The sequence below is a fragment of the Vespa crabro genome, chromosome 11 (assembly GCF_910589235.1).
Source record: "Vespa crabro chromosome 11, iyVesCrab1.2, whole genome shotgun sequence".
Taxonomy (NCBI): Eukaryota; Metazoa; Arthropoda; class Insecta; order Hymenoptera; family Vespidae; genus Vespa; species Vespa crabro.
Window position 1 is genome coordinate 2,584,590 of NC_060965.1, and position 144,179 is coordinate 2,728,768.

Sequence of the window (144,179 nt, forward strand, 5' to 3'; positions counted from 1 at the left end):
AGGGATTACGCGAGAAAGGGTGCTGCTAGTGGATAGGCTCTAGCGAAAATAAAACACGCGTGTGTATAGCTAAGCTTGCCGTATAGGACAGGTAGCACGGGTGAATTATTATCGTGGACAACGTTACTCTAACTCTTTCTCTCTCGCTCTCATATCTTCAAATTCCGTACTCTCAAGTGCACACGAGCAACGACGAGTTTTCGTGTCTCCCACACAGCGTTTCCTCTCGTATCTCTTCGCGTTCCACATGTCCGAGGGACGTTGGACGTTAAAATTTGACATTGCGGGGCATAAACAAAAGGGGAAGAATTCGAGGGTCTCTCTATCTCTCTCATTTTACTCTCACTCTCTCCCTCTCTCTCTCTCTCTCTCTCTCTCTTTCTCTCTCTCACATACATACACGCACACAGTTTCTCTTTACTTTTCTATCTCTTTTTCTTTTCCACTACACCACGTTAACTCGTTCACATGTGCATTACACGCTTACACGTATATACGTATAGAAATATGTATGTAATAATACATGTCCGTTAGGTAGCCGTGTAAGCGTTGGAACCATCTCGCTCCAGCTTTCCCAAGTGGCATGCGGGATCCGTCAGGGGCATTCAAATATACAGAGTGCTATTATTTACGAGCTCTGGATACATGGGGTGCCACAGATTCTCCACCAAAAAACGACACGCGTATGCTAGGGCTCGGCTCGGTCTTCGATGTTCTTTCTTACCGCGTTTTATCTCGCCCGTTTCCTTGAATCCTGTTTGTCTGTTTGTGTTATAAGAATCCCATGATTATATTATCATAAAAAGTAAAGAAGTTCTTGAAAGAGACTTTGTGTTCTTTTCGCATAATACTTGATGCTATTCAACAAGACAAAAGAAAAAGATTTGGATCATTAAAAGATTCTCGTTTTTCGAAAACATTTATCTAAAAGATATTACGAGGAATGGCAATTTATCTTACCTTTAAAAAGAATTATGATTCAAACGTAAACCCACCCGCGTCAAGAAGAGAAGTCAGGCTTATTCGGATATGGAAGACTTCTGGCTTCTCTCCTTAGCAACGAGCAAACAAATATCCGAGTATTTATGCTCGTTCCTGACGAGGAGCAGGGCAACTCTTCAGTGAGAAAACCCGAGCAACCAACCATTCGACTTGTCCGAGAGTAGAATTTTAACAGGGCGACCGTAACTCTTATGTCGACAACGAAATTAAACGGGCTACCAGGTTCGACATAAATGAGAGAAAGAGCCAAAACGGATGAGCAAGAGACGGAGAAAGAGAGAGAAAGAGAGAAAGAGAGAGAGAGAGAGAGAGAGAGAGAGAGAGAAAGAGAGAAAATAAAGAAAAGTGGTAGTCACTTTTATTCGTAAGTCAGCTCTAACATAAGTCCGTCTGAATTTCTATCTCCTTTCCTATATATCCAAGAGGGTCGAGAAATTTCAATAAGCCAATTCGAACAATGGAGGATCGACACGCACGTGCGTGTGAGCTTAGGAGGATCGAGTACTCCCAGTACGAATGTATTGTTCACATTTGTTTCGTCCTGGGTTTCGAATGACGTTTGAGAGGGGCGGAGTGGAGCTAAGGGGAGCATCGAATGAAACCGCTGCCAGTGACGTCGTGGGTGCAACGAAGCGAGGGATACAGTGCATACGTCACAAATTCGTCACGCCTTGCCGATGGAATAAGCGATACCGTTTGGGAACGTGAATCTGCTCTGAACGGATAAACCGGTCGAACGTTATATAGAGGATGGATGATTCAGGGAATATCATGTGAGATATACGATTATCTGTATTTATACCGAATTGGAAAGAACGAGTGGTAATTCGTAGGATTCCTTTGATAAATTGCTATGGTCACTATGTTAAAAAAGTAACATTTGACATAGCCTACAATTATCTGAAAACTTGTTCTCTTTGTTCTTATAATTCTAACGTCCTACCTTTTTTTCTTTTCTTTTCTTTTTTTTTTTTTTTTTTTCTTTTGGATTAACCTTAATAACCAGATCGTTTCTCTTTGAATTTCAGGTTGGTTGAAAGATCATAATGATCGATAGAGAGATAGATTAAATCTCTCGGAGTTAACTCAACGTGAAGTTAGCGAGCAAACACGAGAACTGCTTACAAGACGATCACTTCGGTTAGAGCGACAATCGTGATAATTGGCATGGCTATCGGACGTCCCGGATATGTATCACCGTAAAATCTAGTTAGCAATGTCGTCGATGTTCGGAGAGACGAGAGTACGAGAACCTTTCTGTCGAATAAATAACGTTCTGACCCCAACCAAAAAGGATCCTCCGGCTAAATTCTAACGCCACCGGTTTGCCTTGATTCGTAATAACAACCGTGGCCAGTTTCACGGTGAACGATGCTTTTCGTAGCCCATACTCAGCCGGTCGTAACTTACGTCAGTTCCGAACAAAATTCCGGACAACCTATCATTGTTATTCAACTGAAACTAGTCCGGAGTGACTAATCTTTCACTCGAATATTACTCCGTCTATTTGCCTGTCTCTCTTTCTCTTCCTTAAGTTACATCTGTCAATATGTTGCATGGTCGATTGCAAAAATATAACATAACATTTTTATAATGGGGGGGGGGGGGAAAGAAAAACTTTTTCAATGCGTTGGTATGAGAATAAAAAAAGTCTATGGAAAATTAAATCTTATCGAGTGTTAACATTGTTACGTAATTATAATGATTTAAAGCCATTGTATGATATATAATTCGTTTATTATTGCTAAAATTTTTGTTAAAATATTTAGTAATATTTCCAATTTTCTCTTGGTATGCGTAAAGAGATTTAAAGGATAAATTCTTTCGTAGAATCTTCACCGGTGGAGTGCTCCATAAGATGCGCAATTTATTCGAATCCTCTTTCCATGGCATCCACACGAGAGCAGATTTCCGTTTTCCAATAAAATCTAGGTTCGTGTAGTGCCGGTAAATAGCGTTCCACGTCTTATATGGTTCAAGACTATAAACCAAATCAAATTCACTTCTTGTGGTTGAGAAGAAAGATAACATCGAGAGATCGGTGATAAAAAGATTTGAATGATATGAAGTTCCATTAAAGAAAGAAGTAATGTATTATACTTAAAATATAAAAGTTGAAAGCAGAAAGTAATAATCATTTAATGATACTGTAATATTACTATATTGGAATTATATCTCTATTCAAAGTTTTAAGCATTCGACTAGTTCATTTTCAAAAGATAAACTAAAGAATGTCAATGAATGGAAGCCATGAGTATAACAATGAACGTTTCAGAACGTTCAGTCCTACTGACACACTTTCTACATCCAGAAAAGCCAATTATCTACGGGAGAATTTTTCTTCGGAGATTCGTAAACTTTTTTTCTTTGAAAAAGAAAAAAAGAAAAAAGAAAGAAAAAGAAAAAAAAACCAAGAATAGCATTGTTCAATTCGGTGATCCATGAAAGAATCCGTACGGTTTACCTTCGTAGCATCCTTTGCCTATTTCTTGGCAAGGAGAAGATTTACGAGTATTGTTAAACGATAAAGCAAGTTGTGCACTTGGGGGGGGGGGGTGTTAGCAGAACTGCTTGTACGGCTTAATATGACATAGGTAGTCGAAAAGCTACCATTTTGTAGCCTACGTGTTAACAATTTCAAGTAAAAGATAATGGAACGACCTTTGCGTACAAGCTCAGCCAGCGTGTTTGGTCCATCATAAAATCTCTTCACCGTTAAGGCACAACCGATTTCTCTCCTGCCATGTCTTTATAGCTGGAACGTGACCCGTTCAAGAAAGGTTCCTTTGCGATGAAAGAATGGAGATATCGAGATTTGCGAAAACTAGCGACGACGTTAGGACGACACAGTGACCCAGTGAACTTTACGAAGAATGACAACATTTTCTTTGCCATCTTCAACCATGGAAGATTTATGGATGAGACGATAAAGTAATGAAGAAAGGTTATCTATTTTCAAAAAGAAATGTCGAAAGAATTGTTCTCGAATTCTTTTACGATCCTGTTGACTATTTCTCAAGTATTCTTTTTTTTTCTTTTTCTTTTTTTTTTTTTTTTTCTTTTTTCGAAGTTCACTTCACGTGTAAATCTCACTTGCTACTGTTTGATAAATTAACAAGAATCAAAATTCACGAAATAAAGGATGTAACGTGAGCCAAACTAAATCCTGAAAGTAATTAAAAATAATTTCTTTTTCGGTTTTCTTTTCCTTATTTTTTTGTTTTTTTTTTTGTTTTTTCTTTTTTTTTTACTAGTCATTACTCGCGGTCGAAGTGGAAGGCGTTAAATTTTACGAAAGAGCAAAATTTCTCGAGTGTACCGTTGCTATGTCGGTTTCTGTCGTTAATGAGGCTGTCGGTTGATGAAACCTACGTCATGGCAGAGCCGCAAAGTGGTCCGACGTTGGCGAATTTGCGGTTGGTCATAGAACTCACCCCCTCTCTCTTTCTCTCTCTCTCTCTCTCTCTCTTTCTCTTTCTTTGTCGTGCCGTAACACGAATACTACGATTACGATAAAGCAGCGTCGTTTTGCTACCTTTGCTACCAACTTCCGTTTTCTCTTCCCTTATTTCACCCCAACCCTACACCTTCACCTTTTACCCTCTTGCGCAGCCTCTTTCTCTTCGTTCGACGTGTTCTCGCCTACGGTGGGTAAGATAAACGTATACCTACGAGGCTCTGTTCGAGACTTAAATTAAATCCGGCTAATGTAACCGACGGGTATATTAGATCTCTTGTCTGTGGCCTTGAAAGAGAGACAGAGAGATCTGAGGTTTCCTTTAGGCACCGTTTGCGTCGAATCCAAGAGTATTTCATCAATGAGAAAGATAAAAAAGAAAAGAAAAAAAAAAAAAAAAAAAGAAAAAAATGAAATGACAAAGACAAAGTAAAAGTCAAAGAGACGATGAAAGTAAAAATCGAGTGTTATAACGAGAAGACGAAGGATGAAAGAAGGTCGGAGTTGCATTTGCAAAGTTCAGAAGGAACTTACTCTAGGATACTTTGAGATGAAAAACTTGTCTTGACTTTTGCCTTTCCTTATTTTCATTGATCCCTCCGCAAAAGCTTACAAAGGTATATTTTTCAATATTACCATGTCGAATACTTTTGCAATAGCTAAGGCTATTGACGTCAATGAAATAAAGTATACATCTGTGCCTACTATAATAATAATAAATTGTATTGATCGTCATAAAGTCAAAAATGAATCTAATCAAATCGAGATTACTTTTGTATTCACTTTGTCTCAACAGAAATTACATTACTAACGATAGTAATATTGATTGAAAAAGTGTTATCCGGTAATCCACCGACATTAATCGAGTTCTTCTCAGCATGATTTATCATTATACCGTTGAAAGCGAGAGAGCGAAGTTGGTAAGTCGCGAAAATCGTGAGATATCGCGGCTCGTCACTTCGAAGCATCGAATCGTTCGATCGCGTCGAGCTGTTATATACCATCCAACATTCGGATTAATGTTTATGGCACCCAGTGTATACCGAGCAATCCTTATGTGCCTAGGGGATACGACAAACTGATAAATATTAAGAACCAACGGGTTGTCATTTTTCTCCATTGACTTCACACTTGGCCGATATTTATCGTTACTTCGGCACTCCTACTAAAAGCATAGTCAGACTTCTTGCCAATGTTCCATAGAACATGTTTCAAGGAATGTAATTCAAATGAAAAAACTCGTTAACTTTTATTAACTTGGACGTTGCTTTGTTAACATCATCGGTAAAATTGGACGAACGAATCATGAGTAGAAATTACAAAACAAGAATTGCGTATACGATAAAAAAAAAAAAAAAAAAAAAAAAAAAGAAAGAAAGAAAAAGAAAAAAAGAAAAAAAAGTTCTCTCTATCCTGAGTCTGATGGGAATAGAAGAGACGAAAAACAGATATCGAACAAGTGAGATTAAAAAGAATATCTGATTACATGTAGTCTGACTGAAAGAAATAAAGAAATTTCGAATTATTTTTATAGGAAATTGTATACCTGTTGGTAGAAATTATGAATCATGCATTTGTGAAATATTACTTTAAAAAACATAAATGTCGGCCATTCTTTTTATTATTTATAATTTTACAATTGCGTTATAAAAGTTGATTATAATTAATTAATTGTCTTCGAAGTTATGGAGATATTTTAGAAAATATTTTTAATTAAATATATAAATATTTGAAAAATTTACATAACCTCAGAACGCGTTCTCAAAATTCGAAGGAGCGAAAGAAGGTGGTAGAGGTTCGTCTCGTGCCAGCGGTCGCTTAATTAAGCGGGCGCGCGTATACGCTCTCCTGGGGTGGAAAAAAGATCAATAAAATCCCTAGTCTACGGGCGACCGCATTCATCGGCCACCCCATTTCTACAACATATTTTGCAACCTCACCCCATTTCGGGTCGTACTTCTCCCTCGTCGCCTCTTCTCCATTCCCTTTCTATACGTCCTGTGCCCACGTGCTCACTTCCACCCCTCTATCCTCGGACGGACAGTTGGAGAAATGTCGAGTAGAGGGGATGATGCTGTGCGAGTGTCGTTTGCCGATGCCAGAGAAAGATAAAAACCGAAGAAAAAAGAAAAGTGAGCGAGGTAGAATAGAGTGAGAAATGGAAGCTTATTAATCTGTATAATATAAAATTAATAAACGGATAATAAATAATAATAAAATAATCAAAATAATAATAATAATAATAATAATAATGTCGATCTTACTAACGATAATTGTAATAACAATAATAATAATATTAATAATAACAATAACAATAAAATATGTAAAATATTACGAATAAAAGTAATGGATATTATGATAAAGGTGCATTAATATTATTAAAAAAAAAAAAAAAAAAAGAAAGAAAGCAAAAATGTTTATGATTATACAATATTTATTTTTTAGATTCATAAAGTACGCGATGAAATTGATGTGTCCGTTTGTATGAGTGCGTTAAAGAGAGAAAAAGAGAGGGTCTCGTGCCAGAGAGTGAGGTTTGCTCCCCTCTACTGGCGTTATCCCTACTCCTCACGGCACGAGTCTCTCCTCCGAGGTCGCTTCGACCAACCGGAGATTCTCGACGGGCTGTCAGTTAGTGCCGTGGCGCCGTGACGGTACGGTGACCTTTTGCGTGTCATTCTTTCTAATCTTTCTTCTTCCTTCGCGTTGATCTTCGATCTCGTGCCGTCGCGCCGTCGTAGAAATATTAACAAAAAAGAAAAAAATCGGTGGAAGGGGAAAGGGACAGCTGCTCGAAGAAGGGAAAAAAAAGAAAAAGAAAAAAAAAGAAAAAGAAAAGAAAAAAACAAACAAACAAATAACAGCCAAGATTATAGCACCGTGAGATTTATTTTTCTAACAATTTAGAAAACTACATATGGAGAACAAGCTAATACTGTGTGCAGTTATCTTTTTTTGGAAGAACTTCGACCAGTGTAATAAAAAGAATAATTGTGATTAGCTTAAGTGTTTTATTCTACTTGCAGAAAGTGAATTCTTTTTTTCTTTTTTTTCTTTTTTTTTTTTTTTTTTTTTTTTTTCTTACATTACGTCGAACAAACGAGAGAGAAAGGAAAGAAACAAATAAAAGATAACATTCGTGTGTTCTCGATGATCTACAAGTTCGTGTCCAATCGTGTGTGTTACGCGTACTTTTGCTGACGGCTCATGTGGATAACAATTAACAAGGTGAGCATAAAGAATTGCGTTAGAAATGAAAGTGCTACGAGTGATAATTGAAAAAAAAAAAAAAAAAATTTTTTTTTAGAATCGTTTAAGGCTTCGTTTTTATTATCTTTTATGGTGATTACTTTTTGGGATGGGAAATACGATAAAAGTTATACTTTTTCCCGTTAACGAGTTTGCAAAAAATTCAGTCTACGGATTCCTAAAATCCTTCCTCATAAATTCGTATAATCCCAAGTTATAAAATAATATTCCCTTAATCCTTCGATTTTGAAATTCATCGAAAGTGCCACGAAATAACCAAACGTATATTTTAATGCTCCAATGAAGAAACGATCGTTCTGATAAAGCGACAATTTTATGAGTTGGATAAGATTAAAGTATCCCACGAGTCACCCTTCATGGCAGAAGGTGATTGAGGAGAGACGGAAGAAGAAAGTCAGAAAAAGAAAGAAGGAAAGGGAAATGGAGTTTGTTTGGAAAAGCCAGTCGAGGTGTCCCAGAGGGATCGTAGAGGGAGAAGCACATTGGCGATTAGTAGTTTGGATCTGTTCCTAAGACTTGCTAATTTCCTGCTACTAGAGAAATCGGTGAGGTCATGTGGAAAAGGAAGAGGCCATCTATTAGTGAGAAACGAGCTGTAGGACATTACGTGTATACCCTCCTTTAAATCTTTCTCCCCTAAAGATGGATATTATTCTTGCTTTCCCGCGGAAGTGTAGGTATACCGCCAGACGGGCAAAATAACGCAACAGGCAATGACGAATGCGAAACGGAAAAGGAAGAGATAGATAGATAGAGAGAGAGAGAGAGAGAGAGAGAGAGAGAGAGAGAGAGATAGACCGTGGTGAGAACTGGAAATGCTCCAAGCGTATCTCCGGATGTGAGCCTGACGATTTTCTAGGACGATAGAAGTGATAGTGGTACTTCGAGAAAAGAATCTTTGAATTTTCCTTGAGTTTCTTCACGATCTCAGCCTTGATCGGATCGCACGGCTAAACGGATTACTTCGTTTGACATTCCGAATGATCTTTTTTACTTCATTCAGACGGTTCCTTGGGATAATCCAAAGAAACTTATTGGATTAGTATCTTTAAGTTATCCTTGAATTTTCAAGTATCTATTCCAACTAGACTAAATATTCGGAATAAAAAGTCGAAACGTGAATTAGAAATTGATGTATTAATATTATCTCGTAGAAAGATCTTACATAAACGAATAAATAAGTGAATAACTTCTAACGACGTTATATAACTATGGCATTACATTTTGATAAATCGAGGAGGTCCAGTCACAAATATGGTCCATGTCATATTCGTGATTTCGGATGGGATACGCGAGCGATAGGAAAAATAGATCTTGAATATTGATGAAAATATCATGAATATATTCATAAGTCTAACAGTTTATTTTTGCGATAGGAAGAACAATTCTTTCATCGTGTAGATACTATTTTTTTTTTTCTTTTTTCCCATAGGAAAAAGATACTTCCCTCTTTTATTTTTTCTTTTTGAAAGGTAAATTTAAGCGAGTTAATCATCACGATGAGCTAGCCATTCGTTATCCAAAAAGGTAGAGGTGGAAGATCGTGATCCACCGCTTAGTCGCAAATTGATCCACGAATGAGAGTCAATGCGATACTCATCTTGATTACGAGCGAATATTCTTCGAGAGATTCTTCACTCTTGGTTCCGTATAATATCTTCATTATGAAAGAAAGACGGTGTACGAGTTTTACGACGTCTCTTGGACTCTCAGTCCCCATCAGAAAGTCTTACCTGCCTGAGGACTGGCCCGTCGAAAGACTGCCGTCGTAAATTATCATCTAGTTATTATTAATCCGCGCAACAACGAGCGGAGTCCTCGCGAACGATCCTTTATAGCCCCTCGACGATTTCTTATCCTTCTCTTTCTTTCTCTTTTTTTTCCCTTTTTTTTTCTTTCTCTCTCTTTCTCACGTAGTTGAAACTCATCGAGAATAAAGAAAGGAATTAGAGAGAAAGAGGGAAAGAAAGAGAGAGAGTGACTGAGTGAGAGTAAGAGTAAGCGGAAGTACCGAATTATTCCATAAGTGCCATCAATTTTTTTTTTTTCTCTTTATACGAATCGTGTAATGAAATAATAAAAAGCAACAGTTAGAAGGATCGTCGTGCAATGTATAGAAATATAATGAAATTGTATGAATTATTAATTGATTTAATAGATTAGTAAAATTGTTAATAGCATCAATAAATTTTTTGTTTGTTTGTTTTTAATAATTGTGATTTCATTTTATAATTATCTATTATTGATTATTAATTCTACGTTATTTTCCTTGCCTTTATTTTTTCAAGTTTTTAACTGTTATTGCTTTATGATCAAGATTCCTTTGTATTATCTCTGTCTCTCTCTCTCTCTCTCTCTCTCTCTTCTCATTTTCTTCCCCTATCTATTGTATCAAATTCCAACAATATCCTCATACGAATAATAAATAGGTATCATCATTCCTGCGTAGGCGTAGGATGTCATCGAAGTAATCGAAATATTAATTATTCGTTTGCATAATTAACGCGGACGCAATAAAGCGAACTCTACTCCCATATGCCATCGAAGATTAACGGCAGCGCGACCGAACTTGGATCGCCGATGTTCATTTTGAATATTAACTTCTCGGAAATGAACGTGTACGTGGGGATAGAGTCGAATGGATACGCTGAAGTTTAACGCGACCGACACAGAACCGCGCTTTCACAAAGGGAGCGAACACACATTTCTCATGCGAGTAGATCCCATTGTCAGTCATTTGCCATTTCATTCTCTGTTCTACGATCTCCAGGACGTTTAAAGATTTTAAAAGATACGTAAGATGAAAATGTTAATTATTCTTTCGTTATATTGTTCTTTGATTTATTTATTGATTTATTTATTGATTTATTTATTTAATACATTCATTCGTTCATTTATTTATTTCTTTCTCGTTTTTCTTCTTCTTTTTTTTTTTTTTTTTTTTTTTTTAATTCATACCTACCCCTTTGTATATTTACATTAAAAAAAAAATATTTCGATGGACGAAGATAAAACAAGTATATCGATATTTCTTTAACATTATTACCCGTTTTATCTTTATGCCAGAAAATTCTTAACATCGAATTTTGGACTCCCCTTCGAGTGTCGTTTATCCACGCTCTTTCCAAACACGAAAAAGAAACAGCGGGTGTCCGAGTATCGGCACGATGACAACTCGACGTCAACGAAAGAGAGAAAGAGAGAATGAGAGAAGATACGTCGGTCTCTACTGGCGACGAATTCAAAGTCAGTGGGTATCTCACTGCACCTGATCGCCGGACATCCATCTCTAACCCTCGGATATCCTTTTCTTCAAAAGGTGTAGAAACTCTGTGGGAAGCTTACCGCTTTTCTACCCTGCACCAGACATGCTTCATTGCGCATGATCGAAAAGTAATGGCTTTCTAATTGCTCCGCGTGGACAAGACGATTTGATCAGTTACATGTCGAGTGTTATTTATCGCGCCCGACAGTACAGGAGTATTAAAAAAGAAAAGAAAAAATCATGGGATATTATTTAAAGGAAAACTATAGTAGTAGATATATGTAGAGTTACGGTAATGTCAGATTGTTGAAAGATAATTCATTATTGAATCAGGTTTTTCTTTTTTCCCCCCAAGAAACAAGTTAATAAGTAATATTGTGAATAAAGAAAAATATAAGATATTGTCAGATGAATGAGAAAGATAATTGTAATGTGCATAGAGAAACGAATGATGTTAATTAGGTTTTATTGTCGTCATATTATTGATTACTCATCGTTATCCAATTTTCAATCTTTCTATATAGCTCTACTGTACGACATTCCATACAATAGTTAATATAAATAAATAACTCGTTTCGCAATAAAATATCGAAAGATTGAAATCACTTTTATAATTTTTAACAGGTGCATTGGATATGCATGAGTTAATCGGTTTCCGGCTAGGTAATAAGCACCTTCACTTTCAAACTTCTAACTGGCATAAACAGCTGACGAGCTTGTTCGAGCTATCAAACGTACGAATCGTCGATATTTTATTTGTAAAGAGGATCGAAGTAAGAAAAAAAAAAAAAAAAAAAAAAAAAAGAAAAAATAAAACCAATTTCTCTTGACGTAGTTCAACGTGGAAAAAAAAAAAGATTAGATCGAGATAACTCGGTAGAGTTCATAATAACGTAGGAAAATGATGAAGTCGAGTTAACCATAGGATAATAAGGGAAATGGTTAACGAGGGGTTCGTTAGCGTCAAGGAAAAGGTCATTGGTATGGGAATAAAAATCCTGTTCTCGCGAAAAATAGAAGCGCCATGTTATACGAGATCGTTTTCCAAGTATGTTCGTATACGTTTATCTCTGTATAAGTGTACATCGTGCGAACGCAGCGACTCGGAAAATTACGACGTCAAAGAGTAGATCTTACGCTTAGGATCCTTTCCCTTTAATAACAAACGACGCTATAGTGACGACGACGCTTCGAGATCGCTTATTATCTTTCTCTCACTCGTTCTCTTATTCTCTCATGGATAACGTGTAGCACCATCCAATATTTTTTTTTTTCTTTTTTTTTTCTTTTACCACGATTCACGGTTAAAATCCCCGGGCAATAATGATCAAGCTATCCCTCCTCGTGCACCTCCCTCACCCCTACTACTATTCAACATCACCATCATGAAGTTCGGATAATTGATAGAATCGGGAAGGGGGATGAAGCCGGTAATTGTTTTGTGAATCCCAATAAATTCGATATTCAAGCGTTCGTTCGATAAAAGCATACCTGAAAGTGGTTTGATTTTCTGTAATTGGTGTTCCCTCACTTCACTTCCGCTTTTCCAAGTCAGTTTTGATATCGGTTAAAAAAGCAAATTGAAAGATTGAAAAGGACCTTTGAGTGGTACGTCCATTTAAATCTGGCATTTTTATCTGACTATTATTTTTTAACAGAAAGGAATACATTTGTCTCTGTAACTGTTTTTTTTCTTTTTTTATCTTTTTTTTTTTTTTTTCTTTTATCCAGAAGATTTTATTGAAACTAAAACGATTAAAGAGCAAACGAATTGTATTAATTATCATATACAAAATTCTTCAGAGAAGATAATGGTTACACTATATAAGAGCTACTTCGTTGATGTCTTTTGGTTAGGTGGTATACATATTTATATGATATAGCATTTATCCTTAGGTTTCAAATCATAAATGTCAAGAAGACAGGAATATATTTCTCCATTTATTCCAACCTCATCGATTTTTATACCTCCTTTTTTTTTTTTTCGCTCGAACTCTTTTCGTCTTTCTTCGCTCAACACAAGCAAGTCTGCGAAAATAAAATATGCGGGAGGACATAATGCTACCTCCTTAGGGATACACCTGACATGGGAGAGTCGCGAGAACCCTGTACCAAATATATCCACCCTCGAGGATAAGCGGTCTCGCCCATAATTCATTCTAAATACTCGTATGCTAATAACGGCGCTACGTTGCAACAGAAATTTACTATTCCCCAGGTGTTCCTCCTACTCTCTTCCCTTTCGTTGTTATAGTCCCTCTCTTTTACTTTTCCCCGGTATCTCTCTTTTTCCCCCTTTTTAACACCCTCTACTTGGATTGCAACATTTCTCTCTTCCATCAACCATAGATTTATTCGTTTTTATATTAATCATTTGTAATTAATACATTATTCGTTCGATTAACGCTTTTTTTTTTTATCGATCAGTTCATCACTTTTATTAATTTTGTTTTTTTCCTTTTTTCTTTTTTTTTTTTTAAATAAACATTTTAGAAAATTATTAATAACGAGATTTGAATGACTAAATCCATCGTCACCATATATCACAAATAATGAGGTTGACTTTTTTTCTTTCCTTCGTTCTTTTTTCCTTTTTTTTCTTTTGTTTTATTTTTTTTTTTTTTTTTATATATATGTCCAAGGTTTATTCTTTCTTGAATTTTGTTTGAATTTTTCTTTTGCGACAAACTTCCTGGGAATGGACCACCGGTAGACGATTGTACCTTTCCTTCTTTTATTCTTTCTTGTTTCGGCAGAAGAAAAAGGGAGTTGAGGTACTAGGGCGATGAGAACTGTTGCAAAGTGGAGATGATATATCAACAGGCAGGTCGAGATGACGACCCGCTGTGCCGCGGTTACCTGCTCTGTAGTCTCACCCAAAGCACAAGAATATTTTTCAACGTTTTCGATGTTCGTTCTTCGGTTCCCTCAAGCCGAGCATGATTATTCATATTTCTAAGGTCGTGAAATGTTCGAGTATTAATCGAACGCGTTCCTCTAGCTTTCACGTAGTAAGAGGATATTATTGCGAAATTTATTTGGAATTCTTTCTCCCCCCTTTTCTTTTTTTTTTTTTTTTTATTTTGTTTTCTTTTTTTCTTTTTCCACTTTTTCGTTGAATATTCATACGATCCAAAGTCAATGGGAATTCATGTGGGATGAGAGGAATGAAAAATATATTCTCGAAACTACTCGGAATGACAGGTAACATGCAAATCGATGTTTTCTTTTTTTCCCCTTCTCTCTCTCTCTCTCTCTCTCTCTCTCTCTCTTTTTTATTTATTTTTCTTTTTTTTTTTCTTTTTTTAAATAAAGATCATATTTTAGAGAACTGGTATAATTCGAATGAAAGTAGTTAATTGATAGCAATATATATGTGTTCGAAAATTTTCATACATTCTTAATATTCAAAAGCGAAATCGACGATTGAACATTTTGAAAAGATTACAAGGGAACAATGACGATTTAAATTATAATAAAGAAATTTCATTATTTCGCGAAGTCAATTAGAAAATTTTGATTTGTCAATCCGAAAAGGTTACCCGTCGAGTAAGTTTATCGAGTACGTAAACGTGGCCGAATGTATCACCTTGGCCATGGAATAATAATCACTTTGAAAATTGCGGAAAGCTTTTAGCAACGTTACCTCTTCCCTTCCCATTATTGTTATCCAAGTTCGAGAGAACCAAAGAGAGTAAGGAAATAAATTGATCGTGAAACGTACGAGCTCTCAGGAACAGATCTCGTTCGTGGCGTTTTAACGTAAACGATCTCACGGGTCCTGAGTCAAGAGAAAGAAAGGATTTCGTTCGACCGTTCAAAAATCAGATAAAACATTGGGTTTAATACCCGCATGCAATAGCGATCTCGATCTTAACGTTTCTTACGTAGCACTGGGAAGACGAAGAGAGAGAGAGAGAGAGAGAGAGAGAGAGAGAGAGAGAGAGAGAGAGAGAGACAAAGACAAAGACAAAGACAAAGAGACAAAGGTACCAAAATTGGATCTTTCGATTCTGTCTGTTTTATTCTTGTTTTCTTTTTTTTTTTTTTTGCTCTTTCTGTTTCTCCAAAAAGAAAAGAAAAAAAGGAGAAGAAATAAAAAAAAAAAGAAAAAAAAAAAGAGAAAAAGAATTGGTGGCAATACGATCGCAACCACAGGATTTAACCAGACTCTTTCTCTTCTTCTTGCTACGTTTCCCGTTCTCTCCCTACTTCTGCTCCAATCTCCGCCCTCCCACCCTTCTCCTCGCCACGCTTTGAATGTCACACTAACGAGTTCGGCCGGTAAATTATTTTGTAAAGGGGCGTTTTACACGCCTCAGCATGGCACACGAGTTATAATTTCCGCAATGGCGACTTTATAGAACTGGTCGGTCTGTTGCTTCGGTAACGCAAATATGCGCTCTAAACGTTAGCCGTAAACCGTAATCAATTCCGCGTTTGGTGTCGGTATAAGCACCGAACGGCTTAAGAGACGATGAAAAAGAAGATGGAACTTGGTTCGTGAGCCTTTTGAAATACCACAGATTGGTTTCGAGTGTAAAACTTTTACGTTATGCGATGTATTTTTATGAAACAGGATTTATAATTAAGTGTATAATTTGTGGATTAGAAACATGAACGAAATAACTTGAGTGAGTTAATCAAAGGTATATTGTATGAACTTTGATAAATTTGTTCGCGGTCAATGGTACCTTAAATAAACTATTCATTTCAAATATATAACATATCGATGTAATAAATAAAATTTTCTTCATTTTGAGTTTTACAAAAGAATAAATTGAATATCCATGGTAACCTGTAACTGAAATAATTTAGATTGAATTTTCTTTTCTTTTTCTTTTTTCCCTTTCCCCCATTAGATTCACCAAAACGCGACGGATTAATTTAAAGGAAGATGAAACGAGAAGGATCGAGGAGTATCATTTAACGAGCCGCGAACCCGTTTTTCTTTCGGATGAACGTCGTCGGGCAACTCGTCGCTCTCATCTTTGCTCGTTCTGTCTTTGCTCCGGTTGGAAAGGCAATTAGCAACGACGCTCAAGCGGCATCTTTGATCGTTCTTTATCGTTCAAAGAGGAGACAGTCGTGGATTCATTAATTCAATATCAACGTAGTCGCTCTCGCTGGGTTTACGTGTGCCTTAATGGAACGTAAATCGCGTGAACGATTAATAAAGGCCGGTGTAGCGAATTAATGGTGCCGAACGCGCGAAATGTATTTTCTCGCTTTAACGAGCACGACGATCGAAGTAAGTACCGTATCGTATACACCTTTTCGATGTTTCCCCTCCCCGTAAATCTGTGATTTAACGTAATATCATAACATGCCTGCGATATATCAGCATCCTTTGTTATAACATATAACCTGATGTCTTCTTTTCTTTTTCTTTTCTTTTTTTTCAGTTGCCAGATAATCTGGCTTGAAGGGGGGAAAAAAAGGAAAAACAAAAGATATTATCTTCATTAACTCTTTAAGTACAAGTAGATCAAGATATTAAGTTCGTGTTAAGAGCATACATTCGAACATATAAAAAGAAAAGAAAAGAAAAAAAAAAAAGGACTTGTCCAATTAACTCCTTACATCTGAATCTTAAGGTAACAAGTATTAAGTCTTTCAGAGAAAAGTTGAAAAGAGAGATAGCATGTTCGATGTAGTATGTCGTTACATTTGATAAGGGGATGGAAATAACGTATATAAAGGAGTGAGGTTAATTAGTGTGACGGCGAGGGGAGGCAAATTGGAATGTCGGAGTCTGAGAGAGGATAAGAAAAAGAAAGAGTTAGAGACAAAAGAGGAAAAAGCGAAAGAAAGAGGAGTCCTTTCTTTTTTCTTCTTTGAGAGAGAGAGAGAGAGAGAGAGAGAGAGAGAGAGAGAGAGAGAAATTAGCATGCAGGAGCCAACGTCCGGTCGTATACGCCGCGTGCGTTAAGTAAAACATTGAGGAGGATAAAGAGGAGTAAGAGGTAAAGGGAAGGTCAGTCGCGTGGCGGTACGTTCACCAACTTCGAAACGGTAGAAAGAGAAGAGAATGGGCCTCCAACACGAAGCAATAGTTACCCTTTAATGCATGCGGGTGTCCTTTGTGCCTTTGGCTACTGTCCTCTTCCATCTCTCTCATTCTGGTTACACCTCAAATCCTTGGACCCTTTTCGTATTGGTGTCTCTATCTAGGGATGGTTCCTCTCACATACAAAAATACAAAGTAGAGGGACGTCCAGGCTACGCGTGCCGATTCCTATACCAAAAAAGAGAGAAAGAGAGAAGATCTGTTTGTGTGTGTGTGTGTGTGTGTGTGTCATGGTAGTAGAGAATATTGTACAGAGAGGAGAGAGGGATCCCAGGTATCGTCTACGGACTTCGTCGTAGGAGGTGGAAACCACCGTCATGACAAACGCCATGTAACGATGGACACAGAAGAGCCACCCTTCATTTCGTATTCCATTTCACTCTCCTATTCTCTTTTACCTCGCTCATCGTCCTTTGTTCGAATTTCCTATAGCGGTGCTAGCCTTACCACTTTTATTTCACTAAAACTTTTTTTTCTTATTTCGATGTTAAAGCGTGGATTAATGATGACCATCGTCCCTTTTCTTTCTTTCTTTCTTTTTTTTTTTTTTTTTTTTTTATCTTTTTCTCTCTCTTTCTCTCTCTCTCTCTCTCTATTTTTTTCTCCCCTTATGATCATACGTATCGTACTAGTTTCTCATGGCTAAAAGATTTGATAGGTTAGTCAATTTACATAGTGAGAAGAACTATGTGTGAACAGGGTACTTCAATTTGAGTTCTCATACGCGTATAGAGTAGATAGGTTAATTTAATTCTCTCGTAGGATATTCGTATCACAGTGGAATTAACCGACGAATCTTCGAAATTGCTTTCACTTGCGAAGAATCTGCTCCCCAACAGGAGCGTGAAACATCACCGCTTTTTCCTCGAGGACAATGAATTATTTCGTCGGGGTGAACGTTTTCATTCGCTTCTCGTGCGTTCAGCGAGGCAAGAGGAAACGGTCGAGGCACAGAGAGAAAGAGATAGGGAGGAGGAGGAGGAGAAGGAGAAAGACGAGAGGAAGAGAGGACATACACCATACCCTTTCAACTCCGGATTTTACTCGGAGGTCGCGCTGAAATCGTCGCATAGTCGGACAGTTTTATCTTGCGGTTCAACCGGACGACTCCCTTTCTCAAGCTTATTTCCCACCCCCCCCCCTCCTCCATTATGCGCTTTGTACGATAGTGAAAGAGGATCTAGTAGATTGTAGAATACCCGAAAATTGCTAATACGGCTTGTTCTCATATGACCTAATCCTATTCTTTGAAAGAAGAATTTATAATTATTGCTTTGTCATTAATCACATCGAGATATGTAAATATTAAATATTTGTGATAAATAAGAAAAAATAAGAAATAATCGTAAAATAGTTTTTGGTATTTTATGTAAGTCAAGTATGGTGGAATGAGGTAGATAAAAGGAATCAATCAACAAACTGCTTACGAATTCAATTACGTCAGTATATAGACTCACTATCTTTCTTTGTACCTTTCTTTTTTACATCCATCAACGAAGATTAAAAAGATAAAAAGTACCTCTGTTTTTCTTTCTTTCTTTTCTCATGCTTCCTAAGCCGTACACGACGTTTCGGAAATCGATAGCTTACGACGAACGACGGCTTACCTGATGTGAAACTTTCAAGATCACGAAGCATTTGCAAAACGTTCGAGCGTTTGGGTACGATAAAGCGCTTGAAAGCAACGTCGTCGCCGTTTCGAAAGAGTCGCTCGATCGGAAGTAATCGACGCGACGTATCGATCCGATTTTCTACGACTTTTGTCAAACTGCGCGTGCAGTAAATTGGCCGACGTACTGCAACGAGTAGTACGATTTCAGGGCCATTGTTTTACGAGTAATTAACGTTCCCTCCGGCGTATCGACGACGAATTCGCTTGCCGGATTGAACTCAATTGTAAACCGAGCGGATTATTCGTTTATGTTTTGCTAAGAATAACCCGGGATCTATATCCCTTTACAACATCGGCTAATTAACACTGTGTGTTCGATAGGAAAATTGAATTATTTCATATCAGGCGTATCAATGAATGGATTAATTAGCTGAAATAAAGAATTTATGAAAGAAATAATAATGTGATAGATCGTTAGCAATCCATCGTCGTGACTTCTCATCACGAGACGGTTTATTATTATCCTGTCAAATCTTGACGTTCCGATAAATTATCTAGAGGTCAATCAATAGTAATTACTTTTTTAGTTCGAAAATGTCTCGTCTAAATAACAACCTGACCCTTGACTCTTCATTTTCAATGTTAATTTCAAAGTTTGCAAATAAAAGGTATAGGTTATGGGTCAAAACGTTGAACGACCTTGATCATTCATTCTTTTCCGTGTCATCGAGTAATCAAGGCGACAGACATTCCTATCTACCTCCGTTGCTTTTTCATCAACTATCGAAAGTTTCGCTTGACATTATTCGGAGTCAGAATGAACGCGCTTTTACGAATAGCAGTACCGTCCTCTTCACGCTCGATCAGTTTCTATCTTTCATCGCGATCACAAGCTGTGGAGATAGCGAGGAAAGAGAGAAGAAGAAAACGAACAGAAAAAGGAGGAAGCGGAAGCGGAGGAGCGTTAAGCCCTTGAAGGGGCTGGGCTACCCCTGTTCAAATAATAAGTCCGAATGGAAGTTGGATTCCGGTGCAATTGCCCGGGGCAATTTCAGCGCGAGTCGCAATATCCCAGCCTTCGTTCTCTCTCTTTCTCTCGCTCTTTCTGTTCCTCTTTCACTCACGCACTCACTCACTCACTCACTCATTTTCTCTCTCTCTCTCTCTCTCTCTTTCTCTTTTTCTCTCTTTCTGTCTCTCTTTACCTCTTTTACCAAGAACCAACGCTATGGCAAAGAACTCGAAAAGCTTTCCATTTCACTCCCTCTTTCACTCGATGTCTCTGATATCTCTCCTTTTGCCAAGCTTTCGAGATCTTTAATCGTTTTAACTGCTTTTTGCAACGACCACTGCGAACGATTTCGGTGAACGAAACGGAAGAAATGTGGAAGAGAAAAAGTGTATATTTCTGTTTCTTCCTACCACGATGCATTTCGTGTTTAAAAAGAATCCAACGAGCGCCCACGAAAGAGAGAGAGAGAGAAAGAGAGAGAGAGAGAGAGAGAGAGAGAGAATGAATGAATGGGGAGTTGTCATTGTCCGTCGTATCGCGAAAGGAAGAAGCGTGTTTTATCCCTCAACGGAAAGGACTCTGTGCAAGATCGCGTCTCGCCTTCTTTTCACTTTGCTCGAGAAAAAGGGAGAACGGTGAAGCGAGCCGCTGCTCGTTATTACACCGTGGAACCCTCTAGAAAAGCTCTTCCTAAAGTTTCTACACCCTCGTCCAGTACTCCGTGATGTCCCATTGTCTGATCGTGCCGAGCAGTGAATGGAAACGAAAAAGTCAAGAAGGAAGAGTCATGCTACTTCTAAAAGTGTTCAGCGACCTAGCACGTTGACTTTAACGTGAATAAGTACACGGTGCATATTTAACAGGCGTTTATTTAGGTGTCTCAGGTAAGGAAACTTTACAAAACGAATACGGTTAGATGCAACATAATAAAGATTGTCCTTCATTTCAACATTTCATTTTAAGTTATAAACGTTAGGAACAAGAGACATTTTTAAAGCTTTCTGACAAAAACTTTATTTTTTTTTTATTGGTACGTCATCGTATATTTAAAAAAATATCTGTCTGTCGAATCAAAAAATTTTCTCAATGTCAAAATCAATGTGCAAAAGATCGTAGTAGGTGGTCGAGAAGAAAACAGAACACCTGTGAAGCTGACAGAAGACTTGTTAGAGTTGATCAGCTACTCATTCTTGTACCTGTAGTCCTATCCCGGGGTGAAGAGATCAAACGGATATCTAAGATAATCCACTTACTGGAAGTAGGCAGGCTAAGGAAGTAAAAGAGGGTGAGATTGAAAGAGATAGAGAGAGAGAGAGCGAGAGAGAGAGAGAGAGAGAGAGAGAGAGATGTGATGCGGAAGGATAATAGGGTCTCCCGCGGAGAGGGATTTGAAACGCGCAAATGGCGCTCTATGCCGAAACTCGGCGAAGCATGAGCTCGCATTGGCCGCTTGGAATAAACCGTAAGAAGGAGTTTTTATTTTCTTCCTTTCCTTCTTCCTTCCACTCTCGTCTTTTTTTTTCTCCTGTAGTCCCTCTCACCCACCTCCTAAAAAATCGTTGATTCCCAAAAGTCAGAAAGAACAGACTGTATGGGTCCAAAGGCCCCGGGGGCTTTTAACAATGGCGTTGAAACGCCTCTCGATTCTACCTTATTTGGTCCTTTCAGCTGCACCGAATTATAAACGAGCCAACGGTTTTCTTCGCGGCACGTAGTACCTATACCACGGGAAATCTCTTTACCGTTCTTAAAGGCTGCTTATTAATTCGCAGCGTGCTTTCTTTGTCCTCTATCGAGCGCAGGCGGACATCGGGGGATAGAGAAATGGATCCTAGTCGAGAGAGCGTGACTCAGTTATACTCGGTTATACTTGGTTATACTTGGTTATACCTACCTAGAGATCACGAGTTAGGTTGATATCGAGATAGGGGGAGGAATATTCGTGATCGAAACGATTCCACGCCGATTGGACCCGCCATGTTTTCATATCACGAACGTGCAAGATCGCCATAACGTAGGTACCGTTCGTATCGAATCGGTTCGCTCCAAAAATCGTGATGGGATCTCTTGCGGCTAAAGAGAAATGGAAATCAGTTTGGTCGGACTTCGAATAGAAACGATAATCATAAATAGTTATTTTAGTTATCTTATTTGTATGTTATGCTAAAGGAGGATAAGAATATATTTTCTTTATTCTCAACTTTGCATGATAATTCTTAAAGTTATCGTTCATTCATACGAACTATTAATAATATTGATAATCCTTTTTCGCTTCGAATGAATCATTTTTAATGAGAATTTCCTCGTTATAATGTCTACTTTTAGTAAAGATTTTTTTTTCTTTCTTTTTTTCTTTTCTTTTTTTTTTTTTTTTTTTTTTTAATATTTCCGTAATCATAAGTTAGTGGATATTACAGGATTACCATCTACATAAAAATCATTTCTTAGAGAAGTATACGAGTTATCTCAAATCCAATGTCCATCTAAATGTTCATGAGAAGCAAAGAGCATGTTACTGCGTTTTCATTCAAAATAGAGATAAAAACGAACTAGAGTTTCAGTCTCTACTCAGAAACTAAAGCAACGTGATTTCTATCGATCTAAGGATAAACGTTTCCACTCCGCAGTTAAATTCCAGTCTTGTCTCCATACGTAGTTTAAACGATAGAAATCCAAGTTTACTCTTTCTCTCTCACTCTCCCCCTCTCTCTTTCTCTTTCTCTTTATCTTCCATTTACGATCGTAGCATCAGTTCTCGATCGTCGTAGAAGGAAATCTTACGTTTCAAGTTAAAGTTCAAGAAAAGAGTCGTTGTACAGGGCAACGATTTTATCGACAAATGTGTAACGAGAGCAAAAGAAGATACAGAAGTTTTTCTCATGGGATATCCCTCTCTTTTTCTCTCTCTCTCTCTCTCTCTCTCTCTCTCTCTCTTCTCCCCCTTTCATTTTCTCTTTCTCTCATTCTGATTCGAAGAGAGCTAAAGACTCTAATGCTCCCCGAAGTGTGTCTAACATCCCAAGCCAGCTCTGCAAAATCGAAGGGTCCACGAAGAGATTTCCAAAGCCGCGTGTACATTTGTATGTGTATGTATGTATTATGTGTAGATATATATATGTGTGTGTATGTGTGTGTGTGTGTGTATGTGTGTATACACTGAAGGATACGCATAGGTACTCGACGAGTAGGCAGCATCTGCCTTTGAATAGATGAAGATCCATGAAAAGCATACCCCGTGAATCGAGTCGATATGGGATCCCTGAGCTATTATTAGAATTAAAGCGAGCGTAGCATCTAGTTCTGTCCTCGTTTAGTCCACTTTTCTTTTTTTTTTTTTTTTTTATTCTTCTTCCGTCCTGTTCGTTGTACACACGACCTTCGGAATCAGTCTACAAGGCACGATGACGTACACCTTGATCCCTAAGGCTAGGTTCGTCGATTGAAAATCGCTGATACATAAAGTGCTACAAAAAAAAAACTAATGTTTTCTTTTTCTTTTTTATGAGAGCTTAACTTAAAAAAAAAAGAAAAAAAAACAAAAAACAAAAGAGATCTCTTGAGATATTTTTATAAATATAAGATCAGCTCGACGATGTACTTGTATTAATTTTGTCTAAGTAGCTTATCTTGATTTTTTTTTTTTTTTACCTACTAATAGAATCATTCGTTATTTCTTTGTTTACAATATCAAAATTAGATCTATCACATTTGGCATCGGATTATTTTGTGTATTTTGCGTTAAAAAGTATTTTAAGCGCAAGAACAAAATTTTCACGTTTCAAACGAGGTCATGAATAATAGCAGACCTGTTCTAGTTCAATTTTGTCGGTGCGTGATTTTGCTTGTATCGAATTGTTCTGTCAACGACGGCGAAACAAGTTGAAGCTCGTTTAAACTCGTGCGGTTGAACGCAGCTTGCGTCGAAATGACGTCGAAATTCTGAGTCCATTATCAAAGTCTGAGCGAGCCGAACCCGTATTCGATGCCGTGCGGCACAGTGTTACTCGAAAATTAACTGTGGCCTGCTTGGATGCGGTTTCACGGTAGGAATTCTATGTAAACAGCCTTCGATCCGTCTCTCTACGAAGCTGCAAGGAAAGAGGATAGAAGAGCGAGATCCAATGCGTTGTGTTGGAGACTGACAGGGAGAGTACGAGGGACATTTGGTCGAGTCGTTAGCGGAAATTAATATTATCAGTTCGATAGGATGGAATGGGAATATCAATTGATACAATTTCGTCGTTGCATTTAATGAATTCTTAACGAACGGATCGATAGCTTGACTTAATCTTTTTTACATCTTGTCTTTTAAAATTTTAATATCATCATTGAGACTCGAACAATTTACTACAATGAACAATTGTTCTTATATTTGGTTATTAAACAGTCTAGAGCTCTGACTATTTATTTTGAACAAATTACGATACTAATTAGTTTGACAATGACATTATTAAAAAAATTTTACTTATTTTCAAACGAAAAAAAAGGTGAGATATTGTGAGCCCAAAATGATTAGTAGTTTTAGAATTGTATGGTTATAAGAAAGAAAGAAAGATGCATCAAATAGCAAAACCGATAGAACTACGTTTCTCTAACGATGATGGATGTTCTTGTTTATCACCGTCCATGAAATGACCATTATACGGAAGATGAATTATTTTACGGAAGTAGGAATGTTCCTTCCTTCTTGACGAAGTATTTTTAGCCTGAGTCCCGAGTTTAGCCGACGCTTACTTTGTTTCATGTACTAACTCATGAGGAGAAAACTATTACTGTCCTTCTCTCTCTCTCTCTCTCTCTCTCTCTCTCTCTCTCTCTCTCTCTCTCTTTCTCTTTCCCTCTCTTTCTCTCTCTCTCTTTCTCTCTTTCGCACATACTTTCTCTCTGTCTCTCTCTGTCTGTCTCTCATTCAACGAACCGTGCAATTGCTTCACTGCTACATGCCATCAGCCTACAGATTATTGGCACTTTGATTAGTTCGAAACAACGTTACTCGGCCGCAATTTTAATAAGCTATCGCGCACTCCAATTATCCGGCGTATCGAGCTTGAAGTTATGAGCGTTGCTGGACGGCTGACAAAATCGTCGACGGAAATGAACGATATTAATACAATACCACTGGCAGAGGGCATATGAATTGATACAGGCTAGCCACTCGACGAATCGTTCACGACATTTTGCACCCTTCCTTCTCTTCGTCCCCCTACCCTCCGATAAGTCCCTCTATTCCAGCTTTTCGAAGGAGGGAGATGAATGTACCAGCAGGCTCGTTCGTAACAACGAGCTCGATTTCGAGTTCACAGTACTTTCTTCTTTCTTCCAACCGCGCGTCCCGGCAGCTGTCCCATTTAATAGAGCAATAAAGAAGCGAGTGTAACTTTGATTTATGCCACAGCCATTATTTAACAGTACCGAACTTTACGTCATATCGAAGCGTATGTTGCTTATAATTTCGAACCTTCGATATCCTCTTTTTTATCTTTTTTTTTTTTTCTTCGATCCGTCGAATGACAATGCTCCCTGGCGTCCCGATTCTTCCTTCTTCTTTTTTCTTTTTTTTTTTTTCTCTATTCTTTTCCGTTCTCTTCTCCCTTTAGGTTTCAACCTCTCAGTGGTCTTTCATAAAACGATCGAACCATTCGGCACGGTTGGACTAACGCGCTACCGTAAAAAAAAGATCGTGTAAGAAATCGTCGATCATAAATATAAGAGTATACATGGCTATGTATATAGGAGTATAAGTTGATACTTTATACAATATATTTATGACATGGAATATATTCTAAAAGTGGATAACTCCATAGACGAAGAATATTTTCAGAATATTTTCGATTTTCTTACCATCTTGTCGAGTCAGCTCGATAGGATAGAATAGGGTAGGATAGGGTAGGATAGGATAGGATAGGATAGAATAGGTTTGCACGATGTTTAAAGGGAAAACTCCTTTGGTGGATTTGGTGTTTCTATAAATATGTGACGAGCATTTGGTCGATGTTTCGGTAAAAGAAGTTTGGTCTGTTAATGATCCACTTGACGGCTCCTTAACGTTTCTCGATCGTAAAGTTGGTTCGTTCGTTAGAAATAACATTTCTGAGAAAGCAAATATAATGTCATCATTGTTTAAATAAACCATCCTTAAGGCAAACTTATATGTAATAACACGTAGAGAAAAGAGCGCGGACGTTGGCCAATAACGAGGAAGTCTTTAAACAAGCAGCTAAAATCCGTCAATGAGATGAGAAACCATGTCTTATAACTATAGATGTCTAAAGTTTTAAGTACCGATTAAAGTAGCAAAACAAAACAAAATAAAAAAAAAAAAGAGAAAAAAAGAAAAAAAAAAGAAAAAATAAAAAAAGAGAAAAAATAATTACAAGAACCTTAACGAGCTTTTAATCGATCCTTTCGATCTATTTATCGCTATTCGTTTAGCATTCTTGTATCGGTTCTTGAACGTCCTGAACGAAGAACTTTCCCTATACAGGTTGTTTTCTTCCTTCATCCGGTCTCTCTCTCTCTCTCTCTCTCTCTCCCTCTCTCTCTCTCACTCTCTTTCTCTCGGCTCGTTTACACGCTGGCGCCACTCTTGGAGAGATCGCCCGAGACACGACCTACTCGTGGAAGCGCACTTGTACGTGCCTATCTGTATGTTTGTGTGTCTTACCAAGTGCCTCGAACTACTCGGTCAAGTGTACGTCGATGAGAGAATGAGATAAACTCGAGAGAAGCACAAGAAACAAATCGATCACTAACACGCTAACAACGTGTATTTTAAATAGGTATACAAACTCATACACCATAAGAATCATTTCAAATCATTAATCACGAATGAACCGTATTTTTTGACTAAGTCAAAATGTTGATAGAGCCTAAGTAGCCCGAGAAATAAATTGGCTTGGTATAATCCCATATTTGACGTTATGTCATCACGAAATATTCCTGTTTGGTGATAGTTCGCACGATTATTGCGCCATTTGAATTCGTAATAGTCTGGTAATTTGAAGGTTTCGCTTGCTCAGCTGCAATCGATCGGAAGGGGATGAGACTAGGTAGGAAACGAGGATGGGGTAGAATGTTCACGATATATCAAAAGCATCCCTCTTTCAAGTATATTTGTTAAAACCGAGTGTAGAAAATAAAACTTCGGATAATTAATCGTTGCCTTTCTAATCTTCGTTCTTTTTAAATATTTTATTATTTTCCGAGCAATCGATCTTTCCTAAGTAAGGTCGTTAGAGCGTATAGTTGTTGGACAAATTTATAAGATAAGAGGATAAAAAAAAAACAAAAAAAAAAAGAAACAAAAAAAAAAGAACCGTGCCTTCTGTTTTCCTCTGTTCACAGAGGGAACCGTATGGGCAAAATGCAAAGTGCACTTTTACAAGAGGGTCGATCATCCCTTATTATTTGCTCTCGCATTATGAGCTTTCATATAAAAAGAGACTGAGGGATGAGGAATTGAAGAGAAGGTAGACGTTAGTTAGGGGAGACCGGTACCCAATGATGATGGTTAATTAAACATGCATTGTGTGCGAACGAATTTAATTAGCCTTATGCGTAATCTTCGTCGACTCGCATAGGTTTCAAATGGAAATTCGAGTAGTACGGGAGACTCTTCTGGACTAGCGTACAAACTGGACTTCATCGGTCGAGCAGTAACATTGTACTTGTTTCATTAGACGATTGTTTCCGCTGCTAAAAGCGTATCGTCGTCTGTACGAAATGTTTTGTAGCGCTTTCTATGGAAAATATCATTTCATGGGATGATTGAGCGAGACAATGAGAGAATTGAATGAGAAAAATTTGCGCGTTCAGTGAAACGAACCAATTTTTCGCGTTTTGAATTTCCAGAAGAAATCGATTTTATTCACGTTGAATCTTCGTGAATGAACTAACATCCATTTAATACAAACGGCAGACATTTAATCGTACTTTTTCGATATTTAAAAACATCATCGTCGTAATTGTTTAACTTTTCCTATCGTTTGCTTTTACATAATAAAATAATTGAAAATCTGAACACGTATCAGTCACGCTTCCTGAGTCTACGCCGTTCGTTCGCAACAATGCATTTCTATTCCACGATGACACGTGCCAGCCTGCTTGAGTTTATTCCAATCGAACGCATTAAATCGCGATACAAATGGCGAAATAACATTGGCGAAAGGTGAATTTCGTTGAATCCACTGGAATTCCGATCGTCAAGCAGACATTATGTCACGTCAGCGCTTTAACGTCGATTTAAACGAATTCGATTTTCGCATTCGCGTCACGTATCGGCCACGCTTCCTGACGAAAAGAAAAACGACGAAAACAAAGGAGGTAAGAAGAAAGATCTTTTTCTATATTCTTCTTCTTCCTTTTTTTTCCTCCTGTTTTTTATCTTCTCTCTTTCTTCTTTTTTTCTGTTTTTTTTTTTTTTTTTTTTTTTTTTTTTTTATTACTATTCTCCTTCTTCCTTTTCTTTTTCTTTTTCTATAATACCATGACGTATATACGCGCACGCCGTACAGCGAGCACGTGCCGACCGTTATGACTTCCTTGGCAGCCAAATTTAATTTACAGCGCTCGCCCGCGGTGCTCAATTTTCGACTCCTCCCCTTTACTTCTCTACCCTTTCCTTCCCCTCTTCTTTTTCTTCTTCTTCTTATTCTTCGTAGTAGTTGTCGTTCGCGGGAACGACTTCCTCTTTTTCGTACGTCGCCTAAGTGCCCCGTTCTTCGAACTTCTTTTTTTGTCCCTCTGCCAAGTAGATTGCCTTTATGATCACGTCAAGAATTTGCATCCGTATCAAGAATCTTACTTCAACCAAGTGACGTTGACGTTGACGAATTTGAACTTCCTGATTTTGAAGAATTAATTTATTGATATGATAATCAAATGATTCTGGAGTCTGATGAAATGATAATAGAATTTTAATAATGTATTCTTTAAATGTCTCCCAAGTAGACATATTAATTGATAAAATTATTAACTAGCTCGTTAACATTCAAAATTGAAATAATCGGAGTTTCAGGGCTATCACAGTAATATTTAAATGTGAACGACCGATCGCAAGATATTCATCAGTTGGGTTCGGCAAGGGGATGGTTCAGACGATCGCTCGCGTGCGTCTGGGGGCCAAGTTAGACTGTAAACGTAGCCACGGAGTCGTTCGAGCGTACCCTCGACCGGTTCCGTATACCCAGGATCGATTTCCAATAATCGGAAAGCGAACACTGCTATCGAGGATTACTCGTGATCACTAACAGGAAAGAAGTTAGGTAAAGGAGCTAGACAAACTACATTGATACGTCAATTAGTTCTTGTTTTTAATTAAGGACAGGTACCTGCGTCAATTTATTTTGAAGTCAATTCTGTTTTTGTCAAAGGTACGAATAAAAAATTGATCAAAGTCAATGATAAGAATGTAAAAAAAAAAAAAGAAAAGTAAAAAAGAAAAAAAGAAAAAAGAAAGATGAATATCTTTCAATTTTTCTATCGTAGTCTGAATCATTTTTGCAAATATGAAACATTGCTACTTGTTATGTTTGATATTCAACAAAACAAGGGATACGAAGAATGTCAACAAAACAGTCGCGGTTTCATGTCACGAACGACAAGAGTCAAACGTTTGTTTATCGATGCTTGTGCAAGCACGCTTTCCCAGCCAAGTCGAAACGACTTCATTCAACCGGGCTCTGTCTAGGATAGTGTATCGTGCCCATATGTTTCGTGCACATAATGGAAATGGCCTTTCGCGTTTCTCTTCTCTCCAGCTTTATCTCTCTTTAACTCATGTTAACCATTTCGTTCTAAATAATGATCCTTCGCGGAAACAGAATTATATTTAATGGCTATTTGCACTACGCTCATCGTATTAAAAGTAAATATTTGTTTGTATTTTATTTCTATGTATTTAACCATTATAACCAATGATACGTCGGAGACCATTATTCATTTAGTACAAATAACGGGTAAAGGGAGTACAATTCTTTTAGCCAGAAGGTTTTAACCGAGTTGATGCGACAAGTGCTGATAGTGTGTTCACTCAAGTTTTATTACTCTCTCTCTCTCTCTCTATATATATATATATATATATATATATATATATATCCCCTCTCTCTCTATTTCTCTCTCTGTTTCTCCCTCCACTTTCACGAACAGATCCAACGATACAAGCGTGCCCTTAACGACGTGCCATGGATCGATTTCCAATAATCAGAAACCGAACACCGCCGACGAGTTGCTCCGCAATCAGAAAAATGTCGAGAGAGAGAGAAAGAAGAGGAAAAAGAAAGAAAAATGTGAAGCATATGAAAGTCGGCTGTTTGAAAGATCCGCCATATTTATTCTTGCTTGCGACGCAAAAGAAATGCGAGCTCGATTCGAAAATTCACGGGCTAGTGAGCCACGTCATATTTATATTCAGAAAATTCAAAAGTTTCAGTACGATTCGTGGCTTTAATGAAAAGTCATTCGAGTCCGTTTGTTACGTCGTAGAAAGTATAAAAAATATTTTTCATAACTGAGAAACTAGAGAATAATATGTCATTTTGTTTTTAGAAACATAGATTTTATCCTTTATCCCTTAAATTATCTTAGAAAAATCAATAATCATAATTTTATCGTAATTATCTTACAGGAAGATAACGCGTGATTTTTTTTTTTTTCTATTCGATCCGAAAGAGAAAATTTCGAGGAGATGTATCGTAATGTTTGAGTATTCGCTTGGTGCCGTCCATTAATATACGTAGATTAAAGAGAAGCTAATGCTTCTGACTTTTCGAACGGGAACGTTATCGCGAAGTATGAAACAGCGTCGACATTAAAGAGCGGCTTGTTCGTAATTTATCGTTTATTGCTTTTTATTTACATCGATCGACCGGCACATTTATCAGTCTAAAATGTACTTAAAAAGGTTCGCAAAAAGCGATAGAGAAAAGGGAGAAAGAGTAGAGAGATTTTACTGACCAGTACGGATGGCTTTACGAGTGGAGTATGTTATTTACGATCGGATTGATTCAGCTAAGCGCAAATGTGTGTATACCTACTCGTCCGTTCGCTCGAGCGCGCACTTTCTCGAGATGTATTCTTCCGCATTTGAATCACGAATCTCGGCGCCGTCGTCGATTCTTCGACGATTCGAGGAGTGCCAGCCAGTGTGGTTCATAAAATTGTTCGATGCAGAGAAACAAACTTGAACGACTATATGTACGATTCCGTTACCTGTATACGTTTCTGATCAGCATGCCAGTTTATTCTTTCAAGAATGAAAATTCAATAATCAAATGTCAGATTTAATATAAACACAAACAATAGTTGTTTCATCGTATAATTATATCATTATAATGTGCGAACAAAAATATCAATTAAAAAATTAACCATTGAAGTATATAATAACAATTATTGATCTTCATTCATTTCTGCATAAATTTATTTACGAAACGTGATAGACTCCGGGCCAACCTTCTCGATTTCTCAAAAGTAAATCGAATCTATCAAGACGATCGAGTACTTTCTCGAAGGATTTTGAGAACGAGGCGGAATAATCGAGACGACGTTGCTCCTCACGTGCATGTGTGCAATGCGGCTGAAATTCGACTCTCCAGCATAATATGATCTTCGACGCGCTCATTGACTTCGAAGGGCCATCAAAGAATGTTTCAAGGCTCGTCTTGTTGAGAAATATACGCTCTCTACCAACAAACCGTTTCATGTTTTCTTTATCATTATTTTAATGTTAATGCATAATATACCGTGATGGGATAACGCAAATATAATTTTAATGTATCGATAATAATAAGTTAACTTATTATTCTTTTCTTTTTTCTTTTTTTTTTCTTTTTCTTTTAGAACAGACCATAAATAATATCTGACTATGAAAACACCCACTAGGTTTTTATTAAGCGTTGAACGTAACTTGTAGATAATTACTATTAATTTGAAGGCCCGTGTGAAACAAATCGATTAATAACGTTAGAAACAAACGCACCTACTATATAAATATATAGCTATATAAAGTTCGCCGAAAGAAGTTTCGTTAGGTTAGTCGTTGCAACGGCATCGTAAAACATTGCGAACATGGCCGTTCGTCGTGGCTTTATGAGACTTTTTGATTAACACAACTGGAAGAATGATACGGGCATGGAACGTCCAGTAAATTCCTTTGGCATTTCCCAGACGTGACTATGCCTTTTATTTTCTATTTCTTTTCTTCTTTATCTACTTCTTCATCTCACCCCCTTAGCTTTTCTTCTGTCTCTCTCCGATACAATGACACCGTTGGGTTATTAGCTCCGACGCTTTCATGATTAATGTCTTGTGGACTTTGGAAAATTGGCCTTGGTTGACGAAAAAGTGAACGGATAAATGCTGGTCACGTGCGAAGATCTTCGTCGTTGGTTGGTGCCTTGACTTTTGATAGGTCACTGAAAAAAAAAAAATAAAAAAAATAAAAAAGAAGAAAGACAACTCTTAAAAATAAAGTACGGATATGAAGTTTAAAAAGAATTCAATATCACGCTTCTTCATCTCTTTTTTGATTATATTTATTAGTTCGTTAATATTCTTCAAGATCAAGAAATAAGTAGTTTAGACGTTTTCCGAAAATGATTATATACTAACAAAATTATCCGATATAAAGTTGATCATCAGATTTATTTCTTACATATAACATGAACTCCTAGAAGGCTGTTGATCGTTAAGATCGATGGTTAAAAAGCGTGACTCGTCTGATTCGTCAAGTTGACGCGAGAAGGTAACGATAAGTCGAGAGATGTCTGAATTATTGATTTCCAGGATATCGACCGTCAAGGTGGGTAGCATTTCTGGTGATTAAATATTGGTTCGTTGAACCTGACATTGATTGTGTGGAAGATGGCAAAATGAAACTTTAATCACTACGGCAGACAGATTTTCGATCGCGTCGAATGGAAATCATTAGTACAATTTGCTTTCATTGACGTATTACTCAGGAAAAAATGTCTATAATTGAAATAGATAAGTGACGTTTGAAAAGGAATTATTCATTATTCATTATTCATTATTCATTATTCATTATTCATTATCATTATTGGATTAGATAAGAGTTTCTTTTTTGTTATATTCCTTGTCATATTCTTTAATTGTTCAGTTTATTCTTTTATCATGTAACAAAACGTAGCTTCCATCGAAACAAATAAATATGTTCGTAAATTTCAATCATTTCTAGTTTGTTTGAAGGTACTTTAACTTCTGAGGGCGTGACCGAGCTAGTGCCTCATGGGTGCAGTCTCGAAGTACACACGTACGGCAGGTCGATATCGACGACCCGATATCGATCCCGTCTTTGGATAAGTCGCCGTGGCGCGAGGGAACTTACATTTTACCTTCGACGACTTCCAAGTAGAATTAACCGGGTCCTATGGGATTATCGATCAAACAATAAAACGCTTTGCCATGATTTTCCCTAACTATTCTATTCCCTTCTTTGAGGGATAGATATGTCTAATGAACGAACAAATAATACGCATAGCCAAATATAAATGAATACGAATGATATTAACTATAAAAAAGAATCATTTATTTGCCTTATTTCTAATATTTCAAAAGTTTATATATATATATATATATATATATATATATAAATAGATTATTTGATCTTCTGATAAACTGAATACGATTTGTTCTTTTTTATCAATAGAAATATCGTTTGTATGAGGCGATAGGAATTTTTGGTCTTTTCGTTTTGTAAATTCAATCGAATAGCGTTCTCTTTCTCACGTTACCGTTCGAATGTCGAGAAATACGTTTACCTATACGCGTACAACAAGAAAGAGAAAGAGAAAGAGAAAGATAAAGAGAGAGAGAGAGAGAGAGAGAGAGAGAGAGAGAGAGAGAGAGAGGGAGAGCGCAAGTTGGCTTGGAGAGGCAAGTCGTATCAAGGGAATTTCTGTGCACACGGAGGTACGATGCTTGAGGCAGCCTCGTCGAACAAACATCGAAAATTCGATTTGTCGATTCGCACGCTCGCAAAATCGAGTAGTCGACTTTCGAAGCGGGAAGTCGACGTAGGACAGGGAACCTCGCGGGAAAATTCCTTTATCGCGAGACGTCTACAGGTCGGCTAGCACCATCCAACTTCGATTAATAACTTTCATTTCTCCTTTATTTCACATAAAAATAGATATAAAAGGGTCTTTCTACGAAGTATATCACGTTAAAAATAAATTAAAAATATCATGAAGTTGAGAAAATAGACAAAGACAAAATATAAATTGATGATAATAAAACGATAATTTTGTATCAACGACAAGTGGATAATATGAATATCAAATAATAATAAAATATCTTAAATCAAAAAAAAAAAAAAAGTTAATTCGTAGAAAAGATTAAATATTTATTTGATACAATCAACAGAGATTTTCAGAAGAAGACATAAACCACCATCAAGAGAAATGTTCTTTATCTCTTATACGTATCCAATATACCACAATCGTTCAAAAGAGAACTCCATTTCATTTTCTCTTGTACCAAGAATCTAGCTAGCTTCTGAGTAAAAAGAGGGAATTGGAAGGCGGTAAATTTTTACGTTCGCGGTATGAAGCACGTAGATTGATATAAAGATGAAGGGGGTGAGGTAAGAAGGTAGTACGAGTAGATGGAGGAAGAGAGTAAAGGAAAAAAAAAGAAAAATAGAAAAAAAAAGAAGAAAAGGAAGAAGGAAAGAAAAAAAGGGAGGGGAAAAAAAGAGAGAGAAGCAGAAGAAGAAGGAAGAAGAAACCTTTTCCCGAAAGCGGAGTTATAGTGATAACGCAGCGAGGAAGCCAAGTTTATTTTCATTCCTACCTTCATCGCGTTCCTCCTTCTCGTCTCTCGTCCTCAACTATGGACGCTTCAACCTGTAGCTTTCCCCCGTTCTGTTTGCGATTTATATTTCGTTGCACGCTCCGAGGAGGACGACGAACGCCTCCCAAGCAAACTCATATTTTGCGATTTCGTTCGCGTCGAAGGTACATTATAACATGGACCTCCCTTTCTCTGTAATATTTTTTTTTCTTTCTCTCTTTCTTCCTTTCTTTCTTTCTTCTTCTTCTTCTTCATCATCTTCTTCTTCTTCTTCTTCTTCTCTATACTGATCTAACTCTCTTCAACTCATTGATAAAATTCGCGATTTAATCATTCGAATATGAATGAAATTAATAGAAACAAATATAACAAGTATAGATACGATGCGAAGATCTGAAAAATATTTATTATTTTATCTGATAGATTTATTTACGTTTGTGATAGAATTATCGAACTTAGATCTTAAAATGATTGATTTTATCATTTGGTTTTTTTTCCCTTTTTTTGTCTTTTTTTTTTCTACATCGCAAGTAAGATAAGTCTGATTGTAAATTAATTTAAGTTAACAGTACGTATAAATTTTCAATTTAATTATATGCTGACTAATCGAACAAGTATACGTATCTTATTGCATGTTATCTGATATTTAATTTCAATTATTCTAATCATATTATTTGTATCAACATACCCTAGCTCCTGTTACAATAAACTCTCTCTCTCTCTCTCTCTCTCTCTCTGTCTCATCGCGTAGGCGTCTCTTTCTACGGAACGAGAGGCGACTGTCGGCGATGTTAGAAGGACCATTATATCCATCTGTCGGTATAACGAGGCGTAATTGAAATCTCTCGCATGGACACGAAGGCGCGAGCGGGCCCCGTTTCTCACGTTGGGGCCACAATTGGCCTTAATGTTGCCTCTGTCCGGTGCGTAGCACGATTTTCTCTTTCTTTCTTTCTCTCTCTCTCTCTCTCTCTCTCTCTCTTTCTCGCCAGACTCTCTTACTAGTCTTGAAGAAGATGCTCACGAAATGTTTCAAAGATCGTCCTAGGGGAAAAAAGAAAGTAAAAAGAAATTACGAAAGTTCTTCTTTCCCTTCTACTCAAAAAAACTCATTCATTCGCGGGAGGAAAAAAGAGAGATGCAGAGAGAAGGAGAGAGAGGGAGAGAGAGGCAGAGAGAGGCAGAGGGAGAGAGAGAGAGTGATAAAGAGAAATATAGAAAGGTTCAACCGGTACATAGCTCGAAATCGTGATTGGCATATCGACGGGTAGCTCAGAGCATCCACGTCGAGGCGACAATAATCTCGTTAAGAGCGTACACTGTACGAACTCGGCTTACCCTAGGGAAATAAATGACCGCACTACGTGAGTCTAGGGAAGGATATCTCGTCCGTTTCTAACCAATCCGATTCCTACGAATTTCTCTTTCTCTGTTTCGCTCGCTGACAACGTTTCGTTTACTCGTCACGTGAACTCCCGACCTTTTCTGCTTACAATTTAATCACCTTTTCTTTTCTCTCTCTCTCTCTCTCTCTCTCTCCCCCTCTCTCCCCTCAAGCTTGTTGATCATTTGTTTTCTTTTCCTTTTTTTTATTTTTTCTTTTTTCCTTCATTTAGTTTTGTTCGGTATACCTGATGATTCCTATTTAGATGGAGATAAGAAACGAAGAACTTACGAACTCTCGTTCTCTACTTCCTTCTTTACTATGAGTTTGGATGTTGATGTAATCGTAACTGGTGAAAATGTTAGTTTAACTTGAAGCGCAGCTAACGAGTTTTAGTAGCTACTAAAGTTACTTGAAAAATGAGTTAAATTGTACGATTGATTCGATGGTTATATTACAAATTTAAATAAGCAAAAAAGACGACAAAAAAAAAAAAAGAAAAAAGAAAAAAAAAGAAATGAGAAAAAGAAAATATGCGTAAAGTTCGTGAGTATATGTAGATCAGTTCATATTGTGATTGATCATAATTTTTTTTTCTCACTCTAATTGTTTAAAAATGAATAATAATATTTATTATTTAAAATCAAAGATCTATCTTCTTTGTCATAGGATGAAAATCATGTCATTAACTGAAGTACATATTGTTCAATTCCAAAGGCATCGTCGAATCAAAAATCCAAGAACAATGATTTATTCATTTCTTTCCATATCTTTAGAATTTCTTAACGTAATCCATAGAATTAAAAACTTTTGAGAAAAATTTTGAACATCATCTAAGTGAAGACAAAAGGAACAAATTGGTAAGTGAAAAGGATTGAATGTTTTTATGCTTGTAAAACGAATGCCCTACCTCTATTATTATATTTTACCACTCATTCTCATCCCACTTCACTTTTCCTAACTAAAGCGTTTTCTTTGAACGAGCCTGTTCTCGAATCGGATGGGCCTTTCCTCGTTCGTTTGGGAAAGCATAAAGTATGGAAATGACGTTCGACTTAATCCAACGTTAATCGTGTTCGCTTCTATATGAGACTATAACTATCCATCGCTTTTATCGCCTCTCGTGGAAATCATCTTTTTGATCGATTTAACGAACTAGCTCTCTCACTCTCTCTCTCTCTCTCTCTCTCTCTCTCTCTCTCTTTCTCTCTCTTCTTCATCTTGTGGACCAATAAACCTCTACCTTCATTTATTTTACCTCTTTTAGTGCAAAAATTGACTATTTATAACGTCCCATCCTTTTAACTCAACCCTTCAATCTTTATGATCCAATGCTTTTTTAATACTTTTTTACTTTAAATAATAAGTACGATAGTGCTTTAGGTACGTTCATTGATAAAAAGATATATTATATTATATATATATATATATATATATATATATATATATATATATATATATACACATATACGATAGAATGTGAAAAGTGAAGTGGATCATTTTAGTTAAAAATATTTTTAACATAAACTATCATATATCTTTAAAAGCTGCTATGTTATAGTTTTCTTAACACTCGGATCGTTTTATAGAACATGGACGTGCTTAAAGTGCGACAACTTACACTTCGGTCCACGCAGCATCTTGATCCCGTGCCAGAACAGATTGACGAAGGAAGAACATAACCGCGGGTGAGGTAAATCGCCCGAGGAATGTTAACCAGATGTCGTAACTCTCGTTTATCGGTACTCGATGTTATTAGTTCCGCGATGTGGTGATATTCCAAAGGCTATTCCGCAGATGTTCCGCTTCATCGTTCATTTTATATCTATACATAGTATACACGCAAACGAGTACACATACATACATACATACATACACGTACACGTATACACATATACGCGTTCATACGTAGCAATCGTTTTAATTGTTTGCCATCGCCTCTCGCTAAATTGGAGTTTACTACGAGCCAGTGATATATACCGATAATCCTCCAGCATTTGCTGTGAAATCTCCTATCCTGAGAGTGGGGTAAAAAAAGCTTTCATAGCACGATTCCTTTAACGATTCTTCTGCAATGTTCTGTATAATAAAAAAAAAAAAAAAAAAAAGAAAAAAAAAATGATCATTAAATAATAATTTATTTCCGTACCTTTAACGAATCGATATAAAATAGGAATATTTTTTCCTCTGCATTAGTTAATACATTTTAATTTCTTTTCTTTTTGATCTTTTCTTCTTCCTCTTTTTTTTTTTTTTTTTTTTTTTATAAATAACAGAAATTTATATGACAAATTGAATAAAAACATTTGTCATTATTAAAAGAATCGAAATCTTTATGGTTCATCAAAGTAAATCTATTTTACTCGAGAATAAGACAAATCCGATATATAAAAGGGAAATCGTGAAAATCCATAAAGGGCTCTCAAATGTAGGGTGCTCGAGCTTGTGCTCCGGAGTTAATCCTACAGTACGACCGGCCCTTTCGTCGATTACGCTTCGCGCGCATTCCGCAATGGATCGCCGTGCACGATGTCCATTGTTTTGTAATTAATACTCACGCGGGGAGGCGCGTTGACGGATCGTTTTAACGCTCCGTCAAGCTTCCCGTTAAAATATAGACGTGTTTCGGGTGTGTCTCTGAACCCTCCCCCCCCTTCTCAACCTATGTATCTCTATCTCTATTTCTCTTGTACACTCTCTCTCTTGCATTTCCTCTGTATGCTTTCTCTCACTCTCTCACTCACTCTCTCTTTCTCTCTCTTACCTGCATGCTGACTCATCGATCAACGAAGCTATTCTCCCGCTTATATATTTCTGCTTTATACACCTGCGTTAGCCGCGCGACTTGATCGATGGAACGAAGGTGTAATCATCTCTCCTCGTCCCGCAACCGAATACCGAATATTCTTTATGAAAAATATATCTATGAACAAAAAAAAAAAAAAAGAAAAAAAAAAAAAAATAAAATAAAATGATAAACATAGGATATATTCTGGTGCCATCTGAGATCTATCACGAAATATATCTTAAATTTAATTTACAATTGCTATTGTCAAGTAGAAAACTATTGAAAGTTTCGTTAATTAATTTTTCTAAAGTAATCACCGATTTTCGATAATTAATACTTTTCTTAATGGACATAGTGTATTAAGTCCAGGACTTGGCGCGATACGAGTAGCGCGCTACCTTACTGGTTAACAGGATTCTTGTTTTATCGTAGAAGCCCTGTGGCTGATTAGTCGGCAGAAGGAAGCAGGAGTAATTTCGAGCCTGTTGGCGCGGCTGAACTCGGCAGGGTAGATAGCTATGACAAGACGAGAGTTTACACGGTAGACGGGAGTAATTACATCCAAGTTTCGGTCCTAGATCTTTCTATCCTACTCGCTATCTCTCTCTCTCTCTCTCTCCCTCTCTCCCTCCTCAGTTCCATCCTTCCTTATCCCTTCTTCCCTATCTCTGCTCTCTTCTCATCCGTCTCAGTCCACACACTTCTATCGCTACTCCGCACCTCGCTTCGCTCCCGTGGATTTCCGTCTTTCGGCGATGTATCGTTCATCCTCTTCAAACCCCCCTCTAACCCCTTTTTCCAACCCTTGCTTCCAGTGTTTCTACCTACCCGAAACGACAAGGCATTTCCAACTACTTCTATGCATATGTTAATACTCACGTATTCCAAGCTTGTCGAGAGTCTGTTGATGACAAGACGCGCTGACATTATGGGACAGGAAGTAGTGGACCTTAAAATACTTTCACCAAACTAAATTCAACTTGACTCGGTACATAATGTAATATGGTTTTTTTTTCTTCCCTAATGTATGACAAGACGTAAATTTTATTATTTAATTATTTCTTATTATCCGATTTAATTTTAAATGTAAATATTGTATTTTATAAATACTAAAATTATGAATATGTCTCTGAATTATCCATTGGAAATATGGTATAAATGATTACAAAATCCGATTTCGTGTATGCTTTATATCTCGTCCCGATTATATTATTATTAATGGTACTGTCTATTTCGATTTTATTACTAGCTTAGTCTTTAGATATATGTTTCATTGAATAAACTATGTGAAACGTGTTTTGCTTGAATGCTAATTACATTGTTTTACCGGTATATGTATGATGAGACTCGTACAGGCTATGCTTCAATTTTATCTGTTTTTTGATCGCCAAGCGTAAATGATTATCGAGCGATGCGGATAACGTGTTCAGAGCATCGAAACGTATCGAGATTCAAGGTCATTTATAAATGGAATATGCATCCCCTCGTTCGAAATAGCATGTCAACGTCACCGATATAGATATGACATATTCCTGAACTTGAAAACACGTGATTATCTATTGAAATATATTTGATAATATGAGAGAGGAAAATAGAGAGAAAATGAGAGAGAGAGAGAGAGAGAGAGAGAGAGAGAGAGAAAGAGAGTAAGTCAAAAATTCCCTATCGATAATTTTTAAATCTTTTTACAAATTTTCCTCTTCAGATGATTGATTGATCAAAAAAGAAAAAAAGAAAATAAATAAATAAATAAATTAATAAAAAATAAAATTAAATAATATAATATTCCTTATACGTCATTAGATATAAAGTGACGTATATTTATTCATTTCATAGTCATTGCTCCAGTTATTATAGAACTATAGAAGTAAGGATACTAATCGGATCGACGTAGCTTCGAGCAGCGTTCAATCTCAATGCGCGTTCGTGCGTCAAGATTTCTCGCTTAAATCGAGCCCTTTGCCCTTTATCGAGCTGCCATGCGAGCCTGCAAAAATCGTTCCTAGTCACAGCTTTGCCTACCGTTTCATACGATGGAGTGGGCGTATGTAGCTTCACACGACGATGCTCGTTACTCCCGTTGCAGTACGATTATGCAGCCACTTAGCATAATTATCCTCTTGTATGGCTTCGTGCACACACGTATAAATGTACATACACATGTAGATATCGAATCGAGCTCGGTTCTCGGCGATATAATCGACGTTGGTGCCAGTGAAAAGAAAAGAAGAAAAAAAAAAAAAGAAAAAAAAAAAGAAAAATAATTCGATAATATCGAGTGAATCTTTTTATGGATTTTATGGTATGTATCGCCACATTAAATTATGGTAGAATTAACGATAATTATAAAGTGCAGTTATAATCAAGAGATTTACATTCCCATAATCAGTTTGCGATAATAGTCATTAAGACTAATAAACGTTCCTTATTTTTTGACATTCGAAAGTACTGGAATTGAGATTTCTTTTTTCTTCTTCTTCTTCTTCTTCTTTCTTCATTTTATTCCTTCCTTTTCGTTTTTCGTTTTTTTCTTGTTTTTGTTTTTTAAGCAAATCGTAAAATAGCGTTCCTCATAAAATACTTTTTCATAAATCAAAAAAGGAAGGAGTCTTTTAAGGTCCTAATTTTAGATAACCCAGGCAATATGCGGGAGGTTTCGGAATTGTATGCGCGCTACAGGATGCACATTTATATGAACTCTTTTATTTGCTTTGACGTTCGCGAGTTACACCCGAAGAAAAGAATGCAATACATAGTTGGGCTCATATATAGGTATGCGCGTGATGCTTTTTGGGGTAATAAATAACCAGCTTTCAGAACGAAAGGAACGCAAAGGGTCGATCTGTGAGAGCTCGGTGACGAATGAACGACGCGACGTGCATAGACAACGGCGATACGAATCGTGGGATCATTAATCTTTTTTACATGGTACACGTGAATTTAATGTAATCTCGTTTTCCCTCTCGTGAAACGCGCTTCTCTTTCCCTTTTCTCTATCCTTCGACGAAATGAAAAAGACATCTTTGTTCTTCGCTTGACATCCTAAATTATGTTTCTCCTTTTTTTTTCTCTCTCTTTTTTTCTTTTCTATCGCATTGTAATTTATTTCAGCATGTTATATGGAATCATATTTTATACAGAACAATATAATAATACAATACCATTGTAATGATTTTCCATTGAATAATATCTTTGATAATAGAGCTTCGATATCGATGATAAGAATTACTTTTAAATTAAAAACGATGAAAGTGATTTTAATTATTTTATTCGACCATTTACTTTTAAGAGTTCGATAGAAAAAAAAAAAAACAAAAAACAAAAAATAAAGAAAAAAAGAAAAAAGGAAAAAAAAAAGAAAGAAATAAGAGAAAGAAAAAAAGAAATAACCGAACCGTAGATAGTGCAATATAAAGCTCTAGATTGGCTTAACGAGTCTTCCAATAATTCGTGAGGAGCATAAAAGTGCGGTATCAATTCTCTCACGAATGGGAATTCGTAAAGAGTATTACTTGGGCCATCATTACGATCGGGAAAGTAGGCTCAGTGGCCGTAATTTTGTTTAATTCCGGTAAAGTGCATTCGGAAAGAGTAAATTAACGAGGTAACACGAGTAAAGTAGTGCGTTCGTTCGGTGTGCTAGGAGAAAAACGAGCTGGTGGGGGGTGGGGATAGGCGAGGAAAGGAGTGAGGGAAATGGGAAGATTGCGACTGACGGAAAACCCGATTCTCTCTCGAAGCAGACGTTTCCTTTAGCCCTCGTAACGCTTTCTTTTTTATTATCTGCGGGAGAAAATTGAGTTTTGTTTCCTGTCCTCGTGTACTCGAGCTCAGCTATGTATGAGCGGACTTTGTCTCCTTTCTTTTTCTCTTTTCCTTTCTTTAGCGCGAACCTTTAACACCTTACTACTTTTCCTTCGAACTTTTCGTCAACGCAATTCTACACCCTTAACCTCCCCCTTTCCAAACCCACCCGACAGAGGTAATGAGATTTCTTTGATTCTTCGTTCCTTTCTCTCTCTCTCTCTCTCTTTCTCTTTTCTCTCTCTCTCTCTCTCTCTCTCTCTCTCTCTCTTTTCACGTAATAAGAATTCTTCGTAGGAGTTCCGAGTAAGAGCGCGATAAAAGATCTGTCCTATCTTTTTTCTTTGGAAGAGTTCCTTTGGCTTCTGCGGATCATAGCGAGTAACTAGAAGAGAGAAATAAGAGAATGCAGTTTATTATAGTCCGAGTGAGAGGACTTTTCGAAGAACAAGTAGTGCATCGAAAATTGGAAAAGTAAGAAAAACGCAATCAAAATGCGTGGATGTGCTTGTTGAACTAATTCGTTTAAAAGAAATTCTTGATGTTAGTCCAGACGATGTTCGATCCGAGCCAGGACATCCATTTTCGATGGACGGAGCAAGATAATAATTATGCAAATAACTATGTCCTACACAAACGACTACGTACTAATACAAGCGATATACAAGAAGAAAGAGAGAGAGAGAGAGAGAGAGAGAAACAGAGAGATAAAATCAAGCAACAGATGTCTGGAACTGTTTTCCTTCGTTCGCGAAGCTATCCGTGCTTCTTGTGGAATCACCGATAGAGTACAAGGTGGGACACACGGAGGACGAAGCATCAACCAAGAAAGGAAGACTATTTTCTATCTCAAGATAACGTGAAGGAGTCCAAAACTTCCATTTTGAATTCTTCCATATTCCTCGACGTCGACAGGTGGCACCTATTGCAACGGCACGTCGCCTCTTTTCTCCTCTTCTTGAGAAAATTCCAAAGAAAATTTGACGTGATAGAAAAAAAAAAAAAAAAAATTCACGACGTGTTCCTTTTTCACCGATACGAGATTCAAGAATTATAACCGAAGTCTTAGGCGATTCTAATCTTTCCATTTAGGGTAAAAGTCGAGGGATACGTGTTGAAACTCAGACTCCTAATTGGAAGTTACGAGTATCAGTTATGAGAACATTGGAAGGTATTCGCAATGATTCTAGCACGTTTATAAATCATTTTACCCTTCTACATGGATCCCACGTATAATATCTCGAACGTACCTCCCTTTATATCTGCGAACTATCTCTATCTATCTTGTCTCTCTCTCTCTTTCTCTCTCTCTCTCTCTCTCTCTCTCTCTCTCTCTCTCTCATTCATTCTTCATCTTCATATTTTTATTATATCTTCATATCAAGGACATGACAAATTGATTCTCAAGCGATCACTCATAGAGAAAAGAATAAAAACAAAAATAATATCATTAAATTCTTGTAAGATTAGACCCGAGAAAAAGATAAGAATTTAAAGAGAAATACATATGACAATTGATTGAGGAATGATTGTTTCTTTAACACTGCCTTCAATGCTATTGAAAGTCTTCTATAGAATTTTGTGATTCCATGCTTGCAAGCATTCGTTTTCAGAGCAGAATAAAAATAAAAAATAAGGGAAGAGAAAAAAGAAAGAAGAAAAAAGAACTGAAATAAATACCGGCGAAGATATTTTTTCGAGGATTTGGTAGAACGTCGAAACGCATCAAGCCGTCCGTTATATTGAGAAGCAGACGAAGGGAAAAGAAGGGAAGTTTGACCCTTCCTTGGTAAGAAAAGACGAATAGGAAGAAGCTTTGGACGGTTTTCTCATGGCTTTCGAGGATTTCGATCACCTAGAAGAATTTTTCTTCTTTTCCTAGCAGAGTGCCTCAGAGCCCTCTCATTTTCCGTCGCTTCGTACAACCGTGGACTCGACAATGCCAGTGATTTCTATCCATTCAATTCGTCCTGCTCTCTTTTCTCTGCCGACTCTTCTCGCGTTTATCGGGTGTCAAAAGATGCGCGTGGAATGGACCAAAGAGGATCCATTATCGATCTGTGGCTATCGATACTACTTCGAAAGAAGTTCGAGGTAAACGTGTGGGTTGCAGCGAGGAAAGGAAAGCCTAACCTCCTATGAACACCCTTCGTAAACGTCGTGCCTTGGATTTCGTGCCACTCGGTGATAAGCCGCTCCAACCAACGATCCCAGCCCTTAAACATCGCCCTGAGTTTCTTTCGACTAGAATGAAATCGCTTCGGGGTTTCGTTCCGCGAATAGCTTCGATCGACGAAGACCCTTTTGGCTTGTTCCTCCTGTATCAGGAATATAATTGGTCCTTCCATGAAAGCTTCGGTAGAACTGTTGTTTCTTAATGGGATCACGTAAGGTAACATTTAATGGATGATAGCGAGTCGGTGACATATAAAGAAAATAATTTTGATAATTATTAGGTTCAGAATATAAAGAATTATATATTTATTACAAGGAATAAAAGAAATTTCATTTTTATAATAACATCGATATACAACTATTTATGAATTTCCAAACTTTCATGAATATCATCAATATCATTAATACAATTTCAAATATGTCTCGACCTCATTCAAATTTCATTTCAAATTATTAAAACTTTCATGCATATCTTATAAGCTGAATGAATTATGTTCTTTAACATGCATTAGGTTTTATTCTAAGCAACGATCATGAAGGTTTATTGTAATCATACACGAGCTGAGATATTCTCGTGTACGTGTATACATATCCCAATGTTTTCCAACATCAACATAGCCCCTTATATTTCTGCGGCAATCCGCAATGACCGGCCGTGATTTCCATTCGACGTTGTTGCGTGCTCCCCGTCGGTTTACTCTGAGAAAACATGCGAGCACCGCGACGAGACCGAGGCATTTACATTCAAATTTCTTTCCCTAGACTGAGTCTCGCGATGCATGTGACGTGGAACCAACGACGATTCCTTTTATCGATCGATCCACCAACCTCCTCTAAAGAAAGATTCTTCCGGAAGGATGCGAAAAAGTTGCCGTACCTATCAAAAACAAGTCGTTCCACGAGCTCTAATGTTTTCGCTTTTGCTGAAGTCTTTTCTAGGAAAATAACTTCAGTCTATCTTTTTACAAATACAAAAAAAAAAAAAAAGATAGTAACAAAAAAGTTTTGCTGTATTAGCTTTCCTTAAAATATGTAAATGCATAGGTTTGTAACTCTGACTCATACATTCGAAGTTTATCGCTCAATGAAACTTTATACTTGAATTGTCTAAATTAAACGTTTCTATTGTTTAAATTATAACAATTGCTCATTCTTCAATCAAAAAAAGACTCTATTGAAGGAAAATAGAAAGTGCAATTTTATTCGTAAAACATACTTCGAATTCTTATGGTTCGACGAATTAATAGAAAGAAATACGAGTCCATGCTGCAGGAAGAAGTGAAGCGAACACGCAATATCGATGGAAGAATCCCTCGTGAGTTTTAATCGAGATGGGTAAGAGAATAGAAGCGGTATCAAGGGAGAAGGTGATTACTGGGGTGGGTTGTGGGGTGAAAGTGTTCGAAGGAGCGGAAGGAGAACGCAAAGTAAACGAGCGCTAATTGGAGCTGGAACGGTTTTGTTTACTATGACTACTACTGTAACTACAATCAACTACTACTACTCCTTGCTAGTAGGTGGTATAGCGTTTACCAGATGTCTTCTCGTTGCTTTCTTCGCGGACCAAATCGTGAGGGAAGATTTCCCCGTAGACGCAATAAAAAAAAGTAGTTCGGGATGAAGTTAGGCGATGTTCGGGATTAACAGACGATTGGTATCCGTACGAATTCACTAACTGTACTCCGCCACAGGGTATTGGGTATATATATTGGATTATGTAGATATCCAGTCAGTTTCCTAAGGGTATTCTTACAGTCGAGTGAATTTCATGTGGGGTGAACGGTTTCTTGCTGGACCCAACGTAGTATTTGCTTGCCGTGGTTAAGGTTATTCACCACCTTCCGTTCGGATCTTCTTTAGGACTTCACCAACGGATGCGGAAAAAAATAAGAATTAGAAGCACGATATGGGAATACTCTTTCTTTAAAATTTATTATCTCGGATCATCGTGGTATCGTAAAAAAAAAAAGAAAAAAAAAAAACAAGAAAGAAAGAAAGAAAGAAAATCAATTATGTATATATATATATACTTAGATATTATAAATGTGTATACTTAGATTCAAGTATCTACTATGAATGTGGTAATGCAAGGTTCTAGAGCGTTTTTATAAAACGATTTCAAACTTCTTTACGTTCACTTTGTATTTTTCTTACGAAGAGAACGATAGATAGCATTCTTACTTGTGTTCCAGCACGTATTTTCTGAACGAGGCTATCTCAAAACCAACCGCATCACGTTTTTCGATTTAAAGCCCCAAAGGCCAAGAACTACCGACCAACGAATACATTTCCACTAGTTTGGTAAAACATTGGTATCGCATGGCAAACTCCTGTACCGAACGAAACCCTACTTTTGCCGCTTGTTTTTCCCTTCAGTATATACGTGTGCTTGCTTTACCTTTGCTATTTGCATAGATCTTCGGAGGAGGTGCACGACGACACATCCTGCTCTGCCAAATTGAATTTCTGATGGTGTTACCCGAACGACCTTTATACTTCTACTCCCTTTGGACCACTCTCCGGGATACTTACATTCGCCTATATTTTATTTATCATTTCGCGATGTGCTCTCTCTCTTTCTCTCTCTTCACCCCATAGAGAAAAACATTATTGAAGAATATGACGGTCTTGGTCTAAACGGAATGGATACTTTCGTACGGTGGTATCGATGAAGCTTTTTTTCTAACTGATATATATATATATATATATATATATATATATATATATATATATATATATATACAGGATGACCAGCGTTCATGCCGGAAATAAAAGTGGCAAAAAGCTGGAATAGGGATTACACAGCATCCTCTTCGGACGAGTTTATTCCTACGAATCCTTTTAGTTCTTTTAACTTTTGCAGCGAGAGCGGAAATCGTAACTCCACTCTAGTCTTCTTGCTCGCTCTTATCGCGATCGGAGAATTATCTTTCCGATTATATCTTCACGCTATAATAATACGCGTCGAAGCGGATACGGAGACTGATGATCGTTAAAAGAAATTATTTCTTAACGGTGTGCAGCTAAAGGCATTCGAGAGCACTCGTACCAATATCCAGAAATATTTTTGACGTTTCATAAACTATCTCTTATATTTGAGTTCATATGATAGTAATCTTAAAAATGGTTATTGCCCATAAACGTAAAAAGGTCGTTTGAACGTTCTGGTTCAAGAGTTAACTTATTTCTTCAAGGAACATACCGATTGTCAGGTGTGTCACCGATTATATACACGAACGACTAAAGGTATAATTCAAGTCATCTTTATATCAAAAACGAATCGATCAGAGATCTTTTCGCTTTGAAATATTTTCTAGCAAAGAGAAAAATATAAGGAAGATTTCATCATGCAGAATGCGTAACGTGTACTTAGTGGGAATGTTCGGTGGCGCGAGAAAAAAAGAGGCAATACGTGGCTATAGTATTCGATCGGACGAGGTGCTTAAGTGTGAACGCAATTACCAGCGTAACCACCTACGGTGGTATCGAATAACACGTATTAAGTGAGGCCGAGGAAAAGGAGAGAGGAAAGTGTTCGCGAAGGAGAAAGAGAGAAAAGGAAGGTTAGGTGGAATACGTGGTAGTGGTGGTAAAGTCGAGAGGCTGGGACTAACGAGCAAGGCGTGATACTGGCTGGTGAAGGAACGGCTAGCCCCCACTGTAGTAACATTGGGCCCACCAGCGTCAGGCCCACGAGCGTAGCCTTCTTGTTCCCGCGTCCACGCGTTCGTCTTCGGTCATTGATCGCAATCTCTCGCTAACGAGCTTACCGCCGGGTGCGAAAATCTTACCCAGGGCATACTACAGCCCCGACCTGTGCCTTCTTCGGTTTCTCTCTCTCTCTCTCTTTCTCTCTTTTTTTTTCTTTCTCTTTGCTTTCCTGTATTCTCTTTTTCTACATCTCCCTCCTCATCCTTTCCTTTTTTGCTTTCTTCTCTGTTTTTTCCATCTCGAAGATTCCTCGAGTGCCTACCTGCGTGCTCGATGATAATCGAGCAAGATCCACCACTGGGCTTCCTCACGAACCAGCCAGGATCTTTATTTACAAAATCGATCAGCCCGTTAAACGTGATCGTTATTTATGACTGTAGAGCATAGGGTCCGTCTCTACCTGCAGGTATCTCTCGTAATTCAAACAGCGTCCTGCTATGTGTACGAAAGAAAAATATCGTCATAAGCTGGGAACAAAGTTTAATGACCCTAAGGATCGATTCTAATCACGGAAATGTGAACGTCCGTTTGGAATGATTGAAAGCGAGAGGATGAGACAGGGGCCCCAATGGATCAGTTTCGGCACTGAATTACATTGGCCTCAAAATCTTAAGGGGTTGGCTACGACATTGAATGTCGTGCACGCCTACGCAGATGGTGCGCCCGGGGTGTAGCAGTTAATTTCCTCCGTCCAAACAGCACTAATCCCGAGTGACATAAGCCAACTGACGGCTAGAGGAGAGACTATTATATCGTTCTAGGAGAGAGTCAGAGAGAAATATATATATATATATAGAGAGAGAGAGAGAAATGTTGGTGAAAGACTAGGGAGGAAACAGAGAAAGAGATAATAAAGTTCGGACGAACTCAACTACGTACTCAACTACGTACTCCGTTATGTTTCTTTGTCACTTTATCTTCTCTTTCTCTTCTATCTCTCTTTTCTCGTTCTTTCCGCGAGTAGGTACATGTAACCAGTGTGGTGCTTCGCGTCCGTGCAAGCCGAATGAAACACGTAGCCAATTAAAGCGAGTTGTATGTTCCGGTTTTGCTTGTGAATCAAGTTGTAAGATACATCGTTCTCCAAATCCTTTGTACACATATACCGGACGTGAATGTCTCGCCAACGGGAATTCCTATAATCTTCAACGTTGAACTTGTAACTTGAGATTGAACGAATAGAATTGTAGTGTACAAACTTGTTCGTCGATCTTAGGTGTTCTTTGCTCTCTGTATAATCGATCTGTTATTTTAACCTTTCGTGAAATACCCTTCCGTCGCCTTAACCTGAAGGTGTAAATGTTCTAAGATTGGATATAAATATATATATATATATATATATATATATATATATATATGTATTTTTTCTAGATTCATATTTTTTTTCATATCCATTAATCAATCCGAAGGTTAAAAAAAATATAAAAGTCAATGTTTCAAGGTAATAATTTTCTTCGATGGAAACAACAAGTAAGCCAAAAACATTAGACCTTCCTTCAACTTGGGATTTTTCGCGATGACACTGACGACTCTATCGGCTTCCTTCGGATTTATTTTCGATCTCGGTTCGTTACGCTCCAGTTTCCTCCTACCTGCTGCAGTCCCTTCTACGACAAGGAAATGTAACGTAAAAGGATTTATACGAGACACCATGTGACATGCCGTCATCCCATTACGGATCATCGTAAGCCTATTTGTTTAGGATAGGAACGGTCACGAGCTTAGATCGTCGTCTAATTGTCTGGAGTAACGTGTGTTTCAAAGTTGCAGCAACCTGACGTCCCCATTGGCCAGGTTCACAAGCTTTCTTCCTTCGACTTGTTCAATGACGAACCACTTTTGTTAGCATCGTGAGAAGCAGATGCACTAATGCCAAACTATTCGACGCGATATTTACTTTACTAACAAGGCGAAAGTAGTCTTTCTAGTCAGTAGAATAGAGATAATACGAAAACTAGGGACGAATGGAGCCCAAAGGTAAAGAGAGAGAGAGAGAGAAAGAGATAGAAGAAGGTGAAGATGGGGAGAAGAAACGAGCTATGGCTCTGCTCTAAATATATATCTTTGAGCTTGTTGTATGGGAAGTGACGAGGGAGAGAAAATATCTCTCCCTCATTCCATAACGAGCGGGGAAAAACGATGCCACCTGCTCTTCTTGCCACGCGCATGAACTTTAATTAATAGGCTCGAAAAACGGCGTTTAATAAAGTACATTATCTAAGCTGAAAGAACGTGGTCAGATGTCTCTCTCTCTCTCTCTTTCTTTTTTTCTCTCTATCTTTACTTATTCATACGAAGAATTTAATCGTCAACTTTTAATTGGATAGCACAAAATGTCGTAATGATTATGATTGAAAATTAAATGAAATACCAGAGACATGTTTGGTCAAATATTTTACTATCGATGTACGGATAAGTTCAGGATTGATTGCGAATTAAATCATAAATAATAAAAATATAAAATTTAACTACATCAATTATATATTGAAGAATATTGCTAGGCATAAAAAAAAAAAAAAAATGAAAAATAAGTTATGAAGATTAATTGGAATTGATTATTGCTTTTATAAATCGTTTTAGATGGCATTGACATAACATTTGATTTTATTTTTCTCATGTCTTCTTGATGTTGATGTGAAGATAAAAAAAAAAAAAACATGATCCTGACTTTTACTAGACGCGGTGGTATTCGAGCGAGATGTCGATGCTACTCTATGTCTTGGCAAGATGTGCGTTCGACGCGTCGTTTATGTTCCGATCACGAGGCATGCCGCGAAACTGACGTGTTCCTACGGCATCAGCCGGCTCTCGAGACTAATTGATCGTGTGTCTAGACGCGATCGTTTGTCCCTTAGTCTATCGATCTGTCGATCGAACTCAGGTGATCGTGATATACGCACTAACAGCTTCATACTAGATCCATCTTCTAGTTGTATCGTACGTATAATCTAGTCATAGAGGATATCTATTGGTTATTTATAGGACATACAAATATCATTCGAAATTGATCTATTGAATGATACATGTATTAGTTACTGATTCGCATATTTCTATCCGATACTATATTAATTATTTTACATCAATTGAATATCTTTTTCCATTAATATCGTGCTCGTGTTTAATAGCGAACATACGAATCATTCTGGATTTCGTTGACTTTGAAAAGAAGTCACCGCAGTTACTAAATCAGAATAATTCGTCGGCGCCACCGTTATACTATTTATTCAGACGGACAGATAGCTGGGACGGTTCATGGGTTTGAGCCAAGGTCATGTCGGAAAAGCCGGCATTAGCAAGTTGTTACTAAATTTAAGTATGCACCGTCACTCACCGTTCCTCAAGTTTACACGCTTGTCTTACGTGTATTCGTGAGTCTTGCTCTGACGGACCAGATAATTGTCCCCTGTCGGATTAGGGAATATCGTTTTCAAGCTTCTGCCGAGTCGGCTTGCCAATTATCTTACTCCTTCGTCGTGGTACAGTCGTCGTAGACCCTGGTAGTTTTGACTACGAATTCGAAGAAAACATTTGCCTGAAACGATTAGCGAAAGTGTTGGAGGGAACAAACTCGAGATATTTATTACATCTAAAATTACTTTTGAAAAATTCGCCGAAACGGACGAATCTTTGTAGGAGGACGTAGGGCTTGCGACGAGTGTGCTGACTCTGATCTAAATTTACTGCTGTGTTTCATGTAAACGACAGAGAAAGCCCTCGACATAGCGTAACATTCACGGGCAGACGATTCGCACGAGTACCGACAACCGCGAACGCTTGCTCTCTCTCTCTCTCTCTCTCTCCCTTCTTCTCTTCTGTTTCTATCTCCGTTTCTCTCCCTCTCACTCCTCTGTGGTTGACGGCCGGCTTATCTATGCTCCAGTTTCCTCCCCGCGAGATATCTATTCGTCTCTCGAGTTCACGTCTCTGACGCGTTCAACGAGCCTTTGATCGAGTGCTTATCGCATTCCCAACCCTCCAACTTCGACCCTTTGCTATTTAAAATCGCGTTTCTTTCAAGAACGGACTGTTACTGTTCAAGTGATATGAACTGATATTTAATGGAATTCTTTGTTTGATAAACTGATATTTAATATATAGAAAAATTATTAAATATGAAAGATTTTATTTTTGGATATTAATAAATAAAAGTGACTTATGCTAAAAATGATTATAAAATAATGGCGATTCAATGATGAAAGTAAAATCAATAAAGAAACAGGCAAGAATTGTCTGTCCTAAATCTCCCCTTTTACCACCTTTATTCTTCTTTTCTCCCTCTCTATGTTCGTTCATGCGAGAGAACGCGAATGAGATTGCACCGTAGCTGGTACAGGAACACCGCCAATTGTTGCAACGTCGAGGAGCGTGGCCCACACCTTTTTACTCTCATCCCCCACATCACATAGCCACCATCCACTCGTGCCCATTGTGTTCCCATTGTATCCTCCCTTTTCTATTGCACGAGGCATTTTTATTGCAACCGCTCGTCGAGCTCTCCGTGGCTCGCAATATCCCTGCAAGGTGAGCCTCGCGTCAAACGAATCGCAAACGTTTGTTTCCGTCTATGCTGGACTCGTCATCCCTATCACCATTATTTTTCAAATCCTTTTAACAATGAATATGAAATAGTTGTTACAAGATAGTTATATGAGTTAAAATAGCATAATATAAATTTTATAATAATAGTATTAATTCATTGTACACATTTCTATAAGTTAATATTTATAAATATATATAATGTATAATCATTTCGAATAATGGCCAATATTATTTCAACGTAGATAATTCGAATGCTTTCTTTTCTCGAAGAACATAACTTTTCAATTTTCCTAGTCTTAAGGGAAATTGAAAAGTACGACGGAGAAAGTAATTTTCTACAAATTACGATTTTTCCTTTTATTTTATTTTGCGGCTGTCTTTGGTATGGAAAAGAATTTCACCATCGTCGAGGATTTGCCTTATTTAACTAGGAACTGTTACTGCTCGATTCTAGCATTTTAATAGTCACCGAGTGTATCTCATTTGGACTGCAGAGAACCATTAACAAAGAAAAGAGAATCTCCCTGTCTCTCTACAGATTTACATTTTTTAATCGGGAAAGAAAATACATTGATAGAAAAGTTGTTAATGGGAAGTTTGTCGAGCCCTTCGTAACTTCGAGAAGACCTGGCCGTTCTCGTTTTTCTTTCAGACAATCGTCCGTATAATATTTCAGGAGATTGAACGGTATTGTCCATCGAAATCGCAGTAATACATCGACACCTCGAAGTTCGCCAGTCTGGCAAACTACTGCGCTTGTCTAGTAACTCGAAACTCGTCGCTTTATCCCTCGACAGAACCCCTAGACATTTCACGTTCAAAGTGTTTCTTTCCTTTATATAGAACAGTAACGTGAGATCGACAGGATTCGTCTTTCCAAAGGCGCGTCAGAAAGAAAAATAAAGCGCACAAGTTAAGGCCAAGTAAATAAATTAATATATTTATTACGTAATAAATAATGCGTAATGTGACGTTAAAATAAAAATAAAAATAAAAAAAAGAAAAAAAAACAATTTAACAATTTTATAAATTCACAGGTATGAGTTTGATTTGATAATAAGCACCATCTCGTGAGAATTCTAAAGATTAAAAGTTATAAAACGTTGGTCATTCCAAGTCACACTTACTTTCTAATTCGACATTTCCTTTAAACGCTGAACGTGAAGTTATAAATAACAAGAAACACTTTTAACAGTGCTCTTTCCACGAAGTATTCTCAGGAGTACATCAAAGTATCTTTAAGGTGCTTACGATTATAGATCGTTCAAATATACTTTAAGTACTAGAAAACTCGCAAGGTATTACTAAACGAACGGTTAGTTAGAATTGGAAACATTTTAGATCTTTATAGATTTTAGTAACTAGAATCTTCTTGATTTTTGTTAATTGAAATTTCATTTACAATTAAATTACAAGTGAATACATTGTCATTATTTTTAATGTCTAACAATTATTTTGCTGACTTTAAGAAATATTATTTTTTTTGAAAGATATTATCACATTTCACATTGTAACATTTAAACAGACATTTTGATCGAATATCAGATATCAATAAAGTCCTATCGAAAAATAAATAGAGAAGTTAAAATGAAAAAAGGAAAAATGGATATTGAGAAAGGGTAAATGAGAAGAAGAATAGAAATACGATCTTTTTACCATTTATAGTGTGACGCGCTTACAGAAAATGCAATCGTTCTGGCGTGGCGCCACGCGATGCAATTACCGAGGGAATTCTAGGCACGCGGAGGGTTTGATACCGTGAGCACTAACCCATACACACTATAGTAGACACGTCGTGCCATTGCACGAAAACAACCCCTCTGTCTCTGCTAGCGCTAGCCCTTTCTCCTCTCTTCGTCCCTTTTACTTCTCTTTCTCCAACCGACGAAAGGACAGTAGGGGTTGGCAGAACTGAAATTCCAGTTGGATACAGCCTCCAAAAAGCGCCTGTCTGTCTCTCTCTCTCTCTCTCTCTCTCTCTCTCTCTCTCTCTTTCTCTTTATCTCTTTATGAGAGACTTCCCGTCACACAGATTATTATAACTCTCCCTTTACGATCGATACTATAAACGGATTATTAACGTGTACAAACTCGAATCATTGTGTTCGAAATCTGCAAAATCTTTTGGATTCTCTCTATTTCTCTCAGTATCGAATTGTAACTTGATTCCTCGATACGACGTTTCTCGTGCCAACGAACTTTTCTGGTATCACTTCCGTTATCGGTTTTGTTTCAGAATTTTTTTTCAAGTTAGCATGGAAATTTAGACGGTTGATAAAGGAAGTATAGTGAGATACTATTAGTCGAGCATATCACAAGAAGAGGATTTTGCATTAATGAACATGATCTGTTATTCTAACGATGGTAGCACTTTTCTAAATCCTCTTATATATCGCGAAATGGAACGACGAAGACAAGGGCAGACGGAAAATGAGGAAATAGAGGCAGAGTAGGGAAAACCGGAGTCCTCCTAATAAGAATGCTACTTGCAATAAAGTAGGATTTGCGCTTGATAAGAATCATGAAAAAAACGCCGCGTAAGATCATTTCGAATACATCAGCCCTCAGAATTCTTCATTTTCTCTTTTTATTTCATAAGTTTTGAATTTCTCTGAAACATTTCTTTCAGTTGTTAAGTAAATTTCAAACAAAAAGAAAAATATTGTATATTTTTAAAAGATAATTATATTTAAAAGAAAAATATTTATTAGCCAGATCAAATCTTATATATATATATATATGTATAGTTTTTTTTTTTTTAAATAATTATATTTAAATCAAGTCAAATAAAATGACAATCTCTTTTTTAATTTTATACAAAGGATTTATAATAACTGAAGTCAACTTAAAATATATTTTTATCAAAATCATTGATCGGATAAATGAAATTCGACGGAGGCACGAAACCGTATCAAGAATAAAAAAGCCGTGTGATCTCTTCTGACACGTAATAAACCGTCGGCTCTGAAGGTAAAAAGAATAGGAATAAGAAGAAAAAGAAGGAGAAGAAGAAGAAGAAGAAGAAGAAGAAGAAGAAGAAGAAGAAGAAAAGGTAAAGGAATTATTTCAACACAATGCCCAGGGCTTTGTGGTGAAGATATCACGGATGAACGTTAATCGTGACACAAAATTGGAACGCGAATACAATAGGTGTGACGTTCTTTTTTCTTTCTTTTCTTTTTCTTTTTTTTTTTTTTTGTTGAAAAGACGCTGATCCGAACGGACCAGTTTCGGCATCCTACTGAGCTGAGATGGGTCGAGTATTCGTTGCTCTCCTATGTTCAGAGTCACGATCAATCCTTTTTTTTTTTTTCGTTTCAATAAAATCAAGACAAATTTTTTACTTTCCACATGACTAATATATTGCATTAAACAAAGTGAAAGAAAACAAAAAAAAAATACATCATATGTCAGCCAATTGAAAAATTAAATACAAAATTTGACTAAAAGCTAGTGAACCGGAAATGAAACATCATTGACTAAGGAAGATTCTTCCGTTTAACCACGACGAGATGTCAGTTATAGCAGACGTTTCGGTAGATGGACCGGTTACCCTCTAGACACTCCTTTTCGCTAATAGCATGCACGCGACCATCCGGACCACACGTGCGCAATAATAGGAACGACGTTTGAGTAGAGAACTGGTACACGTGCAAACAGACACACATATATGTGTACCTATGGTTGTACATCGGTCCACCGATCAAGCGTAGTGCGGAGCGTCTGTTGCTAGTCGACTTTCTACCGTTCCATCTGTTCCTTGTTACCCGGGGTTATTAATTAGCCGCTTTTTGGTACTCGGTAAACTTGGGGTTGTCGAACGCGACTCGAGTGACATCGACGAGAGCATTTGAAGCTATCCCGCATATGCGATAAAAATTAAAAACAAGAGAACGGATGTTAGGAAAAAAAAAGGAAGAAAAAAGAAAGAAAGAAAGAACTCTAAAACGAGGGCACCTTTTGTTGAGCGATATCGAGAAATGCATACGCATCAGTAATATTCGTCGAAGTGCTTTTCTGCATCTCATCTACTTCGAAGCTTTCATCGTTCTGGGATTTGTACAGTACCATGTACACCACGATACGTTATGTCTATGCTAGGTTTCAACATTCTCTCCGAATCTCCTGGTGGCAGCCTCAAGCGGCCCTCACCCGCAGAAATGTAAATACCGCTCGGCCAATCAGCCTGATTGGTCCCATTCGCTCGAATGCTCGTCATTCAGCAGCGTATATATCGTGCCTTACGGGCCGGCTCGGGCGGGCCTCCTGGATCCGCGCATTGTTCAGGGAATTGGTGTATAAGTGCGTGTCTACGAGCACGCACGCAAACCGCGATTCCACCCAGTCTCGATCCATCCAGGATTTCGTCCTGGTAAACGAGAACGTGCATTAGTCATCAAACGCATCCAATACTCTCGTTCCTCTGAGATCAAAATCTTTCAACGATGCTCAAGCTTGAAATTATGATAATTCATGATCGGACTATCGATAGGCTTAGTGGGTTAAATGTTTTGCTGAGGTTCGTAAGACCTATAATTTATCTTGGTTCTGAAATTGAGGTTTACGCTTGGGATGCTGTATTTATAAAGTTTTACTCGTTAGAATCATTCGAATTTAAATATTACGCTCCATTGGAACAGATTATTTCAAACGATACGTATTGAGATGTATATAAGTCGATCGAGAGTACGATCTTTAAAAGAAAGCGAAGCAAGAGAGATAGAGAGAGGGCGAGAGAGAGAGAGAGAGAGAAGATATTCGAGATTTTTTCCTCGGGGGCACAATGAAAAGCAACGGTCCAAAAAAAGCCAGAAAAGAGAAAAGAGTGGAAAGGGTCGAGCAATCGGCGATGCGCACTTTGAGCAAAGAGGAATTAAGTGAACCCAAAGCCCAAGGTTGAACGAGCAAAAGCGGTCCGGGGAATAGAGAGTTCGCCGTACGAAGGTAATATCCTTCATTCGTCGAGATAACGTGTTTGAGCGAAGGGATGTTTACAAGGGTGGACCGAAACGTAACGTGGAAGCGAAGGAAAAGAAAGTAACGACTCTACTTGAGAAGATGAACCTCTATAGGTTCCAAGTCCTCTTTCTCATCCTCGTTGTAACATCTTCTTTCTGCCTTTCCTGTGCAAGATAAAGAGGAGAAAGAAAGATGTGTATATATATATATATATATATATATATATATATATATATATAAATATATATAGACAGAGAGAGAGAGAGAGAGAGAGAAAGAGAAAGAAGCCGAAGACGAATGGAGTTCAGAGAAAACAGCACTTACGTCTCACGTTTCTAATCTGGTCCTATTCTTGTTTACTGGACTTTCGATAAAGGAGCAACGACGAGAAATCTGCACGTTGTTTTCCATCTCGGGAAATCTAACTCGTAATTTATTATATTGTTAAATATAGTATGAGATTTTGGACAAGAAAGAAAAAGGAAGAAAAAAGTAGAAAGAAAGAGAGAGATATAGCGCGTGGTTAGGATTAGTAAGTTCAAGCTCAGGGAAGTCGCATCTTTTCGCTTTCTCGAACAGCTGGCGCTTCTATGAGGACGAAGGACAAAGATGGCGGTCGCTACGGTGTCGCGAGATCCATTTTAACGAGACACCCACTCCTCGAGGGAGTTCATTGAGACGCCGGCTGCTTTGGCAACCGTCTTGCTTCTTCTTCTTCTTCTTCTTCTTCTTCTTCTTCTTCTTCCTCCTCCTCCTCCTCCTCCTCCTCCTCCTCCTCCTTCTCTTCTTCTTCTTCTTTTTATTATTCTTCTCTCAGTTACTCTTTTGGCTTCTCCGAGTCTTCTTCTTTTTCTTTCTTTTTTCCCCTTCCACGAATTCTCGGCATTATTCAACGGGCGCGCGACTTTCATTGAGGATGCGCGCACGTATTGACTGATTCGGAGTCGTTCGAAATCAACGATAAAAACGTTGCTTCTTGGAAGACAGAGAGTACCTCCTGTAGTGCCACTAAAATTGTTCCTAAGGAGACTCCTTTTTATTGAATCCTTCATCCTTTTATATCGAAGATACGACCCGATGAATTCAAGGACATTATGTCTTTCTTAAGATCCTTTTTTTCTTTTCTATTTTTCTTTTTTCTTTTTTTTTTTTTCTTTTTTTTTTTTTCTTTTTTTTCCCTTCACAATTCACCATAAGAATTCGCTATTAAATTTTAGGTACGAATTTATGATATAATTTATTAATTTTAATTTCTCTACGGTGCGGTCAAATGGAAAATCGTGAAAGCTATTGCAATTAAAATCCAATAAGAGCAATCGATGAAAGCTATGTGAATACCCGTATCGGTCTAGTCGCTTGTGAATTTCATGAACGAAAGCGTGACCATTCGACGCTCAGTGAAACTAAATTTAGATTACGAGCGCGTTACTAATTGCACGCATGGCATTATAAAGCTTAATCGCTTTGATTACTTATTGCACGTAATTAAGCGTTTATTGCAGTTACTCTGGGATCGCTCTCGATGATTTACACCGGCTACGATGTTCTATATCAGCCTATCACTCTTTCTCTCTTTCTCTCTCTCTCTCTCTCTCTGTCTCTTTCTCTCTCTCTTTCTCTCTCTTTCTTTCTCTATTTCTCTTTTTGTCTCTCTTTCCCTCTTTCTATTCGATCTCTCGCTTTCCCCTTTTCTCTCGTGCGCAATCGAAAGCTCGAAACGGTGCAGCTGCGAATAGAAAATCGATTTGATCATAAACATCGAGTCAATTTTAAACTATTTGCCGGTTGTCTCGTCTCTATTTATATCCCATTCGATCGATCGGCATGATCGAAATTGCATTCGTCTCAACGTAAAAAATGATAGCATTGAATAGACCAGCAAGAAATTCAGGAAAAAAGGAAAAAAGAAAAAAAAAAGAGGAAGAAAGAAAAAACCAAAGAGAGAGAGAGAAAAAATTAAATTAAATAGATACACTATAATACTCCCCTTTAAACTAACGTATCACGAAACAACTGTGGCGTGCACTGCAAATGCAAAAAAATATCTATCTACCCCAGTAACAAAAAACGGAATTCGTTTGTTGCAGGTAAGCCAGTTTGGAGATCCCTTCCACGTTGAAAGATCAGTCGAGTGGAGGAGCCCGAGGAACGATAAACACGAAGCGCTTTAGAAAAAATAAAAAAGGTAGGAACGTAGGCCGATCTACAAAAGCTTTATAGGGAGTCAGGAGATAGGATAATCTTTGAAGGAAGCACAACATCCCACGTGCGTCCCCCTTTTTTTTACTTGTTCTCCTTTCTACCACCCTTTTTCCTCCCCGCTCATCTACTATTTTCAAATATTTTTTACACGCAAAGGCGAACTGCCAACGGCATAGTCGCGCAGCACACATCGTGGCCATTTGACAATGACGAGGAAGGATTCGAGCTTTCGAAAAGTCGGACTCCCAAGCGTATACGTACTCAACGGTGAGAGGGAAGGATCCCTCTTTCCTACGAAATAAACTGTTTTCTTAGGCACTCCGGGGCTCTTGAAAAATTCCTAAATATTTACTCGAGTGGAGGACCCCCAGACGGACGACACTTAAACGGTATTCTCCGAGAATGGTACACGAAGACGGGCTTAAGCTTCCCTGAAGGACGGATTAGAGCCACTCGTGCGCATTTCCTTCTCTTCCTCTCTCTCTCTCTCTCTCTCTCTCTCTCTCTCTCTCTCTCTCTCTCTCTTTCTTTTCCTCTTTCTATTCTTTTCCTTTTCTCTTTCTTCAATTTCCATACCTTCGAGAATCTCGCACAGAGTATTTGCATACGGGGTAGATCGGTCGTTCCTTCCAATTCCATGAGCATTTCGATTCTGTACTCGTAAGGCCGATATAAGTCGAACTTTTTCAAAGATATGATACCTATGTCTTGTTGAAATCATTCTCCGTCCTTTTCTTTTCATATCATTTTTTACTCCTGACTCAATCGTAATTTATTCCACGTTTATTCAAAGTCGATGCCGAGGTTGATCGGAACACATCGTCGACACGATCTTTCAGGGAAGGCAAGAGTTTTCCCACCGGCTTAGTCAGCTCTACCATTCACGCGGCTAAAGAGGCCGTGAGACTTCGACCCAATTTATCCTGGTTAGCTTAACTCTTTCTGTACCTCTCTCTCGCCCTCTCTCTCTCTTTCTCTCTCTCTCTCTTTATCTATTTATCCTTGTATTTTTCTCTCGATACTTCTCTTTTTTATGCCTCACTAGGTACTTGATATTTTTCATCATCATAGAAATATTCGAATTAGTTATAGATGCGTTTCTAAAGTATTCGTTCTTTACTTCATTATAAAAGCGATATCGAACGTTCATTGATAATTCTTAAATTTCGAAATTTAATCAGGTAATGTATAATCCAATTGTATAGTAATTAAAAAGTCATTAATAGCAATTTAATCGCGTTACTTTTCAATAAAAGCTTGGGTTTGAGAAAAAGAATTACGTAAATATATAACTCTCCAACTCTTTCCCTTTCCTTATTTATTTCTTTCTTTCTTTATTTCTTTCTTTCCTCCTTCTTTCTTCGGATCTCTTTCGATTCTTTCTTTCTTTCCCTTTTTTTTTTCTTCTTCTTCTTTTTTTTTCTCTTTTTTCTTTTTCTTTTTTTTTTTTTTCAACGACGTTGTAAGCGTCGCAATGCAAAAGCATTCCCTTGTACGAAGTTGCAGCGCTTTGCCCATCGGTTTTTCTCCGAAGGTAACGCCTTTCGTCTGAGAGCTTCGAAAAGTTTCGTCGAACTGTCGGGGCTCCGTTAAACACGAATAAACGATTTCTAAGGACAGAAGAAAGAGAGAGATTGTTGAAGAAAAAACGAAGAAGAAAGAGAAAAGATCTCGCTAAAGATATCGAGTTTCTCCGGTTCTCATTTTTTTTCTCCCTTCCTCTCTCTCTCTCTTTCTCTCCCTGTCTGTCTTTTTCTTTCATTTCCTTTTTGAGATATCAACGCACCTTGCTCATTACTCGGCAATAATTAATCGGCCAGGAGCAAGAATCGAACGAGTTCTTCGAGTCTTCCTATCTCCGCTTTGTCATCGCACCGGATAATAATTCTTCGGCGATCGGTGTTGCGAACGAGCAACTCGTTCCATTGGGTTCGCTTCAATCGATTGGTTTCTCCTGGTGGAACACCGAATAACGGATTAATCCCTTAGGCCGTTTCGCTTCTCCGGATTGTTTGATTTTCGTCTACGGGGGATTCGTCGGGCCCATGCAGTTTACCTTCGACGTCGGTCTCACGACTTCAATTGGTATTCAACTATAAGGGTTGATCTTTGTTTTCCTGAAGAAAACATTTCAATCTTAATGTATAGATATTTAGTAATGATACTCAAAGAGAAAGAGAGAGAGAGAGAGAGAGAGAGAGAGAGAGAGAGAGAGAGAGAGAAAGAAAGATTTTGTTCGATAAGACAGATGATGTACTTGAATGATAATCATTTTCACTTTTTTTTTCTTTTTTCTTCCTTTTTTCTTTTTTTTTTTTTTTTTTAAGACTTTTGTTCTATAAGACTTTTGTTCGTAAAGATATAACTTCAGGAAGAAGAATGGTCGGAATAATCTATATTTTCTTCTCATCTCACGTTTTCCTCTTTGTATCTACGGAACACCTCTCGAGTATACCAAGAAGAGTCTAAGATTCTCGCGTAGAGTCTAAAAAGCAGGAGAATGTACTTTCTAGGATGCAAACTTCAACCCTATCTCTTTTATTCTGCACAATAAAGCGTGGCGGGAAAAAAACAGACACAAAATACAGACGAGAATAAAGAAAGAAAAAGAGATAGATGGAGAGGAGAGAGAGAGAGAGAGAGAGAGAGAGAGAGAAGCAGACAGACCAATCCAAGAAAAGTGCAAAGCAAGGAGGTAAGGACGTCTATAGAGAAAGAAGGCAAGAAAGAGAAAAAGAGTACGTGAAGTTGCTATAAGTGTCTGCGGACGTGCATTTCAGCCCTATTCGAAACATAAACTGGGCCGGCAGACGTATCGGTATGAAAATTTCAATCGGCCGAGTCAAAGTGTCGGGTTGGAGAAGAAGTAAAAGGGGGAATGATGGGGTCGGACGTGGTCGAAAGCGTTGGAAGCTAGAGGCGCAGGTGGAGTTTGTCGGGTAAAAGAGCCGAAAGGTAGTAGGGAGAGTGGTAAGGGTAAAGTGGCTCTGGACCGAGTAAGTATAGCCTCCACTTTTCTATCTTTCTCTTTCTCTCTTTCCTCTCTCTCTCTCTCTCTCTCTCTCTCTCTCTCTCTCTCTCTCTCTCTTTCCCTCTCCCTTTGTACCAACCTTTTGCTTTCTGTCCCTCTCTCTTCCTCTATCTCTTCTATCTCGTTCTCAACGTTCCTCTCTTTCTAACAACCCCTACCATCACAGCATGGCCTCATACCTGCCCCCACCCATCCCTCAGTCTATCCTCGTGCGAGGCCCTAGCCCGCGGCGAACTGCATAATTCATGGCCCTACTACACCGACCGCCTCCCCAGCCGACCCTCTTCCAGAGGGACACCAACACCCAACCCTCGTTACCTCTCCACCACTACCACCACCTTTCTTCTCTTCTTTCTCCTTCTCCAGGGTCAGCCTTGGAGTCGCGTGCATTGTACGTAGACGTTCTTATAACCCGCATCTGTAAGCTGGCATGTGTTGGTAAAAGAGGGGAAAAGGGAAGGACAGTATGCTAGAGAACACAGAGACTCTTATGTGATAAAGTTTGGCCCACAGACAAGCTCACATACACACTCGTTGTAGCTAACCTTCTAAAAGCGACGGTGCAAAGGAATGTAGGCGAATATTTGGGTTGAATTATGGAATGGCTATGCTGCCGTTGAGCTAAAGAAAGAAAGAGAAAGATCGTATGAAAGAGTTTCTAACGATTTAGTCGAGAACGTCTGTTCGATAAATTACCTACAACTCGAAGTACCGACTTTTGTGAAAATTAATACGAAGGAGACTTTGATCTAATGCTCTGCGCCATACGGTGTATGTGAATCTAAAAAGAGGGATGGTAGAAAGGGAGTTACTATCCTCCGGCTGGATCATGGACTACTGCGTTTTCATTTTTTCGTCCTGACGGTGGACAAGCCGTACCGGTTTTGCGCGAGGAATAAATAGGAAAGACACGCTCTGCCATCTTGACCATCCCATCGCTCGTGCTTGAAGATAAACATCAGTGCCAGCAGCGGTACCACACCATAGTATCCGCACCTATGCCATACGGTAGTCAAAGGGACCACTCGTAATTAGACTCTGCGGTTTTATTCTACGTCTCTTTGAATTCTTGAAAAATTACGAATACTAGTAAATTTTATTTCCGTTTATCAACATCGATATATTTCTTTTTTCTGTTCTTTTTTTTCTTCTTGTTTCTTCTTTTCTTTTTTTCTTTTCCCTCCTTCCCCTTTAAAAATCTCCAAGTAAGTTTACTTGAACATACATCCAAAGTCTTTTATGCGTTTTTACTATGTAAGTAAGAGCCTTTTGGTAAAAGGTTTTGTAATCTCCAATGTTGGTTGGTAGTTGCGATGGTGGTAAAACGGTAGAGCAAACGGTAAGACTTGCTCGAGCGGATGAAAGATGGAGGTATACGTTTCGTACGAAGCGTGCTACGAAGCTCGAACAAACGGGACTCTAAATCCACGTAATTTCTTCCTCACTCTTGAAGCATATCGCGTGAACGTTTTACGCTAGACGTAACGTCGCCGCCGTTTCAAGAGGTAGCATTAGGAAAAATTCTTTCTCTGTTCCGAGTACTCGATCTTGGATATTTCTGAAAGTGTCGTGTTTTCGTTGAAATGAATGGAACGCATAAGTAATGGCAATGTGACGTAGCAATTTCAACGATCGTAAAAATCTCATTTTAATGTTCACGATCGTGATAGTATTCGGTAAAATTTCATCAAAGCAAAATTGTCGACTGGTTTCTTCGATCTTGATAAAATGATAGAGAGAAGAGTCGTAATTCAGTCGTAGTATCGTTAAGTTAACAGGAACGATATTCGCAGAAGCAAAGGATCGATCGTCTACGAGCTGATTCAACCGGTTCCAAGTGGAACGCACGTCTCCAACAGAGGCGACTAGTCTACTCGAGTAGACCTCTAGGTTGGATGAACCCTAGGACCTTAATTACCGTGTCGGCTAATCGATCTCCTTCGCATTGTGATCGCGCCATCGTCGACACTGGTACCGACGCGAGTAACCACCACTGCGAAACGATATCTCAATCGACCGTCTCAGAATATTATAGAAAATTTTCTACAAATTTCAATAAAATCTATATCTAGAATGTTGAAAAAAAAAAAAAAATCATGTCGCACAAATACTCGTTAAAAAGTTCAAATTTACTATCGTCACTTAACGATATGTGATTTAACAATCGTGAAAGATTTTCTCGACTGACTATCGGACGTTTCTCGTAAATCTTTGCTTTCGACGAATTCGCGATTCAAAAAAAGAAAGATCACATCGTCTGGAACATGTTTTTCATGACATGTTAAGTAACAGAAACATATAGAGAGTGGTTTCCTAAACTTAATGGATAAGCATCGGAATGAACGTGGCCAACGAAACTGAAGTTAATTGGTCAAAAAGTGAGACCTCTTCCATTCCCCGTTGAAGGTACCTCCCTTGACTAACCCTCCTACTTCGTGACTTTTTTCTTAGTCCGCGCCAAGACGGCACCACCAAGAATAAAATACAGTTTGGCCTTTCCTTCTTAAGTTCTCCATCTTTCTTCTCCTTCTCCTCCTCCTCCTCCTCCTCCTCCTCCTTCTTCTTCTTCCATTCGAATACATATAAGCTCGTAGAAGAATTCAGGCTCTACTGCAACCCGCAGTTCTTCGACTCTTTCTCTCTCTCTCTCTCTCTCTCTCTCTCTCTCTCTCTGTCTGTCTGTCTCTTTCTCTCTCCCTCTTTCCTTTTCTCGAACTGGTGATCCTAATCTCGATAATGATGCGTAATGGCTGTTGGCGTGAATGTAGCTCTTTGTCCATAGCTCCTACGCCGCTCGTATATCTGTCCGATACCGAGCGTACCATTTCACCCTGGCAAAAGTACGAGGGCTGCCGAAGGGGCCCCTTACCTCTTTTTTTTTTTTTTGACCTCAAGAAACTGCTAAACTTTCCCTCTTCTTTTCGGTTATACAGGAAGAAGCATCTTACTCGTTTAATCGTGCTTGGTTCCTACGAGTAATAAAGATTATCGATAGATAATATTATAATTTTTCAATAAAATTTAAACAAGTTTGAACAATAACGATAAATAATCTACTTTCTTGGTCAGAATATAGAAAATGATCATATAAATAGATTCATGCTATATAAGCTTACATGTTTTTAATCTTTACTTTTCTTTTTTCAGGAGTAGCGGTTATGAAGGTTCGATGACTACGAGTTTTAGTGACATCAATATGGACTCACGTTATCTGAGAACCTGGCTTCTACAAATTTTACTTCTTATTTTGTCCTGTTCGCCTGGACGATCTATAGACATATGTAAGTAGTGGAAACGAAAGATTTTACGACTGATTACTATCTTTACTAGAGTTCTCCATTTTTAAACAAATTTATAACACCGTGTTTATCTTTAAAGTCATAATTTCGAAGCTGCCTTTAACGTTCTCCTTCGATTCGATAAAAACAGGCAAAAGTGGCTCGTTGTAGGGTGATCCTTGTGGGTTGCGTTTAAACCTCAGCTTCGGGCTTTTACACGCTTTCCATTCCATTGACTTCATGGGCAACGAGAACCTTCCTCTCACTGAACCACCCTCGTACGCATTAAGCAAACAACCTGGGAAACTTGTAAAGTATTCGACGGGCATTCAGTCAAGTCGCACGTGAAAAGGGCTTTTTAGATTCTTTCCATCACAAAATCGTGCTGGAAACTTAGATATCGAAGAGTATGGAGATCGATCGAGTTGAAGTTGTTCCATATGCCTAACATTCTTGAAAGAACAATTTGAACGACTCAAAATCTTTCATATGTCGATTATTTACATCCCCGTTGGACTTAAAAAAAAAAAAAAAAGAAAAAAAAGAAAAGTAATAAAAGAATCGAAATTATTTCATTTGAATATATAGAAATAAATGGAAAGAAATATATTATATTTTTTTTTTTTTTTATTATTTATCCTTCGTTCGATTACTCATCCAATTTTACAGATAAGAATTAAGTATTATTCATTGGAATAAATACAAAACGAGGTCTATTCGTAAAGATATCCTTCCGTGAAATTTACATCCCTATAAATATTTTCAGTATCAGTTCTACAAATAAAAAAAAAAAAAAAAAAAAAAAAACTGAAAAGGAAAGAAATGTAAAGGAAATAAAAGAAAGATCGTACTTCTGAAAGCCTCGTTCAGCGACGAACGAAACGCGTCACGATTATCGTCGCCGGCGGCGTATTTCGGTCGAGGCGAACGCTTAACAGGACAAGAAGAGGGCGGGGGTGGAAGACGAATTAAACGAACTCTCTGTGGCACGCGCGTATGCCGAAATATAAATAGCATCGACGAAACGAATTCAAAGGCTTTGCGAGAAGAACCGAAACACTACGGGACAACCCAAAGAGTGTGATTCTCGCTTTTCACCCTCCATCCTCTGTCCTACCCCCGTTACAACCCACGCCGAGTTAAGTTGTACGTTGAACCACGCTAGTAAGTTCGCGGTCGTGTTAAGCAACTGGGTTCAGAAAGAGACAGAGGGAAATCGAGCAAAAGTGAGTACGCCAATGCATATGTGAAAGAAAGAGACAGAAAGAGAGAGAGAGAGAGAGAGAGAGAGAGAAGGAGAGAGAGAGAGAGAGAGAGACAGGAGAATGGGAGAGTTTCGGGGAGAAGGGTACGCAGTTAAAGCGCGCATAAATTGCAATGTTAATGTTACTGGCGATACATAAACATGTTGTCCGTCGGTTGGATTGCGGTCTGCAAGCGGCGAACGCGTTCTGCTATGCATGTACATCGTGCAGAAACGTTTCAGAGGGGTTGTTGCTTTCGGGGGGACACGAACTGCTTCCCTCTACGTGCTTGACTAATATGAATTTATTGCTCATCATTCTCTGTTGTGAATCTTTCAATAGAGTGTTCGATTTCACGATTATTTAGAGTAGATATTTTTTATAATTTATCATTAATATTTCGCGTTAAAAATTATTATTTATGTTAGGCGATAGTTAAAAATAATATTACTTCGATATATTCTTTCTTATCAAATAAAAAAAAAACAAAAAAAAAAAAAAAAAGAAATAAGACGGCCATCAGAAATATAGATCTAGAACAAGTTAAACACGAAATACAAATCAAATACTATGATGGTCGACAGTATGGAAAGGTTTAAGCGAAGTTCTAATCGGATCAAACTCTAACACGAAGATTCAATGGTTCTTATTACTCTTCGTTAATCAATGAAACATGAATTGAAATTCATTAGAGCCCTAGAATGTCATTTATAGATTTACATGTGAGCGAGAACGTACGATAAATATTAAAATAGTTGTGTAGGTTTTCATATACGTAAGAGTATTTGTTCAGCATGGTGGTACAACCAAGTAGATCTCAATCTAGGCGTAGGTTAGATAGGAGGCGCGTAGGTTTAGATTGAGACAGAGCATGTACTTGGGCTAACAATACGCATACACATACATACTTATGTTTGCTTGTGCACGGTACGGTGGATGATTGCACAAACGTGCACAGGAGTTTCCATCGCGTCGACAACACGCAGCCGGACTGACATGACGAGCGCGTGTCCTGGATGGAGAACCGTTACGCGAAAAGCCCTTTCTCTCTCTCTCTCTCTCTCTCTCTCTCTCGCTCTCTCTTTCTCTCTCGCACGTACGCACGCGCACATTATGCTATTGTCATCCCTCGAGTCGTCGTCCTTCCCATTCCAACTCTCCCCAGTCTCCTTCCTCAATTATTCGCAAATCCATTAGATCCGCAACCGTTGGATACGAAATTATCAGCTTGCTCTTTGACGCATTAACATAACAACCTGACGATTATAGCGTTATCGTTCGATCGTGTTCGCTCTGACATTATAGCAGTTTGATTCGGGTCAACTGGTCGATTTTAACTTTTAGTTGAGTTTCTTGCATTGGGAATATTATCAGTAATCATAATTAAGAAAGTTTCCAACCTAGAGCAAGTAGTTGGATTACTATTTAGAAGACTCCCGAGACTCTTATGTAATTACCTGATAACAGTAGGCCTAATTTAATTGTGAAAGTTGATTATTACCATTGCCTTTGTACTAAATTCGAACTTCTATTAACTTCCGTTACTTTTATGAGCACAATTTTAGTGCAAACTAATTTCTCATATATTATGAAACTAAATAAATTCAACAATTTCAATAAAATAAACAAAAGATATATATATATATATATATATATATATATATATATATATATACATATTCAAGAGAATACCCGAGAGGAAGATAGAATATCTCGGTATTCTTAATAAGCACGATTTACGTCGCTAGTAGAGCGAGTATTTTCATAAATCCAGGCCACGAAGGCAAACGCAAAACACATGGTACGCTCGGCACAAAGGGGTTGGCGTCTCGCGTCCCCTCGAGAGGTAAGCAACGCATGCAACTCGAGACGGTGATTTCGAGTCTGCCGAGGGGCGGGTCGGTTCGCCCAAGGGATCTTGTGGAGAAGGGTGTAAAAGGACCGATGGAAGAAAAGGCTCGGGCAGCAGGACGCCTGAGGAGGGACGGAAGGGTCGCGTAAAAGTAGTACTTCCGTTTTTCCAGCCGTCGCGGCGCCAGAAAGAGAAACGACAAAGAGCATGCGCCTTCGGTTCACCACCTAACGCCACCACTACCTTTCCCTTCCAACAACCTACGGCCGAGGCTGTTTGTTTTTCCTGAAAGAGGCGAAAATGGCTCCCTTGGACCTCGACAATGGGCACGAATAGAGAGAAAGAAAGTGAGGGAAAGGGACACATAGAAAAAGAAAAAGAGAGAGAGAAAGAGAGGAGGGGTGGGGGTGGTAGAGAGGGAGAGATAGCACTAGAACACGACCACGTTGCCCAGAGGGAAAGCATGAACTTCTTTTGAGGTCATCGCTCTTCCAAACATTTATTCTAATTTCACTGGCCCGCACGAAAGGGGTTCCGTGTTCTCGGTGAAACAGAAAAAGATAGAGATAGAAAGGGAGAGATGGAAAATACAGTGCAGCAGGTGGGCACCTGCTAATTTTGTTAAGCGAATAAAGTGTTAGACAGTAACATAATACGACCGAGGAAAAGCCATTTCGTCTACTATTCATATTAGAAAAAGAAAACGTTTGTGTCTCTTCTAACAAAAGATTTTATTCTTTGTTTTCAAAAATGTATTTTTCCCATTCTTTCTCGTTGTTGAATTCGTGTTAATACATCTTAGTATGTTAATACATGATAAGAAGTTGAATTCAAGAAATGTTTATCACTTGGATATGGAAAATATATCGAAGTTATTTTTAATCTTAATGAATTTTTTGTTGAAACGGTGAAAGCGCATTATCGTAAAGAACAGAGTCGATCGATCGTGCACGTTTCGTGCCTGAGAAACTTTCTTCTGTAGTTTAAAAAAGAAAAGGGAAAACATTTGTGGATAGTATTTAAAGCAAGACATGATTTATACGTTAATATCACGGCGTAATAAGGCAGGCCGCTTAATATGTTTTTCGCTAAGATCGAGAGAGTAGGTAATTAATTTACATTCACGCCGTTGAACGAGGAAAACATGTAAAAGGAGGAAGGGTGAAAGAGACGGAGAGCGAAGACCACGGTCTGGACCGCGTACACAGTCATTAATAATAATCACCGGGTTAACAAAGGCAAGGGGCCAAGGCAAAATTATTAAATCCGCCTGAGATAGAAGAAACAGAGAGAAACAGAGAGAAAGAGAAAGAGAGAGAGAGAGAGAGAGAGAGAGAGAGAGAGAAAGGGAAAGGGAAAGGGAAAGGGAAAGAGAACCCAGGACGTTGTGAAAATTTTCCCTCACTTCATTTCCTTCAGCCATTTTACTCTGACGCAAGCAGAAAAAGGGCACCTTCCTTCGTGGCATAGAAAACGCAAGGCCGGCGATCCTGTTGCTTCAAATAATTAGCACCTTCATAAACGTTTTCTTAGTATACCGCATTCCTGACTTCGTCATTTCTGAATTTGTTCAAAAGAAAGGGATATCTTGTACCGAGATATTTTATTCAGAATATATCAGTAAAATTATTTCATTTCTTTTTAAATATTGAACAATTTAATAATAGACTTAACAATTAGCAATGATTGACTTAGCAATAAAATTTGAATGAAATATTCTCTCGAAAATATTGTAGATATATTTTCTTACTTTACGATTAATTTGCGAACTGAAATTGATCAATTCTTTTTGTAGAACAACAAAAGAAAAAAAAAAAAAAAGAAAAACGAAAAATGAAAAAGAAAAAAAAAGAAATAGGGAGTAAAGAGTGGGTGCTCTTGTCTCATAGAAAATGCCTTCTTCGAGAACATACGAAGATTCGAAAAGCCTTCTTCAGAGGGAAGCGCTTATCAGTTTGACAGCGGAAGAGAAAAGATGAAGAAGAAAAAGAGAAGTAGAGAAGAAGAGAAGAAGAGAAAGAGGAAGAAGAAGAAGAAGAAGAATCTCGCGAAGAGGGTTGCAAGGGCATTCAATTTCCCTCTTCTCGCGGATGGATGAGGGCGGTGCCCACCCTTCCGTTCGGAGCTGTCACTTCTCGAGAGTTATGGTGACCGAACGAGTGGCTGAGGCGGGCCAAACGTCGCATAACTTACTTCTTCTTTTTCTTTTCCTTCTAGTACTTTCTCTCTCTCTCTCTCTCTCTCACTCCCTCTCCCCCTCCCCCTTCTCGCTTCCTTACCTCTTTTCCAGGATGTCTATAAATACAGGAATCGAACCTGCCTTTCATAAGGAGACACAAGTTCGTTTGTTATCCCTAAGCAAAATCCCATTTTTGTACGAAGGTTTAAGAAAATTGTCTACGAAGTAGTATTTCCCTTAGAATTTTCAATCGCATAAAATACATCGGAATAATTTTAATCACGTCAATCACGTATTAGGATACTTCAGAAATTGTACTGTTACCGATTGCCTTTCAAAGAAGATTCGAAGTTTTTATTTCTATTTCACCATCCTTGTCAAGAATTTTAATACTGAATTTATTTTTTCAGCGTCGTTTAAAGTAAACCATAAATAGAGCCTTCTCTGTAAAGTAAACGTTGGAAAATAGAGAGAGAGAGAGAGAGAGAGAGAGAGAGAGAGAGAAAGAGAGAGAACTAATTCAAAGGGTTTTATTAAATGATGATACTTCCTTTTGCAAAACGTGAAATGTTATAAGTGGCAATGAAATTTTATCTCTCTTCGCATTCCAAGTTTTAGACGAGTCTTTTAGAGAAAGATGAAAAAAAGACAATTTACAAGCTCACTTATTTACGTGGTCTCGGCAGCCTTCCGTGACGGGACAGAAAACTCAGTAGGAGAAAGTGTACGGCAGAGGGGTAGGTGGGAGGAGTGGGTAGAGAAGAAAGTTTGTGGATTTAAGGTCGTTGCACGAGTAAACGAGCTCGATAATCGTTGACGTGCCTGGCGATGATTCAGGAAACAGCTGTCGTTACAGCCCAGTCGGAGTTGGATTTCCTACTTGAATTTATTGAGTTTACGAGAGCGAATTGAGCCGACGCCACCAATATTATCCGTTTTTCTTGAGAACTTTCTCGCGCTGTAATCTCGACGTGCGGAGCAATCAACATCTCTTTGATGTACTGAAAATTTGGGTCTAGGATAAATGGCGATTTAAAACTACCGTTAACGAATCAAACTTCTCTCTAATCCTTCTCGAACGATACCATCTATAGAAATAGTAACTATTTTTAGAATGGGATCGATCATAGGTATCGCGTGTTATAAAAGTCTTTCAGAAAATCATATTGATCAAAGGAGGAGTATCGTAGAAGCGTACGTAACCGAATCTCCCTTTTTTTTTTCGTTTTCAGCACAATGCATCGCACCCTTAGGAATGGAGTCCAGGGCGATCCCAGATGCCGACATTACAGCCAGCTCGAGTTTTGATAGCGGAAACGTTGGACCCCATCATGGCCGGTGAGTAGAGTAGTACATTCTTTTTTCCCTCTTCGATACTTTCTTATAGAACGCTCACGTTGCTCGGAGCAATACAATAAGATATAAAAAAAGAATGTCGTACTATCGATCGGCCGTCAAGATGTACTTCTCTTCCTTACTTGGTCCGTGGTTAGCCGTGGTATAGATATATGAGAAACGATGTCGCTTCATCGATGACATGTTCGTCATACTCCTTCTAACGTAGTCGAAATAGGTAAGGATCTATCTTGAGAGTCGGTTATCATATCAATCACATACTAGTAAACTGCACGTCTACTGTGGCCGTCAACTAGCAATGAGGATTAATGACGCCTGGGATACTGAGCCCCGCATGCTGAATCATTTGTATCGGCCAGCTTCAAAGCCCTTTAGACGCCCTAAATGCATATACCCTCTTCATACCTAGTCCTTTGATTATACGTGCGAGTTAATTACCATTGAAAGGAAAAAAAAAAAAAAAAGAAAAAAGGAAAGAACGCAACGGAGTCCGTTATATGATACAAAGGATCGTTTGGACCACCTACGGTGCGATGTGTTTTCTCTCTCAATGGCTCGTACTATTATTTACATCGACCATTTATTTGACCATTTTTTATTACTGGATTTTAATTTATTACATGAATTAATCGTGGACTATGTCACTCGTTTTTTTTTTATGATTTTTCAAAAGACTATATATTATATTCGTATTTTGTTGTAAATATATTATTAGATAAATGGAATTTCATTTTTTCTTAAGTCCATTTTATTACGCACATATTTGCATGAATTTCTTTTTTTTTTTCTTCTTTTTCTTTTTCTTCTTTTTTTTTTTTTTTTGTAAACGAGTAACACTTTTTATCCGATCGTTAGAAAGCTCGTCGATTTTTATTCGAAAAGCTCGAAAGCGCATTAGTAGGTTATGCGGTAGCGCTAGAAAAAGAAGGACAAGACGTTTTTTGTGGCACTCGTATTGGCGACACGAAGAAAGCCCCGTGAATGCAATACCGATATCGTTCGCTCCTACGCAGTCTTTTCCTAGTAGACCCGTCTAGACCTCCTTCAACGAGCCCTTATAAGGCTTCTACGATGCTACGGGCTTCCCGGTGAATACCCTATTTACCTCTACGCCTTCCATTTACCTTAAAATACCCATATTTAAACTTTGTTTGTACACACTTTAATGCTATCTCTTGATCACCACATCGTTTTACCAATACCTCGTTCCTCCATTTCTCCCATCATTTTTACCCTAAACGAGTCCATAAAGGTAATGATTTTCATGATAAGGAAAGATGTCTTCATTAAAGTTACATGATGCTACGAGAGCAACCTTAACTTGTTAACGAGAGATAGTTATTGCATAACGACCGGATTATTCATGTGTTGATTATGCTGTTTTAGTTAAATCGAAATAATTCATGAATGAGACGATACGTCATAAAACGATATCCTAAAAAATATATAGAAATTAAAATTTTACGATCTAACTTTTTCGTTTATTCAAATAAACGAAATCAGAAGGATTCGATGTTATATATTATATAAATCCTTTCAGCTAGAAACGTATCTTCTGTTTTCGAAAGTTCTCTCTCTCTCTCTCTCTCTCTCCCTCTCTCTCATACCTTGTCTTTCTCTTCTCCTTCGTCAGACGGATTCGAAGTTTTCGCGACTGGTGGAGAAACACGTTGGATTTCGACGTCCATTATATATCCTAGCGTATGCTCGACTTCTGGCACGTTCGTGCTTTCGACAAACAGTTTCTCCCGATAATCGAGTAACTCACTCCACTCTTCTCTCTCTCTCTCTCTCTCTCTTTATTTCTCTTTCTCTCTCTGTCTCTGTCTCTCTCTCTCTCTTTCTCTCTCTCTAGTTCTCTCAAAAGCTTCTCGCACCGAATTCGCCAACGTGGCAGCTCCAGGCAGAGTCTACTCGCAACGTAATCGTCCGTTCTGAGATTTATCGTGGAGCGGGTGCCGCGTACGCGGAATGTCTTTGATGCCCTGGACTGTATCAAAGTGGCAGGCAGACAGTTCGAGCTCTCTTAATGGGCTATGAGTTATGGTCCTTCACGGTGGTGCATATTATCTATCTCTCTTTCACTCTCTATCCTCAACCTCCTTCCTCCCTTCACTTTTACTCTCTCTCTCTCTCTCTCTCTCTCTCTCTCTCTCTTTCTCTCTCTCTCTTTTTCTTTCCCCTTCTTTCCTTCCCTCTCTCCTTCTCTCTGTCTCTTTTTCTCTCTTTCTCTGTATCTCCCTCTTTTTCATTCTATGCAACATCCCTTTCGTTTCACCGCTTTCCTTTATTTCTTCTATCTTCTTTTTCTTTTTCTTTTTCTTTTTTTTTGTTCTTTTTCTTCCTTCCTTTCCAACTCCGCGACTTCACGCCGTGTATTCGCTTTTACTGCCCTTCTCGTCAAAGCAAAATTTCAAGTTCTTACATTTCAGAGAGAGAGAGAGAGAGAGAGAGAGAGAGAGGGAGAGAGGGAAAGTGAGAGAGATAGAGAGAAAATGAGAGGGAAAGGATGAGAGAGTTTAAGAAGCAGAACGAATGATGGTTAATTTCTTCAGAGCAAAAGAATTTTATGGTGAATAATTCGTCTAATTCGTTCTTGTCTTCACATTGTATTTTCTTTATTAATATCAGAAAGTTGAATGAGTATATATTTGTCAATATGTACATATATCTTATAAGACTTATTGTAAACATATTTCTTGATTTTGAATAATGAAATTCTTACGAAGAGATACTTCATATGAGTATCTACTGATTATTCAATGCTAACTTCACAAAGGACATTCCAATCGTTTGTCAAAGGATTATTCCAAAGGTACTCGAATCGTTCGAAGGATTCTTCGGTAAAGAGCACGCTTCTCTGAGTGTCTGAGTGTCGTGAAAGGTATGTGCGAATACAATTATTAGCCAGCTCGAAGTGGCTTCACCATCGTCGTCGTAGTCGTCGTAGTCGTCGTCGTCGTCGTCGTCGTCGTCGTCGTCGTCGTCGTTGTCGTCGTAGTCGTCGTTCTCGCGATGGTGCCACCTCATCTTTAATTCATGTCATCCGGTGGCTCGGCACGATCGATAAATTATAATTTCACTCCCCCGTATCAACTCTACCTCATCCAGCAAGGTGACGGTTATCCGTCGGCCAGGAAGACGATCACGTATTTATGCGACTTCCTCTTCTCGATGATGCACACATCGCTTCCGTTCGCAATTCTTTTATTTAACCTTTTCTTTTTTTTGCTTTCTTTTTCTTTTTCCATCCACGATTTCTCGCAAAAAGTTACATTGTCTTAGACCAATCGTTCAAACGTTTAAGGCGAACAAGTATCGAGAAACGGAAACAGAGGAGATGAGAAAATAAGAGATTATCTTGATCTTAAAAGAAAACATTTACTTTTTCCAGGCTACGACAAGAAAGTCACGGTGGTGCTTGGTGCCCGAAGCAACAGATCACAACTGAACCACGTGAATGGTTGGAAATCGATTTACATACGGTGCATATGATCACGGGTACTGGTACTCAAGGTCGATTTGGAAATGGACAAGGCGTTGAATATTCGGAAGCGTATCTTTTGGAATATTGGAGGCCTAAACTTGGCAAATGGGTTCGCTACAGGGATGTTCGTGGCGAGGAAGTGAGTCATTTGTGAAATATTTTTCATATTACTTAATAGATCATAATTTAAAACGATCATGTAGAAAAATTGTTTAAATTTTATATCATTTTTATTATTCATTCATTTATTAAATGGATAATTTTATTGAATATTTCAAATATATTTATCGTCAGTCTTCTTTATATCCTACTAGCATTACCATCGTCGACCCTCTGGAGACCATTCGGTAGCCATACTTCGAATAAGTGACCACAGGCTTTTATGACGAACGAATAATTCAAATCGATCGGCGAAGTTATAGTAATTTATCCGAATAGAGTCACGTTAAATGCGAGAGGGAGCACGATAGAGGTTAAATTTAGTCGAGGGCAATGTGCATAAAATGGCCGTGCGTACGTACGTGTGCGCGGATTATGGAGAATGATTTGTAGCGTTGTCCACGAGTCTAAAGGCCGACCACGGGCAGCAACTAAAGCGTGACATTAACAAGACGTAAATCTTCAATGTAATACGCTATTTTCCAGAGATGTACGCTTTTCCTTTATCTCTCTCTCTCTCTCTCTCTCTCTCTCTCTCTCTCTCTCTGTCTCTCTCTCTCTCTCTCTTTCTCTTACACACACACTTTCTCACTCACTCACTCTTTTTGCCTTTTTTTGTCTTTCACCATTTAACTGGAATAGATTTGTTACTGAGAATATACTAGCTCGTTAATGAAGTAGACAATGCAATATTCTGTGATTTTAAAAGTACTACTATTCAGCAATTTTAAAAACACTATCTGACAAATAAGCTGAAAACTTTTTGAATGGTTTTCATATCGTACTAGAAATAACGATTCCTTATTGTATTTTCTATAATACCAAAGGAACGATACTTCATATCGATTTGTTCGTGGGAAATTCTGCAATGTATCATGAATATATTGAAGAGATCTTATCAGCTTTTGGTTGGACAACGCTTCAATCTCGTAGAAATGTAGTGGACTCACTGAGCCGATCTTGCTCTACTCGAGCTTGTAAATGGATCCGATTGTTTCGCAATTCTCACTGCGCTTAATCTACATATTCGCTCTACGAATGCCCATATTTGTAGAAGGAAAATACGTCCATTACATCGATAAAATTTAATTTATACATCGATATCGAAATCAGACGAAGGATTGGAAAATTATTCGCGTTGAATTTTACACATAATCGAACATTTCAGAATAATACTATTGTATACTATCATCACGTTATACATTATACTTATCATACAGTAAAATAACAAAGAAACTTTATTAGATTACATTCATGCTGGTAAGAACTGTTTCTTGCGCATGAGTAAGATTCACGAGATATCTCGAAATTCGTATCGAAAGAAAAAGAGAAAGGAAGAAAAAAAAGAAAAAAAAAAAAAAAAGAAAAGAAAAAACGTAAAGCGTCCGATCGTTGAAGAGGTTTTCCTCGGGAGTTAGTACGAAAGAGGGGCTGCCTCGAGCTTATTTGTATAGGAGGGTGGATCAATAAAACGAGGGAAGGGAAGGTCGTCGCGTGCACACGGGTCAGACGATATTCAACTCACCTATATAGAACGTACCTGTCTGAATAGGCGAGGCCATACCGAAGTACTCTACGAATCTCACGAACTGCGAAATTCTAAAGGGATCATGGCTCTCTAGAGATGCCCTTTATACTTCGATATAGATTTCCTTGTTTCTACGACCTTTTTTTTTCCTCATTTATTCATAAACTCGGTGAAGGTCTTTCATTCGTCGATTCAGTTAAGCCGAATTTTATTTCTTTTTTCTAAACTCATATATTAATTATTTTGCAAAATAATTACTAGCTTAAGTAATGTCGAATAAATTCAATCAAGATATAATTAGATATTTATTTTATTTAAATGTTATTTCATCAAATAATTATTCTACATGTTCAATGATTCGAATCATTAATATTTTCAGATCCGATATTCGTATTATATTACGTATCAGATCATTTCTATGAATGAATTCTATCGCGCAACAATTAACCAGAATCCAATTATCGTGTATCTATCTTTTAAAGAATAATAATCTCTTTTAAATCATAAAGATGCGATTACGCCTGAATGAAAAGCAAAAATGTTTCAAAATAATTGAAAATATTTTATTCTTAAAATAGTAATATAAGAATTACTTCTTTTTATTACACGATAAATAGTACAATGTTTTCTTGGAGTTAGGGGCACGGTCTCTATCAAGGATCGATACGACCTGCAGGAGTCCGTAAGGTTTTCTCGAGGACAACAGTTCAAATGGATAAGAAAAGGTTGGGCCCACCCAAGTGGTTGATATGAGAGAAACAGAAAGAGAGAGAGAAAGAGAGAGAGAAAGCGAGAGAGAGAAAAAGAGAAAGAGAGAAAAGTGCCAGTATAAATCCGCAGAAATTTGCGTCCCCGCGGTACGTTCCCTCCCGCTGAGAGAAACATCCTTCTCAGTGTGTGTGCGTGTTTCTCGTCGCTTAATTACAGAACGACGTTCGTCCTTATCGTACGTACGATCGTCGAGCGTTCTTTCGAGGACGCTCGACCTTCGTAGAATATAACCGGTACGGCTGTCAGCGAGTCGTGTTCACGGACTATTAAAGGAAATTAAGAAAAATCTACGAGGCAAGAGTATGTGCTTGTGCACATACCTATATACGCAAATACTAATATACGTGCGACAAAGGCAAAGTAGAAATACAGAAAACGACTTCATTCGTGGCGGTCCGCATGTAGGCGTCCGAGACGGCAATTCGGTAATTATTTTCTGACACGAGTAAAAAACTTTGTATGTGCGTCTTCACTCAGCGAGTACCTTCTGAAACATTAATTTAGACTAAGTACATTCATGTCGCGCGATATTGATCCGTACGCCAAGTAAAAAAAAGAAAAAAAAAAGAAAACATCAAAATAAACGAGCCGTTCTCATTGAAATCCTTATGAAATATGATTTTATGTATTATATAAAAAATGAAGGAGAGGAGAGAAATAGAGATCGAGTTGAAAAAATAATTTTTGCCATTAAATTACAATGGAAAAGTTTAGACGTAAGTACTGTATGTATTCTTTGTGCGTGTGTGCGTGTGTGTGTTCTTCTGACATTCTAATAAGTTTATAAAAAATTAAATATCTTATTTTAAAATATCTAATAATTATCCTTAAAAAAAAATGTTTATTTTTATTAATAGATATTTCTTTCAAAATCGATATTATATTTCTTCTCTCCATCTAACAAAATATAGAAATACAACTGTAGCTTTATATTTTTAGTTTTACATGTTTATCAATGGATGGAATCAGACGAGAATCGATAGTGGATTCTTTGAAAGAAGAAGAGTGCTTCAGAGGACGGAGATACGTTTAACTTGTTTTATTCTTTTCAAGCCATTACTTCGTACCTGTGGGATATCTCGATAAGATACCAATCGAGGAGTTTCACTTGTCCCTGTATCACTTTTCTTTTCTTTTTTTTCTTCTCTCTCATACACACACACACACACACCCTCTCTCTCTCTCTCTCTCCGTTCCCTCTCTACCTCATTCTTTTTTTTTCTCCCGGAAGATAATTTCGTAAATATCAACCGCGAATTCGGAGAGGGTGGACTTGCACGAGAGAGCAAAAATACGACGGCATTTACGAGTCGTCGGGCCGTTCGCGCGGCCGCCAGGAAAAATAAATAATCTCGATATTTATCTTCCCTCCCACGCTATAAGGAGCGCGAGAGCCAGAAGAAGAGAGAAAGAAAGAGATGAAAAGAGGGAAGCCGCAAACGGATTCAGAGTAAAAGACTTTCCTCTGATATCGCTTCTTAAATTATTTCTTCCTCCCCTTTCACTCCTCACGTTTCTTGACGTTTCTTCTTCTTCTTCTTCTTCTTCTTCTTCCTCCTCTTGAATCTTTTATTCTTCTTTTTTTTTTTTTTACTTCTCTCCATCTCCGACAAGATTTTCGGTAGACAAATTCCAGAGAAAAAGAGAGCCGATGCGACAAAGAGGTAGGCGTGGCTCAAGACCAACGCCCATTTTATGTTAATGTTTTCCTCGCGTTTCTGCTGCATCGATGAGGACAGGTAGCTGACGGTAGCTCCTGTCGTCGACTTGTTCGGAATTTGCTACGAACCAGTCTCGTGAGCACGGAACACCTTACACGAAACGAACATCGAGTTATGAAAAAGAATCTTTATCTTTTTTTATTAACGTTAGGAGTATAGATTCTTTTTTTTTTGTTTTTTTGTTTTTTTTTTTCAATAATTATTCATTCCCTTTACATTCATATTAAATCAAATACAAGCATTATTTATAATAAGATACGAATGAACTTGTACGTGTCAAGTATCCCCTATTCATGATTTAACATTCTTAACAATTTTTTCAATAATTCATAATAAAAGTGTTCGATTGGATTGGACGAAGTCAATTAAAAAAAAAAAAAAAAAAAAAAGAATAGAAATTTTAAAAAGAAAAACGATAGCGTTTTCAAATAAATGTACGAAACGTTTCAATTGGAATCTTATCGAAATGTGTTACATGTACGAGTACGAATGGCAATGTTAAAAGGAGAAAGAGAAAGAGAGAGGAAATGGTAGAAATACCGATGTCTCGCGAACGACGATAATAGGGTCGTTAACACTGGCAAAGAGAAAGAAAAGATACGAACTATAGGGAGAAAGAGAAAAGAGAAAGAGAAAGAGAAGAATGAGATAGAAATAGACAGAAAGATGTTCTAGGAGTAGGTGGAAAGAAAGCAAAAAAGGAAAGAAAAAAAAAAAATAAAGAAGAGAGAAAGAGAAAACGAGAGGGAGGACACTTGTGTACGTGGTTGTATACTCCTCGTAATGTGCAGTACGCTCACGTAATTAACCATACGTGAGAAGGTTGTAGGTATTACGCGAGAGCCGAGAAGCGAGTCGACGAGTCGTCCATAAGTGGGAAATAAGAGAGCCTTTGTTTCGAAGGGTCTCTCGCTCTTCGAGAAATTCTCGATATTCCCTCTTCGCTCTAACCCTCTCTTTCCATCACTATTTTTATCTCTCTCTTTCTCTCTCTCTCTCTCTTTCTCTCTCTGTCTTTCTTTCTTTCTCTTTCTATCTATCTCTTTCTTTTTCATTCTCTCCCTCTCTCTCTCTCTCTCTCTTTCTATCTCTCCCTTTCTCATGTAGTGCGAGGGCGAGTCTTTTCGTCGTTGCTCGCGGTCGAACGGTCGAATAGAACGAGCCTTGTTTCGAAGCAGCTCGCCGCCAACTGGACAAATCTCCTCTTCTCCTCCTCCTTCTCCTTCATCCTCTTCCTCCTCCTCCTCCCCTTCTTCCTCTGTAAGAAGACAGTGGGTGAGTCGCGAACGCTCAAAGAATATTACGAACGGGTCTTGTCTCTTCTAACGATGCGTTATCCTCAAAATGAAATAACCGACATAGCTCAGAGAACCTTTTGCAATGCCGCTCCGATCTGAGTCTCTCTTTTATATACATGAGATATGTCTCATCTTTTTGCTCTCGAATACACTGTCACAACATCGTAACTCGATCGTCCATATCATATCGAACTATAATTATTAGTAATTAGTATAGAATAGGATATACGTAATAATGTCTATGGTTAAACAATGAATTAAGTGGATAATTGAGAAAATTTTAACAAATTAAATATATGTAATAATTATAAAAGATTAAGAGAAAATATTTATATTGAGTAAAAAATAATTTCAATTAAATTAAAAAAAAAATATATATATATATATAGATTTAAGACTGTGTAACAATGAAATTTTATTTATATTTTTTTAGGTGATAAAAGGCAACACAAATACATACCTGGAGTCGAAGCACGAGCTAGATCCACCAATGTGGGCGAGCAAAGTACGATTCCTACCGTATAGTTATCATCGTCGTACAGTTTGCATGAGAGTCGAGTTGTACGGTTGTCCTTGGAACGACGGTATCGTTTCATATTCGATGCCTCAAGGAGACAAGCGAAGTAACTGGGAGTTCTTTGATGCTACTTACGATGGTTACTGGGACGGTCAGCTACTACGAGGATTAGGTCAACTAACCGACGGCAAGATCGGCCCGGATAATTTCAAGATGAGCTACTACGATTACGATCGTGGTCAAGGTTGGGTCGGCTGGAGGAATGATACTCGTTCGGGTCATCCGCTCGAGATCAAATTTGAATTCGACCACGTCAGAGAGTTTTCAGCCGTTCACATTTACTGCAATAATCAGTTCACCAAGGAAGTACAAGTGAGTTTAATAAGAAACTTCATTACGTGCTTGAAGATTAACATAAATTTTAAGAAGATTCGAAATTTTATAAAATACTTAAGTAACTTTCTCACAAAAATAGAAAATATTATAAAATTGTTATCCGTAACAACAAGTTGTTTGTTAACATTAATTAGAACTTTAATGGATTTTATCGTTAAATTAATAATCGGATTATATATTTTCCAAAGTTATGTAATTAGTGAAAATACTATAAAGAAAAGTTAATAACAAAACATCTAATGATGTCATATGCGCAACCATGAAATATTACAAAAGTGATCGTCTATGTATTAAATTTTCCTAGTCGCGTTAATATACACGATGACTTCATCGTTCTTTCCAAGTTCTCGCATGTCTGCCCCGCTAACTTTCTTTTCGATCGATAACATCGCGCATAACATACACGCGACTCATGAACATATAGTGAATTCCTGAACGTATAGTGACGATCATTGATGTACTTTGTCTTTCTTTCTCGTATCAACTTGCTGCCTATTTCTCCCCGACATTCTTTATACTTACCAAGAACAACGAACAGTATAACTCCACGTAGCCGTATTTTCTCCAATATTTTTTTACGAATTTTCTCTATCAAACGCAACATTTCTTTGCTCGTTCAACAATGAACACTCGCGTACATTCTCACACTGGTTACTAACTTATTAAAGATATTACTTGCGTCCGTCTTACCACCGCCGTACACAGAGAACCTATTATTTCCATGACTTTCACGAAACTTTATCGTTAGACGAAGTTACATGCTCTTCGTCGTTGCTTCGAACAATCCTCGGGAGTCTTGGAAATATCGAAAAATTCGAACGATGAAACTTTCCGGATAACAGCGGGCTCAGAAATGTCTGCAGACATAGAAGTATATAATATGCGCGTGACGAAGAGGAAATTGGAAGACCCTCGGGCGACTTTCCGTTTGCACCAAAATGGCGACCAAAGGAAAACGGACGGAGGGAGAGAAAAGAATAGAGAAAGAAAGAAAGGAAAAAACGTGAATAGGAGGAGGAGCTTACGCGAGAATGATAGTTCGTGGAAAGGAAAAAGGTAGTGAGAAAAAAGAGAAAGAACCATAAATATAGACTCGGGTTGAAAACCCATACGAAGGAGGGAGATATCCAGCGCAAAGCTTTAATCCGTGCCCGGAAAAGACGAGGGTGGTATGTACGGCATAGAATCCAGTTTTCACGTTGGAGTCAAGGTCGAGGTTGTAGGATGGTTAACGAGGCGCAACAACGGTTAGCCTCTGGCTTTGCTAGCTGGAATGAGATAGAATGAAATAGAATGAGAGAGAAAGAGAGAGAGAGAGAGAGAGAGAGAGGCAGAAAGAGAGATAGGGTGAGCCGTAGTTAGGAGAAAGCTTCTTTTGCTTGTTGGCATTAACGCGTAGGGATTCTCAGCGACGGTGTTTGGCCCTTCCGCGAAAATTTTCCAACTCACGTTGGGATCTCTCTATATAATGGGCCGCGAAACACTCTCCTACCGGTATCAAGATTTATTTGAATGGAGCGCCTCATTACCCAGCCCGGGAGCCGATTGTATAGCCGCGACCAAGCGAGTGAGAGGGAACGAGCATGATGAGTGGAAGAAGAGAGGAGGATAGCTAGTAGCTTGGGTAGGCAGTAGAAACGCTCAGCAACGTAGATTCAAGAAGGGTGGAAGAGTAGGTTCGAAGGGAGCAAGGTAACATCGCGAGAGCTTTTTCTCTCTCTCTCTCGTTCTCTCATATACACAATGGTGGCAAGCAACGATCCGGAGAGTACAGATACGCCACGTATTCGAATACAATACCGGTAGTCTGGCAAATCGGCAGTACTTAGATGTATAGGAGAGTCTAGAGGAAAGAGAGAGAGAGAGAGAAAGAGAGAAGAGTAGTTGGCAACCTTCTCAACCCATTCCACTTTTGAACAACTCCTTCTATTAACAAGCGAGTGCCCACTTGCACGGATAGGACACGTCTCCTGAAAGACACTGCACTTCAAAGCGTAGTCAGTAGTCTTCCGTCTTCGTCTTTCTTTCTTCTTCAAGTTGGTGTTTCTATCTCTCTGAGGAGAAGACGAAAATCCATGAACCTCATCTTAGACGGAGTTTGATAATCTGGGTTTTGTAATCTTCGCTTTCGTGTACCACGTACCAGCCCTAGTTCTCGTGCTATCTCTCTTCGTTTATCTGTCGGTTCCTCCTCTTCACGATCTTCTTCAACTAGTAAGAGACCCGAATTAGCATTCCGCGCGTATTCGCTTCTTCGATCCTGATGCATCAGCGTTAAGGTCGTTATCCGTTCTCTCTTCTTCTTTCTCTCACTCACTCGCTCACTCACTCATTCACTCGCTTTCTCATTCATTCCCTCTCTTGCACGATGGTGATAACGATAATAGCCTTTGATTATATCCATAATCGAGTGCGCTTTAAGCGCTCGTAATAGCGTTAATAAGCGATATTTGCCGATTTAACGAGAGTTGAGATTGACTGCGTTAACGCGACGAGACTGCTAACGTCCTTGCAAGCGACGTAGGCGGATTACAAGCGAATAAGAGAATTCACCAATGTTTTGTTCTTTCTCGCTTAGGTGTTCTCCGAAGTGAGCATCATGTTCAGCGTGGGTGGCAAGTATTACACTGGCGATCCAATCGTCTATTCATATATGGAAGATAAGATTTTTGAACAATCGAGAAATATCACTATCAAACTTCATCATCGAATTGGAAAATTTGTCAAATTGAGGTTTAGCTTCGCTGCTAAATGGATAATGATCAGTGAAATCACTTTTGATTCCGGTAAGCTTTTCAAATTCTATTCTACACGTAATCTCAAAACTTTTACGATCTTTTAATCACTTTATCGTCTACCTCAAATGTTGCAGATATCGCGCATGGTAATTTTACTCCAGAAGTTCCGCCTACAACCGAAGCTCCACGAAGTCGTGATCGAAATTCTGCTCGAGACAATCCCTTGCAAGCCGAAGTTCCCGTCGCTAAACAAGATGATCCTACATATATGGCCGTAATCATAGGAGTTTTAGCAGCAGTCATTTTGCTTTTAGCAGTTGCTATTTTTCTCATAGTGTCACGTCATCGACAAAGAAAAAACTTTGCCAGTCCCTTAGGTGCGAAAAGTGCAATTCCTTCGAGCAACCATCAGCATTTATCACCCGAATCAGCTTATGGAACAACGGAGAAGGATCCTTCTTTGATGACGTATAGAGTAGAGGAATTAGACGATCGGTATGCTGGAACGAAATTAACGACCCTACCACGTGATCTCAATGATCGATTATTGGGAGATGTTAGATTGGACGAATATCAGGAACCCTTCCACGAGAACAAGTATCGAGAGCCTCCTCATGCTGCTTATTACGGATACAGCACCGTCGTTATAGACAACAAGGATCTTCACGACAGCGTTGAACAATCTGGTAAGTGGAAACTTTTCTTCGTCGGCAAATATACGTTCTTGACTTCAATAGAATCTTTTATATTTTATTTCAAAATATTACGAATAATTAAAAATCCTTAAATAATTTCTTATTGTATTATTGTTCTTATTAATAATAATTCATAACTATCAAACGATTAATTTTGCCGTGTTCGTGATACTCTTTTTCGAGTCACTAATGTTGATTCGTGTGGTCTATATCGTGCAGATGCCACCTACGATTACGCGGTACCAATGCCTGTGCCTAGCGTGAGCAGCGATCAAGATAGCGTATTTTCCAAGTCGTCATCCAGAGGCAGTGCGAAGGTAAGCACTCGGTCTTTCCGAATTTTAATCTCACAATAGCCGACGTTGTTTGATAAAATCGTGCAGGCATACTAGACAGTTCAATAAAATTTTCTTAAAAGTAAGATAATTTTTAAAAATATAATATAATATGTATTAATTCATCTTAATCTTCAATTTTATTTGAGAGATCCATATTTTTACTGTTCAAAATAATGATTTACACACACACACACACACACACACACACACACACATTCAATCTCTCTTTATTATTATTATCTGAATAATAATTTTTTTTCTCAAATATGTTTACTTTTCTCGGAATATTTCGATCGTATAGATCAAGTAAGTTTCAAAACAAACAGAAGAGAGAATTCTAATGAATCATCGTTGTCCTCTTAGGCGTGTTTACAGAGCTTTTTTCCACCTCCCCCACCACCGATGAGTGCTCCACCACCACGCGGCTCGAACAATCTGACATACTCCAATCCTCCGAGTCCAGAGCCAGTGTGCGAACGCGAACGCAGAGGAAGCAAACGCAGAGAACACTCCCTTCATAGATATGCGTAAAATCGCACGACACATGTTCATCCATACATACATACATATACATAAACAATGAAGCACACGCGCGCGCATTCTTCAGGGATATACGCAAAACGTGTCGAAGGTTACAGAGGTACGTTAATTACTATACTTGATTAATTACACTACTCTTTGATCTTCGTTTAATTTCAACTTATTAAACGATATTTCTTTTTTAACTTTCAAGTAATGGTTCAAGTAATCTGTAATAAGGAAAATACAAATATGTGTATATACTATCCTACATCAGTGACCCGTTGATCATTCACACATTGTTATATCATTTTTAATCGTCATAATTATAAGTTAATTAATATTGCGTAGTTATTATAAAATCATGAATTCTTATATGAATATAATTGAAATGGAGCAAATTTAACACGTATAATAACACGACAAAAGCAATGAAGATCAAGCAATACGTTTTACTCTATCAAATGCGTCCTCGCACGATGAGTCTTATGGGAAACACACGAAATCGTATGTGTTCGCATGAAAGATCTAACAAATTTCAAATTTATTTCGTTTTTCTTCGACGTGCACTGCCATTGACGCACTATAAACAATGTAATCGTAGTTAAGCGTTAATATTCGAGAATATAGTATGTGTGTAAATATATATATATATATATATATATATATATATATGTATATGTATATGTATATACATACTAAACAAGTAGTTAGATAAAACGGGCGTAATTCTCACGGTTGTATTACACGAAATTAGCATATCAGATTTTAATAATGATAATCGCGATAATTACCGATCCTTAACTCTTCTGGAAATTCAACGTCGCGACACGTTTCCTTTATAAATGGATTTTGGGAGAGAAAAAAAAAAAAAGAAAAAAAATCCAATGATTTGTGTATGAAAAAAGAAAGAAAAAGAAAGACAAAGAGAAAGAGAATAAGATAATAATAGATGTGCTCGTAGTATCGACGGATCGAACGAGGAACAGCCAATCAAGATCGAACGTAATTCATTCGAGCTACTCGAATACTTAAGACATATCTTTTGTAGAATGATAATACATACTCGTATTATAGTAATGGGCTGCTTCGATTTTTTATAGGATTACGTCGTTTCTCGTTACTCGTAAAGATCTATCTCACTCTCTCTCTCTATCTTTCTCTCTCTCTCTCTCTCTCTCTCTCTTTCTATCTATCTATCTATCTATCTATCTATCTTGCTCACTGCCATTGTATTCCGGATGTCACACGATCATTTTTATTATCGTACAATCCTTACTTTTGTTCCTAATTCTCTTTCTCCTTTATCTTAATATTAAGATGATCGGAATACGCTTGATCTTTAACTTCGAACGCTTTAAACGCGTCGTTAAGAGATACGCGAGAAAGGACGTAGAACATTTGTATATATTTTACGTATCTACTTTGTAAGAAGAAAAATAATAATAAAAGAAAAACAAAGGAGAAAGAATGTTAACGCGTAATAAAACTAATCGAGATAACTGACGGATTTCCAGAACGAGTAAAGCTAATGATTCGCTCTATTCGGCACGCATGTGCAACAAGATCGAGCTCACTATCGATTCGAGTCCGACCGAAAGATATACACACGCATATATATATATATATATATATATATATATATATATATATATATATATATATATACTATATTCATATATATTCATATATGTATAATATGTGTATATATATGTGTCTACAATTACACAAAGAAAAGAGAGAAAGAGGGTTAAAAAAAAGTAATGTCGAGCTTGATTAATCGAATATTTATTCGAAAGAACGTCGGCACGAGCGAAGGATAATTAATCGCTCGGTTTAGAGCGCTTTTACGAGCGTTGTGGACCAGATCGATCCATCGAAAAAGCGTCGGGACAATATAGCGAGCTTTGATCTCGAATCTTAGCTAAGACTGACGTTTGGATAAAAATAATGAATATGTATATTATATTAAAATAATGAACTTTATCCGATCCTCTTCCCGATACAACGGGCTGAGACGCTTGCGCGCGCGCTTCCTTTATCGTGTTATATACAGGATGTCCTATATAAAACGGAACATTTAAATATTAACATAGACAAATATTACAGGACAAAATTGTACTGTTTAAAATATAATAATGTGGACATTTTACGTGACACCCTGTATATACATACATACATACGTATATATATATATATATATATATATATATATATATATATATATATATATATTATAGATATTATGCTGTATATTCTTTTGCAAAATCCTATAAATGTATCTAGTGATATTTCCCCAATTTTGCAATTCCCTGAAAGACCCTCTTTATTTATATACATATGTATGCCCACGAGAAATGAAATTATGAATATAAGTATGTGTGTTTATATATATATATATATATATATATATATATATATATATATATATATATAAAGATTGAATGAATGATTGCATATTATCCAAAACGAACTCTAAACGTACATAGTACATATATGCATTATATACATATATTAAAGACCCAAGATTATTTCTCTATCTGTACCAAAACGCCTTCAAGCAACGAGATTAAACAAAATAAAATATACAGACGTAAGGAATAGACAATACAGGATGAGACAACAATAATAATTGCGTGTGTATTAAGTAACTAACAAAGATGATAAGAAAGGGTTAAGGAATGAAAAAAGAACAGGAAAAGAGTATTCGAGTACAGGAAGAAAAGAACGTTAACGCGACTTTATTGTGATATAGAAAAAAAAAAAAGGAAAAAAAGAAAAAAAAGAGGAAAAAAAAAAAAGAAAAAAGAAAGAGCTTGCGGCTCTCGCGAATAGCACTCTCCCTCTCTCTTTCTAACACTCTTTTCCTCTATCTCTATTTCTTCGTTTAGCGCGCGCGCGTGTATGTGCTTTAACACGTCTCGTCGGAGAGAAGTTTCCTTTTTTTATTTCTCGATTTTTTTTTTGTGGTCCAAAGGTGTGGAGGGAAGGAAGAAAAAGGAAAAGAAATTGAAAAAAAGGAAGAAAGAAAAGTGCACGCGAAAGGATTTTAGCGATGTATAATTAAATTGTTTTCATTACTACCTAGCCAGGATTCTTTTAATGAATTTGAAACCATCGTGAGAATCATGCTCGAGAAATAATACAATTTTTATAGATCACAAGAAAACTATATGTTCCTTGGACGCTTATGTCCATTATTTTTTTATTTTTTAATTTCTTTTCTTCTCTTTTATTTCCTTTTTTTATTTTTATTTTTTTTTTTCTTTTTTCTTTTATTTTGGAGGGGAAGGCACAGAGACGCGTATGTATATATATAAGGTATATATATAGATATATATATATATATATATATATATATATATGTATATATAAATATATATAGTGTTTTACAACGATCAAAATCTTAGCAATGTATATCTCTAGTATATAATAATCGTTGACATCGTCGCCTCATAGGATATATCGAATGAAGGAAAAGTTATTAGGAAAATAAAAAAAATGGTGAATAATGATAAGAGTGCTTCAAAGTGCTTCGACGGAATGTAAATATTAATTGTTAGGGGACCGCGTAAATGTAATACATAGATATATACATATATGTATATATATTACACATACATACATACATACATACAGATAGACAGACAGACAGACAGACAAACAAACAAACAAACAAACAAACAAAAAACATATACAGATCTTCTCAAGCGCCTTAAGTTCATAGGAGGCACGAGCAAATAAATAATTTCAATCGCAATAACGGCGTGTATCTTTGTTACAAAACGAAGTGCATCATTTTTCGTGATTCGATACGGCGAGGAATCGAAAGGATCAATTTCACTAGAACTATTCGTTCCAGGACTATTCCTCCTGCACTTCCAATAAACCTGTCGATTCCTCTCCGACGACAATCATCGATTTATATTTAAGAACGAGCTATAAGACGCGAAGATGTTACGTAAGACTTATCTCGTTATTGTACTTTCCTTTTCTTTTTTTATCCAAAATTTTTCCATGTATCATATATCGTAACGTTGAAATTAGTTGTATCCTTTGGAAAAGAAGAAAAAAAGAAAAGAAAAAAAAAAAAAAAAAACAAGAAAAAAGAAAAAAGAAAAAAAAAAAGGAAAAAGAGACAACTAATTTCTTTCAGACAAATCTGTCGCATTAGTTGTTTATATGATATATCGGAAAAAAAAAAAGAAAATGTTAAAGGTCTAACCAGAATGATAAAGTGTTATCGAATGTTAATGTGAAAGGGAAAATATGTGAGTGAGGGCATGATAGAAAGCAATGAAAAAGGAGAGGGAGAAAGAAACAACGAAAAATATAACTTGTAATTTTACGTCGAGAATTCGTGATCTAAGCTCTCGAAATAAAGAAAGGCATTTTGCTCGAGTTTTGCCATATCTGTTCGCGAGTATGCACTTCGTGCATGCTACCCTTAAAATGGAACGCAGAAAGAGAGAAAGAAAGAGAGAGAGAGAGAGAAAGAGAGAAAGAGAGAAAGAGAGTATGTGTGTGATTGGGAGGGAAGAGGAGAAGTTAGAGGAAGGGTTAAATATCGCGTCGACCTCAGCGACGCGACGTGTCTACGACAATGCGATATATCGTAGCGATACGGCACGCTCCTGACGGATGGAATATAACGAGAGCCACTGTACTGAGGGCGAGCTTACGTGAAAAATATAAAAAGAATGACAAAAAGAAAAAGAATACAAAAAAAAAAAACAAGAAGAAAAAGAAGAAGAAGAAGAAGAAGAAGAGAGAACGAGCCGGCCGTATCGAGGCAGTCACGATGTCTGCCATGCTCGAAACTCTTTGCATGCGATCTTCTAGTGGCCCTCGCTTCGAAGAACACCCGTCTGCATTTTTTAAGTCCTTCGGCCGTACCACTTTCACCATTTACTCCCCTTCCACCCTTCTTCCCTCTCTAACCCTCTCCCACCCTTTCGCACTCACTCGAATACCTCTCGAGAGATTCAGTCGGGGAGATTAACTTTTTTTTCGTTAACGCTCGCTCGGTGTTGAACTCGTTCCATTGTTTTCGAAATTCGTGTTAAATTTTTGTCATTCATAATATTAAATTCGTAAAAATTTTGTATTATCATTATTATAATAGAATAATCGTGAAAATGATATGATACGTCTCTCTCTTTCTCTCTCTCTCTCTCTCTCTCTCTCTTTCTATCTCATTCTCTCTTTTTCTTTCTTTCTTTCTCTCTCTTTCTCTCTTCGTGTATATAACGTTGTAATTTATACATAATATGTATGTAAACGTGAAAGATCGCTGATATGTTCGCCTAAGGTAAAAGCGAACAGTGACCATTTGTACATAAATTGTATATTAATAATAATAATAATAACAACACAACAACAACAATAATAATAATAATAATAATAATAATAATAATAATAAAAATAATAATAATTATTATAATAATAATTATATCGTAAAGGACGAGAGGTACCACTATGAATGTAATTATATTGGTCGACTAGTATATAATAACAAGTACCGGAAGCATATTTGATATCTGTGTGCCTGTATTCTTTTGTATGCTACCGAGATAGACACTACTATATATATATATGTATATATATATATGTATATATATATATGTATATATATATATATATATATATATATATATTATATTATATTATATTATATTATTGGGATGTAGGAGATTGCGAGTGTGAGGTCTAATGTATCACAAGTACACACGAATATACGTATACATACACAGGATACATACACATAAAGACATGCAAGACAGAACGTACACATGTTATACATATACAGACATAAGACTATCTCTGTCCGAATGGACGAAAATAAAACTTTTAGCGAAGTGAACAATTTGATCTCCCCCTTTTTTTTTCTTTCTTTTTCTTTTTTATTTGAACTCATAGAATAAGCTAAATCGTTCTTCCCATTCCCATTTGTCATCAGAATGGAGAGGAAAGAAAAATATATAAGAAAGATATTCAAGATCGCTAAGATGCTGTCCAATTACAAGGCTCAATCATCAGGTAGGTTATTTTTATCAAACGATCCTGATATCTTTTTTTTCTTCCCCTATTTAATTCAAAGTCCCTAATTAGTAACGACATCGTTTATTATTTGATTAATGCAACGACCGGTTTTATTTATTTTATAAAACGACTTTTAAAAAGACTTCCAGTTTCTCAATTATCGTGAGTCATACTGCTCAGACTTTTTTCATTGAGGACATTGAAATACCAAGAATACTTGGAATTGTTTAACTCAACTAAGAAGAATTATTAATCTACCGGTAGTCCCAATGGGAACCCCCGACGTAGACTATGCGGCCTCTTTTAGCATGGACTTTTCACGAGTGGTACCAACGTAAGCTAGCTTTCGCGATGGCTGTCGTCCTTTCATCGTACTAATTTGGCGCCGTCAACGATGTCATTTGTCATTCTAATAGCCAGAACGACGAGTGCGTTTTTAATGACTCGAGGGTTGAGACCGTCATAGCCTTTACCCCCACTAACCAGTGTACCCTCGTTCATCTCTTTTTCTCAGTTTCCCTCTATACCTTTCTTTCTCTCTGTCTCTCCCTCTCTCTCTCTCTCTCTCTCTTTCTTTCTCTCTTTCTCATTCACTCACTGACTCCTTTTTGCGCGAGTTCCTCTTTTAATTTGTCCTCGACACGGTGCTTTACGTTCTATCGTCCGTTTCCCCCTTTTTTTTCCTTACTGAGAAGGCCGGTTCACCATTTTCTTTTCAAGAAGGCTAATGCAAAGGCAGCGGGAGAACCACCCCAACCATTCGAACGTTTTCTTCTCTAAAATGTTTCCCCACCCCACCCATCGATTCGGACTTCCATTAGACAGGCACGATCCATTAGGCCCGCCAATCTTGGCTCTATCGAAATTACTCAAAGTTTGACATACCGGGACAGTCCTATTGTGTTCCCATCTTCTATGCCACGAGTTACTTTCTCTGTACCACTTTAAGTTTCCACGTAAAACTATGGATCGACATCTGGCAACTGCTTTTGCAGTTTAAAATTATAATTGGATTTATAACTCTTGACTTTTTTTTCTTTGTTAAAGATCTTAATTATTACGAGAATTATAGAATATGTAATTAGCGTGAAATAAATAGATATTAACATTAAAATTTTTTACGATCGATCGATTAGTTATCAAAATGCTGAAGGATTTAAGTTTGATCCTTCGATTTGACATATCGTTACTTTCAATTATATCGACTTTACTCGACATCGATCTTAATTAACCATACGTCCAAATCATTTATTTAACATAAGAAAAAAAAAGGCACTGCTAAAATCATTTCTAATTAATAATCAGTTGATCAGTTAGCCCTATGGTCAAGATCATGAGTATGTCAAAAGAAAGAGAAAGGTATCGCGTTAGGTCTAACGAATTGTCCTAGTTTTCATTTTCCACCCTCTTAGGGAACGACACGCGAAAGGTGTGGGCTAGCTAATGCGCTTCCTGCGAGAACCTTTAACCTGTGCCATTATTGTTTCCCATCCATCACGGTCGGTCTGCCGTGTGAGCGCTGTTGCCACGGGAAATATATCTCACCCTCTGAAAATGTTGCCGCATCACATCCGAAATTACGGTCGAATCCCAACGTTGTGAGGATGGTTGTGAGGTGGTGTGTTAGTTGGGGTGCGGAGGCTTGCTTTGTACAACGTCGCTCTGAAGTTCCGCTTTTGGTCCGTGCTGTGGTAGTTATCGTCCGCCCTAATTCGGCCCACGATTAGCTGTCTGCCCTAGCTTTCTCTCTCTCTCTTTTTCTCTCTTTCTCTCTATCTCTAACTTTGTTTCTCTCTTTCTCTTTCTCTTTCTCACTGATCATGTCCCTCGCCAAATTTCCAGCTCGACAGGAATTTGATTTAAGGATGGATATTACGGTGAGTACATTTTATGAACGATTCGATTTATCTCACCTTTCGTTGTCCATTGTTCTATATGACATAAGCAATGTCCGGTCATTTTTGTAGTACGTGAGGAAGAATGGGAGAATTGAGAATAACTATATAATAAAATGTCTCGTTAATAATAGTATTTTTTTTATGTTACTTTATATGTAGTTGATACGATATTGATAATGCTTATGATATTATATTATCAAAAATCTCTTTATAATATTTGAAAATAATATAATTTCTGGATAGAGATATAAGATCGGTAGCGAACGTAAATTTATTTTCTGAGCGGAACTCAAACGGACGTTGATAAGGTTTTTCATGAAGAAACAATAAAAAAAAAAGAAAAAAAAAAAAAAAAAAAAAAAAAAATAAAAAAAAGACAAAAGAAAAAACACAAAGAATACTTTTTAACGATCGTAATCGTTAAAACAGTCCTACAGGAAAGTAACATAAATGTAACATGAAAATAACAAAGCTCGTTAGAAATATATCCATTTCTAATGTCGACGACGCCGACGTCGAAATTCCAAGAACCAGTTGTCAAGTCAGGAGTATAATGATCGCATATTCGCGTGATATCGCGTTATGCTTGTCTACATAAAGGTAAATCAGTGTGTGAAAGAACTTATATATATATATATATATATATATATATATATATATATATATATATATATATATATAGAAAGAGAGAGAGAGAGAGAGATGATTTGAAAGAAAGCCAATGTCACATCTTTTTTTTTATAGAAGTGTCGTTTATCGCGATAACGTGATTCGTATATTAAACTCGAGAAAATGCGTCAAATTAAAATATTCGTGAGTTAAAAGAATAATCGTGTTTCACATTCCTTGGTTATTTTTTTCTTTTTCTTCTTCTTTTTCTTTTTTTATCATAAATTATAAAAGTAGAAAATATAGTTGGTCGATTAATCCCTTGGATTTTTTTATTTACCATTTTTGAACATTCAATCGAACGACGACATCGTTAAGCAAATGTTGTACGTCAAAAAGTAAAAGCCGCGTAAGCGAATGCTTTTACATATATAGCTACTATACTACGGTTCACGTGAAATGAATGCAGGGATTCATATTTTATTCGTTTAAAACAGATAGAATCGTCATAAATCCGAGAGTCTGGCGACATCGAGTATATCGACGATAAAATCTCTCTATTCATATATTTCCAAATCATATTTATTTTAATCTTCTCGTTGCCGATATAGTTTTAACGAAGTATTAATACCTCGTTCTCGATTGACATCTACGCAATTCATGTACTTTATTCCTAATGAAACCTCGTAATCCAAACGAACTGATTTTATCTTCAAATTAATATAGTATTATTTTTTATTAATCGTCCATTTTATTTATACCATTGTATGTGTATATGCATATTGTATTATTGTTTAAATGTTTCATTGGAAACACGTGAATCCATTAATTCTGCGTTTAAAAAAAATAATCCATTGATCTAAAGATCGCGTTTAGCAAATTCATTTTCTCCCTTCTTTTTCGAACAAAAATAAAATAATGCTCGTGTTGCTTACGTTTTGAGAGAAGGAAAAAAAATGGATGGCCATTCAAGTAGAGCACGTTGTGTATCGTCATAAGTTCTGGTAATTCCTTTGGAGTCCTGATGTCATCCGGTATCGGATGTCAAATGGGCAACGCTCGAAGACAAATAATCCTGTCGCGATGCCACCGGTCGAGAAACTTGCTCGCGCCTTCCTTCTCTTCTCTTCTCTTCTCTTCTTTTCTCTTCTCTTCTCTTTCTCTTCTTCGCTTCGGTTTACATCGTTAAAGAAAAGGGGAAGAGATGGGACTTATTTCGAGTCATACTTTCGCGCTTCTTCCCCTCCTAATTGCTAACAGGAAGCCACTACTCAGCGTTATTCGTAAGATCTCCCACTTCGATATTTCACCGGTTTACGTATGCAGTTACATTCTCAAAAAGAGTCAAATTATCCGGCAAATTCATAATAACTGTCACTTTAATTGCACGTAATTTCTTTTGCTTTGTCCATCAGTCTAGATTTACCAAAATGGTCCATGATATCTCTTAATAAATATCAAAGGATAATAATATTGGAAATATATTTTTTCCTTATGAATTACAACTATTCGTATTTTAATGAACGATGTAAATCAATGATTTGTTATCAATGTACACGTCGTTTATTAACATCATTACTTATATAATACTAAGAAAACACGCAATAATCGTAAAAGGACAGAAACATAAAAGCGAAACACGTTGATATCATCGAAGGAAGATCGTTTTATCGCGGATACATTTTATTACCTGTATTATCATTCCTGTGCGAAGAACATGCAAATGTAAAATATTATGAGAACGTAAATACATTTATGGTTAGCGAAACGATGAGAAAGATGACGTAGAACGTGTCCGTAATGGAGTTTGAACGCGAGCCAAAAGATGAATTTAATACATCAGGAAGTGAATCGTTGAATTTGTTTGTTCGGAAAGAAATGGATCTTTAGGCGTTCAATATTTTATGAAAAAATATCTGAATATTTTATATTTGAGTCATCTTTTTTTTTTAACACTTTTTTCTTTTTTTTTTTTTTTGCGATCGAAGTTCATTAAGCCTATTACAAACATTAAAGCGTTAGAAAGTATCCGAAAGAAAATGCATTGCCATGTTGAACTATACGTATTGCTAATCCTGACAATTACTTTGGAAACGAGAGGAAAGATTTCAAGTGTTCTCAAGCGAGAACACTCGTTTCTTCCTAAAACGGAGGAAGAAGAGGCATCGAGGAAACGACGTTGATCCTTTTAATCGAACGATCGGATTCGCGTGGGAGCGAGAACTTGGTGGTTAATCGCTCACCCTTCGTTGGGCTTGGCCCTTCCAAAGAGGCTGCCATTGAAATGGACAAGCAAAGTTGAATCAGTCCGAGAGTACTTTCGATCCGACAACCGCAAGTCGCGCGACTGTGGCTGCACTTGTGGTCTCTTCTCGAGCATCTAACTGGCCAATCGTCAAGCCTACCGCTGCGACAATGAGCGTTCGTTCAATCACGAGTGGTTCTCTCTCTCTCTCTCTCTCTCTCTCTCTCTCTCTCTCTCTCTCTCTCTGTCAGAAGCATTTAAGCCTTTCCTTCCATTCACTTGCTTTCGATCACTTCCTGCGCGTTTCACTGGCCGCTTAATCGTCTATTAACCCTTTCCACTCGATGCTCATTCAGCCTATGAACGATCACCAATTCGAGCTCGTTGTTATGCACGTATTGCGTCGAAGATGGCGAACTCGTGCGAGAAAGATTGACAACGATGACAGCTCGTGTGCGAAATTTTGCTCGATCGCGTGGAATTGACGATTTATCTGTGACTTTGAGAGATAATCACTTTGATCCTGTTCTAATATGTTGATATAATTTATTCATTCCCAATGTACTCCATCCTTTTTAAGAATAATTATTGAACACGTGTGAATTTTATCTATCGAAATATTTATATGGTTAGTTAGACAATGTAAAAATCATCGATAAGAAAATGCGACAATAATAAATACTATTGCAATGAACTTGTCTGAAATCTACCAACGCACATTGAAGACATTCTCGACATTCTTTCTGTATATTTATAATAGACCGTAAGCGATTGAAAGAAATAAGAAGAAAGGAGCGAAGAGAAAGAGGGGACGACGCTGATGACGTTGAAATGCCATCATAGAGATAAGACTTTTACAGGCCCATTAATATGCCAACGTTAATTAGCACCGCTTATGCTTTATAGGATTCCTCGAAAAGGGTTAAATGAAATCTTACGAACCTTTAAGTCATGGAACACGATTAAGACGTTGCTCGAAAGAGTAAGAAAGGAGGGGAAATCGTTGAGAGACTTCCGCTTGGAACGAAGAATTCAAGAAGGGCCCTGAATTTTACGATTCTTCCTGAGGAAACGAAAGCTCACTTGGGTCTTATGAATTCTTCAGTCTACGACTTACATAAGGGGTAGGTTCACATAGGAAGAGTAAAGAGAAGGGAATGCGAAAAAGCATTTTACTTGAACGGAGAGGGAAGCGCAAAATTTATTTCGTTTCGCTCGTTCGACCCCATCGCTTTGCAAAATTCAACGTAACACACCGGCTTTTACCTCGCTTCACTAAAATAGTATAGCGATGTCGAATTTAACTTTGAGTTATGATTAATTTCAGAGGCCACGCAATATGTAAGTCCTAAAAGGGACAATATTTGAATTGTTAAAAAATGATACGAAAGATCTCGTGAATTTTTTCAAATATTTCTATTAATACATATATATATATATATACACGCGCACATATATCAAAATAATTAGAGAGATCTTTTCTCCTCGCAAATGCATACTCCATTGTGAAATATATGACAAAAAGTGACGAATAAATCAAACGAAATTACCATAATCTTTTCGAGTCTTTCGAAATGCTTTAGGGGGAATAAAAAAAAGGAAACAAAAAAAAAAAAAGAAAAAAACAAAGAAAGAAAAAAGAGAAAAAGAACAAAAAAAAAAAAAAAAAAAACATTTGGTACATCGCCAAGCAATTTTAAAAGCACAAAAACGCGCCATAAATACGATAACGATCGTCAACGTCGGAATAAGAGCTACCGGCTTGAGGAGGGCCGCGAATTTTTCACGAAATTCGAAGTCGTTTGCCAAGATCGTCGGCTTCTTTGATCTCCAACGCGTTAGAGCCCGTTGCCTTGCACGAGACGAATACACGTCGTTACGTACGCGACACGTAGCGGGAAATCGCGTAGACGACGGAGGGGACACGCTCAGCATCCGGTGCGTGTAAAACGTATGTGAGCGTTCGTGCTTGCTTGCATTAGTGTGCGTATACGTATATATGTATATATATATATATATGTATGTGTGTGTATGTGTGTGTGTTTAAAGTACATGAGTGAATGTAAACGTGTGCATGCCTTTACGCAAAACAATGCAGACAGCCATTGCCATATATTATTCATCGAACAAAGCCCGCGTTCGGATAGTGGCTAACGCGCGAAGGAAATAAGTTGTCACTTCGAGCCACGAACGATCCCGGCTCGATATCAGCGCGTATATCCTGTCTTTAACTCAACGTTTGTTCCCTTTGGTATTCCTGGAACTTTCATTTCATTTTTATTTCTAAATCAAAGAATAACGTCTACATAAATATTTTTATTCCTTTTAAAATCTTTAATCTTAAAATGTGAGAACACAATGGACACGAACTATTCTAAATAATCATTCAAAAAATTTCTTAAAGTTTTTTTTAATAACTTAATACTGTCTAAAATATGTCTTAGGAATAATAAGTAATAACTGGGTTATTTCAATTTCGAAATTTTTGAATTTATTCGATCGAAGGAAAAAAGGAATAATACTATTTTATTATGAAACTCTATTGATCGTGGATATTTTACGTTTGAAAAAAATTTAGGGAGAGAGAGAGAGAGAGAGAGAGAGAGAGAAAGAGAGAAAGAGAGAGAGAATCATGTCTGTTCAGAAAGTAGATAGAGTTCATCGTCCGAAAATCTTCTATAACAGACAACTTTCGAGGGTCGAAAACATTGAAAACTCATCCCCTCGAAAGAGAAACGTTCGTACGGTAACTACTGAAGAACCGGCTAATCGTCCTACCCTTCACTTTCTCCTTCTCTTTTCTTCTTCGGAGGACTTCCTTCGTATAAAGAGAAGACGAAAGAGCAGTCGAACGAGCGTCGCGTTTCGTACGCTCCAGCGAGGATAAAGACAAAGAGTGAAATCGGTAAAGGATGAAAGAGTTGGGTAGGAATAGAACTCAATAGAGAGAGAGAGAGAGAGAGAGAGAGAGAGAGAGAGAGAGAGAGAGAGAGAGAGAAATTGAGAGAGAAAGAGAGAGTAGGCTTTACAGACCATCGAACTTTATGGTAGACGCAGATGAATCGTGGGAATAACTAAACGCGCTAGATTTACCACCGTTAAAGTTATTTCTCATTCGAATGGAGGAACACGTTAAGTGTTCAGTCAAGAATCTTTCTCCTTTGCGTTTTTATTCTTCCTCTCATTTATATTCGCCAATATCAACGTTATCATAAATTAGAAATTCATAGACGATAATCACGATGAAATATTTGTACAGTTGCATGTACATAAAACTTTTGATAGCGGTTTTCCTTTTTTTTTTTTTTTTTTTTTTTTTTGAATTCACTAGATTTTTAATTTATGACCTGTAAGAATTCATTTTTTGGTAGTGTATGTGATCAAATTTATAGAAAATCTTTAATATTCATCGTATATTATAAGTATGTACATATTTCAATAACATAGTTAAGATCGTATAATAGTAATAATTTCAACATATATCTATGGAGTTCCTTTCGTAGGGAAAAGTCGGAGGAAACTTTTAAATTTGATTTTATATATGAAATGTAATTGAATATTTTAGTAACGAATACGACACGGCAATGTTCTATAAGTATGTATGTATATATTGTATATACGTATCCTACGCGAAAATCCGTCTTCGTATATGCGAATGCATAACATTAGTTTTTCTAGAACCGTAAAGGAAAAACGAAATACGTTCTATTATGTTTTATTCATATTTCTCGCGAACGAAGAAGATGCGACAGTAAGGATACAATATTCTCTTTGTGTGATCCAACGTCGATGGATATGTAAATCTTCGTATTTATTAAACGATCGATATTTCAGAAAGAAGTAATCTTTATTTGTAACGACAATTTTTCTATTTAAAAATTATATTAAAAATGTATATTAATAATCTATATTTAATCTTAAACTTATTTTATTAATAAGAACATTATATTCTATTAAAGAGTCACAATTAAATTATTTTCTAATAATTTCAATTAGCGCATCTGTAATTCGAATTAAATGAAAATAAAAAGAAAAAAGGACGCGAATTTATTTAAACAATTTGAAACTTACGCTAAATATAATAAATTGATATTTCATTAACTTTGACGATCAATGGATCCTTCTGTGTTAATGAATTTTTCTATGTTACGCAATTCCATCGCAAGTAATGTCAAGCTAATGGCTGCTTGAATAAAGTAATTGAAAAAAAAAAAAAAAAGTATTATTCGTATTATTTTGAGATCTTCAAGTATCAATTGATTTTATTAAATAAGATAATAAATTGAGTTTATTCAATGAGTCATTGATTTTATAATTAATTTTAGCATTAAAAGGAAACAAAAGTTATCAGTCATGATAAATAACATTTAATTGTTTTTTTCTTTTTTTTTCATATTGTACAATAATATTATGAGCCTAAATAGTTTTTCGAAAAAAAAAGAGTAATTAATTTTAAATATCACTTAGAAACTTTAGTTCTGTAAATATACAGTATTGTAAATATGTAGTATGTAATTGTGTTAACATATATATATATATATATATAGATCGTAAATTGTAGAATGTAATCAAATGATTAATATGAGCTGATATATTGCACGTATGATAAACACAATGGTACAACATGAGATTGATGAAACATTAGTTTGTCGAAGATGAACTAATGGATAGAAATTTAAAGTAACGAAGGTACCTGTATAGGACGAAGAAGTAGTTGGTCGTCAAAGTACAAATTAGATTATGCGCAGTGTCGCCGCGGGGGAGCATCCTTCGTAGAAAACTTCGAGTCTCGTTTCGTTTCGTCGAACTTGGTGAGGTTCATTCCCTTCTAGATATGTGTACGTTCATGTATCTGTATATAAATGTAGAAGTGTGTTAGAATATACGTGTAAAAAGGAAAAAGGAGAGAATTCTCTTCGTAGGTCGAAATATTTCAATATTTACTTAAAACAGCCGCGGGAATTATTTTTCTTCGTAAAAGGGGAGGAGTACGATCGATCTTATTTTTTCTTTTTCTTTTTCTTCTGAGAAGAATAAAGACAGAAGACACAAAGGGAGCCGCTTGTTACCGGTCGAGTCCTCTTCGGCTTTCAAAAAGATCCTTTAAAGACCGAGAGAGACGCTACTCTCTGCCAAATCGGGGTACTCTTGCGAGGGAGGCCGCTTTCGAAACTTCGAAATAAACTTCCTGCTTGAAATTCGATCTCATTAGCGTCGAAACGATTGAAAGCGATGAAATATCTTTCTTCTTTTCTCTCTTTCTCTATCTTTTCTTTTTTTTTCTCTTTTTTTTCTTTTTTTTTTCTCTGTCTTATCGTGCTTTTGTAATATCGAAACATTTCTATATGTTTGAAAGTTTTAAATGGAATTGATTTTCTGATTTTAAAAGAAAAAAATTATATACGAATGAAATTATACGAATGAGATTAAAAATGATCAACTAAAGAAAATAAATCGATGATTCGATGAGCTGAAAATAATTGGATATATCTATGATATCAATTGAGATCAAGGGAATGGAAAAAAAAATTGAAACGCAGATTGATTCAGTATATATGAATTTTAACATTACGATTCATAGAGATCCCAGGAGTATGCCATAACGTATTTGATTAACGAGAGTGGGATTCATTGGGTGGCAACGTCAACAACTAGACTAAGAGTTAATAATTACATCATCGTGCAAGTCGATTAAAATCATTTTAATTTTCAATTTTCTCATGCCTCGTTAACTTTACAATCGATCGATATTTATTATATTCAGATATCGATTAAAGTAAAAGTATTGTTAACTTATTAATATGTCTTACACAAATGAAATATAATTAGTTGTATTAATTCTAAATGATATTTATCTAATAAAAATATATTTAGTGTTATCGATTTTTCTATAAAACAAAAAAAAAACCTAATTGAAAACAAATTTTTCGATCATTGAAGAAAATTGAATTTCCGAAGTGCGAGCTAGCGAATTGATTAGTCAAACGATTTTAAGCGACAATTAATTCTCTTTTATTTGATATTTCTAATATCTTATTGTCAATTTCTAACGTGCGATCAATCTTAATCCAATTCGTGAACAAATTATCAGTCGACAGGGGTAAGCGCGTTTTTCTTTTCATTATGTTTCTGCGCGATTGAATTTTGATATTAATTAACGATGTTATCGGGGCCCATATCTGCAAATTCTACGATTAAAACATAGGGAAATGATTTTATATGCATTAAGAAATTGCATCGAAAAAAACTTTGCTCGTATTAATACATATATATATATATATATATATATATATATCTGAATTTTTAAATTTGAGAAAGGAAGTGTAAATTCATTACTTTTTTTTTTTTTAATTTGTTTCGATATTACATTATTGTGTTTTAGATGAATTCTTGCTTATTTTTGCTTTTACTCGGATATATGAGTAAAAAAGAACAAAAAAAAAAAAAAAAAGAAAAAAAAAACAAGAAAAAAAGAAATGAAAAATTTTATTTCGAATAATACTCGTTGAATATCAATCATTTCGATGGGAGGGGAAAAACACTGTTTTGCACTCTCTACTTTTTTAACAATAATATCGTTTTTGGTTTTGAAGCGGGCGCATTGAAATATGTATAGAACAAATCCGCATAAAGGTAATTAAAACTGCATTCGTGTTTTCGAAACAATATTTACTCGAAAAAAAGATTTACTCGGTTGAATCGAAATTAAGCGAAATATATTTTAAAAGCTATAGTAGATAGGTAACGAACGATAAACGACCGGAAAACTACAAGAGGTATTTGTGTATTTTACTGGGAATACAGTAAAGCGTTAATTGTGTAAATGTCGATTAACCGAGGGTCCGATTACCCGGATACCAAATGTCCAAAATATCGATTATTCGAAGGTAACATATAGAAACGTAATATCGATAGAGAGTAACGAAGGCGTAAGCGCTTTAAAAATAGTATTAATTGTCAAATACTATTGTGAGGAAATACCAAAACGGGTGTGGATTCATTTGCATTATGTTATTTGCATGTATTACCACACGTGCGTTAGTTCGAATAGCAAGTTCAAGCATCAATTTTCTATTTATTCTGTCACTAAATAAATCCTTATTTTTGTAATTAATATCTTGTTAAATGATTATTATTATTACTAGTATTAGAAAATATGAACTTTGCCTTTGCCAGTTAATTATATCTACTCTATTTATAGACTAGAACGCGCGACGTAATAAAGATATTTAAAAATTGATGCACTATAGAACAGTTTATGGCTGTTGCAGCGTACCTCTTATGAGCCAACGTATGCACCGAGAGACTTTCTTTATCTCTCTCTCTCTCTCTCTCTCTCTCTCTCTCTCTCTCTCTCTCTCTCTCTCTCTCTCTCTCTCTCTCTCTCTCTCTTACTCACTCTTTCGCACAGCAAAAGCTAACGGTAAGCGCTTTGCTTCTAGTGCGCATTCCCCTTCTACCCTTCCCCCCTCTCTGCCGCTCCACTTCCACCAACTGAAAGCACCAACACCACCACTGACACCACCATCACTAGTACCATCCCTCGTTTTATAACCTGACGAGTTTAATGCGCGCATCAAACTTTTAATTACCCGACTCGTCTTACAAATTACTAACAGATGGGCCAACGTTTATGCGTCGTGGCCCTTTTCCTCGTAAAAAATGGCTCGGCGCGACGTTCGTTACAAAAATGTCTGGATTTCATTGTGGAAAATCCAAAGTTCCTTCTTTACCATATTGTTTCTTATCCCCTTTCCCTCTTCTATCCCTTTTCCTTTTCCATCTTTAACTCACCCTTTTAACTATCGACCATTCCGTTTCTTCTTGTCTTTCGTCCTTCCTTGTATTTTTTACACATCCATAAGGTACCCTCGAAGAATATCATAAAATATGAACTGTGACGGTCGATGTCTTTTCACGGAATTCCAGCAATTTTCAAGTTTCTAGTTTCTAGCGTATGACGGGAAATGATTTCGTCGTAGTCTCGTCGAAAATAAGTTAACGCTGACGTCCTGAGTTCTTGAACTTCTGCGTAGTATATCGTTACCAAGAGAATGGCCAAGTTCATGCTCGAACAACTGGGATTTTGTTGGCCAGATATCGCGAGTGTTATTAGAAAAGAAAATAGAAAGAAACTATGGAGGAAATTGGTATGAGAACGAACGTTCGGTATACTTGTTTGTACCGTCTAACTTTTTGAATGACTGTAGAGACGTCTTGAAAACGACGACTTCCATTTTTATTTGAATAAGTTTCTTCGATAACGATCGCATTAAAATCAAATATTTTTCTGTTAAATTTGACAAAAATATCGTCATGGCGTTCCGTGAATTTGATATCGCAAATTATCGACGTTCTTTCAAAATGCCGACGCTCGCCACCTACATGATTAAGACAACGACAACGACGAGGATGACGACGGTGCGAGCTTTATCGTAAATTAGAAACACCGTAGGGAATTCCAATATGGATGAGAGGAAGCAACGAGCGATGTTTAACAAGAAGAAAATATACAAAGACTGTCATCCGAGATAAGTTGTCTTTTCGTCTTTGAACGTTATAACTATTTTTTAAAAGTGAATATAATTATTTAAAAGAAATATGAAGGATCGATGCATCGAAATTATTGGAAAAATTTGTTAAAAAAGATTGAAAAACGAATGAAATATTTTGAATTTATTCTCGTCAGTTTTCAACATTTCAACATTTAGAAATCTTATTTTTCGAGAAGGATTAAAAATCTAGCCAAATGGGATCATTTCTCGCTTTTTAATTCAGTACTAAACGGAGAAAACGACCTCACGCACGAGACGCTCTGAAAGGATCTCAATTACGTGTGTTTAACGCGACGAAACGAGGAAGAAAGAGGAGAAAGAAAAACGAGAGAGAACTTGCATGGAGTTTCTTGTATTCATATTCGTGAGCCAGGTAAATATCGAAATGATATATAAAAGAGTTACTCGACCATTGCTAACAACTTACACACACGAGATATTATTTTAAAAATGTAAAATTATATACATTTATATTTCTGTCATTAAAAAATCTCTTTAAAATATTAATTTACATGAAACATAACCCGCGTAAGGATATTATAAAATGCTTGCCAGATATGAAAGTAATATAAAATTTGCCACGTATTTCTTATTATCTACGGCCCATTCGAGATACTAAAATTTCATCATAATATGAACGTTCTCCTTAACTATCCTATCGCGCACATCTGCTTTAAAACAAGCAAGTCCATGGAGACCTTCTGGAATAAATCGAAGTTCGATATCGTGATACACATCGGACGGCTTCGAGGACCAACTATGGCCTTCACCCTGCACCCTTTTAAAACCGTTCGTTCATTATTTCTTCTAATGAATATCATTTGCAAAAATAAAAATAAAAATAAAGAGAGAGAGAGAGAGAGAGAGAGAGAGAGAGAGAAGCTCCAGCTGGTTCACATTGGCACGCGAACAGATCGTTATGTTCGCAAAACTCGCAAAGAACCGACAGATATCGTTCGTTACCTCGGGCTTTTCTCGATAAGCTAATTAAAAGAGAGACACGAGAAGACAGCAAACCCGTTCGCATAATTGGATCAAGTTGTGCAGCAAGATAAGCTAACTTCCGTAACCGCCTTCGATGATTTATCAAGAATATTAATAAATTAATCTTGATAGATATTAATTTACTTACCTTAGTTATTATTTGCGGATACTTCAAATGTACAATTTTGATTTTTAAAATATATTATATTAATTCTATATTTCGATGATTAAGACTTAGCTCTTAATAATTGAATTATTAAATGGGGTTTTTAAAAATGCAAATTGAATATTATAATTTTATAAAGAATTTTGAGATAATTAAAAAAAAAAAAAAGAAAAAAAAAAAAAAACATTTTTCTATGTTACTTTAAGTATATTTTTTTTTATTATCAATCTAAAACTGATTAACCTTAAACATATTTCATTTCTGTCTTCATTCAGAACAAATGAAGACAAGATAAACGAGCGGATAAAATTTGCGACGAGTTCATTTACAACGTGGATTCATTCCACGATGTTTCACAGGGGGTTGTTACCAACGATCCATGACGAAAGCGAGAGAAATAGAAAGAGTGAGAGAGTGAGAAGGGGAATGGGTAGACCAGCCTATTCGCCCACTCCTTTATTTAGAACGCGAGCTCTGTGGTGGGCCGCGAGGTAAATTGCATCCTCAATTTTTAATAAAGCCCCGGAGGGGCCAGAGGCTTTGTTGAACGTAGATATAAAGTGAACTTCGACGTTGGGTAAGTCAAGCAGCAGTAGCAGAAGTAGCAACATCGTTGCAATGGCGGCTTCGAGTAGAAGAAAAGAAAGGCAAGAAGGGATAAGGGAATTCAGAAGAAAAGGACCGGCGAAAAGAAGAACGGGAATCTTTTTCTTCGTTTCATTGTGAACTTTCAGTCTTCAGGATTTACGTTCATATGTCCATCTACCTTCTTGTAATATTCATTCTGGATAGTGGAGAGCAGATTTGAAGATGATGTACTAAAAATGGATTACATCAAGTAATGGATCAATAAATTTACGACGTGAGACTTAACAGAAAAGGATCATTTATAAATAACATCGAATGCGTTTGTTTTGGATGTTTCTTTTTTAAAATACGAACGATTATGCTTTTTTCAAGTAAGAGTAGATACATTGAAAAAAGAAAAAAAAAAAGGAAAGAGCGCAAAGTCAATAGAATAAAGGGACAGAAAATGAGATGGGTAGGCAAAGGGAAAAAGGGGAGAGAGAGAGAGAGAGATAGTCGAGGGTGGGTAGATCGGAGATATTTTACTACGATCGACAAAACAATAAGTACGACTGGAGAAAACTTCTGTATATTTTAGAACGGTCTGAGACGACGGAACTTGGGAAATAAGCATCGACGTAATGGCAGTTTTATAGGAGATTTATTTCTAGGAATACGGGCGCGCAATGATGCGCAGCCAGTAAACAAGAATCAACCCTTACTATTTTTAACATTTCGAGAAATCGTGAAATAAGAAGCCATTAAGAATTTCTTTTCAATTTTCATTCGACCCTGATTATCACAATTTTTACGATTCTCTCGAAATCCATTTCGGTTGCTGTTATTTTTATATTACCTTTTGAAGAAACATTTAATAGATTCAAAAGATATCTTTAACGTAAAACAAATAGATTTATTAAAGGAATTTTTTATTTTGTCTAAAAATAATTTACATACGATCTTATGATAAATAGATATTTAAATCAATGGTTGTGATAATCTGTGTTTCACACCGTAATAAATTTGATCTTTGATAAGTAGACATTGGTAGTCCACACATGTAAGACCCTTTCGGCTCTTCAGAAAATGGATACCTATCATCGTGCTTTATCTACGTTTATTAATACGCTAAAATATGTAATGATCGAAAGACAACGATATTGGATACCAAGAGCTAACTCAACAGCCCTTATGCAATATACGTCATTGCAAGAGGTAACAATACCCAGTAACTAACGAGCAACATGATAGTCAACTTCATTAAAATCATATTGATTAAGTCGTTAACAAATAATAAATATAACACAATATTTCATTGCTATTAAAAATAATTTCAATCGATAAAAACGCGAATGGTATCAAGCGTAATTATCCTTTCCCTTCTCTCTCTCTCTCTCTCTCTCTCTCTCTGTCTCTCATCATTCCGTACTTCTTTTCTAACTAATATAAAGACGCGCTTCGAATAAATATAACCGCATTACGAATGCTGACAGCGAAATCCCAGGAAAGAAAAATACGTTTCCAAAGGATACTATCTCTCTCTCTCTCTCTTTCTCTTTCTTTCTCCTTCCTTTCCTTTCTCTTTTCGAGCGTATAATTTACTCGGTAATTTAGGGGTCACGAATCCGACGGGAGTTTTTGTCGAAGTGGCAGGAAGCAGAAGAAGAAGAGGAAGAAGAAGAAGAAGAAGAATAAAAGGAGGAATAAAAGGAGAGGAACGAAGTGGAGCACTCCAGGCTTGTTAAGAATTTCATTCTTAAAATCGGCGGCCACTTACCGGCAGGTGGCCAGCCGGCATCAAATCAGACGCGTTACGCTAACTGAATTTAAATCGTCCAAGAGAGAGAGAGAGAGAGAGAAAGAGAAAAGAGAAGAAAAGAGAGAGAGAGAGAGAGAGAGAGATAGAGAGAGAGCTACCGCCACAGTGCCACAGGCTACGCGGATTATCATAATTTATGCGCCCTCGCGCCTTCTCCAATGTGCTGCTGTAGCCGTGGCCTTACCTACGATTCCAAAGCTCTTTATTATAAATCCAAATCGAGCGCATAATTCCTTGAGATATAAGCATTCTGTGAGAACTGTATAGGTGTACGTGTAAAAGAGAGAAAGAGAAGGAGAAAGAAGAGAAAATTGAATTATGCTCGATGAAAAGGGTCACTCGCTCTCAGGCATAAACCTAACCTTCTTTACCTACCCTCGAATTCATTTCAGAGCTTTAGAGATTCTAATTAGGAGGAGTGGATCTTAAAAACACGAATTTCGAAGTGTCTTCCTGTTTTCTTTCGAGTTTGTTGCATCCTTGATAATGGAATGGGATTTTATCGAAGAGAATCAAGATTCAAAATGTCTTAAAATTTAGATCAATGGAAGTACAGTGAACTCGTTTCTTAATATATTTCATTACTCTGATTATATTGGATATACTTGAATCTATCTTTTATCTCCAGACTTTAAGCAAGGTTTTTCTGTAACTTTTTATCCTCCTTTTCATTATCTTCCTTTATAGTTGTCTTATTTTTTTGTGCCCTCAATTTCTTTCTTTTTTTTTTTCTTTTTTTTTTTTTTTTACCAAATGAGATATCGTTCGAAGAAAGTAATAAAAAATTACAGTCACATATCGAAGTTCGAACAGCACATTGTTCGAGCGTCCTCGACTCTTTTTTGTTCCCTCATTCAGTTAGCCAATTATCCGTGAGAAACTTTTTATCGTGGTCCAGTCGAACCTTTACTCGGCATCAATTAAATTAGTTTCAAAGCATCGCGAACACAGCTACGCAAGCGCTACCTCAATTCTTCCGACACCTGCTGGCTCTCAAGTTTTCTTTCGAACGGACACATCGTCATTGTCCTATCTTCTCCAAACGATTTATTATTGGTAGTATCTATAGTATCAATCAAAAGACGTTTATATATAGTTAGACGATAGATAATCCGTACATTGAATAAATTTCGCTGAATCATCATGGTGAGAAAAATAAAAGAAAATCACTAAGGGCGGTCTGTAAGTATTAAATGACCAGAGTTTAGAATCTAAGGTTACTTTTGCCTGTTGAAATACGATATATTTTTACGTTACTTCTACAATAACAATTTATTTTTAATATAGCGCCAGAGAATAACTCTATACACACAACTCTATACCTTCTAACCATTCTCCGTCCAAAGAAGTTCAGAGTGACTAATGAGGGTTACGTATCCTCTCGAAAAGCGTGAAGATCTTTCGCCGTTAGGCCACCATCCGACATCCCTTGTTATTATCATCATCATTTTCTTTCGTTCCACTTCGAAACTCGATTTCGACGCCTCAACACCCCTCGCTGTGTTTTTCCTTTACGAAGTTGATTGCTTTTATTCATGGAACGTTTTGTCTTCTACCTACGACGTTACTGCTGCTTCTTTAGATATATGAATAATAATAATAATAATAATAATAATAATAATAATAATAATAATAATAATAATCGAGTAAGGGTATTCTGAGTTTTGATCCGGTTTGTCCTACGTTATCCCCTCACGTGCCAGAAAGAAATAGGCATGTTGGTATTTCCTGCTTTCCAGACGTTCTCCGCTTTATCTCTACAGATAGGGTAGTTCTCTGTCGTTCTGAACGCACGCATTATGCGAAGTGTATACCCAGACGAAGATAATGTTCGAACGAGGAATGAGAGACTCCACGAGACGTTCTATCAGGAAAGAGAAATATATATATATATATATATATATACATGTATGCTTACGTATGTACATACATATATGTGTTTGTATATGTATATATGTGTTAGATTGGTGTAGTCAAAGAAGGCACATTGGTGACTCGCGTAATCGCACCGGATATCCTGAGTGTCTTCTATATGGTGTGACTGGACACGACTAAGGGAGTTCCTCATGGATGTTTTTCTTTTGTTTTAAACTTTTCATATGTGGCCAGAGAATTCTCTGATGTGTGATATTATTTTTCCATAACATAGATACGTATGAATTGTAATTCATAATGTGATTCAAGAGAAAGAGAGAGAGAGAGGGAGAGACAGAATAAAGAAAATAAATAAAGAAAGAAAAAGAAACTTAAGCATTGGATATACTTATAGACTATTTTTTTCTTTATCAGCCAAATATCACGATAATACCCATATTCATTTTAGATATAGCGAAACTTTTACGAGAGATACAATAAAAAATCATTTACGTCAGGTACAAATCATTATATCGCCGGGAGAAATAATTTGCAGGAGGCCGCCTTGAAATTTAGTAGGGTCGACGGTGAAAACGACGAACAACAATGGTCACTAAGGGGTAAGGGTGGATGCAAGGGACTCCCTCCCTCTCTCTCTTTCTCCCTCTCTCTCTTCTCTCATGAGACCATTCCTATTTGTCCTCCTGAGAGCCAAACCGTGTCGCAGCTTCCGACGGCACGCGTTCTCCGATGTTAGAGAACACGAAGAGGAGGAGTGGGCTTTGGCCATTGCTACCACATTGGACGTTAAAGGACAAAAGTAAACGGGAGGTTGGGAAAGTGTTGTTCTAGAATACGTACGATACTCAATCTTCTACTGATTTTTGTTTTATGACTCATTGAAAGCCGCACTCGCGCTTAAAACGTTAGCCTGCTAATTCAAGAACACGTGAGTTAACGGGAACGATGTTCATTCAGCAAAATTGAGAATACAAAATGAGAATAAAAAAAAAAATGAGGGGATAAAAAGAGGGGGAATACTCTGATTAATCATGGTGTAAAATTTTCAAAATGAAAAAAATATATACATATATATGATGTCGAATTAGATCGTCGCAATGTGTGAATTTTTTAAACATTTTTTTGTACCTAGGTATCAGAATAGATTTCGCAGATTTTAACTTTATCGATTAATTCCTTCTCGTTCCACTGTCGGAGTAATTCTTTATTTATAAGAAAAAATGTCTCCTTGGGGGATGATGTTCTTTAAGGGATGTTTGCCAGAGTCGTCGCCTATAGTCGTATAAACTTAAATAATTCCATTTTTGGCGAGGTATATTTCTCTTCCCTCGTCATGTTTTCTGTAAATGTATATCTCTTAAATTCGTGTTCATTCTAAAATACTATAGTAATTTAAAACAATGAACGTATTGTAATTCAACAAGAAGTAATATCTATAAAATTTTTTCTTCGCTTCCATTGAATCTATAATATATCTTATACTCGTAAATTTCTCTACTTATCTCGAATCGTCAAAGTATCGTCTACTTAGTCTATTCCCCGATTAAGATCCACCTTAGTAAAGGCAGTGACAAAGAGTCTACGAACTACCTCAAGGTTATAAAGATTTCCAATTAACCAAGGTCAACGACGAATTAGTAAGCGTTAAACGATGATCATTAGATGCACGGACGAAATACTAACGAGCGAGCCTGTTTCTCTACCAACGGGAGAGAAAGAGAGATAGATAGATAGAGAGAGAGAGAGAGAGAGAGAGAGAGAGAGAGAGAGAGAGAAAGAGAGAAAGAGGTCGTCGGGAAGCTGCTTAGCTCGCTTCGATAAGCAGAAGGCACCAATACAGGGAGAGTGTCTTCTAAACGTGTGGCGATTCGCAATCGCGACACGGTCGTGATTACCTGATTGAATAATTCATCGTCGCCGGTCTTGTCAAAGAACGTACCGATGGAGGTATCTACCCTTTCGCTTCCTTCATTCTCGATACTCATTCTCTTTCTCTCTTGATGTCTTTCGACTCCTTCTTCTAGTCTCTCTTTCAAATTCTACCAAAGGTAGAATCATTCTACTCTAACATCTAACAGAGAAACGAAAGAGTTGTATAATTTAGCTAGAAGGTAGAATGAACGAGTGTCCTGAATTATCTTTAACGATGGCTCCTCGAACCCTCCTTTCCTTTCCAAGAATCTTTACTTCTTGCAGGTAACTTTTTGCCGGTTCTTTTGTCTACCGAACAGGATGTCTCTTCCTTTGTGGATCCTTTTAGCAGCATGTCGTACAAGTCTACAAGAATGTCATATCTTTTCTTCGATTTGGGAATTCAGGTGGAATCCCAAATCGATATATATATATATATATATATATATATACTTTCTACCAATCGAAAAGATACATAATCGATGAGAATCGTAGATATTTTATCATGAGATAGGGTCAATGAATCTTCCTTAGTACCATTTCATTTTTCACGAAACACATTATAGGCAATATCGAGGACATGTAATCGAGGTAATGTAGAAAACAAGAGCGGGAGACCATCTGAGGTCCCTTTGGATGAGTCATCGGTCGAGTTGAGAGTATTATCGTATGCAAGCTGGGTCCCGTCTGCCAGAAAACCCAGTCTCTAATCTGTGCTATACCGTAACAAATACTTCCCGGACTTACTTGGTTGAATGTTATCCTTAAACCGGACTACTGGTTTACAGTATTATGGAACGCAAAAAATGTCGAAAGAATTTGCCTCCGTATCTGACGAAGTCTCATGGACCCTTCGATAAGTCGAGCTAAGAGTTACTTTCGAAGGGCGACCATCGTTTCTGAGGGCTTAAGTGGTAAATTGCCTTTGCAGTTTACTAGCCGTAACTCGACATTTCTAAAGGGAATTTTTTAATGCTCGAGGTTAATGCAATGTCGCTAATGGAATCATTTCTATCGTATCAAATAACGTTAGGAATCTATCATGAAGAAGGAATCTAGAATAAAGTGAAAAGAAAAAGAAAAAATACATACTCATAAGAAGTAAATTAGATCAACTGTTATACCAACAATTTATCTAAAATTGATCATATGTTTTGTATTCAGAAGATAAAATGATAATCATCAGTGAGATAAACTTTAATGATCATTCAACAACTAACATACGTAAAAAGAATGATAGGAAAAAAAATTAAAAGATACCAAGTCCACTTACATTGAGATCGCTCGATTTTGTCCTCGTCAAAAGTAGCCATGTCACGGTTGACACCGTTGGCACTTTGCAGCTCGTAAAGCTAACAACGAAGAGAGACAAGAAGCCATTTACCATATTATTATAGCGCACGAGGCTATGAATATTGACGCGTACTTTCATTAAATCGCGCGAGCCAGGTTGTCCGGTAAGAACCTCATCGTGCTTGTCGTCCTTACTCGTAGTACTCGTTTGGCGCCGCCCATAAGGATTCCCTGACACTTCTTTGAAACAGCTCTGCGCGTTTCTCATCTATTGGGCACGCTGATTAAACCGAGTTGGCATTCCCCGAAGAAGGGAGAAGTTATTAACGATACCACCATCTTCGTCTCTTTCTCGGAGGAACAGGCTTGAGATTAGATCGATTTTCATTCTCTCCCACTCTCTCCTCGCCATTCTCACTTGTTTTACTGTCCCTCTCTCTCTCTCTCTCTCTCTCTCTCTTCTCTTTTTTCTTTTTCTCTCTCTCTCTCCCCTTTCTTTTTGACTCTCTGACTCTCTCTCTCTCTCTCTCTTTCTTCAACCGGTCGAGACATTCTCCAAGCTATTTATCTCAACCGTTTCCATTATCCATCGTCCAAGCGTATATATCAGATCGCTTTTCTTATAAGCCTTCTCGATTATCGTCGTTTTATTGCTTAGCAAAACAGTGAATCAACGTGTGCTAACATTTATCACGCATAATCAAATTGAAAGGTAATCGACGTTTCTTGCGAGGAACGTGGATATCGGACGACAACGGTGATTTCCAATCGTTCATGCATTATGATTTCTGGGTTAGGAATTTCATAAGACTCTTTAAGATAAGCTATGTGACATGGAAATTCAATTACCGTTTTTCCAAAAAAAAAAAAAAAGAAAAGAACAAAAATATTCTAAAAATTCTCATATAATTTTGATTTTCGACAATCTTATAGCAAGACCAAAGAAATAATTGTTACACATGGTTAATTCAGATACGAACAAATTCGTTCGTCCAGGTGGCCGAACACGTAGTAACTCGGGCTTATCGTACGAACGATATATCATCGTAGATGTCGTTGTTACTCTCGTGGTTTTCGGTGAGTGGTCCAAGAGGAGATAGTTGAGATTCCACCGACAGTTTCGGCGATTTGCCAATTACGTACAGGCAAACACATACATACATACGCACACATAGATACCTATCCGCCAATCTCGAAAATCTCGTACGCGTGGAATGCATTAGGTCTTACGATGCGCGTTGTCGTTCTAAAGCGTGCGACCTATCGAATATGTGGTATCCAGTGGTGTCCACAAGTTCTATCTAAAATAAGGAGACTCAGCGATATTAACCAAATGGTAAGGAGAGAGGGCTCGGAGGGAGAGAGGAGTAGAGGTTAAGGGATGGAAGGAGAAAGAGGAAGAATGTTTCGCTCGTTGCTACCTCCCTTTCAATCCGCGTCCCCTTGGTATGTTGGTAGCGATGGCGTAGGAGGAGGTCGTTTCGTGCTTTCTGGAATTTGTAAGGAATTTCGTTGGAAGGATCTAAACAATATCCTGGGGTTGGATCGTAGCTGGAGACGTTACGCGGATTAGGGTGCGGTACCGTTCTGTCTCAAGACGACAAGAGAAAAAGGAGAAAGAGAGGTAGAAGCATCTGTTGCGCCTCCATGAGTAACATTTACATAATCGTGAAGGCTTTAGTCGTAAGACGTAGCCTGTCTGTCGGCCTACCGTTTCGTGCCACGCGTCGAGCGAACGGTATTCGCCATTGTTATTTCTAGAATCAAGTAGGACCACTTGCAATTACTTAGAAACGCAACTCTTCTTTTTGTAAGATCGTAAAAAGGAAACCTTAAAATACCGATGTATCGACGCAGGTATACAACCATTATTTTTATTCATTCGCAGTCGAGAAAGAACGTCCCATCAAAAATATCCTCTTAAACGAAAGGGGAAAACGTCTCGAGACATCCATTAATCTCGATCCTTATTCATCTCTTTAGATGTCCATGGTTTTGTTGTCGCGAGAGGCAGGAATAACCAAAATGATGGATTTGTAAAGAGAAAATGTTAGCAATTTCAGGATTACTTCTTTTGATTCAGAAATTTCTTCGTTTCAATAATATAAAATTATTTCTTTGAAAAATTCAACGATCTTTTACACGGTAGTGTATAAATAAAATAGAAAAATTGATGAGATAGTGAACGACTGACCTTCAACCGATATAAAAATTCCAATTTATCTGAAACTTTCAATTTCAATTTTACTGTTCAAAATGCCTTCTCGTTTGAAAGTCATAGACGACTTGCCAACGTAATAACACCGTCGCGTAACACGGAATACGACAATGAGACAATTCCAAGCAAGTTCTCCCATCCCAATGTTACAACATAGCATCCCAGCTAGTGTTCTGGTGAAGTCTATGTACGGTAGACGGCAGTGATATGATTTGCATGTCGTAGAGCGACGACCCCATTGCCTACCAACTCGCGTCTCCTTCCATCAAGAGAGAGAGAGAGAGAGAGAGAGAGAGAGAGAAACAGCGAGATGGATAGATAGAAAGAGATGGGTAAAGAGATGGAGAAAGACAGTGAATGATAGAGAGGACGAGATAGAGAGAAAGAGAGCAAGAGAGATGGTATATAGCACGTATTAGCTATACATATGCGCTCGCAAAGACTTCACAGGCTCCAGCACAGTGCTAGTAGAGAAGTGAAGTGACGTGCTGCGCTGCATACGTAACGAAAGCTTCCCGCATTAACCGCATCCACTGCGTTTCGTCCTTTCGTCGTCTTCTTCGTCGTTATTCTACCCGACACCGAGGCTGGCCAATTAGGAGCGTCGCGGTGCCTCCGAGATGAAGCTTCATTTTCGAAGTCACTCCAAGGTGTTGCTGAACTTTAGATAGTACCACCCTTCATTGCTACCTTCTTTTTTCATGTTTCTTTTGTTTTTTCTTTTTTTTTTGGATCATACTTCGCGTTTAATATTTTTAATGAGAGATCAATTGACTTTACTTTCTCAAATCTTAATTGTCATCTTCAATTGATAATTCGATCGATATCGTTGAAAAATTCATTTCTTCAATGGTTAAATCGTTTCGTTGTACGAGAGAACAGAATGTGGTAGATATTATGGCTAGTATCCTCCCTATTATTCCTCGTTCTCACTATGCTTAATATCAAGCAGGTCGCTCTGAGGTCGCTTTCTGGCATAATCTCTGACTCATTGAAACTTCGTCCTGCGTAAAAGCAATAGCGAGACCTACGTAAGTACACTTAATCTGTAGATTCGAACAACCGGATACTCAGGACATCGATAATACGATACGTCTTTATTCGGACATTTAAAAAAGGATAAAATGTTGAATTTATAAGAATTAATCTTAGATCTTTCTATAGATATAGCATGTTAATATTATTTATTTCGATAAGAAATTTAGTATTACCCGTAGGTTAATGCCGAGATCACAATCAACATAAATTGTAATAACGTCGTGAAGTACCGTAAGAGAAACTTACAAAAGTAGTTGCAAGCATATTCGATGCTCAAGAAAGCGTTTGGGACTTTCCGTCGTAATTGAATTACTTCCGCATATAACCAAGAAAAGTTAGTCACCTTATAATTCCATCAAGAACAATTAACGTCGCTTGAGTATCTCGCAGAAAAGTTAGGCGACAATTTAATATTATAATTAATTAACGAGACAATCGATGCTCCTCCACTTTAATTGAATCTGTAGAGCCTTCTCGTTGATTTACATCAGACAAAAGAAGGTACGGGAAAGAAAAAAAAAAGTGAATATATCAATTGAATTTCCATTCTCGTGTCGAAGGTTTTCTCAGAGAAATCGACTTCGATCGTGCGCGACACGTTCATCGATAATGCACGATCATGCTACAAATGCAAAAGGTTCCCTTGGAAAGACGCGTTAGAGTCGACGCTCGAACGTGACCGAAGCCAAGAAAAATGTTAAGTCTCGTTTGCGAATATTTCGCAATTTCCTTACAAAGAAAATTCAATGCGCTTTGTCAAAATCGTCTTTTCGTCAAATTTTCATCAAAAATTTAAGCCTCTCGATAGTTGATGATAAGAACAAATAACACGCTATAAGATTTAAATATTCTAAGTTAAAAAGTGAAATGAATTTAGGAATATTAAATGAATGTTAAATAAATCACAAATACGGTCAGAATAACAAAGTTAGATTTTCGTGTGTCAATCAAATATTGAAGACATTTGTAAAGCTTATCGGAGCAGAGAATCTCAAATTAAGATCGAAATAATATATTAGAAACGATTCAATCTACAGAAAATGTTACGTAAATATAAGATCCTTGGTAATGCCTTTGCCTTTTACAAAGGGTATAAGTTAACAAGGGCTTGAAGGACCGTCGCTGATTAGATTATTATCCCAACTGATGTAAGAAAGTTATTTACGCCGTAATAATCTTATTTGCCAAATAGCTTTCGTACAATATCTGGGTTGGGTTAAGCGAAATCTCCGGAAGTCTCTGTGTGAAATGGCTGCGGGTAATACGGGTGCAACAATGGCCTTCGCGAGTACGATCCAACGTAACTCGCCAACGTCGAAAATGTTCCTGAGGCCGCCTCGTGTGTAGCGAAGAGGAAACGCGATAAGAGAGCAAGGAGAGGTTCGCGATACGCATACTACTCGTCGACCGTGATCATTAGGCAAATATAGAGAGCTATTAACGCTCGTGACTCTCTTCTTGGAAGGATGTGCGTTCTTCCTGTGAATTCTATAAGATCATAACTGCCTGATAAATGATCATGACGATCATTGGTTTTTTCGTATCGACGGTATGAGAAGCTTTATTGTTAATATCTCACTTATGAGCCAACATTTCTCTTGTATTATTCTTAATCTTTTGTTCCTTGATATTGCTGAACATGAAGAACACGTTTGAATTAATAGCTTCATTATATGTTGATATTATAAATCTATGTAATAATAAATATAAATCAATGAATACCATGAGGAGACAATTGGTTGTCTCGAGATTGGCGAAAGGTAACGCGAAGATACTTATAATTAATACGATTAATTAATCATCGGCCGCTTAGGAAAATTGGTAATACCTCGTTGGAATGAGTCGAATGATTACATCGTAAACAGACTTCTGCTAACTAGAGACATTTAACTCCGGTTCGCCGACACCGAAGCGCCATGAGTTTAGCTAACTATCTGTAAGCGGCTTATGAACTATTAGAACGGGCAAAAGCGGTTGGAAGGTATTCCTTGCGTTTTTGCTTATACCGGACTTTGATAAAAGAAGACTTGAAAGGCAAGCTAGAATAAAAAGCTATCGTTAGCGAATTTCCTTTTTGTTAGCTTGCCTTTGCTTAAAATCTCCTTTCCAGTCCCTTTTCTTCTCTATTCATACATTGTCCATAAAATATTATTAATTAAAATAATTTACACTTCATGTACTTTCGAATCAGTCACTATTTCTAAATATAGATATATTGAGTTAGTTATTATTCATATTAATTAATAAAGACTTCATACAATTACATCAAATTTTATTAAATTGATATATTGTATTCATGAATGCGACGAATAATATTAGAACTGCATTATCAAATTATAAGAATCTATCGGCAAATTATCTATACGGTTCATTGACTCTTAACTCCCTGGAAATCGATCGGAAAATCAAGCTTATCTGACGTGAGATAGAAGCTAATCGGACGAATAATTAGTGACTTTGCGGACGTATCAGTCAATCTTCATTCCATATGAGGTTAATAATGTAATAACATAAGTGCGCGAGCGTATATGGCGAACACAAAAGCAATACATCTCCGATGAAGATCAATCGTAAGGGATGGAGGATTTAGGGAATGGGATTGGCGGGAAGAGGTTAACGTGATAATACCGGAAACGTCCAGACGGAACCTTTCCGCTTTGACGAGCGCCGATGATGTCTGTCACAATGGCATTTTTATGCGAGCACATTTTCACGTCCTCTTTCGAACCACTTCGGAAATTCTCTTTCCTGAAACGTTACCTTCCATCCATTTCCACGTTTATTGATCGGATGAATTTGCTAAAGAAACGACGCTGAAAGAAAAATATTCGTCCATTGTCCTTGATTATGTTTTATTTTCTATTTATTTAATTCTGATTAATGTTGATGATGATATGTTCCATTGTTATTAAATTGAATATAATTCTTGATCAATCATCCCACGAAAACAAAATTGTTTTATGTAAATATCAATTTTGATATCTACGTAATCAAAATATCAAATATCAATTTTGATATCTACATAAATCAAAATATCAAATATCAAGTTTGATATTTTGATTTACGTAGATATCAAACTTGTTATTTACGTAGAACACATTATTACGCTTGATGACTGACGAATGAACTGTATTCAATTTGATACATAATCAACATTAACGATCCATTTAGATCCATTGGATCTAAATAGGATCATGTAAGAAAATATTCAAGAAAAGGATTATGATTATTACCTCTGTGTGTGTTGACTCATGGATAGTTATATACGAAGAGAACGAGAAACTCAAGTGAGAGTGTTTAGGAGAACTGAGAGGTTAGGAGTTAGGAGAGGGGTTTGAAGGGACATCGACGAGTATTAAATTACGACAACGTCGGCGTCGGCGTCGGCGATATCCAGGCGTCGCCGGAGCGACGGCGCATCGCGGAATCGCTAATGGAATACTCTGGTCCGGCATATTGTCGAATTTCGTCGTTCCGGGGATAAAAGCCCGTTAATTCGCAACCCCCTTAACGGGTCCCGCTAATGATTCCGTTTTGGCTTGGTGGTTCGAGCTGTCACCAGGCCGTCACGCGCAGATGCAGTTTGTCCGGCTTACACTGTACCCTCCTCCTCCTCCACCTCCACCTCCTCCTCCTCCTCCTCCTCCTCTTCCTCCTCCTCCGCCTCCTCCTCCTCCTCTTCCTCCTCTTCTAGCTCTCACGACCACCCCCACCTATATTCTATACTTTATCCGACCGCATACGACTATAATGGCCGACGTGTATATTGATTTATTCCAAATCCGATTATGATAGCCTTATTCGTCGTGCATCACTTAATAACACGTTCTAAGTTTAGTTAAGAGTTTGACTATATAATTTCCATTAAATGAATTGTATTCACTCATCTGGATTTACGTATAATGTTAACAGGATGTCTAAATCATTGAATGTTCGATATCATTTGATCTTCACAGGATTGATTCGAGGAATTACTGATATTGATTGGGTATTCCAATAACTAAGTTTCTGTATGTTTAACATGTATACGTAATCGTTGAAAGGACAACTAGTACATATATTATGTAGAAGTTTCCCGTGAACTGGTTGATAATTTATAGTCTCTCATACTGCGTTATGAAATTAACAAGACGTTTAAACCATGAACTTCTCTAGACAAAGGATGAACGTTTTGTTGTTTAGTAAAACTATTTAGATAAAGTTAACAAGATATCTAAATCAAATCTTGTGATCGTGAATCATGAATTTCACACCATTTATCGATTAAATAGAAAGTTCAATGCATTGATAAATGGCTAAACAACGCAAATAAATATCCGTATATTGTCAGGTAACATAGGAATCGTACATACTTACGAATGTATTATTGTAACAGGCATTACCTTTTGCCTATGCATACCTGTTATCCCACAATTTCGAAGCGTCTTGGCATTAGGCCAACGCCCCGATATTGCGAACCTCCAACTACCCTATGTCGTACTGTCGGAGTTGCTGGCCATTGTCCGGTCTGCCTAACTGGGGGTGAGTCTAGTATAGACGAGAGGGAGAGGGACTTCCGAGATAACTGGAAATTCGGAAAATAACGACATCGAGCGTCGTCGGCGACGACGCGGAATATGGCTTCCTTCCATCCCCCTAGTTTCAGCCACGATGATAGTAACCCTGTGGGATTTATGGAATTTTCACGAATAAGACGTTACGCCGAGTAATATCGATCGTTCGGTCAAATCGTTTGGATAATTGGAAGTAAATAATTTTATATTGTCATTTTAAGAATATCATTGATCAGCAATGAAATTTAATTTGAAATAGAAACGAAGACTATTTGAGTTATCGATGGGAAATGAAATATTTTATGTAATAGGTACTTTTTGAAAAATGAAGATGATTTTTTTGACTTCTTCATAATGATTATATATTGTTGTTGGTATCTGTCTTTCACATTAAAAATATCAATCCATCAGTACTCGACATCGTCGCGAAAGGAATTGGGAGGAAATATCGGATAAAGCCGACAACGAAGAAGATGGCGGTTGCCTTCAGCTTTTCTTGTAAGGAAAGTGAGTTTGGATGAGGTACCATCCGCATCATACTCTTTTTTTATCCGTCTGTCTGTCTCTCTTCTTCCATCCCACCCCCCCTCTCTCTCTCTCTCTCTCTCTCTCTCTCTCTTTGTCGACTTTACCGCGGCAACTTCTCTCAAGCATAATCCAATTTGTGCTTTTCCTTCCCCTTCGCAAAGGAAGGACGGTAAGGCACCGGTTGGGAGGGGGAAGAGACGGGCGTCTCTATCGTTCGACGTGAGTCGACTTGTCGATGAAACGACAATATTGTTTTTTTCTTCGTACAGTCAAGTGAAGAACACCATCGATATCGTTGTGGCTTCGAGCTAGATCAGAAGATCGTTTTTACTTCCTGCGAGAAACGTTTGACGTACCTTCAATATCGGTGCAAACACGAAACGTGTTTGAATCTGTTGGCCAAAGAAGTTAAGAAGCATGTTGTGCCACGTGCACGTACGATGGAGAAGTTTCAGAACGATGTTCTTGTAATGAAAATAAGTCAAGTGTTCTTCTACTGTTCGGTGTATATATTTTTCTAATGTTAGTAGATTGGTTGGTTGGTTAAAGCTGGTTTCTTTATCAAACAGAATACGATATACATATATATTTTTGTTGTCGAGTGAGTAACGAAAATCAAAATTGAAAATGGTTATACTCTTGAAAACAAAATGAATTGATAAATAAATTGATTTTTAAATTCCATGGATAATGATAAAATGGTAGTAAAAATTGTTACGCGTTAAAATCTTTTAAATATTATTTTATTACAAATTATTTCGAACAAGGAAGAATTATGTTGACGAAGTAAAAGCATGAAGAGGATAGCGAAGGAAACTTTCGTGATATCTAGTAAATTAGAAGATCCACTTAGATCAAAAGACATTGGTCGAACAGTAATCGCTGTAAGACACGAGGGCACAAGTCCGAGTTGCAATAAAGGAACTGCTAAGAATTATGAGAAGGCGGAGACGAGAGGGAAAGAAAAAGGGATAGAGCAAAAGAGAGAAAGGTATTATAAAAGGGAGACTACGCAAGCCTTGTGTCCATCTAGAAGAGAATCCAATGGCCATTGCGCGTTCCATAAAATTCTCTTTTTCTTCAAAATAGCATCATTTCCTTCCTTCAGTGTTAAGTTACATAACATAGCTTCGAACATCAATAGGAATGCCATTTGGGACTTCTTCAATAATAGAATTCGTATCCTTGGGATTGGGATGAAAAGATAGGTACTTTTATAGAAATCAATTGTCTTAAGTTAAAATTATTAAAGATATTACTTTTAATGATAAAATATAATGGAATTATTTATGTAATCGTTATCTTCTGTCAATCGTTAATAATATAAAATTTAATCTATGAAATTATTGCATTAGTACTTTGCAAATTGTTTTAAAATTATTTCGAGATCTGCTAAAAATACACATGAACGTTGTAATTTACGCGTTAATGTTTGATTTGGGTATAAAACGCAAATGAAAAGAAAAAAAAAAAAAAAAAAAAAAAGAAAAGGAGGAAAAGAACAGTTAACTCAGTTAATCTTAGAACTACTTTAGAACGGACATGCTTTATTCTCATACTTCTTTCTACAACGTAGAACAGCACAAAAGAAGTTTACACGCTTAACACTCGTCGAAGCTCTCTCAGTGTTTGCGAGTGCAATGCCATTAATGGGACTCGATCGAACCCTCCGTTATCGTCTTACCGCTTTATTTCTTTTTAGCAGACCGCAGATATACGCGAATGGACGGACGTTCATTTAGAGGGGTTGCTTGGTGGCAGCACGTGCTTAAAAGAAAGTGGTTCTTATTCATCGACCACCCACGATTCTTTCTTAGACTCTTTTAGATCCACTGTAGACTTCTTTCACAGCTTAGAAAACCTTCAATGTCCACTTCCTTATTTCTTTACTATCCCCATTCTATTTCCTTTCTTTACCTTTTTCAATGCAATCTAATCGAATTCCGAAAACGTGATGATTTTCGTTTCTTTCATTAAACGTTCATGCGAAATAAATGCATGACTATTTTCTTAGTGTTATTGTTTTTCTTTTTTTCTTTTTTTTTCTAATACCCAAGGATTATTTACTCCCTCGGTATGAAGATATCTCAATGAGTGTAGTTTGGCGCCATCTCTGCCAAGGGGTTGCAATTCTCTTTTACCCTTTACTTACCCTCTTGATAAAGAAACCGCTATTTTCGACTGATCCCATTGGAGAAAATCACAGGACACCAATTGCCACTACTAGATCGACTTATACATCATTACTTTTTTAATATATTCATTTACGTTAGCGACAAAAAATATATGCCCTTCTTTTTATCTAATAATATCGATATTCACAGGAAAACGTTCCAGCACGATCGGAACACGTCATGACTATATGAGCCAAGAAATACGCGTATCTTAATATTACGTCCATAACGGCATTCTTTTACTTCCCTTTCACTTTCTTCTTCTCCATACCGAGGAATACAAGAGAATAAAGTAGGAACGGAAGAAAGAGAGAGAGAGAGAGAGAGAAAGAGAGAGAGAGAGAGAGAGAGAGAGAGAGAGAGAGAAGAAAGTACGTTAAGAATCGTAAGGAATGCTCTCAACGACATCCCGTCGATCTTTGTGAATAATAAAATCCCTTCTTTCCAGGGATGCGGCTCTATAACGCATGGGGGTGCTAGGTTGGGCATATTTTCTCTACCCACGTGGAATTTCAGGAGTGGTAGTACCATGAACAAAGAGAGACCGAGCGAGCAAGTGAATCTCCGACGAAGCATGGAGAATCTTTTGAAGTGGTCGTCTTCACTCGCAAGATCGATTTTAGCTTTCGACTTTAGTATGTATCCTCTTGAATCTAACGTTGGGCCGTATCTTCAAGTTGCATCTACCACTCCTTCCGATACCTTTCATCTCTTTTTATATGTTATATCTATTTTTCCCTCTGTCTCTTTGATTCTTGCTGAAAGTTAGGGCGGATTACCTTTTTAAGGCACATCGGCGCGTGTATAATTTAATTCCGCGCCAACTCGTGAACCAGATGATAAACATCAAGTAGTGGAGTCGTTGGAAGAAGAACGACCGAAAGATGTCTCTCTCTCCCTCTCTCTCTCCCTTTCTCTCTCTTTCTCTCTCTTTCTCTCTCTGTCTTGCTTTTACTCCTACACTTGGTCTCATACACGCGTACTCGACGCGAAGTTGCCTGTGTTTCGGATCTCCTAAATACCAATTAGAGATGGAAACTTCCCCTTTCATGTTGATTCCTGCTCCTTGAAGTTATCTCGAAGTTCGTATTGTTCTCCTCTCTCTTCAGGAACGTCGGTTCCTTCTCTCTTCCTCCCTCCCTCCCTCTCCTCTGTCTTTCTCTCTTTCTCTCTCTCTCTCTCTCTCTCTCTCTTTTCTCTCTCTCTCTCGTTCCGATGGAGCTTCTTGTTCGTATTCTACCGCGTACCTATCCTTCCAGCGGCCCATCCAGCCCATCAAGCTTGGCATTAGGGTTCGCAATAATTGTAAAGCAGAACTTGCCAACTACTTTCCAAATATTGTGCCAACCGTCTATTAAACTTGCTCGTGAGATCTTGCGATATTCACGGTCGGCCGAAGAAAGTTCAAAGAAAAGTGAATGGATCAGCTTTTACGTGGAGATAAACATTTTGAAGTTTATCAGTGAATTAAATATGAAGGGAGATTCTTTGGAAATAAATTCCTTTTTTAAATTTCTATTAGACAATATGTTCCAATTAAATTTTAATGAATTTATTTTATAATTTTAATGAAATTCATCGTTGATAATTTCGTTAATTTATTTTAATTGTGTCGATAATTATAAATTATATCAAAGAGATCAAGAAAGTAAGGTTGAAATGGATTCTTCTGTTCTGTCGCAAAAAAGAAGGAACATCCATCGATTTGAATGCACGTCCTCGTGGAAATTCTAGAGAGCGATAGGCCGATCATGTTAAAATGCTGAACCAAGTGATCCACGTTTTCTCTCTCTCTCTCTCTCTCTCTCTCTCTATCTATCTATCTATCTATCTATCTATCTATCTATCTATCTATCTCTCTTGCGCTTAGCTTCCACGAGCGCGTCAACTAACGGAGGCGTTAAATTCGATGAAGCTGCTACTACGGGCCAGTCCCGTAGTTCTCTGTTTCTCCAACCATCCTCTCTACTCCCGGTGCGAATTGAATTAAATCGTTTAACGGCCTTATGTTTCGATGGGGAAGGACCCTCCTCCGCCATCATTTGGGGAGGACCGCAGAGCCCAGGGAGATAAATGTAATGAACGTTGTACCTCGGACCGACGCTTAACCAAGACTCCATTAGTAGCGTTATCCATCTCACATTGGTCCACCTTAACTCATTTTCTCTCTATCTTTCACACGTTCTCTTACTACTAATCCTTTATTTTTCGTATCTATATTCTTAATCATTCGGACGAACCACATTTGTTATAGCCGTCAGTTTTGATCGTCTCTGATCATTTATTATTAAGTTTTATTGCCAATATCAAAACATAGATGATGATTCAATAATCAGGACCAGATGTTTTTTATGGTATATAATAAATCCACGATTTCCTGATCATTTTTATGAAATGATAAAAGTTAAGAAAATGCAAATTTAAATAAATTATCTAGAAATCAAAATTGTTATAACAAAGAAAAAAGATGAGACATGAAGACTTCAGGAGTTAATTGATCATACATTTTTCTCGTTTGTATTTGAATAGGCGGAGCATATCTTCTTTTTTTTTTTTTCATTCTTAGGAGAATTTCAATTACGTGAGAAGGAGAAACCCGACCATTGGATCGGACTGCCAGGCTCAGAAGTATGCCGAGGACGACGTGCCATGCCTGTCGCCAAGCAAATGATTTCAATTCCGTTCCATTAAGCCGACACGGGCCGAGGGTCTTCTCGTTTCGTTTCTCTTCTTCTTCTTCTTCTTCTTCTCTTCGTCTTTCTTCTACTTTGTACTTCTCCATCCTTCCGCGAAACTAAATCTTCCTCGAATCGGTCCTAGGAGGGAGCACCGCAGAATATTTAAGCTTCCTCTGCAAGAGAAACTCCGCGAGTCCGCTCCGGTATATTCGCTAAGATGTGACGAGAATCCGGAATGCTTTCGTGATTCTGTAAGGAAATTTTAACACCGAGGAGGAGTTAGATCCTTCTCGTTTCGGCTAAAGAAGGAAGGAAGGAAGGAAAGAAGAAAGGAAGGAAGGGAGGAAGGAAAGAAGAAACGGAGAACGTGCCACGCGAGAAATCGAGGAGTGAAAATCTTCCACGAGTTATACTCTTCTCGGGTAATTTCTTGAGTGCTATTAACTTTTTTGGATCTTCAATTAAATTATGACTTTATCCTCTTCAATGAATTTATAAGGTATCATTGCGGTAATGAAAATAATTTGTTGATTAGTTCAATATACGTATATATAATGAATACGCGATAGTAAAAAATAATTATTTTCAGAAAAGATCTTTTGGAAATAAAATGTCAGGGACCACAAAAAAAAAAAAAAAAAAAAGAAAAAAAAACTGATGTCATTCTGTTAACAATGGGATTAATTAATCACTCTCGGTTTCAAGAAGTTAATCGGTGTAATTCATTCGTCGAACAGTTAGACAATTCTAGTCGAGAGATTTCACTGTTTTATACCACTCATCCAAAGTTTCATAGTGGTCATCGATTTTCTCTTAAAAATGTGTTGTAATTCGTTACGGATAGGAAATCTCCATTGAGATAAATTCAGGTGGATATATATGTATACACATCGATTAGTCTTGCGTGCAAATGTTATTTCGCGCACGCGTGTACGTATTAACGGCATTGCTTGTTGATGGCTGTGGTGGTGGTGGTTGTGATGGTGGTAGTGGCTTTTCATCGACTCACTCGCATAGCTCTCTATTTACGGGCGAACTATACTTATCGAGAAACGCCATGGATCATCAAGTACAAACGTAGGTAATTACAGAAACCACTGCACTGGACGTCGACCGGCTACAACTTTCGAGAAACGCGAACGCGGCCACATAGCAGACGTAGTATCGAGTTTGTTCGTCCGTTCGTTCGTTCGTTCGTTCGTATGTTCGTTCGTTCCTACCTTCGTTTCTGCGACATCCGTGCTTTTCCTTCGAGTTTCCTGTCGCAAGGAAGCCGAAATGCTTCGCGTAATTTTACTTCGATGTTTTTGAGTTAGCCCAAATGAAATTCTAGCTTCACTCGAAGGACTTAGAACTTTCCGAAAGAAAATCGATTCAGATATAAAACGTTGGTGATCACTTTATTATAAAATTTTAATGATCATTTTTTTTCTTTTAATATAAAAATTAATCAAATATTTGAATTAATTGTTATAAAAGATTTTGATAAGAGTTGAAAGAAAAAAACAATTATTATTATTATTATTATTATTATTATCTGTCAATAAAGTAATTTGTATGAAATTAAATTCTTTTAGAACTAGAGTGTATGCTCGATTTTCTTTTGAATTGTTCTTTTTTAAAAGCAATCGTATGTTACGTATAATTCGAATTCTTTTAATATCGTCAAGCCAAGGTTTATACAACTCGGCTTTCGTTCAGGAGTGACACGAGCAACATTTCGGTCTATTCTTTCAATAGCATCGATTCTCCATTTTCTATCCCGCATTTCACTTTCCACGGGTCGCACGAAAACCACGGAGATTAGGGGAGAAAGGGCCGTATAAGCTCTTTCAAGCGAACGGAAGCGAGTGACTTTCCGACGATTCTCACCCTTCACGAAGGAAATCGCCCCCGGCGGCTCTCCTGGATATTAAACTGTTGAACATCGGCCGAATCGTTCGTTTCGATGCGTTTCCCGACGACTTCTCAAAGATATTAAATTCGTTTTCATAAATGTTACCACAGGGCATACTCCTTTTCCTTCTTCTATGTGCCTGCTAAACTCTCTCATTCTCTCTTTCTCTCATCTTCTCTCTTTCTCTTTTATAACAATTCGTTCATGTCAATTCACGCTGCTGGTTCCGAGTAAACGACATACGAAAACGTTTCTAAAGCTTCTCGACTTATCTAGAAAGGAGTTTTTGCTCGATAAAAAAATTATTCACGGTATAAGAAATTATTCCTTTTGAAGTTTTCAATAACGTCGTAATGACAATCGAAATGACATTTTATAATTATAAATACAAAATAATATAATTTTATATAAATTTATTTATTTTATACGATCAAACAATTGTCAAAGTTTTAACAGTCCTTAAGAATTCTTAAATATCATTATCTTATTTAATTCTTATATACGATAAAATGAAGATATCGCGTAGTTGAAAGAACTATATAAAGCTGAAAAGAGTCACACGATAGTTACAGGCCATCGTGAATAGAGCTCGACGTTGTACATAGGTGCATAAGAATGTTCGCACGAATTTCATGAAAGTTTCAACGTCTTCGGTGCGGGCGGACTTTGTACCGTGTAAGAACACAACTCCGACCACTCGTTTATTCAATGCAAAAGGAAAGTTTAAGAAGAGCTGCGTGTTCTCACCAAGTCCAAGAGATGTCTTTTAACTTTATTTCTTTACACATGTGGGTATCGTGATGTATGTTCGGTTATATCTCTACATGACGTTTACAACGAAGGAATATAATTAAAGCGTTTAAATTCATTTTTACAGAGAACTGTTGAGTGCGTAATAGTAGAAAAAGATTTTTAAATAAAATCTTTAGGGGAAACGCACTTAGACGTCCTCTTATAAAATTAACCAACTAAATTCAAAGAAGAGACAAGTCTTACGCAAGGAAAAATAATCTGGCAATTAAAGAAAATGAAGGAAGTCTGAAAACCAAAAGAGACGAGAACGAAAAAGAGAGAGGAAAAGACAGAGAGAAAGAGAGAGAAAGAGATAGAGAGAGAAGAAATAGGGAATAAAAAAGAAAAGGAAAGAGAGAACGTCTCGAGGTTTCATCGACGCGCAAGTAATGCCTCAGAGTTCCTCGTCCGTAGACGTGGCCTCTGCCCTCTGACCTTGTCGTTGCACTTGTGCACCGCGCTCGAACCGTGGGATCAGTGCCACGTGCCAGCCTCGTCCCCTCCGGTAAATTTACGCGGGCGCATTTCTCTTTCTTCTCTTTCTTATTCGAAAGCTGCATCTCTCTCTCTCTCTCTTTCTCTCTCTCTCTCTCTCTCTCTCTCTCTTTCCCTCCTCTTACTCCAACCACATTTCCTTTCTTTTATTCCCCCACTCTAACTTCTCTTCTCCTCGCAGTCTCTCCCCGATTTCTTTTTTCTTTCTTCTTTTTTCGGCTCGCACCGACCGTTTTCTCGGCTTGCCTCGAGTTGGAAAGCCTCCCTTAGACAGGCCGCATATTTCATCCGTACGGGTGGTGCTTTTCTTTAATGGACGTCCTTAATAATATATCAATCACGTTTATGCTGCCACGCCGAGGGATCGGTCCGATATAAGCGCGTACGAACCATCTACATCTATACATATACATGTATATACATATATACATATACAATACGCGATCTACTATAGCGATACGAATGCGCCATAGCAGCAGACATTATTGAATTTCCCTCTGTAAGCCCGCAAACTCTGTGGATTCGGGGTTAATAATATTTCCACGTTTATGTGTATGTATGTGGGTAAAGCTACATCACTTTCTGTCCCTCTTTCTGCCTCTTCTACGTGGACTCTGTATTGTTAAATTCGATATATTTTCATCTCTATTTCTCTCAGCTAGAAACTTATCCAAACAATTTTTTCACATGAATTCCGTGATATGTTGAATAAGTTGATGATTAATAAATATCCCCAATTTGTTCGTGTACTACAAATTGGATCCTTTACGCTTTATATCAAATATTTGTAAATTACGATTTAGATAATTCCTACGTCGTTTTTCAATGTATATTATTCGAATCGAATCAAAGATTCGAATCAAAAGCAATATAGTACTCCGTGAGAAAGAAAGAGAAAGAGAGAGAGAATCTCAGTATCTTCGGTGAATCTTTTCTTGATTATACGCCGCTACTTTGAAGCGTAATTCCTGGCCGAGATGAGTAAGGATCATATAAGGATAATAAGAGGAGGAAAGGAATATCGCGAGGACGTAGAGAGTTTCCTTGTTGCAGTCTAGCTACATTTACTTGGAAAGAATGGCTTCGTGTAACCAAGTTAATCTTCCTTGCTCGTATCCCAACAGTTGTGTGTGCACGACTATACAACATTGTAAGCGCGTGAGCGTGAACGAGTATCGCATGGAACAATCAAACAAGTAATTTCGAACAAGCGTAATATCCTTGGCTAAGTGCGAGATGCCTGTTAACGTGCGGGCACACTAATACCGGTAATTCGGTTTACAAGCAGCGCTCTGCACCCTTGGCTATCTCTGAGCGTTACCTTTGTGCCGAGGAATTCGATATAAACGCGAGATAAGGGAGGAGAGAGAATGTACTAGGATGTACTTCAATCGATAGAATTAGACAAACACTATTGAAAAACCCACACGATATTCCTGCGTCAATATAGGATATTCAAAATTAATTGGTGGCTTTGTTGTTGAATTCTATTTTATACATTAAAAAATAAAAATGATTTCTTTCAAACTATTTTATTTCTCCCGACGAGTAAACTTTTTTTTAAGGCTAATTCAATTTTCGCGAAATCGAAAAAGAAGTTTCCTAGAAAATTCACCGTGATTTCTTGATGTGGACCCAGAATATCAGCTTTGACGATGGCATTAACGATGAATTTGAAACGAGAAAAACTTGGCACGTTATTATCATTTCAAATTCCCCACCGATCATATTAACTGCATCCACCGGAATAATAAGGTTTGTTTTCCCGACCGCGATGAAATTATTCCGTAGACTAATTCGCACGGCGAGATTTTAACTGCGACAAAAGTTATGTCATTCTCTTTCTCTTTTGATCTCGTTTATAGTGCGAAATATTTCTTGCGTTATTAATTCGAGTAACGTCGTATATATAGTTTATGCAGGATAGGACAATAAATTTGACACCTTGAATATCTCCATTCTTTTTAGAAATATGGAGAAACTTTGTTTACAAAAGTCGTACGATATGGAGAAAACCATAATATTAATAATAAAGAAAATAATTTTTTTGCAAGTAAACGTGTGCTTGAAGATTAATTGTGTATTTTTTAAAAATAGTATCATATTTTTTATAACTGTAAAAATTTGTTTATAACAATTGTTTATAACAAATTGTTAATTAATTATTAACAATACGTTGAAAAAATAATGAAAATTCTGCCCTTTAAAATGATATTTGATTCAAGTCTCAATGACTTTTAGTTCCGGAGATATTCCCAAGTAAGTGGAATTTTTTTTTAATAAATAACTAATTTGTTTACTAATTTTTTATTAATTTATATAATTTTATAAATCGATCTGAGTCTGAATTATTTTTCTTCTTTCTTTTTTTTTTTTATAAAATAATATGAATTTACTTTGTAAGAATTTGTTTATAACAATTGTTTATAACAAATTGTTAATTAATTATTAACAATACGTTGAAAAATTAGAAAAAATTTTGCCCTTAAAAATGATTTTTCATTCAGGTCTCTACGACTTTTAGTTCCGAAGATATTTCCATGTAAATGGAAAAGGTTTACGTAGGCCCATTGACCTATATAATTTCATTCAAATTAGTTGAATGACACACTGACCTATATAAATTCCAAGAATTTACGCAAGTCAGCTGGACTAGCTACTACTACTATACTATTACTACGAACAGTTAAATAATGAATGAAATCTTTCAAAGGCGATATCTTCGGAACGGAAAGTCGTAGAGACATGAAACAAACATCATTTTCAAGTGTAATTTATTCTCTATTTATTTAAATATACCATTAATATCAATATAATGAAATCACTTTTGTTAATAATTTTTTATATTGAATTTTTCCTTTTCTTTCATAATATTAAATGAAAATCATTAAAATTTTTATTATAAATTTTTATTATCCATATGTCTAAACGGTGACATTGAAAGTGATCAAACCTATTGTCCTACCATGTATATATTATGATAAAGTAAATAATAAATAAACAAAAAATTTCTAGTGATTCGAAAAAGAAGCACAAATTCTAATAATTAATTATTTAATTTCAGGATCAAATGTTAAAGAAAGAACTTGACGCAGGTGACTCAGTCGAAAGAATTTATTGATCGTTATTTTGATGTCATTGACGAAGCGTGGAATGCCGAGAAAAAAGCTACCGTGCTCTCGACAGCCGTCGCACAACCAAAAAGCTTACGGCCGCCATTATGGCGAACGTTTTTTCTCCGTAGCTTTGGAAAGCGATTACTCGCTGGCATAGTTGCTGCCCGGAATGGCGCCAGAACGTAACAAGTAACCCTACCAAAAAAGTTTACTGAAACAACGAATACCATCAAATGTGTGGTCCTCATTTCACCTCCTATAATTTATCATGCTGGTTCTAGTTCGTTGTTGTTAATATGCGATCGTGAAATTTTGTTTCGTAAGATGACTTCGATGATTACGTAAAAAATAAGGAACACGAATTGTTAGAAGAATTATACGATATAATCGATCGCCGAACATTCATTGGACAACCTATGTAAATATTTAAAGAGAAGAGAAAGTGTATCGTATCGGTTTTGCGTGAAAAGTCGCAGTGGGGTGCGAAAGGTCGACTAAATTAATTTGAACTGTCGTCGTTCCTTCGTATATACATTTGAACACATACATATACCTAGTAGGATCCTTGACGGACCCCGTAGGCGATAGATATGGGTACCATCGACCTGTCACTACCCTCCCTTGCTTTTACTCCCCATGGATTACGAGTGTTTTCTTAAGGCAGTGGTCCTCTCTACATCCCAACCTTCATCCTCTCACTCACTATGTTTCTTTCTCTCTCTCTCTCTCTCTCTCTCTCTCTCTCTCTCTCTCTCTCTCTCTCTCTCTCTCTCTCTCTCTTTCTCTCTGTTGGCAGCAATTTGTATTCGAGATAAACCATTATTGATGCTGCCGATATTTCTCAGTCTTATAAAATAGATGCTCGTCTACCCGAAGGAGTACTTCACTTTGGTGAAAACGCACTAAAGGAGGGACATGCTTCCAAGAGAGAAGAGAGACTGTTCGAAAAGAAAGAAAAAAGACTTTCCTTTCACTACATCGTATCCCATAAAACGAAAGACACGGAACAGAGGGTAAGAGGATATGAAACTTCCGTTATCAGCTTGAACAAACGACGATTTATGGCGGAAAGTTTAAAGATAGAATGTGTTCTGATGTTTCACTGAGTATTTTCTTTTCCTTCTTTTGTCGTTTTCCTTTCTTTTTCGTGTTCTGGTAGACCGAGTGTTACAGAATGTCGCTTGAGATTAGTAGGTATAGTTTCCAGACGAAACCTTGAAGAATGGATAAAGTTAAGAAACTGTGATAATTTATCATGTTTATTAATATTTATTTTTTACGATAATATAACATTCAACAAGCAAAAGTAAAGAAAACTAATCGGAAGACATTATTTTTAGAGAAATTTAAATCAGATTATTATATTAAAATCTAAAACTTTAACGAAAGAGTCATACTCCTCTTTTTTTTTTTTTTTTTTTTTCCATAAAATTTCATTATTTTTCTTTTATCATGCTTCATCCTGACCTGGTAATCGAGCTAGAATAATGAAAACAAGCTTTCGCTTTTGTTCTCGTCAACCGAGAAGTATTTCTAAGGTCTTATATCCCTTCGCGATCGCTGTCTACCGGATTACAGTGATTTTCAATTACGAACGGTATCCCTCGCATGGTTTTTCGAAAAAGAATCATGCCTCTCGAACAAGGGATATAAAATGGGTGGCAGCAGGGGAGAGGGGGGGGGGCGGTACAGAACGTTTAACTTAAAGCACAAGAAACAACAGAGAAAAACTGTGTGTGTGTGTGTGTGTATGTGTGCGCGCGTGCGCGCGCGCGTGTGTGTGTGTGTGTGAGAGAGAGAGAGAGCTTCGGAAGTTTCTTTCTTGTAACGACCTCAAATGAAACAAGATCATGTCCATGTCGTTTTTACAACGTTTCTGCTCATCTCGGTTAATTAATTTATCCGATCATTCTTTTCGCTAATAAGACCCCTTTACATTTGCAAAATGACATTTGATGTGGATTAATTTTCGATCTCTTGAAACCATTAAGTTCTGACATGTTGTTAAATGACATATTGAGAAAAAAAAAAGCGACATGAAATTCTTTTTTTGTTCTATCAAGAGAAAAGATAATCTTGAACGAATGAAAGAATTCTTTTAAAAAGATTCATAATAAGTATTATCCCTTTTATTATTTTTCATATTTTTAATATTGTGATTTCTTCAAAATAATAGACTGAAAGAACAATGTTCAGATTTCGTTCATTTTTATGATGCATCATCGATATGAGACATTTTAAACTTTATCAAACTGTCGTATGGTGGCAGCACCCTCCGCTACAACCCCTAGCAGCATTCAAGTAGTGATCAGTTTGACGATACGATAGGGGTTACTTCCCAGCTATATCCATCGTCGGTACGGCTGGTAAATGTTATTTTACTTATTTCCGAACATCCGAAATTCAGGATCGATTCGGCAAACATTCACAATCGACGTTTTACAAATCTATCGTCGACGATCTCACCGACCTTCAGTGTTCGAGAATGTATAGGAAGAAGCTTAGTAAAGGGAGTTAAAACGGAAGGATGAGTAGAAAAATAAAAATCGTCGTTTTAACGGAGAAAGAAATTGAAACGCGTTTGAACTTTTACGAGATATTTGAGACTATTGTGAAAAGACAATTCTAAAATAGCGTGGACAATAGATTTCACGTATAGCAAATATTCAATTTCTGTGATATTAAATTACTACAAATATTTTGGATAGTTTCTGGTGAATTGAAATCAGTTCAATGGATTAAAAATTTTACAATTATTTTTAAGATATTTAAATTGGAAATTATTATTAGAAATAAATTGATTCTAATTAGTGCGATTGTGTTCACGAAAAAAGTTACAATTTCTTACATTTATAATATCGACTTATACCTAAGTGATATATGATAATGGGCAAAACAATACGAATAGATGTATTCGAGAAATTATGAATTCAATTGTAATGCTCTTTGTGAATTACTTTTTGTAAGTGTCACAAAAGTGTGCTTCGTTATACCTAGCCTCAGAGACAAGAAAAGAGAGAGAGAGAGAGAGAGAGAGAAAGAAAGAGAGAAAGAGAGAGAGAGAAAGAGAGAGAGAGAGAGAGAGGGAGAGAGAAAGAGAGAAAGAGAGAGATAGGAAAATATTTCACGACCACGACACCCTGTTATCTTGTCGAGGCACCCTTACCAGAAATGCTCCGGCTCGTTGATTAAAATTCCAAAGTACTTTAGTGCCTCTCACTCTTGCCTTCCACTACTTTCACTCTTTTTACTTTTTCTCTTCCTTTCTCTCTTTCTCTCTTTCCCTTTATTTTATCATCGTTATTATATTTGCTGCACTTGGGTATACCGAAAAAATTGTACAAGCAGAGAAAAAAAAGGAAATTTTTGACAATGGTCGTTATCATCATCATCATCATCATCATCATCATCATTATTGTCACAAGTTTAAGAGCTGACGCTTAATTTTCGCAAAACATTATTTGATGTACCAACGTGCTCGATCTTTTGAAGAACAGACAAGGATCTACGCATAGAGGAATGCGTATGTACATAACGAAATAAGCTTCTCTTTGGACTTCTCAAAGTTCTACCTTCGTGTTCACGCGCTTAAAGCCAAAACTAATTCAAAGAACGGGAGTAAGCCCGGTCGAATGAAGTGGATCATCAAGCTAGACGTTTTTGCCGAGGTTTCAATTCAAAGAACGAAGGTTTTCCTACCTTTTCGAGACTTGGAAACGTGTATGTGAATCCGTGTGTTGAAGTGAGACATGGCAAGAGTCTCTCTTTCAAAAGACAATTTCAAAAGGGATGCGCGAGGCCGATGAAGAAACGCGTTGGATTCATTGAAATGACGAAGCTAGCGTAGGATTTTCTACGTCTTTCAACGTCTCGACATTTCTTTGATATAATTAATTTCATTATCTTGAACTCGTATACCTAGGCTAGGTTGTAGAAGCTTTATGAAGCTCTTCTAACATAAACCAAAAAGATAACTAATGGTTTTGTTTTCTGTTCATCGATTGTATACCTATTTTTTCTCATTATATAGATTTATTTGAATTGACACTTTAATGATTGTTAAGATGACGCAATTATATATATATATATATATTTTTTTCTTCGACTAATTAATTAATTAATTAATTAATTAGTTCTCTAAAATACATTGTCACCAGAGTTCTCTAATAAAAATAAAATTCTTTCTATCTTTTCCTCTTTCTTTGCTCGACATCGTCGGCACTTCTCAATGCCATGGTCCAAATTTGTGGCCGTCCAAGGGGGGTCGAGGTAAGTGCAATTATGCTAATCAAATCAAAATGGGCAAGATGCTCGAGAAGCCACAACGGACATGGGAAGGTAATGAGAGGTTACATCGCAGAAGGTCTAGAGTGCCAGTATTAGTCGAGGGTAACCTCAAGGTTCCACATCGAAGAGAAGGAAGGAAGGAACGAAGTAAGGATGGAAGATAGAAAGGAAGAGACGAAAGAGAAGAGAAGAGTTCAGAGATCTAAGGGGACCAAGAAGACGCGACGAACATCAAGAAAGAAATCTAATTTCCAAAACGATTCTGCCATTATTGTCCTCGCATTCTTTGCTCACCTCTTGGCAAGACTTTTTCGTATCCTTTGATCTTTGCCGATAGATTACTATTCTTTGGCCCATTTAAATCGACACTGTACAATTTTTTACAACATGTTCTGGGAAGATTACCAAGTTGATTAATTATATATTATATATATATATATATTAATCATCATTGCACTATCTTGATTGTCAATTAACGAAATTGCAATTGAACATTTTTAGATCTCATTTTAATTTAACTCAGAAGAAAAGCATTCTATCTTGAACAAGTATGAGCGAAATTAAATAATAATTTTAGTCCATCTTCTACAAAATGCTTCATTTCTTTTACAGCCCATTTTCTTTCCGTCTATCTGTCTCACTTTCTCTCTCTCTCTCTCTCTCTCTCTCTCTCTCTCTCTCTTTCTCTTTCTCTTTCTCATCGACTTTATTTTTTCTTCTTTTTCATTCCACTCTTTTACACGAGTTAAGGCAAAACATGTTGGCTAGATCCGGGGCTTATTTTCTGAATTTCGAATGAAATTAACTGTTCTCTCTCTCTCTCTCTCTCTCTCTCCCTCTTTCGCATAAATTACTTGCACAGGGATATCCACTTTCGGAGGATGAACAAAGGAGAAATGAAAGGAATGAAGATGGAAAGAGCAAAAAAAAAACGAGTTCCCCTAATTCTTACGCAAGCACGTACATTCAAAAAAATGGTAAAAGTTTGCAGAGGTCATTCCAACCTCTATTATAACACCCATTCAACTTGACCATCGCGAATGAACATGAGAGAGAAAGAGAGAAAGAGTAAAAGGGTGGTGGTAGTTGGACAGTGGCCAAACGAAACGGATCAAAATTTCATCGGCCGTATCGAAATCGTGGTGGCGTATTGCGATAAAGCTTTTATATGTAACGCCGAAAGGAAGAAGGAAAGGGTAAAAACCGAAAGAGAGAGAGAGAGAGAGAGAGAGAGAGAAAGGGGATGAGAAATAAAAAAGAGAAAGATAGACAGAGAAAAAGAGAGAGAGAGAGAGAGAGAAGGAGAGAGAGAACACGTTTGTTGAAATATTTCGCACGAGAGGATGACTCTTTCTTTCTCTTTTTTTCTCTCTCTCCCTCTCCCTCTCTCTCTCTCTCTTTCTCTCTGTCTCGATTACTAAAAAGAGAGAATGAGAGTGGGGTAAAGGACGAGTGGGAGGGTTGAAATGGCGACAACGGAAATGCAGAAGTTCGATTTATGCGCTAACACGCTGGTTTATTTCGCTCTATCGTGTATCGAGGGGTTAGCGAGAGAAAACGGGAAAGAGCATAGATAGATAGATAGATAGATAGATAGAGAGATAGAGAGAGAAAGAGAGAGAGAGAGAGAATGAGAGAGAGATAGATATAGTGAGAAAAAGAGAGAGAGAGAGAGAGAGAGACGAAGTACGAACGACGATGATGCATGGTCGATCCGTTCGCGTTACCTCTCCGCACCCTTCTTCCGTCCACTTTTCACTTCGGTCCAACGTAGTGATGTTGCTGGCACGTGTGCGCCCGTGCTTGCATATATTCGAATATGAACGTACACAAATACAAGGTCCGACCTTTCATAGATCGTACTGTACGATCTCAAATGGAAAAAGCGTATTCGTTGGGTTCGTTCGCGTTACGATGCGTTTAGGTGCGTTGACAGTTTCTGTATAAGAGTATTTTTTCTTTGTCTTTTTTTAATAATATATCTACATTGCTGTGGTCGCAAGAGAATATTCCATTGAGAGTTTTAAAACAAGCTGTAAGGATTTAACAAAACGTATAAAAATTAAATCGTTACTAATATGTTATAAATCATGAAATGTTTCTTCATGATAGCTATATATTTGTGTCAGTACTTTATTGCCCTTTTTTGCTCCCTAATCGAAAGATATTCTAGAACGGGATTGAAAATAAATTTCACTGAAGGTGCTAACCCATACAAATTGTCCCATAGTATCCTTAATGGCTTTAGATTCGTGGTAGTACAACGTTTTATCACTGTTACCCTTTCGATAGTATCCTCGGTCGGTCGATTACATTTGTCTATATCATTTTGGGATCTCTATTAAAAAAATTTCTTTTTGTAAATTATGTTTGTTATTTAATTAATAAAAGTTATTTCTTCATATAATTTTATTTTCTTCTCGTAAATATTCTAGAAACGATTTATTCAATCGACGATAAAGTGGGAAAGATCGTAAAGAATATTTCTTACGTAAAAGTTTGCCTTATTTATCCTGAGTAATTACAAATTATTAAGAAAATTGATTCACGTTACAAACTTCGTTTCAACTTTCGACAATTTATAGTTTATAATTAAGGTAAGAAGTATCGTAATTTTTCTGGAACGATACTTAATAGCATACTCTCTTGATCATTCAAATGGATCTTACGGGAACTCGATGTTCTACCAATTGATATTAAAAATAAGTACCGAAGGAAACTTGTTTTATGAAAACTTGTAGAACGAGGATTTAATTTTTCAAATCAATATCTTGTAATTAGAATATAGTCGTTTGATATAAATATATATATGTATATATATTTAAGAAAAAAAAGCAAAAGAATCGATAGTGTTTTAAAGTGAAAAATAAAAAAAAGGAAATTAATAATAAATACAGTAGGTAGAAGCTGTTAAACGCACGATAGAGAAACGATAGAGAGTCCTAATTATGCAAGTAACAATTGCACGTCGTCTCTACACTGCTCGACTATTACAATTATTAGATCATAATATCGATATACTATAGGTTTTCAACCGTAAGGCGTGTAAGGACTATCATTATAACCAGCTATCAGAGTATTCGATATAAATCGAATACTTTCTGAAATTAAAACTTTTCAAGAAAATCGTCCACAAAATCGAAAGCTTATTCCAACAATTAACGTAATCGCCGTGAGCTCATAATTAGGTACAGCTGTTTCGTTCTACACGATAAATGGTACTTCAACTAACTTTTTACATATCAGTTATCGTTCAAATAACTTTCATACTGGGTGATTTGATCTACTTCAGGGATTTTTTATTTTTTATTTTTTTTTTTTTAAATCGACCCAGGGTCGATATAAAATTGTAAAGTTTCTCGTGCATATACAGGCTAAATAATTATTCATATACGATTGTTCCTGAAGTTTTTCAAAAGTTACTTAATAATTTAATCTTTTCTAACTTATACACTCACGTTATGAATAAATAGATTCACATGTTCTTACTTGAAGAAATGGAAGGAACAAATGTGTTTTAAGGAAAAAATACAACAAAAAAAAAAAAAAAAAGAAAAAGAAAAAAAAGAATACACAAAAATAAAGTTGATAACCATCGCCGACAAGAAGAACGTTTGAGACAGGAGTTGGCGACTCATTACAACCGGCAAATGGATGAAATAAAAGAGAGGAACAAAAAAAAAAAGGAGAAAAGATAAAAAAGAGAAAGAAAGATAGAAACGGTGGTGAGACGCGTAAGCTTGGTGCGTGCGAAAGGCGCTCACGGCGAGCGTGCTTTGGAGAATAATGTTTTTTTCTGCAGAAGCTTCGCGTTTTGCTATTTCCCCGTCGGTTATTATAGTCGGGGTGGAGGGAGGAGGGGGAGGGTTGGGGAAAGGGTTTGGGGAAGAGGCGGGGGAGGTAGAGAAGCAACGTGTGGATCGCGTGAACGGTGCCACCAATAGCGGCGACGTTTTCAGTCTCGCACGAAGCAACTGGAAAGAGAGATCGAGAGAGCGTGTGGATCAGTGAGAGAAAGAGAAAGAAAGAGAGAGAAAGAGAGAAAGTTGCACGCGATGTGTCAACGTGCAATGCACGCAAAACACGTCGAGACAAATAGAACAAAAGGGAGTCAAAGGGGAAGAGAGGGTAAGAGGGATTATACGGGCTTGTCCGCGACAAGGGAAAGGAAAGGTGAAAAGGGGTGAAAAAGGGTGCGTTACCTTTAACCCTCCCACTAAACGTCACCACCTCCATCTACCCCCGTTCCCTTTCCCACCACTCTAACTCAACCGTTCTTTCAGTACGCGTTTTAAAGCCCTCAGGATACGAAAAATTTCCGATTGCTTTATGCAGCCTCGACCTTTTTGTCTGGCGTCAGGGGATTGCTCGCAAAAAATTGACTTGGATCATTGTTAAAAATAACCATCTTCTTTTCTTTTTCTCTATATTGGATATTTCTCAGTTTAATTTTCAATATAAATCATCGAGATCATCTTTATAATCATTATCATTTCTATAAATTTCCTGATTCAAAATCAATGATCTAAGTCTCTTTATGTAAGAGTCCATCTTTCTAATTCATTCTTTAACTCGTTTGTTACTCAAATCTCGTATATAAGTGCGTGCTTTGAATAGGAACGAAGAGACACTTCCGGTGTTCTTTTCCTCGATGATCATTCATTTGACGATCATTTCGTGACATTGTTTAATAGGAAACTCCGAGTATAAACTTTGAATTTCATAGATAAGACGATCGTGGATGGATTAACGGAGTGAAGTTTGTTGAATTAACCAATGGTAAATGCATTGCATATTCCTGGGTTAAAGGGGAGAGCGATGATAAATTAAGCCCACGCGAACATAAGCAGAATAAAGGCATAAGTAAAATAAAAACAAGTATTTTAACGATAATACAATCGAGAATAATACATCTAGGCTTTTTCTTTTGATCTTGATCGTCGGAGACCTCGATCTTAAGCGAGGCTATTATAAAGGTACATTCGAAGTAGATAACAAATGCTCGTTTCACGTTTTACGATGATTTAATTTAAGGTAGATATTATGCGCATGGATTTTAAAACTAATTTAAAATATAAATAATGAGTGTTAAATAAATCAACGTGTTCGTGCATAACCCACACGTCCATGAACTTTATTATCATCTACTGATGATCACAATTTATATATTTTGTAATAAATTGTTTCGAGATGAAGCGGAAGAAATATAGTTTTAGCATTTTTATTAAAAAAATATTTAAATTTTTAACAAAGTACCAACTGATAATTGATTCC

At 37.2% G+C, this 144,179-nt stretch overlaps 1 protein-coding gene and 1 long non-coding RNA gene across 6 annotated transcripts; one reads left to right on the forward strand and one right to left on the reverse strand.

Moving 5' to 3' along the window:
• Positions 1-7,073: 7,073 nt before the first annotated feature.
• LOC124428262 (discoidin domain-containing receptor 2-like) lies at positions 7,074-93,028 on the forward strand. Of its 5 annotated transcripts, none has more exons than XM_046972157.1 (11): positions 7,074-7,687; positions 15,857-16,245; positions 59,944-60,041; positions 66,237-66,370; positions 72,875-72,980; positions 76,393-76,624; positions 82,396-82,851; positions 85,454-85,661; positions 85,748-86,299; positions 86,528-86,625; positions 87,010-93,028. In XM_046972157.1, exons 4-11 carry the CDS (start codon positions 66,259-66,261, stop codon positions 87,175-87,177), a joined length of 1,932 nt encoding a protein of 643 aa, XP_046828113.1. In that variant the 5' UTR covers positions 7,074-7,687; positions 15,857-16,245; positions 59,944-60,041; positions 66,237-66,258; the 3' UTR covers positions 87,178-93,028. The 5 variants fall into 5 exon arrangements, 4 of the variants coding, with proteins under 4 accessions (XP_046828113.1, XP_046828112.1, XP_046828111.1 ...); XM_046972156.1 differs by lacking the exon at positions 15,857-16,245 and adding an exon at positions 37,470-37,573; XR_006943116.1 differs by lacking the exons at positions 15,857-16,245; positions 59,944-60,041 and having other exon boundaries at positions 87,010-87,286; positions 87,380-93,028.
• A 27,612-nt stretch (positions 93,029-120,640) lies between these two features.
• On the reverse strand, positions 120,641-121,889 carry LOC124428065. Its single transcript, XR_006943068.1, has 2 exons — positions 121,619-121,889; positions 120,641-121,198 (listed from the first exon to the last, which is right to left on the reverse strand). It is a non-coding gene; the product is annotated as an uncharacterized LOC124428065 (long non-coding RNA).
• Between the last annotated feature and the right edge of the window lie 22,290 nt (positions 121,890-144,179).

Excerpts from the sequence above, each read along its gene's own strand:
- LOC124428262 (XM_046972157.1), top strand. The coding sequence starts at position 66,259 with ATGACTACGAGTTTTAGTGACATCAATATGGACTCACGTTATCTGAGA. Across the intron at positions 82,852-85,453 it reads AGTTCACCAAGGAAGTACAA|GTGTTCTCCGAAGTGAGCAT; the intron begins GTGAGTTTAATA and ends TTTCTCGCTTAG. Across the intron at positions 86,626-87,009 it reads CATCCAGAGGCAGTGCGAAG|GCGTGTTTACAGAGCTTTTT; the intron begins GTAAGCACTCGG and ends TTGTCCTCTTAG.